This window comes from Cyprinodon tularosa, unplaced genomic scaffold (assembly GCF_016077235.1).
Source record: "Cyprinodon tularosa strain WSP-4 unplaced genomic scaffold, ASM1607723v1 ctg241, whole genome shotgun sequence".
In the NCBI taxonomy this organism is placed as follows: Eukaryota; Metazoa; Chordata; class Actinopteri; order Cyprinodontiformes; family Cyprinodontidae; genus Cyprinodon; species Cyprinodon tularosa.
In genome coordinates, this window is record NW_024038899.1 from 769013 (window position 1) to 894760 (window position 125748).

General features: G+C 38.7%; 1 protein-coding gene across 1 annotated transcript; it reads left to right on the forward strand.

Annotated features, from left to right (window-relative positions):
- Positions 1–3913: 3913 nt before the first annotated feature.
- LOC119785160 (voltage-dependent P/Q-type calcium channel subunit alpha-1A-like) lies at positions 3914–115470 on the forward strand. The gene is made up of 7 exons (XM_038287605.1): positions 3914–4749; positions 9305–9410; positions 15760–15899; positions 114361–114452; positions 114535–114684; positions 114967–115154; positions 115438–115470. Exons 1-7 carry the CDS (start codon positions 4466–4468, stop codon positions 115468–115470), a joined length of 993 nt encoding a protein of 330 aa, XP_038143533.1. The 5' UTR covers positions 3914–4465.
- Positions 115471–125748: the final 10278 nt, after the last annotated feature.

Genomic DNA, 125748 nt, shown 5'->3' on the forward strand with positions numbered 1-125748 from the left:
AAGGCCAAGGTCTGCTCAGAACTAGATGTAAGACGCTGAAGCAGCTAGCGGACTCTGCTGATCAACTCCTCTCCAGATCCTACAGTGACCCTCTCAAAGTTTCCTACAAGAACCCTCAAGGTACAATCAGTAACAATCAAGAAAGCAAGCTCCAGAGTGCTACGCTAACTGAACTGTCTCTCACGCAGACTCCGGTGAACCAGTCTCCAGGCCAGAACCAGTCAATCAGTGTGCTTGTGACAAAATAAACTTGTTGAACTTTTATTCCTGTGTCCGTCTAGTGGTTTTTCTGCATATTTGGGTCACCCTTAGTGTACCCATCATGACAATCTCTTTCAACAAAAACATAAATTAAATTGCCTAAATTAAGTAAGATCATCATCAACAAGTAGTTCAACTATCCATTCAATAGAAAAAAATATACCACATTAAAGTTTGTCAAAAGAATAAATAAACTGTGTTTGTTTTATTAATTCTTGTTAAAGGCAAATAGTCTCTGTCAGAATTAAAGTGTTTCATGTATGTTAATCATCAGAAAGGGCTGCTAGAGGAAAAATGAGAGAAAAGCCTATTTTGAAATATTTCCTTTTCAAAAAATACAGAAAAGGATTTAGACCATGATGGAAAGAATAATTCTTAGTTATGACTTTTTTCCACAGACTTTTTAGATGTAATATTGGAAAGTGGTGTTAATTTGCACAACTATCCAACACCTTAAACTAGCATGCAGCTAGGAAATACCACCAATTTGATATGAAAGTTGTAAAATCACAATTGTTTATTTTGATTTGAAGTGAATTTTTATTTTCCACTGTTGCAGTGAATTTTGCTTTGGGAAAAACAAAACTAGAATATTGAGGGGAAAAAAAGAACACAAACAGGTTTTGCAAATTGAAATGGAAAAAAAAAAAATGCAATCCAGCAATGAAACTTGAATACAATTCTTAATTAAGAATCGTGAGCTGTAAAATACAATTAGAAAAGAATGCCATTTCCAAAACTCAGTCTGAAAAAGAAAACTGTAAGAAAATACATTTAAAAAGTTAAATATGAAAAGAATTTAGATAACAGAAAAGTTACTGTGGATACCTTTTTAAAAGAAGTTTTCCCACTGTTTTATATCTGGACTTCTTTCTTTTGTTATTTCCATTTACAAAACGTATTATTTACTTGCAACAAAAAATTCAACAAAATTCACTTCACAAAATGTTATCAAATTACTTCAAATTCTGAGATAAAAGTCTGACTTAAAAGAAAAAGATTATTAAGAATATTTTCTATTTTTCCACTGTCGCTGTTCTTTGTGTCCATAAAACCACTCTTAAATGTTTCATTTCATCCACCAGCGGTCCGCTCAGCCACCTTTGGCTCCTGGAGGATGCTGACACTGGGAGCAGACTATGTGGACACCTGGGTTCAGTCACCTGACAGGAGGCGGGAGACTTTAAAGCGAGCTGAAGAGGACCAGACCCCCGCTGAGAAGATGGAGGCTTATACAGAGGAGCCCGCTGAGCCGTCATGGAGAACCATCCATGAAGAAATCAGCCAAGGAGATGACACAGTTTTAACCTTAGATGGAGTAAGCAGAGCGGCAACAAGAGATGGTGTTCACAGGGCTTTGTGGAGGCACGACACGCTGAACCACTCCCCGCTGACCCAAAGGTGTGAATAACATTTAAAGAACATTTAGAGGCAGAAAAGAAAGGATTTACAGAACCAGTACCAGATGTAAGCTTCTGATTGCAGCATAGTGAGCAAACCCCCAGATGTCAGCCTAATCCAGGGGTGTCCATTCAGTCCTGCAGAGCTACTATCATGCAACTTTTAGATGCATCCCTGCTCCAGCACAGCTGAAACAAAGAGATGGAATCCCTTATTGGCATGCAGTCATTGAGCTCTGCAGAGAACTGAGAACGACTTTTTTATTTGATTCGGGTGATGGAGAAGGGATGCATCTAAAAGATGCAGGAAATAAGATCAAGAGAACTAGACCTGTTCTAGACCTTATTGGGTGGTGTTCTGCATGGCTACACTACCTCATTAGAAATATAAATTGCTAAAGAGGACTGCTAATGAATCAGTAATCTGATTCAGGTGTTCAGGTTATGAACCAGGGATGCATGCAGAGGATCATGGCCTCCAATTGGTCACCATTGTTCTGATTCGGAGTAGGCCGCCTATAAAAAGGTTACATTAAAAATGATTAAAATTATACATAATGGGAGGTGAAAGTTTACAGCTGATGATGTAGAGGTCTTAAATCATGTATTAAATATGATTCTCTTAGGGTTACAGAGTAGCTTGACAAGCAAAAATAGCAGAACATGGGAAGAACTTTGGAATATAATAAGCAATGAGGAAACTGCTGGAAGACATGAACACAAAATGAAACCTACCTAAAACCTACAGATCAATATAAGCATGGTGGTAGTGTAGTAATGATATGGGGTTGTTCAGCAACAACATACCTTTGGGAGGGAGCTGGGGATTGGGGGTAGTTTCATTGTCTCAGTAAAAGGTCCAGACGAGGTTTTCTATCCATTCCACGCCAAACAACTGCTGCAACCAAGTCCATCACAATTAAAGCTGCAAGCTCCTATTCCTTCACCTTTTATGTGAACAGTAAGAGCTGAAATTGAATACCTTAAATTGTAGCTTCTGTTCTTAGCTACTATCCCTTTACCTTTTGTGGGGTCAACAGTAAAAAAACTATCCCACAACGGAAAAGCTCACGAATGATGCCAGTCAAATTGGGACTACAGCCTTCCTGAAAAGTTGCATAAATCATTGAATGGCTGAGGATCGTTTTAAAACCCAAAACATATGAAGGTGTGTACATTAGCAAAGAAAATCTTTTTGGAAAACTCTGTAGAAAAATCTAAAATCAAAACCAAAAAAACTCAGACTCAAACTCATGTATCGAACAGATAATTAATAATATATTCATCTTAATTTTCTGTCCTTTTTTTTTAGACTTAGACACATTTTCTTGTCATTTTTTATACACAGAGTATATATATATTTAAAAAATCATTTAGAACAGCTTTGCAGACAGTAAATTAACATTTCCACTTCACAAAGTGCGGCAGTGATCAGTTGTAAACAGTGTGGGAGAAAAACAAAAACAAACATGGTTTATAAAGTCATTGAGATAGGAGTTCATAGCATTAATATATATGATGCAAATATTAAGTATTTTTTCAACAGTTCAGCAGTCTGATGGCAGTGGGGAAGAAACTGTTGCAGAATCTGCTGAACCTGAATCAAATGCTGAAGCCTCCTCTGAGGGCAGCAGGGAGAACAGTCCATGGTCGGGGTGTGAGGGGTCATAGTAGTATCACGCAAAGGATTGTGGGAAACCTTATACAGTTTCTCCTCAGCGCCAGTGAGGAACATGAGCCCCCTATTTTGAAATTCCTGATTTATTTTCCTACCTCCTTCTTTTTGACAGCACTGATCATGACATTCATCTCTGGCCAAAGAGTCTCTATTAGTTTGATGTATTTTGATGAAGCCATCATGCTGCAAGCAAGGAGGTGGAGGAATTATAATAAGGGAAAGATGTTGCATTGTCCCAGTTAAAGTCCAAGCATCAAAGGAATTGAAATATTGATATAAAGAGCTGTGCAGATATGATGATACATAGATTGTATCAGAAAACTCAGCAAAATCACCAGCTGGATTCCATAGTTTCTAATTAAAGGTTTTCAGTTTTGAAGCTTTTCTTTTAAAATGATTGCCAGAGGTGATCATAGCCATATTTCTTCTGCTCATTACGCTGGTAGGAACAGGAACAAAGGCTGATGTTTGAACCCGCGGGGTTTCTCCAAACTTCATTAGGCTTCTCCGGCTCTAATGAGCAGCGTCTGTGCGCTGCGCTCCCGTCAGCGATAGGCTCGCCCTGGTCACATGCGCGCGTCCTTACGCACCTCAGAGGAGTCGCTTTTCATCCAGCGAGCGATCAAACAGGAACCACAGGGCCTCGGCTCCTTTGGGGATTTTTTGTTTGTTGTTTCTGATTTTTTTTTGTGGCCGTTCCAGGCTTGGAGGGAAGAAGGAGGAACTGGGATTTTGTTTCCTTTTTGTTTTGGATTTTTGCTTCCCTCTTTGAGCTGAAGGGGAGGGTTTCAACTGGTGTTTAGACACGATGCTGTCAGGATTTGGAGCTGAGGGTTGGGTTTTCTCCACTTAAAGATCTCTCCTTATCTGGATGTAACAGCCTCAGTGAAAGTTTATTTTTGTGTAGGTTCCTTTGAGGATGAATAAATGGAAAGGATCAGGGTGAGGTGGTTAACAGTGAGGCCACCCGTGTTTTCTTTTCCATCCTCCAAACGCTGTCCTCTCTCCAATCTAAAACGCCAGGCAGTGGTTTTGGATGAAGCGTGCTTGAGGTGATGCGTCTCCCTTTCACTGCAACTGACACCTGCTTGGATTTCCCCTCTTGTCGGATCTGTACGTTTCCAGAATGGCTCGCTTCGCTGACGATCTACCCAGCCGCTATGGAGGGAGCACGGTCGGCGGAGGGAGAGGCGGACCGGGCGCCGGGAGAGGGGGCGCCCGGGGCGGCGGCGCAGGCGGCGGCGGTGCCCAGAGGATGTACAAGCAGTCGATGGCTCAGAGAGCCCGAACCATGGCTATTTACAACCCGAACCCCGTCAAGCAGAACTGCTTCACTGTCAACCGATCCCTGTTCATCTTCCGAGAAGACAACCTCATCAGGAAGTATGCAAAGCGAATAACAGAGTGGCCATATCCTTCCTGAGCAGGTTGACAGTCACTGCGAAGCATTCACAGATTTCCTATTTAGACGCTTATTTATAGTTGGAGTTTGAACGATCACTTCCTTCTCCTCAGCCTCTGTTTTATATTCATTCCCTCTGGCTGCACCTGTCGCTCCTTATCTCTGTTTGAGCTGACACAACAGTGTTTTGCTGAGCAGGTGAAAAGACCTCTTTATGTGTCCCTCTTTGGTTGATAAGTTCCCTTTGTCAGAATGTCACCTGCCAGGCTTCCCCGGCAGTTTTAGCTCACAATAATTTGATGATTCGACTGATTACGCGGCTTCTCGTTGGCAGGCAGGAGTAAAAGTCGGAGAGACAGCCTTTATCTGATCTCTCTTCATTCGTTTCTCCTCCAGGTATGTAGAAACGATGAAAGGAAAGCGCAAAATACATGTCAGTGACTTCAGCACCGCCCTAACCGAGTTGGCGTCCCTGTCCATGGTGCTGAACACGCCCACGCTGATGTTTATCCCTGTAAAAGATGTCCACAGAAAGCAGAACCTCCCCATGCTACACATTAGCTTCTGAAACTAAGGAGGAGGAGAATATTGCAGGGAACTATCATTACACAGGGTTAAAAAGAGAAAAACACCCGAACGGTTATTTTTAACAGCACTATTCTCAATAAAAAAAGTTGCTTTTAAGGAAATGAATCAAAAAAGTGAACACAGTTCAGTGTATCGACTGACTACACCCAAGCGTTGCAGATCATTTTGATGATTTATAAAACCCATAATTGACTTTTTAAGTAACTAATTATATGGGTTTATTTTAGTGATTTCTAGTAAAAACATGCTGTAACCATTTTTATCGCTTACATGGGGGCAAGCTAACCAGAAAGTAATCCAAAATACAGGCAAGGCAAGGATAGACAAAGTAAATTTATTTATCACAAATCAGTACAAAGACAATTGAAAGCATTTTATGTGAATTAAAGCAGGGGTCTTCAACGTTTTCCAGGCCAAGGACCCCCAAAATGATGGTGAGATGGAGCGGGGACCCCCTAATTATACATATTGTTTGAAACTGTGTTATATCAAACTGGTCCTATAGTTACTCTATTACAGATGGAGTAATGTAACAAAAGTAATTTCGCCCTGGGATTATTAAAGTTTTTCTGATTCTGATTCCTGGTTGATGGGATAGGTGTTGTGAATGAAACGGTGCCTAGATTGAAAGAGCTCCTGTGTGTCGCTGAATGTGTGCATTGATGTCTGAAAGACATCTTCTGCCTCCATTTATATGTTTACTACAGTCTGTTGAATTTGTGTTAATGTGTATTTAAAGACATTTCAATTAGTGGAATATAAAAAAAAAAGTCTAATCAACCAAAACTTTTGCGACCCCAATTTAGTACCTCCGTGGACCCCCTAGGGGTCGTGGACCCCCTGTTGAAGACCTCCGAATTAAAGCATTAAAAAATAAGGAAAATAGAAGCAGCATAAAAGCAAGTAAAGATAAAAACACGAGTCAATGACACCCTTCTCACATAAGGTATTTAGATAAAGTATCACTTGCGTACTTAAGTGGTTGTAGGTGCCATTTTCAAGCATGGGAACATTTAGTGGAAGGAAAAACTAACTATGGAAAATGAGGCAGGCAGTTAATTTTTAACAGTTATTTTTTATGAGGGTGGGGGGGGTTGGTTGGGGGTTGTACAGAGTTGCTGAGTTTATTTTCCATCAGGGATCGTTCCTGGCCATAAGAAAGTCGGCTTTCTTTCACCAAAAAACATCTCCAGGATTAAAGGACTAATGTCTCAGCAGGACTGCGAAAATTAATTAATTAGTTAATCTTTAGTAGAATAAATTACTGAAGTTGTTTCTTCATAGGTCTGCCTAAAAAGTCGATCAAACAGCTGCAGCTGATGCCGAATGCTGCCGTCTGCATCCTCACTAAAATTAAGAAAGTAGAGAACATCAGTCAAAAGTCATTCTTCTGGCTTTTTGTTAGGCTTCTGTTAGTCTATGAATCACTGAATGGCGTTGCTCCACAACACAGTAGCTTCAGACTCGCTGTCATCGATCAACCACATAGAACTGTCAGGTCTACTTAATATAAACTGCTCTGCAGAACCAGAACCAGAAACAAACATGAAGAAGCAGCTTAACTTTCTTATGCTCCACTAATCTGAAATAAATGCCCAGAAAATTGCAAAAGCACTGAAACCCTCAGTTGCTTTAAATCTAGAATAAAAATGTATTTATATTTAGAGTGGCCTTTAACTGTTCTATCTTAACATTAATAGTTAAGTTTCCAGTTCAACTCGTCTTTTCCTACTTTATTAATAATTTCATCTTTTTAATCTAAACCTTTTATTTTAATTATTAATTTTATCTTCTTTAATCATGTTACCTTTATGCCAAAGCAATATAATTTTCTTTTTTTACCCTGATGTCCAGCACTTTGAATTATCTTGCCTCAGAAATATGTCGTATAACCAACCTTATATTTCCTTACTGACAAAATATAGTAGCATTTATTTTATTGAAACTCCAAGAGGGATTATAGAAATATAACAGGTCTCTGATATAGGAGGGAATTTGACCGTACAGAGCTCTGTATGTCAGTACCAAGATTTTACTATTTATACAGAACAGAACTGGGAGCCAATGAAGGGCTTTTAGAATGGGAGTAATATGAGCTAGTTCAGGTAAATTGTAGGACGCTGTTAGATTAAACTGAGCTCCTTAAACAACTCAGCAGTACCGCAGGCTGATGGCTTCCATACCATCCTGCACTGATGGTGACAGAGGAACCCTAACCAAGACAAAAAAATAGATTGAACAGAAAGTACTACTTTTGCTACAAATACATTTTAGTGTTAACAAAATATACAAACAAATGAAACTGGTTTCCTAGTAGATCCTAATTAAAATTTTATCTAAAATAACCAACCCCCCTGACTTTTTTACACTGTGCCTCAGCCATCCTGCAGAATTGGTAAGTCTAGTTTACGTTTAAAATGCTCAAAGAAAGTTGGATTTTCATGACTAAATGGATCATTTTCATGTTATTTTAGGGAATAACAGTTTAGGTCTTAAAGTTTATGGGAGTATTATTATATTAAACATAAAAAGTTTAGATGAAAAATGATTAAATCACAAACTTCGGCATTTGAATCTGAAAACCAATTTGTTTTAAATTAGAAATATGCAGATGTTTTGGATTAAGACTTTTTTCTCAAATCATCCCAGAAGGCATAAAAAAGGAGAGTTTCAGTTACATTTAACTCTACCCCAAATCTTATTTGCCATAACTTCTTCATTAAACATGGCAGACAGATTCAGAACATGCTGATCTCACCATTACAAAATTGTTTCTGGTACAGCATGTAGATTTTAGTGAATGCATCGTCATAGAAACCACTGATTAAGTATTTAATTAGTCTTTGGGTCTTATATTTCTCTGCAGATTTTTTTTCTTGAATTAATCCATCATGACTGCCACTGCAGGAACTGTAGAGATCTGTGTCCTCAGTCCTTACATATAGGAAGGGCAAACCTGAAGAGCTGCTTTTATGTTGGATTAAAAAAATAAAGTTCAATGGTGCCTTTCAAATAAGTCTAAGTCTGACATAGTGGAGAGAAATACAGTAGTAGGTTATATAATAATAATAAGAACAAAGGGAATATATGATATATCTTTTTTTTTTTTTGAAAGGCCATGGTAGAGAATATTTTCTGGAAATTTGTACAATTAAATAATACAATACAGTTAATAACTTAATAATTAAACTGTGTATGTTAAAATACATTGGACAGTTTTTTTTTATGTCACTAAATCTAAAAATAAGCACTTATTATAAGATACAAATTACGCATTTAAATGAATTAGATCTGTTTTCTAAGAGCCCATTTTCTTATGGAAACAGATCATTTGCCTCGACTATAACTCAATTGTTTAAAGCCATGAGTAACTTTTCATAATTTTGTAAGAAAATTTCCTGCTAATTAAATCTGTTTTTACAGTGAAATGGCCAGGGCCGGGAAGTTGGAGATTTTGTAACAAACAAGAGCAGAGAGCAGCATCTGATCCGCTTTCATCACTATGAAAAACAACTATAATGAATCTATTGTTTGCGCTCAAATTATTGGTTTTCTGGGGGTTAACCCATTTAGTGTTAATAGGAAATGAAAAAAATAAATAAACAGAAAATGTCTCAAAATCAGTTCTTTGGAGTAAAAAAGACAACTCTTTGTTAAATTATTGGATTGGGTGTCTCTAATGGATAATAAAAATATGCTGATATCGGTACAAGGTGCTGACTAATTAATGAAAAACGCCAGTCAGTCAAAAAGAAACACCTTAAAGGATCAGAATCATGAAATAGCTTCACCTATATATTTAATAGAAAAACAAAACTGTCTTAATGATTTATGGTTGGTGTTATGTTTTTCTTTCCATAGGGACTGTGTTTGTAATGTTTTGTTTCCATAACTGTCTTGTTTATTGTTTTTAACCTCACAAATGAAGCAGATTTGTGTTTTAAAAATGTTCTGAATGATCCTTAACCTTCACACTCCATTTGAGTACATGATCCTGGCAACTATTATCGCCAACTGTATCGTGTTGGCATTGGAGCAACATCTACCTGCAAGTGACAAGACGCCGATGTCGGAACGCCTGGTGAGTGAATGGGGTTTAAACCCAACTCTTTTTTTTTTTTTCTATTATTTGGCGTTTTTATTCGATCTCATCAGAAAAGCTTGATGATGCATCTAAAATGATTACACACTGGTTCCAAACAGGGTACAGAGGTGGACTTTTATGTTTTAATAAAAGTGGTCTCTAAGCTCCCTTAAAAAACCACAAAGGCTCCGTAAATGCAACCTGCAGGCTACAAATGACATCATGATCTAATATGTACAACAGCAGCCTGTAGGCCTGTAACCTGTAAGTTTAGGGTATATTTTAAAAGATGTTGGTTTAAGGATAGTGTCCGTTTGAGTTAAAATATGGGAAATAAAGTCTAGGTGTATAATAAAAAGCTGCATCTTAAAGGTAAGCTTTGAAAACTCACTGTCTGTGACAGTATTCTGTGTTTTCTATGAATGTAATCCATGCATTTATTTAAAGGTAGCTTTTCTGAAAATTCTCTGTAAGAAATCTTCATGTATTTTAAAAATTGCCTGTAAGTTCCAGAAATTAATCAGCAGTTTATTTAGTAGTAAGTTGTTGGAGACGATCTGGAAATTAACCTGTCAGTTACATGGAACTCACATGTTGGTTTTCTGATAATAACCTTGCAGTTCATGGTTGGTTCTAGATGTGAATTTGTACGTTTCCGCTGAGGCAGCTGGTCATTTCCAAAAAGTAGCCTTAAACTTCTGTGGGGCCTTCTGAAATGAGAAGACAACACAAAGCAACAGGGGAATCATACAGATACAAATGTTTTAACAGAATACACATATTATTTGTTTTTATCTTTTGACCCTCTCTTCCTGTTTCTTTCCCACATCTGCCTTTTACCTTTTTTCTTCTTTTCTTCCTCTCTATGTCCTTTTTTTTTAAATTAGGTTCATACTTTCTCCTGCTTTGTCTTTTTTCTTTTTCTCTTCTTTTCTCTCTTATATTTGTTTGTTTTCATATATTTGCTGCCTGCTTCCTGGATCCTTTCTGCACATGTGCAGTAAAATGGACTGCTCCAATATACAGGAGACTGCGGGTTGGGGGTCATGAAATACGCATATTACAACATGCATTTTCATGGTAATGTAGTGAAAGGGTTTTAGTCTAAAACGTCATCAATATGAGCTAATAAGTAATCACTGTATAATCTACATGTGTATGAGTTTCAAGGGGCCTTTAGAAGCTTGGGGCCACCTAGATTTGCCTGAAGATAACTCCACCCCTTTATGTTAGCTTCAGAGCAGATCATTAAAAAAGGCAGTCTTTTATGTTTTAGGGGAGGGACCTAATTGTTCTGTGAAATAATCTTAGAGATTAGTAGAGCATTCAAAACGTATCCTTTTGTGTTTTGGATATTGACCCAAAGGTTTTATGTTTCTCCCCCTTTGGACTTCTTTTTGATTTTCTTTTTGAGTTTCCTGTTATTTATGTCAATCTGTTTTTTTTGGTACGGTAATTGGTTCTTTTCCATTTTGTGTTATATTTAAGCTGGGTTGTATTTCTTGAGTTACTCTCTGTTGCCCCCTTGTGACTGTTTCCTTTCCCCTTGGCTCCCTTCTAGTTACTTCTATCCACACCTGCTCCATATCACCTCATTTGCACATTCTTTGTTCTGTCCCCCATATATACACCACCTCTCCAGTTCAACTTTACTGGTTTATTGCTGTTACTTGTTGTCCCCTGACATCTCCTGGTTTTTGGTTTCCTGTATTTTTGTTTTTAGATGTTGTTTCTGTTGCCTTTTTAATTTAATCAAACCTGGAAGGAACTCACCTCTGCCTCCCTCAACTCTGCCAACCTTCACCCCCACATTGACAAAAGGTTCTGTGAAGCAGTTTGTTAGTTTAACATAAAGTCCTTACACTTATTCGTCTGTAATAGTAAACTGATTTTAAGGTAGGTTATATGGAAGATAAACTGTAAGTAGGATAAAGGTTCTGAGTGACTCCCCCTCCATACAAAATGGATATGCTGCTCTGGCAGGCTGTTTACACCTACAGGTTTTTTCTTTTTCTTACATTTCTGTGGTGCACTCAAGTTTGATGACAGAAACAAATTTTTTTTACCCAGCTTGATTTATTTCGCTTCATCCTGTTTCACTTTTCAGATCCCCCTTTGGTAGTTTTAAGCCCCTGCTTTCGCTTTTCTTGCCTCTCTTTACATCATCTTAAGAAAATGTAAACGTAGCTGGCAAAACAAAAAAAATCTGTTTTGTCTATCCGACTTCATGGTTCAGCACTTTGCACCCTCTCGTCGTTGAAGATTGTTGCAGCTTCAGGAGGTTTGCGACACTTCATGACTTCACACTGTGCAAAAAAAGAGCAACAGTCATAAAAACAAACAAAACTGTTTTGATTTATCCTGATGGCTTGAAGGGGATTATTGCTACAAAAGGTGGTATTCAGCAAATGGAAAAAGTGATTAGTGAGTTTCCACAAAGAAGAAAAACAAGTGTCCTCTCTTTGCCTCCTCCACCTCGAGGATGTAACACGACAAGATGGCTTTTAATTAGAGCTAGGGATCAGCTATTATACGCTGAAGCTCCGTCAACAGACCAGGAGGCGTGCTGTGAGTGGAGGTGGTGAGTGAAGCTGCTTGCTAAGTGTGCTTCTGGTCTATAGTGCCTTGGTCCTTGGAGATTTCCTCAGCTGTTCACAGAATCTCCGTCTATTCATTTATATTTGCTAGATGATTTCCCAACTAGTGAGGCTTCTATTTATGTAGCTTCTCAGCTCTTTTGAGATAAGACCTTTATTTTCGTCATTAAAAATAATCAAGTTTAATGTTTAAGGTTGCATCATTCATCTGTCATTCTTAGAAGCTAAAATTGGAATATTTGTAGCATTTGCAGTATGCCCTATGACTGGATTAATTGATTTATAGTTAACTGAAATGGACTGGTTAGTCCAGCAGCAGATCTGTCTGTCTTGCACTTTTGAAAACCAGGTTGAGGATGAACACTCAGCTCATTTTTGGGGAGAGGAAATCGCAAGATGTTTCCAGGCCATAAAAACATGTAAATCCTCCCCAGAAAGTTCTGGACCTCTCATCGTGGGAACTAACACACTTAGCTGATGAACTTGGCTGACTCCCTTCAGCAGTTCTACTCCCACCTCAAACTATTGGTTATGGTTAGCCAAGCTACCTTATGAAGGAAGCTTAACTCAGCTGTTGTATTCATAATCTTATTCTTTTAGTTTTATTTTCTTGACCATGGTTAACGGTCTGATTGTAAATCAGCTGATACATTCAGACCTTTCTGTTGGCTCAGCTCTTTCTGGAGGACTGGCCCAGACATCTGGATCAGATGACAACTCAGGGTTCTCCACTATTTAAACGGGGCAAATCAATTTACAGAAAAGGTTCATAGTTCCTTCAGATTTGGAGTTTGACTTTGCCCCAAATAAAGGAGTTCAGGTGTCTTGTTTTAATGTTCTCAGCTAGAGGTGGGATAAAGCATGTGTTGGCCGGTTGGATCTGTACCATATCTGTAGAAGAAATGGCAGTAAGCCAGGTAGTTTTGTTAATGGATCTTGTTTCAAGTCTAAAACTAAGAATTTTAATTAAGGTTGATGACTGAAATAACATGATCAGTCTTTTTCTGTAGGATGGCTGCATACAGCCCTGAGGAGCTCTGTCATCTGGGGGAAACTGACAGTAGAACTGCTGATACTCTGAAATGAAACAGTTTATCTAAGGTAGTTTGTGGATCCTATCAAGATGGCAACTAGGTGCTTCCATTGAGAGGTTTTTGTGGCACGTCCCACCGCCATGACCCTGAAGTCAACGAATGCTGGTTCGGAGGCGACAAAAAACAGGCTGGAGGAGGATATTAGAGAGAGGGAGGTTATCTGTTTTTCTTCTGGTTGGCTAAAAAAACAATAGATGGATGCATGGATGAATTAATGGATGAATAAAGGAATGGATGGATAAACAGAAAAATGGAGGGATGCATGGATAAACAGATGCATGGATAAATGGATCGATGGATGAATACACAGATGGATGGATAAATGGATGGATGGATGGGTGGGTAGGTTATAATTTGTATGTATCCATGGATAAACAGATGGATAATTGGATGGGTGGATGGATGGTTAAAGGAACATTGCCTTGAATTTACAGTAAAGTGAAACATCTGCATCATTTGGAAAAAGAAAATGGTTAAAATGAGGATAAACCTTTCATTAGAAGTTTGCCTAAGAGGAACCTAACTGGTTGACGTCATCAAGGATTTGATCAAAATTAAAACCTAAACAGAAAACTGCAACCAGTGCTTCTGAAATGTTGTTGAATGCTGCTTGTTTCCAGCCTGGGCTATGAAAAGGTCACATTTCTTGTTGCATTCAGCTTGTCATGCTGCTGTTTTGTGCTTATCTATGTTGTTGGATGGATGTAATAGGGGTTGGGGGGGTTGACTGTCAGGTTGTAGTATGCTGGGAGCAACAGCGGGGGAGGGAGGTTACGGTCAGCAGGAGATTTGCTCTGCTCTAGGCTCTTGGAAATATTAATGGAGGCAAAGTGTCACAGTGATGCAGCTTTTTTACCAGCAGCGAGGCTCAGAGGGAGTTTGGCAGCACAGTGGGAATGATCAGGGAGCTGTGACACTATCAGGAAACACAGGAGTGATCAAATAAATCATCCTCCATCAAAAAAAATCCATGTGTGAGGATAAAGTATCTCCTCATAAACAGGTGGTTTGCTGCTTTTTAGATTCAACTGTGCCTTTTTCGTTTACAGATTCTTTTCTTCCCTATTTATTTTCTCCCATTGTCTGAACCTGAAAGTTTTTAAGTTCAATAAACAAAAAGCCCAAAAAGATCCTTGTTACATGAGGAAAAGATGATTGGGCTGAACCCAGTGGCCTGACCTGTTTGCCTTCAAAGTCTTTTGTTTTGCCTCGGTTAATGTGCCCTTTTCCATTGCCTCAGCAGAGGTTGCCCTTTATCTATCCCGGTTGTTTGCAAATGCAGTTTTTCCTGCTTTCAGCTGAAGTTAGATAGTTGATGGCACTGACTTGTGCTGATTCTGTGCTACATTGGACCATTGTTTGTTTTTACTGTTTTCACTTTATTTAAGCTCCTGCATTACAACCCAAAGAGAGGAGCTACATACAGTGACTCATCAAAGTGTAAACACCCCTTAAGATATCTTAGTTTGTTAGATTACACCCTCAAAATATTATTTTATTAGAATTTAATGTGATAGACCAACACTAAATGAAACATAACTAGAAAATAAAGGAACATTTTTATGTCTGTTAACATCAGTTTTTAGGTATTTTTACAGATCAACTGAATTTAGATCTGGACTTTGACTAGGCCATTATATCACATGAATATGTTTTTTTCTTTTATCCAGCGGTCTGTGATTCTTAAAATCCAAATACATTTCCAGAGTAGATTTTTGAGGAAAAAAATGGTTTATGTATTGATGATATCTACATAAGTCTTTATTTTTCCGCATCCATGCAAAACACCATCTTCTTAAATCCTAAAGACTGGTTTCAGGTATATATGAGCTTAATTCATGTTTCCAGAAACTGCTACAGGGGGCTGATACAAAAAAGCCCCATATACCATAGCATGATGATGCCACCGCCATGTTTTAAAGTGCTTGATTTTTATGGCGTCTGCTCTGGAATGGTCCAATAATTTATTCCATCTCCCCTACATGACCTTTGTCAAAAACTAAAACAAAATACATCAGTTCTGAGCATGTAGTCCTGTTGTTCCTGAGGCGTTAGTCTTTGTAGTTCAGCTAAACTATCATGTCTTGGTAGATTTGAAGTCAGGTAAGCAACTGCAATCTTTCAATACCTGCCTGAGCTCTTTTCCATTATTGAATAATAATTTGGAGATTGCTTTCATTACGTCACTCTGGTTTAAATCTTTCCAGATCCTCCTTCCTGATTTCTCTTATGTGCTCATCCCTTTTTGTTTCACATTTGTGGCGTAAGAACAGCTGGATTTATACTAAGGTTTAACTGAAAACATCCACTAGGGGATTTCTAAAAGAAGTTTATCTAGGTGCATCTGAGTAAAAAGGGAGCTTAATTTTAACGTATGCTGCACTTTCAGATTTTTATGTGTAAACCATACTTCCTTTTACCCCAATCATCACTATTATGCACTACTTAATGTTGTTCTTTTCCATAAAACTATGAAATGACTGATTTTTGTGGTTTTTAAGGTGACAAAACATGAAAACTATTAAGGGTGTGAATACTTTGTCGAACAGCTGTATATTTCTCTTCCTCTGCCTCACTATCTGCCTCCCTTCATGCTTCCTTGAGCTCTTACCTCTCAGAAAAACAGCCAATCTCCTCCTCTCCGTCTTTCTTTAGGACGACACAGAGCCCTACTTTATTGGAATATTCTGTTTCGAGGCCGCCATTAAGATCATCGCCCTGGGCTTCGCGTTTCACAAAGGCTCCTACCTCCGCAACGGCTGGAATGTAATGGACTTCGTGGTCGTACTCACAGGGTGAGTCCCCCCTCCCTCTTCCCGATGGATGTCGTAATTGAAAGAGTGTTTTTTTTTTTTTTTTCTCCCTCTCTGGTTTCAAGCCTTGGTGCCTTTACAGCTGCTGTTTTCAAGCGTGAATGTGGCTGATTACATCACTATTATAATGATGGGGGAAAAAAGTGCACTATTCTTTTTATTTTTTATGTCATTGTTAAATATATCAGCATATCAATTTTCTTATACGATATTATCTATTTAGAGCAAAAGGAAGCTCCAAACCAGCAAGTCTATTAAAAACTAAACCTACTAATAGATTGTTCCAGGAAATATGGTTCTCTCTGCTTAGCAGGAATGTTTTTATTCAGCCTGTTTATTTCATACCACAGCATCTCAATGAGACTTAATGTAAGACTTTGACTAGGCCACCCCAAAATCTTCATTATTTAACTGTTTCCCCTTTTCTTGTATTGATGTTATTAATTATTTTAGATTTATTTTATAAGTAACTTTGATCAGAGCAGAAGTATTTTAAGTTTAACGTTTTGCATATAAAGCAGATCTACACTCACTTTTATTGAAAATTCAAAATGACCTTGTTACATTATGATAGTAGATTGTAATTTCTGCCTCTGTATGGACATACTTTTATACCAGAAACTGACTCTTCCAGAAAAAAGAAAAAAATTTGGCAATCACCTGCAAAACAAAATATCTTTATTGTTGCTTTTAGTAGCAGGGATAACTCACCACTTCCACATCAAAAATATTATTATTTTTTTTAAGCTTTTAGAAGCTGACTTGTTTGCTGCAGATCAACGTCCCGCTGCAGCATCCAGTTTGAGTGTAAGGTCATAAAATAAGGTCTGCATCAGGATTTCCCGATAGAAAACAGAATTTATGGATTTATCCGTTATCACAAGTTGTCCAGCTCCTAAAGCAGAAAAGTAACCGACCATCATACTACCAACAGTGTTTGACTGTGGGGATGATGTCTCTGATTCTTTCAGTTTTTATACAGCATTGAAAAGGCAAACTAGCTTCCAAAAATCCCCTTTTTATCTTGTCAGTCAAAAAGATGTTTATGGGAAATGTGAGACCTTTATGTTTCTTTTGGTCAGCAGTGGTTATGATCTCCCATGGAGGCCATCTTCCCCTTTTTTTGTATAGATTGTATCTTATATGTTCTTAAATCTTAAAATAGGAGGATGAAGTTTAGTACTTATATGTTCTATATCCTGCCTCCTTAAAGGGGAACAACAGGTTTTTAACATTGGGCCCTTGATTTTACGTCATCACATCATGTCCTACTCACCCAGCGGAGCGTTTATGATGTCATCCACGTGCACCGGCTACCATTCATTCATCCTGTCCGCTGAACTGCTGCTAGTTTTCCTCACATGCCTGGAAGATGTCTAGTGCTGCTACCACAGATGATCTCGCTCTCGAAATGGAATTGAATGATTCAGATTAGCTCGCCGAATGAATATAAGGGGTAGAGCGTAGCCGGCTGTGGCCCGGGCTGCCTGTCACAGCTCCAGTCCGGTGCGCGAATGACGTCATACACACTCCGCTTTGTTTAAAAAAAATATAAATATAAAAAATATAACCGCGGATGTCACGAGGACAGTGATTCACCTACATGTTATGAATGCTGGCGTACCATAAATGATCAATTATGAACAGTTTAGTTTGTGCCTTCAACTTTTTGCACAAAGGAAGACGTTACTTGGATATAACCCAACGGAATATCTTCAGAACGGCTCCAAATGACGCAAAACTCATATGGGCGAGTAGAACATGATGTAATAACGTAAAATCAAGGACCCAATGTAAAAAAAATGGCGTTCCCCTTTAAGCCTTCAAATTTTATCAATAGGTACATATTAGATGTAATAAAACCTCATGAAATATAGGGTGATTGATTTGTTGAATGAATGTTTTATTCTAATCCCAGATAAAAGAAAGCCCATGTCTGGTTCCCGCCCATTTCATGATGTCACTATAAAAATTCAATTCTGAAGGTTGATCAACGTCAGAGACCTCCCACCACTGAGAGACCACAAAATTGATTTTCACAACTTAGACGTTGACTTAACCAACAAAAAATCAGCAGGGTCAGAATAATGAAAATCAACAGCCAGTAAAGCTCCGGTGACATTTTTAATTATGATTCGTTACTTTAAACAGAATTTAACACTGATATAAAATTAGGTGTTTATGCATCAATGTTACATTTTGAATAAAAAAATAGAAAATTTTCTATTTTAAAATCTAAAGTGTTTTTTTAAGTAGAGAACATGAATCGTTCAGTTTGGTATATAGACAATTTCCTGATTCACATATTTTATAAAACACCTGAACTGACTGTTAATTTTTTTTCTTTCTTTTTTATGGTTTAATGTTCGCAGTGGTCTTTAGACTGCCCTGCAAGGCTTTAAACCTGGGATTAAATGGAGACAAAGTCATTCTCAAGCACATATCAAGGTGCTCATTCGTGAGCCTGGATCCATATTTATTTTTGATTCTGTTCATGGCGGAGAATCCTGCTTTACAGCAGCAGGTTGAGCCAAACATACTTAAAATGTGCAGGGTCATCTTTGAGCACGCCATTTCACTTTTCTTTCAGCAGTCCAGTTTCTCTGCTCTCTTTTTCTCATCATCTTCCTCTTTCTCATAGTGTGGCTTGCCACAGGTTTGCCTGCTGTGTCTAAAAGTAGCAGCAGCAGCAACCCAGACTGACAGCAGCTTATTGGCTAATTTGGATCAAGTGCAGCCTGGTCCCAGACGCTCCGAATGGCTTTACCATATTAACAGGATTAGCAGCACAAGTGAAGTTAGACCCTGTCGTTGGATAACATGCAGTAATTTCTAAATGTTTTCAATCAGGTTAGGTCCAGGTTAGGTTAGCCAGCAGGAGGGTCCGGACCTGGACTGCAGTCCGCTAATCCGTGACCTCTGGCTAAAAAGAAAAATTGCTGCCCTGTGCAGATAAGCTGCGCCTCACATCATCACTCCTTGTTTGCAGAAAAATTTCATCTGTAATCAGTGCAGGCGTAGCGTTGTTAAGGAAGCTGCTTCCTGGAAGCAGCTCTCTGATGTACAAATCGTCGTGGTTTCCATGTGTCAGGGAGGAGCTGCTGCTCAGACAGCAGAACTCATGTGGATTACTCAGAGATGCATGAATCTTGCAAAACACCACTATGAACATGATTTGGATGAAGGACTAGCATTGTAACAGTTAAAAGCTCAAATAAATATATTTTGAATTATAAAGGCCCTTTTAAGATATGTCTGCCTACTTCAAGTTGTGAGACAGGTTCTAAAATAATGATTTGGTTCTGCAGTTTTGGTGGAATCAGGTCTGAGTGTGGCTGCTGAAGCTAAACTGAAACAATGTGATGCATTGATTTATGAGTCACTCACGCAAAAGCCTGGTTAAAAAGCTGCTTCATTTATTTACACAGATTTTATTTTCCTTTAATATTAGTTTGATCGGAAACATTTAATTCTGACAAATATAAACAGATAATATCGGTAAAGGAGCTAATACTTTTTCACAGCCCTGTGTTTAAAGGTACAGTAAAAAGAACAAATCAAAACTCTATGCTAAAATGATGATAAATCAATGAGCAACTTTAATGTGTGTATTTTAGCTTTGAAGCTTATCCTTACGTTACCCAACAGTAATAAAACTGCTCCCTCCTGTGTCTTTGTTCCAGAAATGACTCTTCTAGATTGGCTTTTTGTGCTTCAGATGTGCTTTTCATGTCTGCTCGGCGGCTTGGTTTTGTGTAGCCTTTCAGTGTGGATTTGGCATCTTAGGCTCCTCCGGTTTCCTCCACTCTCCCAGAAAGATGGATGTTAGCTTTACTGGCTGCTCTTAATTGCCCTCTGGTGTGAGTGTAGATGGTCTTTTTGCATTACGCCGTCATCGATCGGGGAGCTGTCCCTCTCTCTCTCTGCTGTTGGTTGCTGAGATGAGCAACATCTGAGTATTTATTTGTTAGGACTATACAGTAACTATATATCTGCTGGAGAAATGTCCACAGATGGGTAGTAGAAACCATTGATCAAATGGACCTCTGAGTCCTGTAACAGATGCTTTTATAGCTAAAAGTTGTGTTTTCTTTCCTCGTTGAGTAGCTTTTAGTGGCTGCCTGGGGTGGGAGTTGTTATACTCTGGGGATTGGAGGGGGGCTGCGTGTTATCCGTAATGGTCCGCATCTCTCAATATCAGACTGGAGTCAAGGGGAATCAGCAGCAGAGCAGCAATCACAGTGAATACAGTAAATCTGGGTTTTCTCAGATGTTTAAGCAGAAAATAACTGAACCTTTCTTCTTTTTCCACCCCTTCGTCTAAGAGGCTTTTCCAACAATGTCTGTACATCTTTAGCATTCTGATACGACGTAGTCCCTTCTGCAAGAAACTGAACTAAGAAAACCATTTTGTGTTATGAAATTATACAGTTTATATTAGGGATGCACGATATTGGGATTTTGGCCGATATCCGATATGCTAGACAAAAATAAGTAGTCATTGAAAATAGCAGTTTTGTTATCCATTTCTGACACTTTGAAAAATAATATACTCAAATATATTTTCATATGCTGATATCAAATTGATTTTTAAAAACGTGGTATCGATCTATTTTACTTTCAAAATCTCGTGAAATTTCATCGTTCTGTTACAAACTCTCGTGATATTTTGCAAATTCTTGTTAGATTTTGTTAGTAAAACAGATTGATACCGCGTCAATATATCAACATATAAAAATATGGCAACATTTCGTGAATTTTCGGGGGATTTCGTAGCATAACGATGACATATAGCAATATTTCATTAGTAAAAGAGATTGATATGGTGTTTTTAAATGGCAATATATCAGAATATGAAGATATTGGGATATTTTAATTGAACAATATTTTTTCCCTCGTCTTTAGAAGTTTTTGATTCTGTAAAAAATAAGTTTTTTTTTTTTTTTTAGACTTTAGAAACTCAGAAGCTGATCAAGTATCGGGTTAAATATCGGTGGGGTGGCCGATGTCCGATATTCAGTTTTAAGGCCGATACAGGCCGATACCGATAGAGGGCCGATTATATCGTGCATCCCTAGTTTATATTATATCTGCTAGATTAAAAGAGAGTAAGACAATTTTTTGAATCAAAAAACTAAGATTTTTACAACAATGTGGACGACTGAATCTAAATGTTTACACAGCTATCCTGAGGAGGCCTCAGTGGTTTGTCAGAGAACATTTGGGAACAAACATCATCCGGAAAACCAATGAGTACGGTAGGCAGTTTGGAGAGAAAGTTCTGGAGAAATTTAAAAAAGGACTAGGTTTAAAGACACAAACTGACAGGCCTGGATGTCACTATGGAGGAGTGACACAGAGTGATGCTCAGGTGTGACAACTGAAAACTCACGTACTTTACAAATTTGGCCCAAGTGGAAAATGGTGGAAAAAGGTAATTTTTTTTTTAGAAAAATACATACATTTTGGCAGTTTGGCACAATGCATGCTGCGGACAGAGCAGCAACCATGTGGAAGAAGATGCTCTGGGCTAAAGAGAGTGTTAATAAACTATTTAGACTTTATGCACAATGGTGTGGAGGAGAACACTGAACATCGACCCTCATCTCTTCCCCACGGTGAGACATGGCGGGAGTAGTATCATGCTGTGGGATTCGTCTTCTCAGCAGTGATGGGGAAGCTGGTGACCAGCTTAACTGTACCTGCAAGAAAACCTTTTAGAAAATATGAAACGAAAAGGTTTAATTAATTCATTTGGCAGCGTCTGTAGACAAAACTTTCTATTTGTGCTTTTTTCTTTAAGCAATCTAAAAAAACTTAATCCCAGGGAGAAGAAATGCATTTTAGCAGATTTATCCAGCGTCTTATATCAGTGTATAGCTGCAGGGTAGATAAACATAAATACCAAATACAAATATATGCGGTGTATTAAAATGGTTATTTCCTTTTTGAGTTGCATGACTATAACCATGTAGTTCTTTAGGCATATTTCCCCCCTTTTTTTATTCAGGAAATGTTTTTTTTTCTTCTTTTTTTTTGAATCTGAAGTAATCGCATTTAACATTCCTGTGCAATAACCGTGCAGCGGGAGAAATCAGGTTGGATATAAGTCAGCATTTTTATGTGTCAGGCTGCTGAAGAGCCGCAGGGCTTACCGTTTTAGCTTGTTTTACTGGCTTATGCAAGGACTGGATTTGAAATGGGAGGAGCAAAAAGAAGCAGTCCAAAGAAAGACCTTTAGAAAAGACAATCTATGAAGTTTACAAGAAAGTCTGACCCTCTAGATGGAAGATTTAAAGTAATTTACCTGAACTTTAAGATTTTTCACAGAGCTGAAGATTATTTACCACAAATTTTTTTCGTTTTCGGTTTGATATGTTTTCTTGCCTTCTTTATATCTGTCATAAACTAAAACTGGAAAAGCATCTCCTCAGCTCTGACCACCCGTCGCTGACACAGCTGGGGACAAATTAACCATTATTCTGTGCATGTGAGTGTATCTCCCTCTGGTTTCCAGGCAACCAGAGCAGATAATGCGCCTTGATGTAAAACGGGTTTCTGTCTCTGTGTTTGCAAATACGTTTGACACACCATTTACTTTTTTTTTTCACCCTCACTCGGTCTTGTGGAGTCAAGGTGTCTCCTCTGAGCCGGCAGGGATCTGAAACTCCTGAGATCACCTCAGGATATAGTTTGAATCTCAAAAGGATAGAAGTAATGGAGGAAAGGTGGTTCTGATAACAGGTGTCTGTGGATGGACTTTAGGGGATTCAACTGAATTTCTCTGCTTGCAGCTCCTGTGTCACATTTGAATGTTTTCTATCCTTAAACTTTACTGCATTTTAATGTGAGTTTGTGATTTTCCAACACAAAGTTATACATAATTGAGGAATGGATGGAAAATAAACATTTGGAAAGTGTGGTGTAGATTTCTATGCAACTCCCTGAAAGGAATATGGAGTGAATGTCATGTTCGGATTAATGCGTCTAACCCACATGCAGAACACTCGGAGGCAGAAGAAAAGTTCAAAGATTTATTTACAATAAATGTACAAAGTTTGATCAGATCCAGGAGGGGACTTGACTGGTCACGAGTGGGTTCACTGCTGAGGAGGACAGAGAGATTAGTGGAGGTCCAGGTGTTTTGCAGGTTGAGAGTGTTCAGGTCAGTACCTGTTCAGGAGTGAAGCAGAGCTGCAGAGGGGGGGAACCTTGAGGGTCCAGAGGTTGTCGGCAGGCTGAGGGCAGAGGCGGAGGCAGAGCTTACAGAGTGCAGGCTGATCACAGATTGAGTTTCCTTCCAGTAATCTTTTGAGAGCGGGCAGGCAGATACTTGACAGAGAGAGCTCTCCAGAGTTCAGCTGAGAACGAGCAGACAGATCACCGGCAGAGAAACTCTCCACAATTTCAGGTATTCAGGCAGGATCAACCTGGGAAACAGAGAGGAGAAAACGAGATCAGGTTTGGTTCACAAAAGTCAGAGATCACAGACAGGCAGGTTGGCTCAGGCTTGCTAACCATTACTGGCAAACACTCTGGCACTGGAGTGAAGCCCTCCGCCTCCTTAAAGCTACAGTGTGTAATAATTACAGGGATATACAGTCAGAAATGTAATATATTATACATAACTATGTTATTTATCATCATCTACGAGCTCAGCCTCTTAACCTTAATATTTGCGTTAGAATTCGTTATTTATAATTACATAGGAGCTGGTCTCGCAGACATGGAGGCAGACATCTTTGCGCTACGGCAGCGCAGAGCCAACAAACTAGCGATTGCAAGATCGCCAAAACGTCACAACGATGTAGAAAAAATAACGGGTATATTTATTATCTTAAGTCTACATGAAATCTATACCCTACACAGACTAATGAAATACTATCTGTAAAATTATCTATGTAAACAAACCTCATCACTTGAGAAGGTAGGTGATGAGGACGTTGTGGAAGACATTTTGTCCCGTAACGCTCGCCGTACTGTTGGGGGGGAGAAGCGGTGGGGGGGAGATGTTCATGTTGCTGCAGTCTGCAGTCTGACCGCTAGATGTCGCTAAAAGTTACACACTGTAGCTTTAAGTACAGATCTCCTGATGAGCAGATGGGAGACAGGTGGTGTGGTCGGCTCAGGCTCCAGGAGATCTCGTACGCCCTCTGGTGGAGAAAGTGGACAAACCTCCAGATCCCAACAGTGAACTTTACTGCTTATGACATGAAAAAAAAATGCAATCCAGAAGTCAAACTTTGAAAAACATCCTAATAATAAGTAAGGTTCAAAAGATGGATTCCAAGTCACTGGGATGAACCCATAATGTGATCATTCCTCCAAACAACCTTGGAACACTATTTTTCCAGGCACTTAAACAGTAAATGCACAGTTGGAGATTATGAACTGACTGAGGTCAGTGAGCAGATTTAACTTGGTTTTATGGTGGTTACAGCTGAGGCTGGAAGACTAACTACAATGAATGAAGCTCTAACAGAAAGCACTGAATGGATCAAAAACTTTAGAATAAACTAGGAAACACAAAAGGATAAACTAATAGGGGAAATAAATAATGCGCAGATGGAAAAAACATTAAAAAGAAAAGACAAAGAAACATAAGAAGCAGTAAGGAAATTATTAAGATATGCACAAAAAACTAGCCTAACGAGGTGAGTGAGTACCCAAAAATTACACTGAAGTAAGAGTAGCAAAGCTTTAAAGCATCATTCCAAAGAATGACTCAAGTTAAATTATCCAAAAAGTATTTATTAAAACGGGGAGATATTAACTGATCTACTTACTACTCATTAAAACATCGAATTTATTTTTTTCCATTAATCTTTTTGCTGTTGTGAACACCAGAATCCCCCTATTGTGGAACAATAAAGGGATTTTCTATTCTATTTGATTCGATTCTATTCTAAAATAAAAAAAAAATCTTGTAAGTAACACAACATGTGAAGTTATTTGTACATTTTATTTTCAGACTGAAGTTAAAAATAATTAAGTTAAGTAACATACAGTAACTACAGAAAGAATTTGAGGTGGAAGAAACCTTTCAGGGCATATTTATGTTATGTGTTTAGGTTGGAAAGGGTTAAATCCCTTCCAGTAACAAGTCATAGTTACTGTTGAAAACAGCAGGATCAACAGAGAAAATAAAATAAAAATAGTCTCACTTTAACAAATCTCTGCCTTTCTGAAATATTTTTATTTCAAACATGAATGAAGTTTGTTATGATGGATCATGTAGCTAGACACTTTATTTAATTTAGAGTAATTATCATGTTTTTACTCAAGTAAAAACAGGATAAACGGGGGAGTGCTGGCCTAGTGGTTAGGGCATAGGACTTTGAATCCTGAGGTTGTGAGTTTGAAACCCACTTCCACAGACTGCCGCTCTGGCTCTCTGAGCAAAAGACCCTTAACACTGATTGACACAATGTTAGCCCGCCTCTCCTCCAAGGGAATGAGTTAAATGGAGAGGTAAATGTCTCTGATGTGAGATCAGTAAAGTTCCATTATTATAATTGTTAAGTTGAGGTAAAAAGTTTATTGCAGTAAAATTACATTATTTCTGAACAAATCCTCAATTCAAAGTAACTGAGTAAATGCAATTATTTAACACAGAGTTTAGCTTTTTATGCAACTGGTTACAGCAGTTTTTTTTTAGTTTTTTTTATCATCTTTAAAATAATCAGAGGGGGAGAAATCCAAAGAAAGTGGATCCTTATAATGGATGTTATCAAAAATTGCATTAATTGTGTAAAACAGATGCTTAATTCATCTCATTTAGGATAAGGTATGAGATTATGTAGCTTTGGCTCTGCTACAGTAGAATAGAAAGAATTTTTTTTGACTATTTCTAATCTTATAAAATGGACATTAATAAGGTTTCTTACAGTGTTCCAGTTTAGTTTGAAATCTGTTTACTCTCCAGCAGCTGTGTTGTTGTTGTTTTTTTCTTTTTTCAGTGCAGCATCCTTAGGCTAATTATGTTGATACAGCCATCAGGTCCTAATGAAAGGGTCTAAATGATAGTGTAGCTGGAGGCAGTGGCAGACCTTTAATCTGCCCTGATCAGGCATTAGGAGCCCCTAATAAGAGAATAAATCTGCCTGTGTGGCCTCAGGCGAAATCGATAGAGCAGCTACCTCAGAAACATTAGACTGTGATGAGGACCTGATCGCACATAATACGAGGGGTACCAATCAACCGGCTTCTTTCCTAATGTCGTTTTAGGAGTGAAAATCATCTGGATTTGGTTTGGAGAAAAAATAGAAAAACACCTGAATGTAGCCTGAGGATTCCAGGAATTAAATGATAAAATTCTTTGCAAAAAGTTGCAGAGGAAATCCCGAGGAGCATTTATCAATTAGGAGCAGAAATAGGAAGGTTTCTGACATTTTGAAGTAAAGGCTTTTAAAAAAAAGCCAAGTATGACTTATGATTCTCCGTCTGAGATTGTGGAGGGCGCTCAGAGCTACAGGCTGCAGCAGAGTGGATTTTTTGTTTTTTATCTCCATGATTATTGATGATAACCTTCCTTCCTGAGTCCCTGAAGGCTTGACTGGTTTCATTTTTGAGTAACTTTGGCTGAGAAAAGATGGAATATTTTAAGGGTTGCTTTTAAGTATCTCAGAAATTATTTAAATAACATAGAACAGACTGGGCAGTTCACATATCTGACCAATTCAATTCAATTCAATTCAATTCAATTCAGTTTATTTATATAGCGCCAAATTCACAACACATGTCATCTCAAGGCACTTTACAGTTCAACCAGATCATACAGTCAAATTGATACAAAGTTTTCTATCTAAGGAAAACCAGTTGATTGCATTGACTCATTGACTCAAATACAATCCCCCACACTAAGCATGCTTGTAGCGACAGTGGAGAGGAAAAACTCCCTTTTAACAGGAAGAAACCTCCAGCAGAACCAGGCTCAGTGTGAGCGGCCATCTGCCGAGGCCGACTGGGGTTCAAGGAGACAGAAGCAGAGATACAAAAAGCAGCTGTAAAAGGCGGCCCCGTCCAGGAAACACACAGCCAGGCAGACGAGCTCCAAGGCAGCTCCCATGCCAGAGGACGAAGAGAGCACATCCACTCAGTCACGGTCAGAGAAACAGGACCACACTGGAAAACAGGCAGATCTCCAACATCTATAAACAAGGGTGTTGATAGAAGCAGCACAGCTGATGTTTCTTTCCAGGATGACGTCACAGCCAAACAGGAACAGACGAGGCAAAGCTACTCTGAGGAAAAGCAGAGAGAGCAGAAGGTTAGAGATTGAACTAACAGATTCTGCAGAATAGGAGAACAGAGAGAGAATGAAGCAGAATGATGAAATGGGGGTCCCTATGTCCTCCAAAAGTCTAAGCCTATAGCAGCATAACTATAGAGATAGCTCAGGATAACCTGAGCCACCCTAACTATAAGCTTTATCAAAAAGGAAAGTTTTAAGCCTAGCCTTAAAAGTAGACAGGGTGTCTGCCTCACGGACTAAAACTGGTAGTTGGTTCCACAGGAGAGGAGCCTGATAACTAAAAGATCTGCCTCCCATTCTACTTTTAGAAATTCTAGGAACCACTAGTAAACCTGCAGATTGAGAGCGAAGTGCTCTGTTAGGAACATAAGGAACAATCAGATCTCTGATATAAGATGGAGCTTGGCCATTTAAGGCTTTATATGTGAGAAGGAGGATTTTAAATTCTATTCTTGATTTAACAGGAAGCCAATGAAGAGAAGCCAGGATAGGCGAGATATGATCTCTCTTTTTCATTTTCATTAGAACTCTGGCTGCAGCATTTTGGATCAGCTGAAGGCTTTTAACTACAGTTTGTGGACTTCCTGATAGTAAAGAATTACAATAGTCCAGCCTTGAAGTAACAAATGCATGGACTAGTTTCTCAGCATCACCCCTGGACAGGATATTTCTAATTTTTGCAATGTTCCTCAGATGAAAGAAGGAAATTCTAGAAACCTCTTTGATGTGGGATTTAAATGACAGGTCCTGATCAAAAATAACACCAAGATTTTTTACTTTATTATCTGAAATCAGTTTAATCCCATCCAAATGAAGTGACTGGCTAATCAGTTTCTTTTTCAGAGACTCTGGTCCAAAGACTATAACTTCTGTTTTGTCTGCATTCAGGAGCAGAAAGTTAAGAGTCATCCAGGTTTTTATGTCTTCAAGACATGCCTGTAATCTATGTAATGGGTTAGCTTCATCTGGATTTATAGACAGATATAGCTGGGTATCATCAGCGTAACAGTGGAAATTAATCCCATGCTGTCTAATAATTCTACCAATTGGGAGCATGTATAAAGTAAAGAGAATTGGTCCTAGCACTGATCCCTGTGGTACTCCACAGGTAACCTTTGAGCGTGTTGAAGATCTATCATTAACATGAACAAACTGAATTCGATCAGATAGATAAGATTTAAACCAGTCTAGTGCTGTTCCTTTAATTCCAACAAAATATTCAAGTCTTTCTAAAAGAATATTATGGTCAACTGTATCAAATGCAGCACTAAGATCCAACAGGACGAGCACAGATACAAGTCCATTATCTGAGGCCATGAGAATATCATTAGTGACTTTCACCAGAGCTGTTTCAGTGCTATGATGAGCTCTAAAGCCAGACTGAAACTCTTCAAAAAGTTCATTATGGTGGAAGTGATCGCAAACTTGTTTGGCAACTACTTTCTCAAGAAATTTGGATAAGAAAGGAAGATTGGATATAGGTCTATAATTGACCAAGTCATCTGGGTCAAGAGACGGTTTCTTAAGCAGAGGTTTAATTACAGCAACCTTAAAAGCTTTAGGTACATATCCCTGTAACAGAGATAGATTAATCACATCTAAAATGGAGGAGGAGATCAAAGGGAATACCTCCTTAAATAACCTGGTTGGAACTGGATCTAACATACAAGTTGAAGGCTTAGATGAAGACAATAATTTTGCTAATTCAGAGAGTTCAACTGGATCAAAGCAGTCTAAACCCGGTTCAGATTCCATGACTACCTGAGGTACAATCGCGGATAGAGGAGTGCTTATGATCTTATTTTTAATAAGATCAATCTTATTTATAAAGAATCCCATAAAATCATTGCTGCTAAGAGCAGGTGGAATGGACGGTTCAACAGAGCTATGGCTCTGGGTGAGTTTGGCAACTGTATTAAAAAGAAATCTAGGATTATTCTTATTCTCCTCTATTAATGAGGAGAAGTATGCTGCTCTTGCTTTACAAAGAGTCCTCTTATACAGCAGTAAACCATTTTTCCAGACTAGGAAGGACTCTCGCAGGCCTGTGGAGCGATATTTTCTCTCCAGTTTCCTAGCATTTTGCTTCAAAGTACGCAGCTCTGCATTAAACCAAGGAGCAAGCTTTCTATTTTTAACGGTTTTCATTTTCAAAGGAGCTGCGTTGTCTAAGGCAATACGCAGAGAACTAGCAACCCCATCAACAAAATCATCAACCTGTGAAGGGGAATAAGCTAAGTTTTTGCACTCTGCAGCACTGCTCAGTGACACAGAGGAGAGAGAAAGTGAAGCAGATTCTTTAAAATTTATAACTGCACTATCTGATAAAGATCTACTAAAATTGAACCTTCTTTTGGGGGAGGAGAACTCTGTTAAAGTAATCCTGAAGGTTATTGGAAAGTGGTCAGAGAGGACAGGGTTGTGAGGAAATACTGTTATTTCTTCACATTCTATGCCGTATGTCAGCACAAGATCCAAAGTATGAAGATGAGAATGCGTGGGACTATTCACATTTTGAACAAAGCCAATAGTGTCTAAGATAGCATTAAAGGCTGCTCTTAAGCTATCGCCTTCAATGTCAGCATGGATGTTAAAATCTCCCACTATGATGACCCTGTCAGTATTTAATACCAAATCAGAAAGGAACTCTGAAAACTCATCTAAAAATTCAGAGTAAGGACCTGGTGGACGATACAAAGTTACAAAAAGAAGTGGTTTTCTTGCCTTGAAATTTGGATCAGGGAAATTAAGGGTTAAATGTTCAAAAGAGTTGTAGATATTAATTGTTTTGGGAGTAATCAGTAAGTCAGACTGGAAGATTGTTGCTACTCCTCCTCCTCGCCCAGAACTTCTGGGGATGTGAAAATTTAAATAGCTTGAAGGAGTTGCCTCATTTATGCTCACATAATCCTCTTGCTGCAGCCAGGTTTCTGTAAGGCAAAACAAGTCAATGTGATTATCACAAATCAAGTCATTAACTAGTAGACTTTTAGAGGAAAGCGATCTTATGTTAAACAGACCGCATTTAATTGTTTTAACTTTTTCCCCAATTGGAGTTATTTTGATTTTAATTAGATTGTCATGATTTACTCCTTTGGGAATCTTTGCTAATTTATTAGATTTTGGTCGTGGGCAAGACACTGTCTGGATGGAGTAAAGAGTGGGTAACAGTAGAGAAGCTGCAGAGATGTGTGTTAAACTACAACTCTGCTTCCTGGTCTGCACCCTGGGTGGTCAGGGTTTTGGAGGACTAATAAATGTGGCCAGATTCCTAGAAAGAAGAGCTGCACCATCCAAAGTGGGATGGATGCCGTCTCTCCGAATCAGACCAGGCTTTCCCCAAAAGGATTGCCAATTATTAATGTAGCCCACGTTGCTTTCAGGACACCACCTAGACAACCAGCGGTTGAATGACGACATGCGGCTAAACATGTCATCACTGGTCAGATCAGGGAGGGGACCAGAGAAAATTACGGAGTCCGACATTTTTTTGGCAAACTTACACACCGAAGCAACACTAATTTTAGTGACCTCCGATCGGCGTAACCGGGTGTCATTACCACCAGCGTGAATAACAATCTTACTGTATTTAACCTTATCCTTAGCCAGTAGTTTCAGATAGGATTTGATGTCGCCCGTTCTGGCCCCCGGCAAACATTTGACTATGGTCCCTGGTGTCTCTAATGCCACGTTTCTGACTATGGAGCTGCCAATCACCAGAGTGGGCTTCTCAGTGGGTGTGTCACTGAGTGGGGAAAACCGGTTAGAAACGTGAACGGGTTGGTTCAGCTGCACACTCAGTTAATCCAAACAGGAGATAACTTTGTATTATTATTATTTATAATGACAACCTAGGATTAATATCCCTCTGGGCTCTTTTAGTCCCTTGGACACAAAGATGGAGTTTTTGAAGATTGAAATGTAAATCTTATCAAAAGCACTTTTTCAAAAAGCTCATAATCAAACCCAGAAAATTATTAACATTTTTTACCCCTTAAATGCAGGTTAGACGGAGCAAAAGTTCATTTTTTCCTTAAAAAAACAAAACAGAAGACTTTTTAACAAAAAAAATGGTCCAAAGCCAAAGTCCAAATGGAAGAGATGATCTGGAAAGGAGTTGAAATTTGATGTTCCATCCAAGAGACACAGTCATTCCAAACAAAAGTAAAAAAAAACAACCACTGGACTTTGTTTCCTAAGTTTAAAGATGTCTGCTTCCCTTCCAGGAATCTTTCTCAATTTAAAATGTCTGGATTAATGTTGAGTTTCCAGCTTTACAGAGTAGCCCAACAAAGCCTTGTTATGGCTTAGAAAACATGCAAATTGGACTGAAAACAGGTCCGCCCGTTAGTAATGGGGAGTTGTTGAATCGTTGTTGGCCTACAAATGAACCCGAAACTGGCCCATGCCTCTGTAATGGGGAGTTGTTAGGGTCTTTGTTGGCCTGGCTTAACAGACTACATGTTTTGTTCCCTGCATGGTAAAGAGGATTGAGATGATAGCAGGAAGGAATCAACTCTAACGCTGTGTTAAAGGTTTTCGAGAGATGAAACCAGAGTCCACCCCTTTTGTTTAAGGTTGGTTTTTGACATTCAAAAAAGGTTGGTCTCTTTTAACATAAATGGCTTCCTTCACACCCCTTTCAAACCACCTGTCTCCTTTGTCCAAAATATGAATGTTTTGGTCCTCAAAGGTGGACAGCAGAGTCTTGTCCAGAGGAGGACGCTCTTCTGTGTTGAGCCATGCGTCTGTGGAGAGGTTGTTTGGTTTCTCCCTTATAAACATCAGAGCATTCCTCAGTCCATCCTCTCTAAGGTTGTTTTTTCTCTGTAAACGTAAATGGCTTCCTTCATTGAGAGAGAAAAATCTTGTTTTTGAACTTTTTATGGAATTACTATGACCTGGATGACTGAGAATGTTCACCTGCAATCTGACAAAGTATTTTAGAAAAGAAAAAGCAAACAATGTTTGAATATTTCACTGTCTACATCAGCGGTCACCAACCTTTTTACAGTTGACGGCTAATTCAGGGGTACTGAGTCACAGGAAGGGCTACTAATACTGACCTATGAATTGCAAGGGTCAACGTTCACCTAAACTTCAAACATTATAAACATATCTTTATCGTTTCTTTAAATGTAGACATTTTCATTTTGAAATCTCTATAAATGCTTAAATGCCATATATGATTAAATGATGAAACGTTCTATAACTGATTAAAAAAGAAGAGCAACAGAATACAGTGAAATTTCAAACGTAGCTCACTGTTGAGTCGTTCTATTTTCAGAAGACTCTAAGGGCACCCTTTGTGGTCCTTGAGGGCCCCTTGGTGCCTGCGGGCACCATGTTGGTGACCCCTGGTCTACATAATAAGGAATAATTTTTTTTAAATCCAAGCATTAAGCGATATCCCTGTGTTTTTAATAAACTGGAGCCTTAATAAACCAGGCCTATTTATAGCCCAGTTTGCCAGCTTTTTACGGGTCCTCATAGTTTTCCCTGCATTCTTTGTTCTTTACCTATAACCAGTCACCTCCTGGCCTTCGATAACAATTTATTCCTGCTTGGCTAAACGGCATAAAAAACACCACAAGTCCAGCTCCAACAGGAGAGCCACAATCCGCCTTTCATTTCCTGAAAACAAAGGCAGGCTGGCTGTTATTTATTTATCTGTAGGTTTGATTTGTGAGCCTGGGCCATAAGTGGTCCGGCTGAGAGTAGGTGCTTGTGGCAACTTCAAAGTTGTGATGTCCTTTCATGTGTCTCTCAGGCGACGGGTTAACACAATGGGAGGCTTCAAAGTGCCGTTGCAGAGACTACAGAGAGGGGGGTCATTCTAGCTTATGCTTTGCAAAATAAGATGTTTTTTTCCCCTACCTTTGAACATTTGCCAGAATGCTGCACTGTGGAGAGGTTTGTCTGATTTAGTTTATGTGTTTCTGATTGGCTGTATGCTTCTGTTGTTCTTCACCTGAAAGGTGAGGTCATACTCGGGGTTAAACGCTGTTTTTTTCACATCTGACTTCACTGTTGACTTCATCTCATCAAAGCCGAATATTTTTCTTTCATCACATGACTTTATGCAAGTTTTTAGCTTAAGTTATGATGGAAAACCTGCTTTGTCTACCCTCATCGTACAAGTTTATCATATTGAGATCGGAAGCTGTGCACGACGTTGGTGGTTCTGCTTTGATGCGGATGGAGACGAGCCGAGTCTCTGACAAAGTTCAGGGTCTTTTTCCTCATCAAGTACACAGGGGTTGGGTACATTCCATACTTCTAAACTCTTATGGTCCATTTTAGTAGCTGTATTGCCACAGACCAGAACATGAAATACTCATTTAAACTATTTGGTGTCATCACTGCAATATTTAACATTAACAGAGATTAAGGTCTGGAATATATGAAGCTTGTTTATAGCAAAACTATATTTAAATTTTACTTCTTAAGTAAAATTTTTTGAAGTAGTTAATCTTTATTGAAAAGCTACTGTAAGCTCTATTTGTGTGCACGGAGAGTCTTCTGCTGCTGCCATCACTTACCTTTCTTTTTAGCGACACTACTACAGGGAATGTAACTCCGACTCGCTGTAGTGCATTATATTCAAGGGGTTTGTTACCATGTTGGTGTTCTGGTGACCTTTAGCTCAAAAAAGCTACAAATAAAATGCATAAAGGGGCTATGACATCACAAAGCTTCCTATAGTGCCAAATTAGGTCTAACTCATGTTTGATGCAAGGTTTTTATTTCAAAGGTTGAAAGATGCCTTTAGTAAACCTCAAAGCATCCCAGTGGTTTAGTCATTCCAGGGAGCAGAGGTGGGTAGTAAATAGTTACATTTACTTTTTTTTTACATTTACTTGAGTAACTTTAAAAAAAAAATCTTTTAGAAATTTCACTGCTACTCTATTTTAAACACTATGAATTACTTTATAAAAAAAGAACAGAAAGGAAAACAATCACATCTTAACCTAAACAGCAGCAGTTTTGTACAACACCTTTATTGTTTTAATTGTACATTTATTTGCTGGAACATCATGGAGGTTATGGTTATATTCAGTACAATCTATATACTGTCATTGGAGGTGGTTCAACATTCTGTCATTCATTCTTTATATACAGTTAAACTGTATTTAGTTTATATGGCACCAATTCAAAACACATACAGCGATTGATTCAAAGTTTTTTATCTAAGGAAAACCAGTTGATTGCCTTTACATTCCTCACACCAAGCATGCATGTAGCGACAGTGGAGAGGAACAACTCCCTTTTAACAGGAAGAAACCTCCAGCAGAATTAGGCTCAGTATAAGCGGCCATCTTGCAAGGCTGAGTGGGGTTCAAGGAGACAGAAGCAGAGATACAGAAAGAAGCAGAAACACAAAAGGCTTCTGTCAACCAGCTCCACAGGCAGCAATATCCAGGCAACACACAGCCAGGCAGACGAGCTCCTTGTAGAGTTCATACTTGGTTTCACATGTTAAAAAAGTGGATTTTGAAAATATTTTATTCTGCCGGATCTCTTTTCTTAAATACTTAAAAAAAACTTATTTATTTCTTTCCGTTAGTCTTTAAAATGAAAGAAATTTGCACATAACTTAATATCATGGTCTGTTTAATTTACGTAATTTTAAAGAGAAATAGATTTAATTCCAGCCTTTTTACCAAGTAGTTTTCTACTCCTTCTTGAATTTATTTGATGGAAACTTTTTTACTTTTACTCAAGTAGAATTTTTTAGGAGTAGTGCTACTTTCAGCATTTTCTTTGTACTCCACCTCTGAAAAGGGAGGAAAACGTTTCTTGTGTCCAACCGTAGTACCTAGATTTTTTGGCCTTGATTGCTCGGGGTGTAAATCACACACACAGGTTAAAATATATTCATTAAAGGATTTGTAGGTATTCTTTCTTTTTTACTTTGTGCATTTTATCAGCCTAACAACCTCATGTTGCCACTGCTGCAGTGTTGGTTGGTTTTGAAAGCTTCATCATGATTAATTTAAACATTCTTCCTGTCACAATGAGATTCTGGCTCTGTAAGAATGAGGGCTGGGCCATCTTACCAAAGAATTAGACCTTGATATACTAGATATTTAAAAAAATCTCGATATGCAGTAGATCTTGCATAAAAGTTAGATTCCATATCCCTGTATTAATGCTCAGCGAAGATTTCATGACTCACTCCATGCTCCTTCTTCACAAACAGTAGGATGGAATCCAACCAGAAAGTCGTCTACCCACGTAACAAAACGGAAGAAAACCTGCAAAATGAAGCTGATGCTGCAGTTTAGTTTATTTTACTCAGCCTGGCAGACGTATAAAAATAACAAAACAAACCCCCACCAATGTTCTGGGAAAAATACCAATCTTTTTCACCAATATGGCCACGCAGGATTTTACCGCTGCCAAGTGACCAGATAACAAAATGGTCAACTTACAGTCATTCTAGGGCACTCAGCTCCATTTAGCTAAGTGTTTATATTAGGCTGTGTGTCGCTTAGAGAAAATCCCCCAGGAGTTTCAACCTGTGCATTGGAAAAATCTTTGCAGTGTTATGTTGTAAAAATCCTTCCCTCCTGAGAAAAGAGCAGCTTAGATCATCATGAATGTATGTAAACTTCTAAGAACAGCTGCAGTCAGGGACCTGGCACTCGTGGGCTTGTGTTTGCTCGTGCGTCCGTACAGGCTGTGCTCCTCAGTGCCTTCCAGCCAGTTAGTGATCTCTCCTCAGTGATGGCTCCAGTGAACACTGTGTGCTCTCAGAGGCCGGCCGCTTGCAGCTGATGCCACGTTTCAGTAGCCTGATACCAGCTCCTCTCTATCGGTGCCACACAGGCCTGCATGGCGGCAGCTGGGAAGACCAGTCAGCTTCCACCTTTTTTCTTTCAAGCCAGAGCTGTAAGGAATACCAAGAGAAGCACGGACATAACTGAATATCAGAATGACGTATAGTATTAAATGTTAGGAAATAAAGACAGTTACTAATGTTAAATGTTAGAGGAAGCTTTTCTTAGTTTTGATTTCTGTCTCCGTCTCTTAAATTGGCCAATCCACGACGACTTTACAAATTTCTCGGCTTGTATCCCACGCTGGTTCCATACGAAGGCTTTCTGATCAAACAATGGCAGCTTGTTGGGTTCCTACTAGGGATGCACGATATAATCGGCCCCCTATTGGTATCGGCCTTAAAACTGAATATCGGTCATCGGCCACCCCACTGATATTTAACCCAAAATTTGATCAGATTCTGAGTTTCTAAAGTCTAAAAAAAAAAAAAAAAAAAAAAAAAAAACTACTACTACTTCTTCTTCTTCCTCAAAAACTTCTCTTTTAACCGACTTAAAAACTTCTAAAGACAAGGGAAAAATATTGATACATTAAAATATCCCAATATCTTCATATGCTGATATATTGCCATTTAAAAACACCATATCAATCTCTTTTACTAATAAAATATTGCTATATGTCATCGTTATGCTACGAAATCCCCCAAAAATTCACGAAATTTTGCCATATTTTTATATGTTGATATATTGACGCGGTATCGATCTATTTTACTAACAAAATCTCACAAGAATTTGCAAAATATCACGAGAGTTTGTAACAGAACGATGAAATTTCACGAGATTTTGAAAGTAAAATAGATCGATACCGCGTTTTTAAAAATCAATTTGATATCAGCATATGAAAATATATTTGAGTATATTATTTTTCAAAGTGTCAGAAATGGAAAACAAAACTGCTATTTTCAATGACTACTTGTTTTTGTCGGCATATCGGATATCGGCCAAAATCCCAATATCGTGCATCCCTAGTTCCTACATTTGATTTCTGTGTTATGCATGTTTTTTGTTCCATTTATTAGTAACCTGTTGTTTTGTGTATTTAACTAACAAGATCATGTGACAAGCGGAATGATATTGCACATGCATCCAAAGCATAAGCAAACATTTGATCAATGTAGCAAATCCCAGCAGAGGAGTTAAAAGGGGAAAATTCCAAGATCAAGGGAGAAGAAGGGAAAAAAATTTGATGGGCAGAGGGCTGGGCGACATGTAGCGCTTAAAATACAAGATGAGCGTTTGGGTTCACTGAAGCAGGAGCTAAAGCTGCTGAGATAATGTATGCTTGAGTAAGTATGGCGTTCAGTAAGGTTTATTCCAGCTGATTGTACAAAAAATAATGCAACTGTTTTTGAGGCTATTATTTTCTGTGTACCCAGGGCAAAAACTAAAAGTAAAGACTATCAGCTGGAACTCCTGCCACATGTAGTTTCTGGTATAAGTATACTAAATGATTAGATAGTCACGGCCAAAAGAAAACCAAATAAACAAAAAACTAAAATATAAAAAAAAAATGTTTGTTCAAAGAAATGACAGATTGTATCCTGGCCAATTTGCTTTTTTTATTTTAATTTTTTTGCTCTCAGCTGTACGGAGCCCCTCTGATGACATGGTAAAAAAAAAAGTTTAATTGTGGCCACCAAGTAGTATTGCTTGCGCACGAAGTAGTATTTCGTGGCCACGCAATAAGTATAACGTGCGCACGAAATACTACTTCGTGGCCATGCAATAAGTTTAAAGGTACACTATGCAACCGGTGTTGATTTTCCAGCGAGGCTCCCCCCAGAGGGCGAAAGTAAAAGTGCACTGTCGTAAATATGCACAGCTGTTCTCCTGGTTTCTCCGTCAAGCCAGGCGCAGTTGTTTTGAGCTTAGCAGACAGGCGAACACAACGAATGACTAATGCTGCGTTCACACCGCAGCTGGCGCGACAGAAGCAGCGAGTTTACATGCAAAGTCAATGGTTGACGCGCGTCAAGGCGCAGCAAAAGGTCCCGCGGCGCGTTTTGAGCAGCAGGCGCAGCGCGTCTCAGCAGCTGAAGCAGCGCGTCGGGCGCGTTTAAGCATCTGACGCAGGGAGAGACACAGCGCTGATGATCACTCCTCTTAAACAGTTTATTGACGCCTAAATTAACTTAAAATGCAGAAATCTGCCGGCAGAATATGCAGTTTGGATTATTTAGATGAAAAACACCTACCAGCTGCCGCGGTGAACCGCTAGGAGGCGACCCGGCCAGAGGCTGCTGATGAAGGGATCCGACAGAAAAAATATTGAAGGCAGGATAATAATCTGAATGAACTGACGGCACTGATTACGTTTTCAGGTGTATTTTCTCACTTAAACACATATTAAAACTACTTTATTCCCACTGATCACAGCAAATATAGCTGCAAGGCAGAGAAAGGATAGTGAAGCTCCGCCCAACGCGCGTCAGACACACTTTTGCACCACGCAGCCAGAGCAGCAAAGCTGCTTCAGCCGCGCGTCAGAACTAACTGGTACAAGCAGCAAAAATGAAGCAGCAGACGCGATTTTGCTGCTTCCGATGTGAACGTAGCATAACTGCACAAAGATCGCCACTGTGCTAGCAACGAGAATGCTTTTAACTGGGGGGTGTAGCAGTTCTCGCCGTAAAGCAAGACTGACTCTCGCGAGACTTCTGAGCCTGTGGGTGCGGGTCGGTGCTCCTGCAATTGCAAGTGCGGTATTTCCCCCACAGACCACCAGGGCGGCCGAGAATACCTTTGTTCAACCTGAAATGAATCATTTAATCATCCAAAACGTTATGGAACACATTAATTAACTGAAAAATGTTGCATAGTGTGCCTTTAACGTGCGCATGAAATACTATTTCATGGCCACGCAATAAGTTTAAGGTGCGCACGAAATACTATTTCGTAGCCACGCAATAAGTTTAACGTGCGCACGAAATACTTATTAGTAATATTAATATCTTTCCTGGACAACTGGGTAAGCAAATCGAGCGCGCCTTCTCTAAGGTCTAAGGCGCGCTCGATTTGCTTACCCAGTCGGTCTCCGCCAGTCACGTGACATTTGTTGCTAAGACGCCATTTTAGGTGGAAAAGGCATAGTGTAAACAACCGCAGCATAGCTAAACGAAGGACTAAAGGCCCGTTTACATAGCAGCCTGTCCAAGATAAGTCATTACAGTTAACATAAGCCTGAAAACAGGGGCGGATTTATTGATATTATTAATAAGTATTTCGTGCGCACGTTATACTTATTGCGTGGCCGTGAAATACTACTTCGTGCGCACGCAATACTACTTCGTGGCCACAATTAAACTTTTTTTTTTGACCATGTCATCAGAGGGGCTCCGTACAGCTGTACACATTGTCTCAGAAATTGTCACTTTTTTCTTTTTGTAAATCGTCTTCCCCTTTGAGTTTCAACTGACTTCCTGTTTCAGGTCGCAATCAGTCCACATGCAATAAATCACCTCTGACAGCAATAAAGTTTGCATAAATAGTAAACATACAATGACCCAAATAGTAAGTTGCAGCTTTTTTCCCCCAACAGTTCTGCTTAAATTGCACCGATAAGGGTTTTCCTCAGCAAATAGAGGACAGGAAACAAAAGTATTTTAGACGAGCAGACTGGGTTAATGCAGTTCAATTAGGGCGCAATCAGTTCCAGTCATGGCCAATAAAAATATTATGTTTGTTGGAGGATTTGGTCATTTATCTGATGTTCAAAGGAGCGAAAGATGAACCACTACCCCATCCTCTCTGCCAGTTGAAGTGTCCTCATGCAACACTTGGGCTTGGATTGCTCTACAGTAGAACATGGGGGACAAATGGCAGGGGTCAAGAATTTGGCTGAGCAGTAAATGCTACTTAACATTACTGAGTAAAATAATCAGGTAATTGGCACGAGTCTGGGGAAGTAGACTGCATTCTGAGGAGGTGATTCAACCATTTGATTCAGGTGTGGAAGCAGAGATACCTCTAAAAGGTGCAGGACACCAGACCTTGAGGATATTCATGTTTTTGATTGGCCAAGTCAAAGCCAAGATCTAAACTAAAGACGGTTACAGAACACTTATAAACAAATCCTCAAAAATACTTTACATTTAATTTAATTAAGCTCATTCTGCAAAGATAGATGGCTGGATATTTGATTTAATTTGATTCAAATCTAAAGAACTTTAGAGAAATTTTATGATTGAGCTTATAAACATTGCAACGATCAAGATATGATGAAAAATTCTTCAAAAGAAATTAATGTCATGGATGGCATGAAAAGGCTTCTAAAATGTTGGAAACAACCATCTGTGCTGTGCACGCCCTCTCTGGAGTGTGACAGAATATTAGGTAAAAGAAGAAATGCTATATGGAATATAAAAGCTGCAGAATTTATTGTCTGTGCAGAAATAAAGCCTGCAGAAATATGTGCATCAAGCATGATTGAGCCTTAAAACTCTTTTGCAAAGTGCTGATAACATGTAAATCAAGTCAAATGTTTCTTTTTTTATTCATCAGAAAATTACGATTCATAATCGTCCCTATTCTTTATCTTTATACATACAATATTTATACTTTTAATGTGACAAAATGTGGAGAAGGGATGCACTGTCGCTCATGATGCTCTGTGCGCCAACCATTAACTTTTAAGTAAACCAAAGGATTTTTGGGTCAAACCAGAGGCTGTCTGTCTGACAGATGAAACTAGGAACAAACCAGGTCATTGACTGAACAATGCAACATCAATAATATTACAGCTGAGTGAGTTAAACTGGAAAAGAAATTATCAAAGTCCGGATATGGTCTTTACAATCTGGTTCATAAGAAACCAAAGTCATTTGAGTTTCTATTGAAGCATCACTGTAACAGTTTAATTTGTTAATCTTCAGGGGCGATCAGCACTTAACTGTAATTTTGCAGTGATTCAGAAAGATGTTTGCTTCTTTTCAAGTGATGGCTCTCTTTGTTGTTGTGGATGTAACTCTTTAATATTCACGAGGGACTAATGTTTGAAGAGAAAGGCTTCACTTCATTACCATTCCTAATAACAAAGACTCAGAAAGCCAAAGGTGACTCAGAGTTGGTGTGAAACGGTCCAGCTAGAATTTTGCTGACTAAAGAGGCTTTTAGATTCAGTCCAACTATCGTGATGTCTTGTAATGGGCAAATACTCCACATAAGGGAGTCGTGAGACAAATGCATGGATTCTGATAAAGATACTTCTGAAAGACAAATCCTGACCAAAATATGCTTGACTGAAAGAACGGCCATCATTCAGAACAAAACACATTAATCACAGATTTTCTCTAAAGAACTAATGCCCACAGCTCGAGGGGAAACACACGCATCCATGCATGTGTCGACACACGAAGAGCTTGCATAAATAAGCTGGAGTAGCTGCTCCTGTTGCTCTGTTTCCTCACACACAGACACATGCACGCTCGCAGCTTTGTGTCTCCGCTGGCTGCGCCTTCACGTGTGCAGCGAAGCGTGGCTGAAAGTGATGCTTGTGATTTCCTGCAGGCTGAGGAAGACCACAGCTGATGTGGCAGACTGGCAGGTTTCCCCTCTTCACGCATGACTCAGCCCAGAGATAATTACCAACAATGTGCTGTTGTCTGGCAGACATCGCCGTTAGCACAGGTTCCTCAGATACGTTTGGCAAAGAGACAAAAGGCTTTTTCTGATGAGAATTCTTGTACATTGTGGGGATTCATTAAGTGCTGATGTATTGGCCTCTTTCGATTTCAGACTCTCTGAGGTCGATGCTAGGAAAGATCCAAAGCAAATCAAGCTATAAAAGTTATCTCTCTAAGTGCTTTTTCATCTGAGCTCCTCTTTCAGCTCAGGTTGGGCAAGATTCGGCTATTATTACTGCCATCAGATGACATATTGCTATAATCTTGCAGCAATATTAAAAGTCTCAAACTCTTGTCCCCTTGACATTTGCTTTTATATTATTTTTGCATAACTTTTGCTTTCTTGATGCAAACTGCATAAAATGGCTTCATCTTACGTATCTTGGGGGGTCTTTAATATTCTCTTAAACTCAAGAGAGAAATATTTTCCCCTTTGGCTTGAATTATCATCTGTCTGTATGATTAAAAAAAAGCTTTTTTGTACTCTAGTTTTAGCTCCAAATTGTCCACATCTCATTTTCTCCCTCCGTGCTTCTGCAGGTCCAGCTACACTACAAAGTGTTCCCTGCTTGGTGTCATTTCAGCTTTAATGGTAGAATTGGTAGAATTCGCTCCCTGCTTTTTTCTTTCTCCTCGCCTCCTAAAAGATCCAGAAAGAGGACAATTTTTAACCTCCTCTCCTTTTCTAAAAACACATCTCCTAATGGACTTGGTTGTTACACACAGAGGGAGGCAGATGCATACAGAAATAGTTGTTTCATGCCTGAGTTTGACTGCGTCTGTATTCTCAAACTCCCAGTCATCTTCAGCAGAGAGCTGCTCACATTGAGCCCGGTTCTGCTGGAGCTTTCCTCTTGTTAAAGGAGTTTTTCCCCTCTGCTGTCTTTTTATGCATGCTTGGTATGAGGGATTGCTGCAGATTCAACGACATCATATAAATGAATGTCTACTGTCGCTGCGTTCTCATCCAGGAGAACCAAATTCTTCAATGTGAAGGACTCTGATCTGCTGGGATTCCTTAGAAACATGTTTAACCAATCTGTCTGGATGTTTGATTCAATTGAATGTAAAGTACTGTTACATGCTTGTCAGGAGGTCAAGCGGTCTTAGAGGGGGGACCCAAACCTGTTGAAAAAAAATATATAAAAGCTGACACTTCAGCTGTTATAATATACATCAACCCAACCAAACCAACAAAAACAGGACGATGGCAGACATTAGTGATGTTATGAGTTGAGTTGAAGGTGTCGTTTCCCCGAAGGGTGTGTCGAGGGGTGATTCATTTAGGGGAGGGGCCAAAATTGATGACGTCCGCAGCCTCGCTACCGTGATACCAAGTGACCACTTTGGAAAGTGGTTCAGACCGTGCGAGAAATTCGACAGCCATCTAAACAGCCTCAATACTCAGTCAAGATTTGGGAGTTTGTAGGAGAGTTTCTGTCAGTTGGATAGAGTTTGGATATATTCTAAGAATAGATTGGTTGGAAAAACAACCAATCTAGTTGGTTAAAACTATTTTTAATTTTAAACAATGTAATGATCAAAATCTGAGTGAACCACTGGTAACAGTTGCAACATTAGTGTTAAGTAGTATTGCTCTCTGATGACCGGTTACCATTGGTAGTGAAATCGGCTGTAAGACATTGAATTTCACTCCTGAGGTTGATGGTTCAAGACCCACCTTAGACCTTTTAAAGTTGTGATAATACTTAACAAGTATTTTGGTTTATGTGACTAATTTCTGTTGGCTTGCCCTAGTACAAATATAGATTGGTTCGTTCAGCCAAAAACCTTGTAAAAAACTTTTATGTTTGAATAAAAATGACTTACCTTTCATTTTGCTCAACATTGCCCAACTTGCAAAAACACATTCCCTCTTTGCTTGAGCTTATTTCACTATAATGGCAGAAAATTGGGGTACTTTAAATGTTTGGTCTCTTCTAAGACATTTTACACACACAAAAGAAAAACTTACAAAAGATTTTATATTATACACCAATCATTAAAAATTTCAAAGGAACTTAAAAAGGGAGAAAAAAAAGAAAAGAAAAATGATTGCAAAAAATCTTTACTAACAATATTTATTAAAAATATTACTAACTGTAGTTCTGCGCTCCATCAGTAAGTGTTGAAATGTTCACATGAAGCTTCATGAACTGCGGGGATCGTTGAAGTAATCAAGTAATTCATCTCACCATCACTAGCAGACATGCTTCTTAAATAGAGGTGGAAGAAACCATTATAAAAGGATACACAGCTGCAAAATAATGATAAGAAAGAATATTTATTATTATAATATTTATTATATATATTGATATAACAGAAATATTTTAATTCAATCCAAACAAATACTAAAAACTGAACATAGAAAACACCATACATGACACCCAATCCCCGTTCAAATCAAAGGTGAGTTTTTAAAATTAACTTTCATATTTTACCTCTTGAATTTATCATTTTCCCTTTTAGGAAGAGTTTGGCACCTGATCAAATTTTGTAAAATTAAATCAATTTACCCCTTTTAGGAAAAAGAAACAACAATATGACACCAACCAAAAAGCCACACACCAAACAAACCTGATGCATTCAAAACAATCAAAATAATCTAAACTGCAAAACCAGGTGCTGTGTTTAACTGTTATCTTTAAATAACAAATATACAGGTAACATTTTTACCTGTATATTTGTGCCTTTAGATGACATCTTGAAAGTTGGAGCCATGTAAACAGAGGTGAGTAGAGTGCCCAGAGATTTTAATCAGGTAAGAGTAGCACTACTAAAGACTTTTTTACTTAATTAAAAGTAGTAAGTGTTTCTAAGTAAGGAGCTTCTTCTCTGAGCACCTAGAGAAAGAGCAAAGCAGCAATTCTGGCCTTTAGTTAAAAGTAACAAGAAAAAGTCATTGTTAAACTAAAGCTAATAAACCTTTGTGGTCCAGCCACCATGGGAAGGAATGAGCTTTCTTTCTGAAAACAAAACTAAACTTTGTCTACATGCAACATCTGCAAAGGGGGAAAAAAAAAAAAAAAACATGAACACACCATCTTTATCAAAATACATGGTAGTGGCAGAATCATGCTGTGGCGATGTAACTTCACATTATCTAATACTACTGTATTGTGTCATAGTATAAAATGTGTAATAAATGTAGTAAAACAACCGCGTTTTTTGTTAATTCCTTCAAGATGTTATACATCCATGGACAAATTTCTTAATGAATTCTGCCGCAGTTTGTAATACTATTATTACATTTTGTGTGGGATTTAAGAAGGGCATTGTTGCTTTTCCTAAATAAAATTAGTGGTTTTAGAAACCATACTTTAAAAAAAATCCTGTATCTTTTCATACTTAAACTCGTTGTCCAAGTTGCGGGAACATAAAGGCTTCACTCTCCATGGTGCTGAAAATCTTTAGTTTGTGCTACAGGAGAAAATATCCTTCATGGAGAAGGAGTTTCTAACACGACACATGATGCAGGCGAATATATATGTCTAGGGTATTTACTTTATGCTTTTCAGTTTGTGTTAAAATGTTATATCATCATGTATGCTTTTGTTAAACATTCTGTTTTTTTTTGTTTTTTTGTTTTGTTTTCAATAGCAGCTAGTCCCACTATAACAAAAAAACGACGTGCCTTCGTAGGAAATGAAGCTAAATCAGCAACTAAATCACCGTTTGGCAGGTATTAAACAGAATTGCAAAGATTCAAATATTAAGTGTGCCAAACATGACATTTATTGGCCCACATTCATATTGATTGGAATGTACATTAAAAAAATATGCACAATTGCTTATTAAATATTGCATCACATTATCATTTTAAAAAAAAAAGAGGAACAGATGCATTTTGTATTAACCACTGCAAAATGTAAGACTTATCATATAATGCTGCAGAAATTATTACAATTACATGTTAATAAATTTTGAGGTCATGTTTTTTTTTTTTTTCATCTTAAAAACCAAATATGGCAATATTACAGAATTCAAAAAAAATTCTGAATGCAATAAAGGACTAACCTGACAACAGCCAGATGCATGTCTCGCTCTGTTGTCAGGTTAATAAAGGACAGCCATGGAAGAAAACTGTTGGAAAATGCAGAAGGCTTAATAATAAGGTTTATTATTAGTTTTATTAGCAAATTACAGCTATAGCTTCAGATTAATGGTTAAGATCAGTAAGATTAAAAAAACAAATGCTTTGGGCAACTTTTTTTAATTTTTATTATTGTCACTTTTGTGTTACACTTCACAAATTCACAGAATGTTTTGTTTGTCCGTCACTAAAATCCCAAATAACATATAAAGCTTTGTGGTGGTTATGACATGGTAAGAAGCCAAGTAGGTATAAAAACATCTACATGAACCTGTAAGTGGGTAAATGCCTGAGAATTAAAACAGCGATTTGCATTATTGTCACTTTTAAGACATTTTGGAAAATATCACTTTAATAATAATAATAATAATAATAATAATACATTTTATGTAAAAAGGTGCCTTTCTGGAAACTCAAGGTCACCGTACAAAAGCATAAAAACAGTGTCAGAAAAAATAAAAATAAAAACATTTAAAAAATACAGAGGCTGTGACAGCTCTTTGTTTATAAGAGAAGTGGGATCTCCTGGCAGTGGATCCTCAGAGAAAAAACAACAACATCCCGCTGAAATCTGGATGATTTCCATTTACACCCCAGTATTGAGTCAGCGACCCAAAGAGCTCACCTGCTTCTTCTCTCTTGACATTTTAATTTCAGTACAAAAACATCACAGCTCTCTTATTTTGGGAATAATTCCTCTCAGAAATATCTCAGGTGGTTAAAACCTGGGCAGGAAACATAACCCCATCAAAGGTAAAAGAAGTTATTATTTAACATTTATTTTGGTCTATTTAAAGACCTTCTGTGTCCGGATGATGTTTTCATGATCCTCAAAGGATTCTGTTCTGTATTTTTGTTAGCAATTATGGCTCGACAGCATTTTTCTCAGTATATATGGATTAGTTTTTAGGAAAAATAACAAGAAAAGTTTTTTTTTTTTAACCTTATTCATCAGAAAGGGTCCCGTTACCCTGAATATCTTTAAACAAACACTTACCCTGAGGTTATAAACCACTATAGCCAAGCTTCTCCCATGACCTGTTTTTTTTTAAGTTCAATAAACTACTGAACCATATGAATCCAGCAGCAGTACATGGAGTTGTTGCAAAAATTCACTTCAAGGAAAGGAAAGGTTAGAGAGAGGCTTTGGTGCTTCAAGCTCTAAAAATCTGCATGCTCCACCTCCAAAAGAAGAAACTGCTCAAATGTCAGCAGGCATGACCCTCCTGACATCATCCAAGTTACTAACATTTTATTTTTAGTTCTGCTGGAAAGCAACTGCAAGCTCAGCAATTTCAAGCAGGTAAAAACAACAAAAAAACAAAGATGTTTTCATTCAAAGCTCCTTGGCAGAACATGAATCAGTCTTCAAGCATCTGTGAGTAAACTCTTGATTGGCTGTCTGAGATATGGGTCATGATCAAAAGAAGGTCCTGAACACAGAGGAGCTTGTATTCAAAGAGCTTCCCCTGTAGGCTAACAGAGCTCAAGGAATTTAGTCAGAGGAAGAAGCTCCAACATTCATGGGGACTTTAGAATAGAGCGACTTTTCCACATCAAGAGGAAATAGCAGAAGTGGACTAGGTTGTCCAGTGAGATCCAGTATCCAGTGATATGGGAGCAGAGCCAAATGCAGATTCAGGTCTCTGACTTAGACTTAGATTTAAGCAACTTTTATTGTCATATTGTATACACATAGGGCCGGATTTATCAAGATCCAATTTTGCGTGCAGTAATTTGCGCTCGCAAACTGGAATTTTGCGCGAGGGGCTGAACCATGGTTTGCGGGTGATTTAACAAGAGTGATTGCGTAACTGGTGGCAGGTGCAAAACTGTTGGAGCCGCCCTATTTAAATGATGGTTTTGCGCGTTTTGTGGTTTGTGGCAAAGTAGTTTGTAGTTTGTACAAACTAGTGCATTAAGAAATTTAAATCTTACAGTGACCCCCCCCCCAAAAAAAAATATATATAATATATATACATACATATATATATATATATACACACATATATATACACACACACATATATATATATACATATATATATATATATATATATATATATATATATATATACAGTATATATATTGTATTGGCCTGTAGAAAAATGCACATACCAAATGGCTCACAAGAAGTGACTGTGGATGAGATGACTGCGCGTACGCATCCCCGCAGCATTGGCATGTTGCTCCACAGGCGCAGGGGGGAGGTCGGGGTTTCTTGGTAGAGCGTCAGGGCGACATGGCATTTAGAACGTCGGAAAGCACTTCTGAAAAACGAGATTGGGAGATCCCAGCTCTCGCTGGAACCGTACGCTGGAATGACCCAGATGCAAAAAAGTGCAATGTTGCAAGGAGTTTTGTGATACACTATATTGCCAAAAGTATTTGCTCACCTGCCTTGACTCACATATGAGCTTAAGTGACATCCCGTTCCTAATCCATAGGGTTCAATATGACGTCGGTCCACCCTTTGCAGCTAGAACAGCTTCAACTCTTCTGGGAAGGCTGTCCACAAGGTTTAGGAGTGTGTTTATGGGAATTTTTGACCATTCTTCCAGAAGCGCATTTGTGAGGTCGCACACTGATGTTGGACGAGAAGGCCTGGCTCTCAGTCTCCGCTCTAATTCATCCCAAAGGTGTTCTATCGGGTTGAGGTCAGGACTCTGTGCAGGCCAGTCAAGTTCATCCACACCAGACTCTGTCATCCATGTCTTTATGGACCTTGCTTTGTGCACTGGTGCACAGTCATGTTGGAAGAGGAAGGGGCCAGCTCCAAACTGTTCCCACAAAGTTGGGAGCATGGAATTGTCCAAAATGTCTTGGTATGCTGAAGCATTCAGAGTTCCTTTCACTGGAACTAAGGGGCCAAGCCCAGCTCCTGAAAAACAACCCCACACCATAATCCCCCCTCCACCAAACTTTACACTTGGCACAATGCAGTCAGACAAGTACCGTTCTCCTGGCAACCGCCAAACCCAGACCCGTCCATCAGATTGCCAGATGGAGAAGCGCGATTCGTCACTCCAGAGAACGCGTCTCCACTGCTCTAGAGTCCAGTGGCGGCGTGCTTTACACCACCGCATCCGACGCTTTGCATTGCACTTGGTGATGTATGGCTTGGATGCAGCTGCTCGCCCATGGAAACCCATTCCATGAAGCTCTCTGCACACTGTTCTTGAGCTACATGAAGTTTGGAGGTCTGTAGTGATTGACTCTGCAGAAAGTTGGCGACCTCTTCGCACTATGCGCGTCAGCATCCGCTGACCCCGCTCCGTCAGTTTACGTGGCCTACCACTTCGTGGCTGAGTTGCTGTCGTTCCCAAACACTTCCATTTTCTTATAATACAGCTGACAGTTGACTGTGGAATATTTAGGAGCGAGGAAATTTCACGACTGGATTTGTTGCACAGGTGGCATCCTATCACAGTTCCACGCTGGAATTCACTGAGCTCCTGAGAGCGACCCATTCTTTCACAAATGTTTGTAAAAACAGTCTGCATGCCTAGGTGCTTGAATTTATACACCTGTGGCCATGGAAGTGATTGGAACACCTGATTCCAATAATTTGGATGGGTGAGCAAATACTTTTGGCAATATAGTGTATCTAGTATTGCGTGGGTCCTCCTTGTGGCTGGCTCCAAATCCATTCAGAGTTCCCCCAACAGCTCCAAAATGGCAATGCTGGATAAACGATATGTTTTGATGATCGTTTCCTCGTTCATTGCAAAAATATTCACACGGAGTGAAAAAATGCGTTCTCTGCGTCTCCTTGCTTCATTTCGATGTCTCCTTCACACAATAACTGCTGCCATGTGTGCGCAATTACGCATACAGACCATTTGCACCTTCTTTTGAAACATGTTAAATATAGAGTCAGATACCGTTAGCAAAATTGCTTTCAGGTTTGATAAATCACTTTGCGAGTGTTAAGTTAATATATTTACATGTTCTCCTCCCACAAGACGCACTTTTGCGTGTAAACGCCCCATATTGCATATTCATTGCAGAAAAAGTACTAAATGGATAAGAGGCGCTATTTAGCACGTTTTAAAGACCAAATCCTTTTAGCACGCTGTTGATAGATCAGTTTGTACATTTTTTAGCGTGCACAGTGAAATAGCTCACGTTTTTATACACGCAAACCTTTGATAGATCCGGCCCAGAGTGTATACAAAACAAAATTTCCTTTCTTTCTTTTTTTGTACAAATACCAATACTAATCGGGGGCAGCACCGAGAACAGAAGGTGATATCTGACATTCCAGTGAAAAGGTATGCCAGAAAGGAAGAATATTGTGCAGGTTGAGTCCAGATCTGCACAGGTTTAACAAAGTCTGCGTGCTCGTACTCATCCTCATCATCAACAAAACAGCCAACAGTGGGCTTTAGAACTAGACCATGGTAACGAGGTCTTCGGTTCCATTTATTAAAGATTGTACACGATCTATACTAAAAGTTTAGGCTCCATCTCATATTCGGCCCTCTACACGTCCATGTTCAATCATACATTGAAAGCACTACATACTCTAAATGTCATTGTATATATATATATGAGCTAGTTGATCTGTTATTTCATGGCTACTAATGGTAACAACAGCGGAGAGAGCAAAAATATAGGAAATATCTTCTGTGTAACTGAGTCAGAAATAGATGTGTTGGTGAGTGAGGTGGAGAGTCAATATAATTCACCAGAGGGATGAAAAGTGGTCCCTATGTCCTCCAGCAGCTTAAGCCAATTGGGATCATTGGGAGAGTCAGATAAATATGTTTGGTAGCAACAATGCTGGTGTGACAGATACAAGTATTTTGAATAGAAACCAAATCTGATGGATGGACTGATCAGAATTACAAGGATATCCAAGGTGGGAGACAGAATTACACTTTGTTTAGCTTTATGGATAAATTCACCTAATTACTTTGGTGTTTAAATGTATTTATTAAACAGGTCCGCATACTTAGGATGACATTGCTCTATGGTTAATGTTTTATTAAAGGTGATGTTGAACATCTGAGGGGTGTTAATCTGTTTTTAATTCTCCGTCTCACTCTGTGTCCCAATTTTCCCCTTTCATCCAAAATGTGCATTTGGATCAGAGGTACAGTAATGTTAGGGATCACAGGTCTCCATGGCAGGTTTGTTTTTGAGAGATTACAACCTTTGTAGGGCTCATTTTGTGCGTACATAACCTTAATGATTCCGACCCCAGGTCTACTGAATCTTATAAATTTTGGTCTGGTGGATGTGTGCTTCACTTACATGGAGAACATGTGGCTACATGATGAACTCTGAGAGGAAAATAAGTTGGCAGACAAGTGCTATGCTTCGGGGTGAAGCTAAAGAGCTTGAGATGTGGTTTAAAGAGCACAGCATTGAGTCTGGGTTGTTAACCTGATCTCCACATTTCCTGGATCCTAATCCAGTGCTGGACCAAAATTTGTCCACCTCCAAACATTACAGGAAGTAATTATCTGTTCCCACCATGGTGCCAGTAACCAAATAACCAAGCCTCAATGGGTCAAGGCTGTAATGTTAGTTTGGTGGTCAATATGTCATCTGTTAAGTGTGAGTTTCAACCAATCAGACGATGGCTTCTGATTTGTGTTCACTGAGCAGCAGACAGATGAGTCTGTCACCGGCTTCAAGCCAAGGTAAAAAGATGCTTACCTCAGTTGAAGTGAAATCAGAAAACTGACATTTGGAAGGAATGCAGATGAAAAAGTGAGTGTGATATTAATGCATGTATTTAAATGCTGGTTAAAGATGGAAAACCTAAATGTAACAATAAACATGTATGGTTTAAAAAGTCCTCGAAGGATTTTTGGTATAAAATGTTTTTGATGAATAAAACTGCAGGTTCTTGTGACAAAGCCTATTGTGAGGGAAAAAAAATTGTTATTAATATTTTTCAGTTTTGTATTATTTGAATTAGTAGTGTAGATTATATATATTTACTGGGAGGGTATGTAAAACTTTTAAGCACAGCTATACGTGATTAAAACATCCAGGGAAACCTAGACATCAATTTATATCTAAGGGATCCTAATGCGTTCCAAATCCTGACAGGATAGTTTTTCCCTCCATCAAGTTCTGGATCTTTTGGGAGTGAATTTTGTTCCATTATAGTTGCAAGTAAATGAAATACAACATTAATGCAAGCTAAAAAAAAAAAAAAAATGAAACCCAGAAATGAAACTTAAAAAAACATTCTAATCAAGACATTTTTGAGAGTAATTTTGTTTTCTCACATTTTATTTTCTCAAAATTTTGTTTGAATTTATTTTTCATTTTTTTATGTATTTCTTTTTCAAAGTCCTTTTTTTTTTTTGATAGTTTTCTCAAAGATTTTCTTTTTAAACTGTGTTTTAACCCTTTGAAGCCCGATCCAAGAATAAAACAAAACAGAAAATTACTTTTTTTTGGTTTGAAGTCCTTTTTTGGCCTTTTAACAAAATATGTAAAAAGAAAAAAACAGAACTAAATTTTTGATATTAATAATTTATTACTATGCAATAAGTCAAGATTATTTTTTGTGTAGTCTTCTGCCCTCTGTTATCAGGTATATCTGATTGTGTACAATAGGATTTTGAGCAAAGCTTTTACCATTAAATTAAGCAAAAGGTGTCAGACGCAAAACATTTCAGAAACTGTATGTATCAAATACGATACATTTGGCATTACAGGGTTAAAGGTCATATACTCTCCACCTATTGGGATGGGTTTTCCCTTGGAATGAGGGTTAAAGATGCATTTCTATTGGTCTGCATGAAAACCTGGAAAAAGTTCAGAAAAGCAAAACAGGAAGAGAACTTGGCACATCGTTAGTATTTGGAGCTTTTTACTCAGAATTCAAGATCTATTGTTATACAATCTACAATAACAATCTAGGAGTAAAGGAGTAAATTGAAAAGAGCTTCAAATGATATGTGATTTTTTATTTTATTTTTATGAAAGGTGTTATCTGCTATAACTACATTTCCTCAAAATAAAATGACTCTTGGCTCAGAGTAAACTATTTATGGTTTCTTATGGCTAAAGGCCCGCTGTGAGCGCAGTGCCTGCCCCTTCCTCTCATGCTAAGGCACCTCTAGGCACGTGGCCACCATTTTTTAGGTCTAATTGGTGTACTTCTCAGAACACAATCTGACCTATTCTGTATTAAAGGACAGAAAGCCTTCTTTTTCTCAACACTGAGCTGAAGAGACTGGTTTAAAACCGACAAAAACAGTTGTCTAGAAGACTAGACTTATTAGGAAGCTTGCTTCTCAGTAGTGTTACATTTAGAGTCCCTTTTTGGCAAATTTTCATTAAGCTCTGTGGCAAAAAAACAACAACTCCAACTTAGACCAGATAAACACAAAACTGTCCTTCCAAAGGATGTAAATGTTGTTGTTTCTGTTTGTTACAGATATCAATGCTGGTTAAAAAGTCAGAGCCTTTTCCGTGGAAGACAAAGCAGCACACTCCGCTCGCAGCTGACCACACCTCATACAGCTTTTGATCAATATCTTTCCCTGCTGCCTCTCATTTCCCCTCTCTTCCCACCGTTGCTTCTTCCTGTTTCTGTAAGAATGAGCTGGAGATATTTAGCACTAACATGTGCAATTGTGAGCCTTTTAGTGACCACAGTGACAGATTTACTGCTGTGTTTGTACCACTTTGAAGAGGTTCATAATAGAGGCTTGTAAGGGAAGAAATGCATTCATGAAGGAGATTTCACACATCAGATAGACAGTCTATTAGTGGCTGAATCAAAAATAGCGACTAATGATCCAGAGATGGATGCAATGGTATCAAAATGTAGATTTTTAATTTTGCGCAATGTTATCAAAATATCAGTGCCAAAGAGGATGCCTTGCAGTTAGCTGCAAAAACCCAGACAAATTTACAGATACATGTAAGCTGCCAGTAATTTGCTTCACAGCTTTATCCATCTCTCCATCCATCATCTCTACACCCTTAATCATTACATGGGTTTTAAAGGGACCATTAGTGGTCAGTATGGAAGGACAGATGAACCTAGTCTTTCTTACTATTAGACATTGGTACTGTCTCTCCTGAAGAGTAAAGAAACTACTTAAAAAGAACAAGGATGGCAACACATATAGGCTAAAGTAGAAACGCATATTGTCCCAGTCTAAAGAGAAACAGAGTAACTGACATTTATTGGCTGGAGAAGGTTAGAAAGCCATTACTAAGGCGCTGGGCCTCCAGAGAACCACTGTAAGAGCTATTATCCACAAATGGAAAAAACAACCCCCCCACCCCCGACTAGGAGTCAATCTCTGTTGTTTGCATGTTCTCCCTGTGTATGTGATGTGATGGTCGGCGTTAGGTACTCCAGCTTTCTCTTGCTGTATAAAAATCATTGATTGATATATTGACTGATGTTTCTAAAGTGGCCTTAGTTAGGTGTGTGTGTACGAATGGTTGTCATGTGTGTCTATAGACATCTTTCCATCAACCTTTTTTTCCTGCATATTTTGACGTATTGCTTCGGATCAGCCTGGGGATTTGGAATCAGGTTATTAAATTACACAGAAAAGTTTTTACGCTCACCTGTGGTTGTGGATTTTTCCCCCCCCCAAAAAAACAAAAATGTAAATGTGCTCAAGAGGAGATGGAAACACATGTTTTGTGTAAGTTCTTGAATATTTACCCCAAATGACTGATCAGTTGTTTCCCTGCTGCTGACATCCTGAATAAAACTTCTCTCTGGACATCAAGGGCAAGAACGAATACTAGCTGATAGGGGTGTAAATCACACCCAACATCAGAATTCGATTCAGTATTGATTTCCTGACCCAACGATTCGATTATTTTCTATACTGAAGAATTCACCACTACGGAAGAGCATTAGGGCCAGTGGAAAAAAAAAGCAAAAAACTTAACTGATTTGTAAATTTTATTTCAGTTTAGTATGGGAAAAAAGTCAGAATTCTGACTTTAATCTCAGAATTCTGACTTTTTTATTGTCAGAATTCTGTCAGAATTCTGAGATTAAAGTCAAAATTCAAAATTCCCCATGTTAAACTGAAATAAAATGTAAAAATCAGTTAACTTTTTTTTTCCAGTGGCCCTAATCCTCTTCCGTACACCGCGGTTCGAGTCGATTCATTGTTTTTTTTGTTTTTGACGTTTGAAAAAGGAGGCAGGCAGTCAAGGCAGCAGACTAAAGAGTTAGCCTCGCTGCCTGCAGTTAGCCAAGCCTTGTAGCTAAACCAGGTCCTGGAAATATATTTAATTCATCCTAAAATATGCCATCTAAACTTATGATTCACACAAGTTGCAAGATTATATTACCAATTTTTCGGTGGTTTATTTGTAATAGCCCGTCTTTAGGAAGAACCTACATTCCTCACTGCTAGGGTTTTACTGGTTTTCTGCGCAAAAAAATTAAACCAAATGTTACGTGCCAGACAGACACCATAGTGGTTAGAACATTCAAGCTTCTTTTTTTTTTTCAATTTATGTTTAATGAAATAGGATGTGTTAAAATGAGGAAGTTATGTCCCCTAAAAAAGGCCGTTGCGCCTCGGGGCTTCCTCACGGTTCTTTTCCTGGGAGCAAGGTACTTACTACTCTTAACTCAAACTGGGTAAAACCATATAAAAAGGACTAAAAAAACAGGAGTAAAAAAGTAACAGAGGTTATTCCAAATCAGGTCGTTACAGGACAGAGAAAATGCTTGGAGCTTGCATAGCTGTGGGCTCAAAAATCACGTCCGCGAGTGTCCGGCAAAGATTGAGCCCCGAACAAGGTCATCTTCTCCTTCTTATAGCTCATGAGTCTATGTGTTGCATCAGTTGGATGCTTACAGTAGTTGTGCGTATCAGAAACTGACACGCCATCCATGCCCAAGGATTACAGATAGCTCTCCTCTATCAGTCCGGCTCCAAGATGTTCCCATATCCTGTGTATTTTTAAAGACATGAAGGCTGTCCTGATTATATGACCTCCGTACACACAGTGACATCCACAATGTGAAGGAAGGCCATCTACTCTCTCTAATCCGGCTAGCAAAGTAACAATGCACATGATGTATAAAACATAAACCTAACAGATGATATGAATTAAAATTATGTTTGCATCATGGTATGTATGAATGGATTCCAAAAAAGAAGTGAAAAAAACCCCACTGGACTTATTTCCAAATTTGAAGACGTTGAAGGAGAAGAAGACTGGGGAGTGCTGGCCTAGTGGGTTAAAGCAATGCATTTGTGCTCTGAGAAGGTTGCAAGTACCCGGTTCGATCCCCACAGCCTTTACTCTGGGTCTCTGAGAAAGACCCTTAATCCTACACTGCTCCCGCGGCGCTGCACAATGGCAGCCCACTGCTCCCCAAGGGGATGGATTAAATGCTGAAATGTATTTCTCCACTGTGAGATCAATAAAGTTCAATTATTATTATTCAATTCCCATCCAGGAAGCTTTTTTCAATTCAGAATGTCTTTACAGAGGCATAGGCCAGTATCAGGTTTTACAGGCCAACAACAACCTCAATGACTCTCCATTACTAAGGGGTGGACCCGTTCTTTTGGTTCAATTTGCATGTTTTATAAGGCATAATAAGGGTTTTGTTTGGTTTACTCTTTATACCTCAACACTACTCCAGATATTTTGAATTGAGAGAGCTTCCTGATGGGAAGCAAAAAGTATTTAAACATGGAAAAAAAAAAGTGGTGTGTTTTATTTTTACTTTTTTGGAATGACTATGACCTGGATGACTAAGAACCTTCCCCAGCATATGAATTAATACTAAGAAAATGAGTTTTTTCACGCTGTAACATTCATGCTACCATAAAGATGACAGCTTTGTACAAAGGTGTTTTCCAGGCGAGCTATATAATTCATAAAATGCAATACCTTAAGCTTTGTTTGCAGGATTGATTTGCAATTAATGCCCATTTTATGTGAACAGTATTCGAATATAAGAATTAATCTGTCATTTTTGAAAAATCTGTACTTAGAATCTGTCATCCAAGTAATAGCTTATGAATAAAATACAAGCAAGCAGCAGCCATGGTGCAATCAATACTGAGACAGTCCTTTCATATGTTTGCTGTAATTCGTTGTCCATGTGCCCTTGCAGAAATGCTTCTGCTGAGGATCTTATTGGCTCAACTTGATTACATTGGCTGATATAAATCACAGTGCATGTTGTCAGAATGGCTCCTATGGGGAATCAGAGCTTATTGTCATCCCCCCATTGAAGTTATTGTCTTCCAGCTAACAACAAGGCTAAAATATTTTACAATACATTTTTGACTATAGTGGATTTGTATTAGTCGGTGTCTCTTTCCTTATCTACTTTTCCCTTTAGAACTTATACATCAGTTTTAAATATAAACAGCGATACATAATGATTCTATTCATGTTAATATGCAGGTAAAATGGAATAAACAGCAGGAAATCATTGAATTTCTCAATTAAAATGGTTGAAAGTATATTGAATTTTCAGTTTAATGAAGTGCTGTTTGAATGTTGCAGTAATTAAATACATTTTTTATTCCATACTTTAATTTCCAAAGCTCAAAAATGCTACATATCCTAAGAAACTGCAACAGATTTTTTGTTATTTTTAACTAATTAGCCCTCTGATAGTTATTTTATTGTCATTTCTTTAAGTCTATTAAATCTTTGATTTTTAAATCTAGAATAAAGCCAATGTTTGCATCTGCTTTACAATATACTATTGCTTTGTTTTGGCAAGGTATATATGTTCAGTCACCAGTATAAAAGGCCAATAAGTTTAAAAAATACAGTTGCTGAATAGCGCTATGCTAATTATTTAGTTGTAGATTTAAACACCATAGTTTTTACAGGTAAAATTTCTATAAAATTGATCATATTTATAGGATGACTTTACATATTTATATCAAAGTACTGATTTATTTTTAGCTGTTGTTAGGTTGGTTATAAGAATGATGGTTCCTGTCGGAGTTTTTACCTGTTAGCATGTATAGTAAATTTGAACTTTTTTTTTCTTTTTGTTAAAATAATTGCAAAAAGGTACACTTTGTTTTTTTTAAAGTTATCATTCCTAATCCTTTCATTAAGAGTGTGTAGTGTCAGTTTATGGCTACTAAAAGTTGTCTACCAAGTATTTATCCAGAGGTGGAAAAAGTACTTAAATATCATACTCAAGTAAAAGTATCAATACTTGGATGAAATATTACTCAAGTACAAGTAAAATTACCCATCAGAAAAATTACTCAAGTAAAAGTAATAAGTAGCTAATTTAAAATGTATTTTAAGTAAAAGTTACTTAATTACATTTAAAAAAAACTGTTGAACGTGGCAGGGGATCTCTCCCATGTAGTGAAAATAGGACAAGGAGTCATAAATCCAAAACTATTTAGTTTTTAATTAAAGAAAAATCTTTTTTTGAAGTACCAATGCACTAAATACTTACCAAAACATGCTTCCGCAGATTAGATGTGGAGTTATTGAATGCTGTCAGTTCAGTCACTTTTGGCAAACACATCTGGCATTGCATGATGATACTGTTGGCCCTCTTAAATTTAAATGAAAAGCAGTCTTTCAAATGTGGCCAAGGATTTTCGTCGTTTTGGGCAGCAGAATTCAAATGTTTCAGCTAGCATTCCTAGTGAAATGTTCTCTGAACCTTTGTCGCTCTCCCGATCCACCTCCATCTCGTTCCAAATCTCCTACAGAAAGACTTGGCGCCTGGTAGCCTAGATCTACATGCTGATCACGTCACTCAATGTAGTGCTTCCGGGCCTGATTTTTTGTCTTCTTTTCAGTTTTCCAAAGTTTTTTTTAACTCAGTAACGGATGGGATTTGTAATGTAATGAAATACAATACTTCACTCAAAACGTAATCAAGTAAAATTTAAATTACCGATTTTAAAAACTACTTGAAAAATACAAAAAAACCTACTCAATACAGTAACTTGAGTAAATGTATTTCGTTACTTTCCATCTCTGTATTTATCTTTTTATTTTTGTAATGTTTTCCAGCTTAAATGCATCTCAGTCTTCAAATATCTTTCCTATGTTTCTTTTTTTCTGTTTAGAAGTTGTCCTCAGTGTTTATTGACTTTATTTTACAATTGTGTGCTTTCTGCAAAGGTCACCCTTGGGTGCATTTTACATTTCAATTTTAGCATTACCTTGGGTGTCTCAGAGTCCCTAAGGTGCATTTTGTTACCTGTTTTTCCTATAATTGAGGAAGACAGTGATGTTTTATGTTAGTTTTTTTAATTAAAAGCAGCATTTTCGCAAAAATTCTTGTAAAACTACATATAAAATCGAAAACATTTGAGATTTTCAAGCTGATGTTGTTTAGGAGTATGTGTCTGTCTTTTCCTTCAGCAGAGTTTCACTCCTCCGTCATTAGTGAGAACCAGCTGTCCTCATGAAGCACAGCAGAATAGAATAGAATAGAATAGAATAGAATAGAAAACCCCTTTCTTGTCCCACAACGGGGAAATTGTGGCACTCTCTAATTTTATGGACTTCATATATAATTCCATATCAAATTTTTTGGCAGAATCTATTAATTTTTATGATCATATTTTTAGACAAAGATTGCCTGAATGTCAGCAGAGCCTGAGAGCATCGTTCAGATTTAATATCATCATTATTAGACGTCTCCATTGGGGCAAAGGGCTGAATTAACAAAACAAACAGAGAGATTGGATTCAGACCCCCTCCCCCTTCATTTTCCTCCTTCACTCTCTAATTTCCCTCTAAGTCCAACTTGTACTCCCCGCTGCCGCTCTATGTCTTCCATTGGCCCATTTGAGCCATTGTCTTGCTGTCCTCCTGTTTCCATGGTGACGGAGTGCGATGTGTCGCCAGCAAGTCTTTCGCCTCTCCGGCCCTCCCTTGCACCGGTGACTCTAAAGTGTGTCCACATTTCCTAAATTAACCTAATATTCATTTGGCTCATGTGCTCCTGGACCAACGTTAATTAGTTCTGTAATTGCATTTTTTTTTTTAAACAAGCAACCAAGGCAATTTGAAATGCTTAAAACTGTTGTAATAAAGTAAAAATTGTTAAATGTTCTTGTTTTTTTTAGACAAAGCACATTTTAATTGCATGCTGTTTCTCTCCTGTGCTTCACTCTGTCTGCTGTATAAAACACCTTTAGGATTTGTGTGAAGTTCTCACTTAGGGATTAACATTTTCCCCTCACATCCTCACCAATGCTCAGGCTTATTTGCAGCTAATTGCCTCTTACCTTCTGCTCTGCCCTGTTCTAAGTACAGTGACATTTCTTAAACACACAGCGTGGGTTTACATGCCTTTAACGCCCTAGCATTCTGGAGGTCAATTAATACATTTTGAAGTTCAAACTTCTTTTACATTTCTCACTAAAACTCGTACAAAAGACAAGATAATAAATAAAGAAAAACGCTTTTACCCTGATTCTGACAAATAGTGCAATTTTTTTAAACTTTAATTCACGGTTTAGCAAATTATAGGCATATGCATAGAAAATAGCTTTAATGGTGCAAAACTATATTTAAGAGTTTAACTGGAATTACTCTGTTGATGTATTTAGCAGACTGATTCCTAAAAGATGAGAATGAAGATAAGGAATATGATCATTATTGTCTTCCTCTGTGGAGAAGTATTAATCCCTACTTATACTAATAGTACTAATATGCCTACAGATCAGTAAACTCTTTCTGAAAATACTATAGCTACAACAAGTTTACTTATCTTAAAGTACTTGAAAGGGAGATGATTAGTTTGAAGAAAAGAATTTTCAGCATGTCCAACAATATCCAAAATAACCCAATATAGGGCATTGGAGAATTATGCTGCCACCAGTGCAGAGCTTGGTATCACTGGCAGACATTTGGACAGTTTGAACAGTTAAACATTTTTTTCTCTGCTGAATCTTCTTTTTCACAGATTTGTAAAAACAACAACATATATTTGACATAAATATTGGATGAAACATGTTAGCCGCACATGTATTTAGCTATATAGAAGTTCAGAACAGAGAATGGTTACATATGTGACTTTGAACATCGTATGGTTGGTGGTGCCACACCGGCTAATGAAAGAATACACTTGAATTTTTTTCTTCAAAGCTATCAGTTGGGTTTAGATAACAGTGAACAGAAAAAGAAAAGAAATATGTAGTGAACAGCAGTTCACACATGTCTCGTCAATGTCAGCGGACTATAGTGCCCCTAACCTTGAAGCAGATGAGCCACAACAGGTGCCACAACTGTCGCTAACAGCAGACCCTGAGGTTATAACTCATGCAGCCTGATTAAAAGTGGAGAGTGAAGGATAATGGAAATGTGTGCCATTGAGCCTCTATTTCAGCTAAAAATATTCAGAGGGTGGAGGGTTGTATTAATTGAGTCCATTCCTTTATGACTACAGTGTACCCATCTTTTGATGGCTACTTTCAGAAGGAGAATCACCATACCCCAAATATACTTGAGGAAATCAACCCAAATCTTTTGCAGGATATAGCAAACGTAGATGAAAGTTTTAAAACCTTGGTTGGATCTTGAAGAGGAATTTTGGATTCCATAAAGCTATTATTGCATCTTTTTGAAATATGTTAGAATTGTAACATAGAATGTCAAAATAATAAATTAAGATATAGCAAAGGTCAATTTGGCGTCCCAGAAATATTTTAGGGTTTTTGGAAAAATAACTTACATGTTGCATGATAGCTTTTTGCTCTTATGACTCTAAATGGTTTACAATTTCAGTGAGAACGTGTTCTTAATATCAGGCAGGGAAATAGAGGATGAGAAAGAAGAAAATAATGATTCTTTATTAGTATGGATTTTTTCGCAAGTTGGAATCATAAAAAACGAGTGACTTGATTGTAAAAAAGGAATCTGCTAAACTTGATATACACTATATTGCCAAAAGTATTTGCTCACCCATCCAAATTATTGGAATCAGGTGTTCCAATCACTTCCATGGCCACAGGTGTATAAATTCAAGCACCTAGGCATGCAGACTGTTTTTACAAACATTTGTGAAAGAATGGGTCGCTCTCAGGAGCTCAGTGAATTCCAGCGTGGAACTGTGATAGGATGCCACCTGTGCAACAAATCCAGTCGTGAAATTTCCTCGCTCCTAAATATTCCACAGTCAACTGTCAGCTGTATTATAAGAAAATGGAAGTGTTTGGGAACGACAGCAACTCAGCCACGAAGTGGTAGGCCACGTAAACTGACGGAGCGGGGTCAGCGGATGCTGACGCGCATAGTGCGAAGAGGTCGCCAACTTTCTGCAGAGTCAATCACTACAGACCTCCAAACTTCATGTGGCCTTCAGATTAGCTCAAGAACAGTGCGCAGAGAGCTTCATGGAATGGGTTTCCATGGTCGAGCAGCTGCATCCAAGCCATACATCACCAAGTGCAATGCAAAGCGTCGGATGCGGTGGTGTAAAGCACGCCGCCACTGGACTCTAGAGCAGTGGAGACGCGTTCTCTGGAGTGACGAATCGCGCTTCTCCATCTGGCAATCTGATGGACGGGTCTGGGTTTGGCGGTTGCCAGGAGAACGGTACTTGTCTGACTGCATTGTGCCAAGTGTAAAGTTTGGTGGAGGGGGGATTATGGTGTGAGGTTGTTTTTCAGGAGCTGGGCTTGGCCCCTTAGTTCCAGTGAAAGGAACTCTGAATGCTTCAGCATACCAAGACATTTTGGACAATTCCATGCTCCCAACTTTGTGGGAACAGTTTGGAGCTGGCCCCTTCCTCTTCCAACATGACTGTGCACCAGTGCACAAAGCAAGGTCCATAAAGACATGGATGACAGAGTCTGGTGTGGATGAACTTGACTGGCCTGCACAGAGTCCTGACCTCAACCCGATAGAACACCTTTGGGATGAATTAGAGCGGAGACTGAGAGCCAGGCCTTCTCGTCCAACATCAGTGTGCGACCTCACAAATGCGCTTCTGGAAGAATGGTCAAAAATTCCCATAAACACACTCCTAAACCTTGTGGACAGCCTTCCCAGAAGAGTTGAAGCTGTTCTAGCTGCAAAGGGTGGACCGACGTCATATTGAACCCTATGGATTAGGAACGGGATGTCACTTAAGCTCATATGTGAGTCAAGGCAGGTGAGCAAATACTTTTGGCAATATAGTGTATTATCTACAGTAAGAGAACTTTTAACTGTTTTTTAAATGACTGAAAATACAAAATCCATGTCAGAAATCATAAAATCTGTATGGATGGCACATTTTTCACTCATGAAAACTAAAAAAGTTATTTTAATTCAGCTCCTTTTTTGGATAATTTTACTTTCTCATCCAGTGCAGATAATACTGTGCCATTTCTCCACTCTTTCTTTCTTTTTTTTTTTTTGATGATTTTGCTGCAGAACTCAGCCCACTGGATTTACTGTTTGCATTTTATTTAACTTGTCTCCCTTTACCCTGAGTCCAATTTGATATTTTGCACGAATTGCAAAGTCTATCCCTTGTCTCCAGGCCCAAAAGGAAGCAGCAACCTAATTTTCTGTGTCTATTTCTTTTTATTTTCTTCCCCACGCCTAATGAAGCTGTGTGGCACCTCACGTTGAAGCAGTTGTGATTTTAGCTGGAGGAATGAGCCAAACTCACACCTGCGCTCTCTTGAAGGGAGGAAGCTGTGAAATGACTCTGGAGCACGTTATGCTGTCACGGGTTCAGCTGGTTCTGAGCCACAGGCGGCTGTGAGTGACCGTGATTGGCACCAGAACATACAAACATGTTCATATAACACAAGCAGACAGACACAAGTGTATAGAAACTCTGATAGATTAAACTGCTCCAGTGAAGTGTGCTTTGTAAAGGTTTTATTATGTTTGTCACAATAAAACCCAAAACTGCACTGATTTTATTTGATAAATTAGTAAAAAAGTATATCATAAAAAGGATAAATGGTTTTAAATGATATTTTCTTGGAAGGAATAAATCTGGCTGAATATAAAAGGAGCAACTAGCATAATATGCGCTAGTCAGATGAGACCGAAGTTGTACTTTTTATGTCTACATTAAAAATGCTACCTCTAACTCAGGGCAAGACAGGGCAAGTTTATACATACAGTACATTACTGTGGCAAGACAATTCAAAGTGCTGTACATCAGAAAAAGAAAAAAGTGCATTGCAGAGATTATAGAGCCTGCACAAAATGAAGATAAAAGTGATTCATTAAAATAAGAGAGTTATATAGATAGAAAAGGTAAAAGGATTTAGGAAAAAAGATAAAATGATTTAAGAAAAAAACGGAATGAATGTTGGAAAGGACACTTAACTATTAATGTTTGGGTAGTTCAGTCAAAGGCTGCTCTAAACTAGTATAACTTTAATTACTATTTGAAATCAAATGAGGGTTTCAGCCCTTTTACAATTTTTGGGACTTTATTCCAGATTTCATTTCAGAAAACACAATTTCTGCGGGGTGAAATGATGGTAGCAGCATCATGCTGTGGAGATCCTGATGAGTTTAGACACAGACTTAAACATACGGCACTTGTGGTGGCTAAAATAACTTGCTAATTAATTAAAAAAATTATTATAAAGGAGCAATAAGCAACAATTCACTATGTAGATATTAAAGAGCTAAGAAAATAGTGATGTGAAGAACTAAAGGTATCTTTTTAGATACCTTTGTACTAACCATCTCTATGAGTTGTTTTATAAGCACAGCTGCCTGCACGTGCATGCACGTCCGTGTGAGTAGCTGCCACTCGAGGCTTAGTCCCTCCCTTCCCAGAGACAGCAACGTAACATAACAGCAAAACAAGCGTTAACAGTAGATCAACATGCTGGCCTGAAGGCGAATATTTGCCCAAAATAAAGTTTTTTGCAGACAGCATGAAGTTATTATGGTAAAATGGTAAATGGAATGTACTTATATAGCGCCTTTATTCAAGTCAGGAAACTTAACCAAAGCGCTTTACACCACATTCATTCACCCATTCACTCACACATTGATGGTGGCAAGCTACATTGTAGCCACAGCTGCCCTGGGGCTCACTGACAGAAGCAGGGCTGCCGTACACTGGCGCCACCGGGCCCTCTGACCACCATCAGTAGACAATGCAGCTAAAGTGTCTTGCCCAAGGACACAACGACACTGAAAGTCGGAGTTGGGGCTTGAACCGTCAACCCTCCGATTACAGGGCAAACTCCTACATCCAACGCCACTGTCGCCCACATTATTATTAGTCACTTACTTCTTCTCCATAAATTTTCCTCCAAAAGTTGATGTATTTATCCTTTGCTAATATGTGCATACAAGGTAAAAGGTGAGAGGTGGTTGGGGGTCCAAGACAGGGTTTCAGCTAGGCTGGAGGTAAGCCGTCTCTTGTCACCCATCTTTTTTTGGTTTACACACTCTGCCTTTAATAAAACAGAAACAATTAAAGGGAATGTTGCATTTACACCTATTGGGATAAAATGATTGTTTTTGATTTAAACTTTTTCCATAGAAGACATGAGGACCCATTTTTTGACATTAGCTTCAGGTGCTTTAAGGTGTGGACGACCTGATATGATTGCCGAAATCGTTCAATAGATCAGAATTTTTCAGTTATGGTCCCTTTAGATGTGTCTCTGGTTCCACACTGGGATTAAATGGCTAATAATCCTCCTCAGCATTCGGTCAAGTTCTCCAGTCCTGCTAGATCCTTGATAGGATTGAGATATAGGGATTTTTTTAGGCAAGGCCACCAACATAAACATCTGCTCCTCAGTTTCCATCCTTGCTTTTTGGCAGGATGGATTATCCTGTTAAATGAGACCATGGTGAATAATTTGCAGTTTTGCAAACTTTGATTTTGCATATTTAGTCATTTTATCAAATTCAACTTGTCCAAATTCCCTCTTTCCCAACAAATTGACTTTAAGGCCAAACTATTAATTTATTGCTTCAAATATCCCATCCAGTCATTATTAGAAGATAGCCAGCATACCATCTTCATAACCGTATGCCTTACTGGTGAATGTATTGTATTGATACCAAAGTCCTGTTAGTTGGTCTGTTAGAGAAGAGGATTTAGAAAATAACTCAGCTGTATCATTTGCTTGTTTGCTCTGCAGCACAAATAGCTGCATCAGGGAGTTAGAGAAGCAGCAGTTACATTCACAACTGAAACACTAATAAAAATTTACGTGCTCATTCGTTAACCGTTTCTTGATTTTTATCCAACTGAGAACATTAGGCTGATAATTACTGCAGTGAGTGCACTCAGTACTGCTTTAGAGCTGAAGTTTCTCAGGATTTTGTTTTAATATATGAGGGTATTAACCATCCTAGTAAGTTTCTTCACTGTTAGCATTGTCACCTGTAAATTAGGATCTTTAAACATTTTCTGTAAATTAACTAAAAAAAGATGGATTTCTTTAACATACCGAGCTGAAACTGTGTCCAGCTCTATGTATATATATATATATATATCTATATATATATAGATATATATATATATATATATATATTTACCACTCAATCATCAGATTAAAATGAATAAAAGTAAGGAAACACTTGCTTTAGAAATGTTTTGTGGCCATCATGGGTCACATGGAATGGCACAATTTGGCACATTTGGAGAGGTTTGGAGACACTGGTGACACCAAAAGTTTAAAGCCCCTCAGCTCCAGAACTGTTATACCTAGAGGTCTGAAATAGCAGTAGTGGTTTACATGATGTAGAGCAAATGTAATACAATGAGAAATGCCTATAATTTATTATTGCTGTTCAAAAAAGACCTATTATTTTTGAGAAGAAAAAAAAATTGAGTCATGTCTGAACTGATGCAGTTTAGGCTGAGTTTTAGTCACCCTATTTTCCTTTATATTTTCAAATACTTCCCTTTCAAATGATGTATTTTACACGTAATTTGGGCTTTCAGTTCCTCAGTTATTTGCTTTTCCATTTGGGTATACAAATTGGCGAGGATTACTTAAATTAGGTGGGTTTTAAGAAGCTAAAGATAGAAGTAGAGTTGGTGTTTAATGAAGCACCTTTATTAGTTCTGATCCTTCGGTGTTTGAGTTTTGGTTTATTTGGTCACTCCTGTTTACTCTTTTTAATTCAGCTTGAAGCTCCCATTGTTTGTGATCCTAGCTTAGGAAAGTTCCTTTCAGTTAGATTTTTGCAGCCTATATGAGAACTATTGGGTTTCCAGCAAAATGGTCTTTGCTACTAACTGAAAAATGCTGTAAATGTCCAATGAATTACCTGAAATACCTAAATGTCCAATGTAATGTAGACCCTGTAGGGTCTGTAAAAAGGGACAAAGGTGTCCACATGGACTACACTGGAAAAATGATCTAGAAATAAGTAATAATGTCTTAGATTAAGTGTATTTACCCTTAATTTGAGTAGGTAAATCAGATAGTTTGCCAATGGAATCAGCATTTTTACTCTTAAAATAAGATAATTAGATAATATGCGATTGAAATAAGACAATGCAATCGTGTTTTCTTATTTTAAGTGTCTCTTTTACCTCTTCAATCCAAGGACAAATGCACTTATTTTAAGAAAAAATGACTTGTCTAGATTTAGATTTTTTTTCCAGTGTAGGGAATAAAGAATGGACCGCCAGTTTTTCATGGCTCATAACTTGTCATTGAGGTTATGAAAGTTAATAAAAATAAATAAAACAATTGTGTGACACAATTTGACCTTGCATTTTATTCTAGTTGCATTGGTATTAGATTATTCCGTAAACACTGGCAGCTCCCTTCTTTCATCCTTCAGAGACTATGTAACTCTGCTCACAGAGTAAAAGTGCAGCAACTCTGCATTAACAGCTCCGCTTGTTCATGGCTTCCCGCTTCTCTTCAGCTCCAGTTAACCAACATAATAGAACAACACAGAAAGCTGTGAGATTATAAGGGATAAAAGAGATGGGGTGAGGTCCCCAACACGTTTTTTTTTGTGCATGTGTGGTTAATGTTTCTGTTTGCGTGTCATGCCTTATGTGGATCTTCCCTCCTGTTGTTTACGACACAAAGCCCTCACAGACCTCTGCAGATGAATGATGTATCTTTCACAGTGCTACTGCTGATGTGTAAATAATGTAAGGATATTGAATATAGCCATGGCAAGAGAGTAGCCAGTTTATATTGAACATGTTAGAACCTAACTGTGATCACTTTGCTTTTTTGTCGGCTTTCATTAATACGTGTGAGGTGAGTGAAACTCTGGCAACTCTAAGAACATCCATGATCCTTTTATCCTGTATTTTTTTTTTAATCCAGCTTTCTTTTCAAAATTATGGTCATCATTAAATCAGTTGCTTCAATTAAAGGGAAGGTTGTTTCTAAGAAAAAAAGTCACAGTGGAAAAAAGCTTCAGTAGTCCAAAAAAATATGATTTGTTGAAAAGATGCAGGTGGCAAAAGTCTGGACTCAAGCTTCAGTATAACTTCTAGAAACAGATATTCTACAAATATAACCTACAGCCGAAAAATGCACAAGATTTTTTCTTTTCTAAGGTCATTAGAAAAAACAATAAAAAGCCCAGTACCATGGCTGTCAATTTTTTTTATTTCACCAAATAAACTACAAAAACTTAGAAAAAAAAGCTCTTCCTCCTGCTGTCAAGGTTTTACATAAAGCCTTCTTTAAGAAACGTCTGCGTGTCATTACGTCTGATTTCATTTAAATAATAAACACCCCCTCGGTTTTCCTCTAGGCTCTAAAAACACCAATCATCAAACCATTGTTCACTTCAACAGCTAAACATCTTCCTAATAATGATCAGCCTATTGATGTCTTCAGTAAAGAGATTGCGTTCACACCGAATGTGAATTTCGAAGCTGGAATGAAGGAAATCTTATGTTATATTTCTGTAGAAGCTGGATCTGGAGAGAAGTGAAGCAGGTTGATGCTGACCGTGGCAAATTTAGAGAGGTGAGAGGCACGATTTTGGTGAAGTTGGTTAGTGACTTTCCTGGGAATTAAGAGAAGCAATATTCACAGAATTGAAAAATCTAAACTTTCGTTTACATTTCCCCCCGAAATTCAGTCAGGCGCTAGATGTGCCTGTGAGCTACAGTGAAGGAGCACAGCTGAGGTGAGCTATATTTAAAGTTCAAAATGGAGAAAATAATGTTGAGAAAGGGTGCAGTGGGAATGCTCTTAAAGCTACAGTGTGTAATTTTCAGCGACATCTAGCGGTCAGACTGCAGACCGCAGCAACATGAACATCTCCCCCCCACCGCTTCTCCCCCCCAACAGTACGGCGAGCGTTACGGGACAAAATTTCTTCCACGACGTCCACATCACCTACCTTCTCAAGTGATGAGGTTTGTTTACATAGATAATTTTACAGATAGTATTTCATTAGTCTGAGTAGGGTATAGATTTCATGTAGACTTAAGATAATAAATATACCCGTTATTTTTTCTACATCGTTGTGACGTTTTGGTGAGCTGCTTTGCATGGTGATATAAACAGACGAAGTAATTGTAGTCATTAGTTTAACAGCGAGATTGCGTTCGCTGGAAGAATATATATTCCCCGTTTACAGAGTCTAAGTCATTTTGGTGGCACGGGGGTTACAACGCGAGGAAGAGGGAGAGGACGAGGGCGAAGGCAGGGAGGCAGTGCAGCTAGGGCCAGGCGAGAGAGGGGAGCCAGCGGGGTGAGAGCAGAGGAGGAAAGGCTTGAAGATCTCCAAAGGAGCTGGAGAGAAGTAACCGAGGTATATATCCAGAAAATCATTTTACAGAAAATTACTGAATCATTACCTATGAAACGTCAGGGACGTTGCTGAATAAGTATACTGGAGAGGAACAGCATCATCACGCCGCAGCATGTTATTGTTTTAGACAGGTCTGAGCATCCTGTACTCCAAAAACTGCAGTGATATTAGACAATTGTGTGTGTAGGATTAATTACCTGTCCAAGAGAAAACTGGCAACTTGAGCGTCACTTTGAAAACCTTTTTCCTCCATCAGTGACTTCCATCGTGTAAATGCCGTGCCAATGTTGATCCGTGTTTTTTGCCGTTTCTTGTCACGCTTGCGTTTATTCTCGTCGTGTTTCCGCTTCTTAGATGACGGGGGTTCGGTGTCCGCCGCTTTTCGTTGTGATACAGAGTAGGCATGATCCTCCATTCGTCTGATGTTTGGCCACACAGTGCCAAACAGTTTGCAAAGTCACTCACGCCTGCCGCCTTGTTCACCTTTCTTGTTACTGAGGCGCAGTATACCTGCTTCTTCTTCTTCTTCTTCTTTGGTTTCAGGCAGACTAAACGCTTCTCAGGCATAATACTGCCATCTACTGTTCAGTACCGTCTCAGTTCATCTCTCTCAACTTGCCGTAGTTATTTTTGAGCGTCATGGGAGATCTCGCAATCGCTAGTTTGTTGCCTCTGCGCTTGCCGTAGCGCAAAGATGTCAGCCTCCATGGCTGCGAGACCCGCTCCTATGTAATTATAAATAACGAATTCTAAGGCAACGCAAATATTATGGTTAAAAGGCTGAGCTCATAGGTGATGATAAATAACATAGTTATGTATAATATATTAAATTTCTGACTTTATATCCCTGTAATTATTACACACTGTAGCTTTAAGAGTATTTTATTTTATTTTTTTAACTTTAGCCATAGGAAGACTGTTTCATCATCCTACCTCCAGCGCAGATGGGTGCCTTATCTCCTCAGCTCCAGGCAAGCTTTTGCCTCCCTGGCTGGCTTCTCCAATGTAACACTGTCCTACTGCCGGGCAGCCATTATATCTATCCTGCCTTCAGTGTTCTGTCTTCCTGGTGGATTTATCCAATCTGCAACTGTGCTCCTCTGTTCCTCTGTAGTTAGCTTCTACAGCTATCCCAAGCCAGCTGTAGCATCTGTCAGGTGGCACTGTTTTCCTAGCGGGCTTCTCCACTCTGCCTTCTATCCCCGCTGTAGTACGCTGATTCCCCATTGCTCTGTTGTCCGGGTGATTCGTCCCCCAATGTAGGACAGAAGGGCCTGGAACTGGGTAACGGATAGGGGGAAGTAATGCTGAAAACTACCGTCATCCAGACCTAGCCTCTGGCAGAGGTGGTGGGACTCCTCAGATTCCTTCTCTGGGAATCTGGTCAACCTTGGAGCGCTGACAGCTTTGTTCGGCTTTCTAAAGTAAAAAACATACCAGTCAGTTTGTAAATCCATGTCCGCCATGATGATGTGAAACCAACAAGCAGCAGACTCCGTCGGATCGGAGCCTTTTGCCTTCTGAGTGAATTCGCCTGCCATGTGAAATGCTTTTAGGTGAGTTTTAAGGCAAAGAAAAAGCCTATGAGACAGGCAAAAATGTTGCATGTTCAGTGTAAACGCTTCATCTAGAGCAGTGTTTTTCAATCCTGGTCCTCAAGACACCCTGTTCTGCATGTTTTGGATGCTTCTGAGGTTCAGCAAACCTGATTCAGATTATTGCAGTTCAGCAAAGCCTGATAATCTGCTATCAACTGATAACAGGTGTGTGAAAGCTGGGAAACATCTAAAACATGGAGGGCAGGGTACCTTGAGGACCAGAATTGAAAAACACTGGTCTAGAGCACCTGGAAAACTGGGTTGTCCTTTCTGGTCCAACACTGGACTTGTTTAAGTCCTGCTTAAAGGACAGCAATTCTTTTGTGTCAGTCTTTTTATGCTTTACATCATAGACCAGAAAAATCACATGTGGGGCTTCCTATCTTAAGGTCCATCTTAAGGCCCCTCCTATGCAGTTTCTACCTAATTCAGATCTTAATACACAACTAATTAAGTTACAATAACAATGCAGATAACACACAGCTGTACATCCAGTGGATTGTTTTTTGGAACGACTATGACCTGGATGACTGAGAATCTTCACCAGCTCAAAGGGTAGGTTTAAAATGCAAATAAAACCTCAAAAACCTTTGAATGGCACGTTAGCAAAACTCAAGACAATGATTTCCATTTTTCAACTCAGGTATTTGCAGTTATGTTTCTGTAAGCTGATTGAAAATGATAGTTATTTAGTTCAAAATGCATGACTTAAACTGAAGTCTCAGCAGCCTGGATGATGTTTAGTTCTGCTACAGGAATTCTAATGATTTTTTTGTTATGTTTATGGGGGATGAATAAGAAAATCTAAGCATTGTTATGGTGAAAGTCCCTCTGGGATGTTTATTAAGATAACAATGATGAGACAGGAGCAAAGACTGTAACATAGAGCATCAGTATCAGAGTATAAGCATCAAATACAGACATGCTATACCCAGGGACAGGAGAACTGCAAAAATACTTCCAAGAAATGACTTCTATTTATTCATATCTTGCAGCAGCAAGAATCATCACTGGTGGTTTTCCTTCCCAGTAGCAAAGCAGAGAAACATTTCCCACACTGAGCCCATGAGCATAAAATAAAAACATAAAATAGAAGAAGTCTGCAGATCCAGTCCTTGAGTGCCACTGTCCTGTTCCATTTGGACACATTCTTGCGTCTAAAGGTCGAACAACCTTCTTGGCATTTCAGCAAGTTTTGCAAAGACCTCATAATTTTCCATTCAGTAGATTCAGATGTGTTGGAGCAAGGATGCTTTCAAAAGTTGTGAAAAAGTCGGTTTAAAACATTAATAAGACTTTAGCAAACCTTTCCATTACAGTACATACGCTCCTTTATGGAGCCTCTGAGTAGCCATATTAAATGTAATTAGATATCTTTTTGTTACCTTTTAGACAAATGTAACATTTTGATAGTAGATTTTGCTGCGCTGCTGACTGTCAAAAAGACGAGCTGTATTTCTTCCTGAAAAATAGTCCAGAGTGACCAGAGTTCCTGGGTGACAGTCCTCATTATGCAACAGTCACTCCACTGATTTATCTCCTCGCTGTTAATGAAGCTGAAGCCTGATTGCTGTGTAGCTAATAGCTCTATGTAATAGCCTTGAATAGACGAGCTGATTTATGAGAACGGAACAGGTCACACAGGGCTTTTATTTGATTAGCTGTTTTATTCATTATTTTACTGTGTTTAGATAGACCAGCCTGGGTTATTTATCTCATCAAAACTTTTCCATGTTTTGTTTCATGAAAAACCACAAATATTTATGTGTTGAGAAGTATTTTAAGTGATGGATCATCATAAGACAGACCATAAATCTAAACAGGAAGAAAAAGTATGATTAAAAAAAAGCTAACCACCTTAAGAAATCCTCTAATTTGTAAACAGTCCACCTGTATGTCATGAATCCATTTATATGTCAATTTTATTTTATAAAAAAAAATATATAATTTAGTTATTAAAATTGTTATTTTAAATATTTTTGTCAATATAATGGGGCATTTAAATGTTTAATTGTCCACTATATAATTTGATGTTTCAGGTAAATACATGTTACATTAATATATTTTATTGTACATTTTTGTCTTTATTTTTGGCCATTAATCAAAGGCCACATTACAATAATTGTGAAAACCTTTTTGTAAGCCCCCAATTAGAACCTCATTAACCACCATGGGGTCCTGACCCCTACTTTGAGAACCCCTGTGTTAGAGTAATGAACATCATGAAGATTGAGGAACTTAGAAAACTGGTCAGGAAGGAAGTTATGGAGGAGATTAATGCAGGTTTAGGTCTGATAATATTCAACAAATAAACCACCTTTTTATATTTAAAACCCCCTTTTCCACCTCAATAATTGAAAAAAAAATTATATAAGCACAACAACACATATAAATCGGTTTTATTCCAACTATTTAGTTGATTTAACCATCAGATTGGTTAAAAGATATAATGTTTTAGCTTTGTTTTAGAAACCCCTGATAATTTATACAATTTGATAAACTACTTCTATATAACTGTGGAAAGGGCACCTTAATATTGCCTGTAAACAGAAGATAAATACTATTTTCTAATACTGACAACTTTTTGGCTAAATTCACACAGCAGCCTGAAGTGACCCAAATAAGTCTGAACAGTCTGAACAACACAGATCCGATCTTTTCAAATGTGACCCAGGCCACTAGGCTATGTGGTCATGAATCTAATACACATCTGATCTCTTCAAATAGGACCTGTGTCTGAACAGCCAAGTTGGATCCATCTGACCTGAAGGTCAGTAATACTCGACAAAAGTCACTATTCTGTGTCTTGCAATACAAAAGCGGCAAGAAGAACAATGACCATTGCAGGCGATGATGCGCAGAGCAGTCTCTATTTTCAGCCACACCAGCACTACCATCCACGTTTACTTCCGTAAACACAGAGTTGTGTTGTGACATCATTACATCCTCTACTGCGCATGCGGGACACTAGAATTCATATGAATGCATTTCACATAGGAGATGACATTCAAAGTGGCATATATTTGGAAATGTGCATAAAAAACAATCGGATTTTACAAAAATATCATGTAAATGTGAATGTAGCCTTTGATGCACCCCATTTTTAACACACCTAAATCCAATGAGTGGCTCGTTACCATGCCTCTGCTGAGCTAAATGACGGGACTGAGCCTTTAGATTCAGGTGTGTAAGTAAAGTGCTGCTTTAAAAAGTTCCAGGATGGTATAACTCTTGAGGAATGGAATTGAGCACCCCTGGTTGAGTACAATTAAAACATTTAGGTCACTGAGGCTACAGTTTCTCATTGAGCCAGTCACTTACAAATATTCCATACACCAGAGATGGGAAGTAACGAAGTACAAATACTTTGTTACTGTACTCAAGTAGATTTTTCTGATATTTTTACTTTACTTTACTACTTATTTTTATGGTAACTTTTTACTTCTACTCCTTACATTTTTACACAAATATCTGTACTTTCTACTCCTTACATTTAAAAAAATTGGCTTGTTACTTTAGTTTTGAATCATTTCAATGGAGTTACCGTTATTATTTTTCACGTCATCAATACCAAATTCAATCTAATTGGATGGGAATCTACGCTGCATTTGACGCACCACTACAAGATGAATCGACAGATTCGGCGGTATTCATTCGCGGCAAATCATTGCAGCTTGGTGGCGGTGGCGTTAGCATAGTAGCATGGACGACGAGATGATTGAAAATGAACACAACGGAGATCTAGTCCTATTGGCAGACATCCATTTAAAATTTAGGCAACAGCATGAAAAAAGTGGTTTCTACTTTTACTTTTATAGTTTAAGTAAATTTACAAGCCTGTACTTTGTTACTTTTACTTGAGTAAAGAAGTTTAATCAGTACTTCCACAAGTATCTGTACTTTTACTCAAGTACGGAAAGTGAGTACTTTTGCCATCTCTGCCATACACCTGGCTTCTTCTTCCTCACTTCCAGCACTGTTTGGATCCATAGCACTTATTATTGGGACAGCGGGCGCACTTCCTACATAGCTTAGATGCCGATACTAATTTGACTTATTCGGTAAGTATTTCTCGCTTAAAATAGGCGTACACTGTACGATTTTCGGGGGGATTTTCTAGTCGTGCGACAATTTTCGAGCAAACGTTTGATTTGCTCCCGACCTTCATGGGCAAATCGCTTAGGGCGCATGCACAAACAAGGAGTTTTCTTCCTCTCAGATGTTAACACAGCAGCATGGCGGGGATGCAATGAGTGAAATGCTCAGCCATGTCTTTGCCCAAATACATCATAGCCTTTTCTTTTTAGGGCTTTCAGTACAAAATTGCACAAATTGCCAAGGCAGCGCGTTTCACTCTAGTGAGCTTCATATTCCTCTTCTACTCGTTTGGCTTCCAGATAGACGAGTCAGAGCAGCTCCATCTTACTGTGGAGCTGAGTCTGACGTGGTTTTTAGTCGCACAGTGTGAGCAGGTAGATCGCATGAGAGCGTCGGGCCAAACACAAATCGTGAGCTATGAGCAGTAGCTGCGTGCAACGACTGAAAAAAATCGCACTGTGTATGCCTTGCTTTATATATCCCCAGTGGACCAACACCAGTGATGCCACTCATGCATCAGGTTTATTGGTGTACTAGACACAGCAAGAACTAGGGTTCCTGCTTGGGAACCTGGCCCTCATTTAAATAATTACCAGACCTTTGTTCATCATCTTAAAGAGGGTGGACAGACTGTAGACCAACCAAGACATGGATGTCTTGGTAGGTCTTGCTGGGCAAGGAGAACATTAACCAAAGAAGCAGCTGGGAAGCCCTTGGTATCCAGGGAGAAGCTCCAGAAATCAATTTCTCACATTTGAAAATATAACCCATGGGATACCTAAGGCTAGGTAGGATACCGCGAACCCGTTCTTCCAACTAGGTAAAAACAAGGCGGCGTAGGAAGGCCGCCTCTTCCAATCCAAACAGGCTATGACGTAATCGGCAAATGAATCTGGCCTTTGGAGGACACAGCAGCTGAAGTCAATCACAGCCTTGATCTGTGGCAGGACCTAGAAAAGTTTTTCAAAGCTGCTCTTAGTCCAGATTAATTAAAATAGTATAAAGATAAATAGCTTTTTTTCTCTTTCCCATACATGCTCTTAGAATTGCCCGACATGTAAAATTAGCTTTCATTTATTTACCCCAGTTGCCTCTGTAGACTCCATTAGTCAATTCATGAGTTATTCAGGTCAAATCCTCTGGGTGTGCGTGTGGGTGTGGTGTGCTGCACGCTCTTGGTCACTTTCTTTGTTCACTCTGTTGCAGCGAGGGAATAGGGATTGAATTTTTGGATGGTTCATCATAGAAGAGCCACAAGTGGACCGCAAACCCCATCACAGACTCCACATAGGAGTAAGAAAATGAAACTTCATTCTAGTTTGGTGAAAAGTTGGAATAAGACAAGAGACAGCACTGGAGCAGCTTTTACGAAGAATGGAGCTCAGATCTGCCCTGGGAATGACTGTCGTTTGGCTAAAAAAATGAGATGCTCTGTTCAAAATAACATTAATATTCATAACTTATCTTACCTCAGATGACATTAGGCCTCTAAACAAAAGACCTATGTAGTCCCAGCAATAGACTTTTCCTCATCTACAATACATGTGCACTGTATAGGTCTCTTTTCAGTTTGTCCCCAGAGGGGGCAAACCTCTTCAAATACTCTGGAACTTGCGCTACATTACTTTAAGCTTGAGCTGCAAAAAGGATTGGGCAAACATTTTTGGGCATGCAATATTTTAGAAAAATTTATAAAACATAAACAAAACAAAGAATATGTCTCTTTCTATTTTATGATTATGAATCACCCGCTGTTGGTTAATCACACAAAACCCCAGAGAAATGCATTAAAGTCGGTGATTGTGACATGACAATGGACAAGTTGGAGAGTGTGATAAACCTTTAAGGCGCTGTGCATCCGGATACTATTAAGAGCTGCAAACTACAAAAGGACTGTAAAGCTGCATGTCTGCCAAAAATCCTTTTCTTTCTTCCCCAGCCTGGCAGAAGACGGAGAAAAATAATTATCTCCAAGCATCCAGATGTGCTCATTAATGAGTGATGTGCAGTAGACACAGTACAGAGACCCAGCCCCTCAGGAAGCAAATAATTCACTTATTTTAAAATCTAAATATTGTCTCATAAGAAATGTCAAATCCATGCCTTTAAAACTGCACATACTACAAAACATACCAAGTGACTGCTGTCCAACGGCGACACCTCATGCTTACCATTCCTGATGTGAAATGATTTCTGCACTGGATATGCAAGAAAACAAACAAGTGTGCATTTGGAATATGTTTTGTTTTTCCCCCTCTGGCTGAAGATAATAGATGTTTGTGTGCAAACACAATGACGGCTGTAAGACATGAAATGTCAGAGCATGTAAACAGATTAGAGATAGGTAGAGGAGAAATGGGTTGGTTTAAGGTGGCCCCTGCGTGGTTAGTGCATTCCCTGCACCTAAAAAAGCCTGGCTATGTTCTCAGCATAATAATGTAAACACAAATAGATTTAACTCAGTAGTTCAAAGCCGTGGGGCCCAAGAGCTGAATTTAGATTTTCTAAACTAGAACCTTTTTACATAAAATAAGTTTTAAATTTTGTTGTAAATATTTTCTTCTGCAATGTTCACCTATATAAATATTTATGTACTTTTTGTATCACAAATGTCACAAAAAGTAAATAGATATTTATATAGGTGAATATTGCAGAAGTAAATATTTACAACATTTAAAACTTATTTTATGTAAAAATTTTCCTCAATTTACATTTAATCATGACATAATTTCTGAATGTATTATTTTAAAACCAGCTCACTGAAAGCATGTATATATATATATATATTATATTATATATATATATATGTATATATATGTATATATGTGTATATGTATATATATGTATATATATATATGTGTATATATATGTATATATCTATCTATATAGATATATATATATGTATGTATATATATATGTGTATATATGTATATATATATGTATGTATATATGTGTATATATGTATGTATATATATATATATATATATATATATGTGTGTGTATATATGTATATATATATGTGTATATATGTATGTATATATATATATGTATATATGTATGTATATATATATATATATGTGTATATATGCATGTATATATATATATATATATATATACATACACATATATATATATATATATATATATATATATATATATATGTGTGTGTGTATATATATGTGTGTGTGTATATATATGTGTGTGTGTATATATATATATATATATGTATGTATGTATATATATATATGTATATATGTATGTATATATATATATATATATGTATATATATATGTATATATATATATATATATGTATGTATGTATGTATATATATGTATGTATGTATATATATATATGTATGTATATATATATATATATATATATATGTATATATATATATATATGTATATATATATATGTATGTATGTATGTATGTATGTATGTATTTATGTGTATAGACAATAGCATCTAAATCTTAAATAATCTTTTTTCCAAATAAACTGCTAAATTGGATCTTAAATGAGCATAGCCACATTACATGAATATCAAAGAAAAAGGACCAACAAAGATTTGACCATGAATAACAGAAATTAAGATTAAATACACCTACACCTGTCCTCCTCCCTGACTTTATCAGCTTAAATAAACAGCCTTAATGTCTGTTGATCACCTTTTCATTCAGTTCACAAGTTTGGAGGCAGGGAAACACCCACAACATATAGGACAGAGAGCCCTGAGGATGAGGGTTAAGACCTGGATTAGATCAAGTAATCTTCACTTTATAGAGACAATTCAGCTAGATTGGTTAAAACTTTCTATGAAAGAAAGCAAATTGATTTAATTCATTCATTGACTTGCAGGACACGCTCCTCCTGGATGAGCTTGTGGGGACAACATCCGCTTGCATGTTGTCATTGACTCTTTAGCAATATTCAGCAATCATGCAGGCATCAACAGTAGAGAAGAAAAACTCCCTTTTAACAGGACGAGACCTCCAGCAGAACTGGGCTCAGTGTGTGCAACCATCTGCAGAGGTCAACTTGGGGTTCAAGGAGACAGGAGCAGACATACAAGGAAAGGCAGAGCCAGGCAGACACGCTCCAAGCCAATTCCCTTGTCAGAGGATGGAAGAGAGCACATACAGTTACTCACAGTAAAAGAAACAGTTAAAAACATGTCAAGCTCCAACATCTATAAACGAAGGTGTTGATGGCAGCAGCTCAGCTGATATTTCTCTCCGGGATGGAGTCACAGCCAAACAGGAACAGACCAGATGAAGCCATAATGATGAGAAAAAGCAGAGAGAGCATACAGTTAGAGGTTGAATTGACACATATAATGCAGAATGGTTGAGGTAGAATGAAGGAAAGTGGTCCCATTGTCCTCCAGCAGTCTAAGCTTATAGAAGCATAATTATAGAGGATAACCTAACCATTTTGGATGAGGTATGAGAAAGGTAAAGCCAAGGAGAAACGTCTGTCTGGATGCTGGGTCAGGCTGTTCACTCTACCTCTTCCTAGTTTTTAACTCACCTAGAGGCTAAGAAAATATCCCTCTGTTTTTAACCATAAGCTTTATTAAAAATTAAAGTTTTCCTTAAAAGCAGACAGCGTGTCTGCCCCACGGACTAAAACTGGTAGTTGGTTCCACATGAGAGGAGCCTGATAACTAAAAGATCTGCCTCACATTTCACTTTTACAAATGATTGGAACCACTAGTTAACCTGCAGATTGAAAGCGAAGTGCTCTGTTAGATCTCTGGCATAAGACGAGTGAGAAGGAGCATTTTAAATTCTAAAAAAGTTAAATAACGTGAGTCTTACCTGCCAAATTTTTTTTGATGTTATTAAATAGAAAGCATTTTTTTTAGATTGCAAGTATCTGATAAAATCAGCCGCTGTGAACAGTGTGGGAAATCCCTGACAGCCTGGCCGGCTTTAGAGAGCTTTCGGTAGGGACTCCCAGAACTGCTGCCGTCTGGTATGCAAGAATAGAACATTTTCAAAGGATCATAATCGGGATGATCTGACTGATGATTATGCTGGTGTTTTGAGTTGGATTTTCTTGCTTAAAAACATGTTAAAATGCTTTTTCCCCCATTTATTTGCATTAAAGAAAAAAAAAAAGTATAAATAATGTCACTTTCTCGATTGTAAGGAAAAGCTCAGCTCAAGGTTTCTTGGCGCTCAGAATTTCGAGTGTCCAAAGAGCCTGAGTTCAAGAAGAAGAGATGTCCATACAGACGCCTTTGTGACACTCAAAAGGCATTTGGTGTAAACTCACTATAAGAGTGTAGGTACACAATTATAACTGATCAGATTGGACTGGATATTTTATGATGTAGTTTTGCACAGACATAATTATATTTGTCCATAAATTCAAATTCAGTTAAAGAACTAATTATTTTAGTAGCTTAAAATCTATAAATAAAGATGATTTAATACTTATTATCTTTATTTGTTAATGTATTCTTTTTTTAAATAATGGTCTTTTCTTTCAGATTCATTGAAATGGATCCGGATCTCACATTTTAAACAGCATTTATTAGGAAAGATTGGATAGATTGGAATTAAAATTAGTGTCTTTTTATTTATTTACATGATAAAGTCTCTAAATCTTTCTCAAATGTGGCGTTTATTTTTTGCATTGTGGCCCTCTCGTCTCTCCACACTTAAAGATGATATGACAGAAAAAAAAGATTCAGAAACAGGCCTCCTCACACCAATCTTTATCTGCTTACAAACTGGATTTGTCAGTGGGGGTAAATTGATTAGCACTAATTAGGCTTCCTGTCAGGCTGGTAAACCCTGGACAGCTGCAGCTTGGCTGATTTCATTTGGTTTCTCAGTTGTTTTTGTTTCTTTTTTCAGTTGGATCTCTGTGAGACCACACCCATGAAATGGCTGGTTACCAGGAAACATTAGTTTCTCAGTGCCTTTGTTGACAGTGTGCACACAGCTTATCAGCAATTAAAACCTCTCAGTTGTTCTTGTTCAAACTAAAAGTCTACTACGACCTGTCCGTGAACATAAGGTAGTTGAAGAAACAGGTGTTGATATGGCCAGATATGTACATTTTATTAAATATGAACTTACATTTAGCCTCTACTGCTTTGAGATGAGCAGTCCTGCTTAAACTTTCTATAGTTCTAGTAATACCTATTCTTGATTGTACAGTAAAACAATGATTTATCCAACAGTGAAATGGTTAATCTTTTTAAAGTTAAGAAGCCTGATTTCTGAAGATCTCAAAGCGTGACAAGACTAAAAATCCAAAACTGAAAATGCTTGAGCGACTGAAAAAAAACAACAAACTGCAATAGAATTATTGTGTTTTCTCTATTCAACACAGGCTCATCTCTACTCTTTTTGCTAAAGTATTCATATCAATAATCTTGTTTCATACTTTAACCATAAACGTTGTATTTTATTGTATTTTTACCAAGACAAAGTAGGACAAAATGCAGAGGAAATAATACATGGCTCAGCGATGCGTCTTAAGAATTTGGAACATTTTATTTTACATTTCTTCTTCTTTACCATACCTGTCTCCTGTGCTCTATGTTGTCGTTTATTTAGTTTTTCCAAGGAACATTTACTTCTTTTCCCCTCACCTACCACCTATGTTTGCAATATTATCTTTCTAACACAAGACTTAGACTTAGTCAGTACTTTATTGATCCCTTGGGAAGACTCCCTCCGGAAATTAAGGTTACCAGCAGCCAGAGCAAAAAAGTATTAAGTTAAATTAAGTTAAAATTAAGCAACAAAAAAGTATTAAGTTAAATTAAATTAAAATTAAGCAAAATACAAATACAAATAAATATGGAGTTCACATTTAACAAGGGCAGCACCTTGCAACAGCTGCAACATCAGGTACCTTTCCCACCAAAAATGTTTTTATTTTGAAGTCTCTTGAATTGGGTGTTCTGAAACAAGCGTCATTGTTTTCCGTACAACCTAATTCTGATTGTAATGCCTTTGCCATTTGCTGGCAGTAATCAGAAAGCCTTTTTAAGCAATCAGTCTGTGTATTGGCACTGCAATTCGTAAAGACTTACGGTAATACATGACTAGTGCCCTTTAAGTGAGTATAAAAAAAAATCTTGTTAATAGTCGAGTACTGAATAACTGATTATTGCATCTGATTGTAATACTGAAAGGAGATTTAATCCGATGGAGTAAAACATTTAGGCATGTGCAAATTTAGGGATTAAAAGACAGAAATTGATAAATAAAATAAATGACATGATTACAACATGACAAACTGCGGAAAGAAATGATTTACCAGGCCAGATTTTATTAATATAAACCCAATAAAAGCTATACTAACAGATGTTAGGTTATATATATACTCTTGTTAGCTTAGAGGGACAATTTCTGACCTCTAAATTACACAGAAAGTTCAGCAGATAGAAAATAACCTTCAACAACGAAGCGTGTGTAAAAAATTACAAGTCCAGCCTAAACATAGACTTTGCATGCATGCATTACTTATAGTGAGAGTATCGCTCTATCACCTGTATTGGAGGGTCTACTAATGCTAACCACATCAAACATTTAAGTGACCCGGCTACCTCCTCCGCACTGTTTCTGAGTCCCTTTTCTTCCTTAATTTAGCATGGATGCTAAAAAGCAGGTTCCCCTTCATTGTGCTTCTGTTTTAATTTGTTCTACCTTAATTCTTCTAAATGTAACAGAAGAATCCATGTCTCAGTGCTGCCAACAACTGATCTCTATCTCATGTGACTTCAACCTACTATTCCAGTTGGTGTGAAATCATTTTGTGCCGATGTTGGTGTTAGGTTTCTGTTATGATTTTCTTTTTGGTGTTCCTGTCTTCCAGGTTTTCCATTTGTTGTCCTCTGCTGCCTTCTTGTGTCCTCTTTCCTCTAGCTCTGTTTTCTGCTCTGTCCTCACCTGTTTTCAACCCTCTCGTTAGCCCTTTCTTTGTCTCTGTCCCCTTTAAAAGCCCTCCCTCTTCAGTTCCTGTTTGCTGGATCCTCGTCTAACGTCTGTCTGCGTACCTCGTCTCTCCCTGGCTCCTAGAGTTTTGGTTTTCCCCTGATGTCTCCCTGGTTCTGGTTCGTCTGTTATTTCTGTTGGATTTTTGATTCCTGCCTCAGTTCCTGTAAACCTCATTAAACCCACGTAAATTCACCTCTGCCTACTTGCCTCTGCATTTGGGTCCTCAATCCAACACCAAATCCTGACAGTTGGCATATTTATTTACTTTGCACCCGTCAAGATTTATGAAACCGTTATTTACAGAGTATTTTTGGGTCAAATTAATACTTTATTCTGCACAACTTTAGACATTCTGTGGATAGATCATTTAAGAATTAACCTGTAAGGCTGTCAGAAAAATTTACTCAAGTAAGGGAAGAGACACTCAAAATAAGTTGCAGTTATTTTTTTAAGTTACTCAAATAAATGTAAATAGTGTCTCCTAGCCTCTGTGTACCACTTTGTATTTATTTATTATGCTGAATTGTAAGCAAACAGGTTTATTGTGATGTAAAATATGTGAAGAGGTTTAAGATGTAGGAACACTTTTGCTAGGTGCTTAATAAAGTAATTCATACCTAACTTTGACTGGAATTTTATTTAGCAAACATATCACCTCTTAGCATGTTTCAGATATCAATTCATGTATTTTTGTCGGTTATTAAAAAAGGCATTTGTTTTTTGCTGACAGTTAAAACGTTTTTCCGTTGATTTAAATAAGAATCAGAAAAACCAACAGCCAAGCTTTTGATCATGAGGTTTTAAATCTGTTTTATGTTTTCATCTTTATTACCAGTCATTGAAAACCCCTTGTTCAGTTCAGCATAATACACTTTTATTTTGTTATCAATATATAAAACTCACTTCCTGGATGGTGGTCCTCAATCAGCCCCATCCCTCTCTGTCACGTAGAAAGTTTGCAGAAGCAAAATGTTTAATTTTGAATAAGCATTTGGTTATGTCTCAGCAGATTTAAGTTCCCAGCTGCAGAGTGTTTCCTAAATCATGTATCTCATCTTTTATGGTTTGCTTTTGTCTTGCTCAGCTTAAAGAGGAATACACATTTATCTCAGACAGGTTTGTTTAGCTTAACTTAAAGGTACACTATGCAACCGGTGTTGATTGTCCAGCGAGGCTCCCCCCAGAGGGCGAAAGTAAAAGTGCACTGTCGTAAATATGCACAGCTGTTCTCCTGGTTTCTCCGTCAAGCCAGGCGCGGTTGTTTTGAGCTTAGCAGACAGGCGAACGCAACGAATGACTAATGCTGCGTTCACACCGCAGCTGGCGCGACAGAAGCAGCGAGTTTACATGCAACGTAACGTCAAGGCGCAGCAAAAGGTCCCGCGGCGCGTTTTGAGCAGCAGGCGCAGCACGTCTGAGCAGCTGAAGCAGGGCATCGGGCGCGTTTAAGCATCTGACGCAGGGAGAGAGACACAGCGCTGATGATCACTCCTCTTAAACAGTTTATTGACGCCTAAATTAACTTAAAATGCAGAAATCTGCCGGTAGAATATGTTGGCTTTTATTATCCTGCTGCCTGCAGTTTGGATTATTTAGATGAAAAACACCTACCAGCTGCCGTGGTGAACCGCGAGGAGGCGACCAGGCCAGAGGCTGCTGATGAAGGGATTCCTTCTGTCGGCGCACCGCTGGTATGTGGGGGTCTGAGCGGCTCCGACAGAAAAAATATTGAAGGCAGGATAATAATCTGAATGAACTGACGGCACTGATTACGTTTTCAGGTGTATTTTCTCACTTAAACACATATTAAAACTACTTTATTCCCACTGATCACAGCAAATATAGCTGCAAGGCAGAGAAAGGATAGTGAAGCTCTGCCCAACGCGCGTCAGACACACTTTTGCACCGCGCAGCCAGAGCAGCAAAGCTGCTTCAGCCGCGCGTCAGAACTAACTGGTACAAGCAGCAAAAATGAAGCAGCAGACGCGATTTTGCTGCGTCCGATGTGAACGTAGCATAACTGCACAAAGATCGCCACTGTGCTAGCAACGAGAATGCTTTTAACTGGGGGGTGTAGCAGTTCTCGCCGTAAAGCAAGACTGACTCTCACGAGACTTCTGAGCCTGTGGGTGCGGGTCGGTGCTCCTGCAATTGCAAGTGCAGTATTTCCCCCACAGACCACCAGGGCGGCCGAGAATACCTTTGTTCAACCTGAAATGACTCATTTAATCATCCAAAACGTTATGGAACACATTAATTAACTGAAAAATGTTGCATAGTGTGCCTTTAAAGAGAGAAACTGTTGTGATGCAGTCTAGATTTTTACATGTTTCCTTTACTTTCCATCCATCCATCCATCCATCCATCCATCCATCCATCCATCCATCCATCCATCCATCCTTCCATCCATCCATCCATCCATCCATCCATCCATCCATCCATCCATCCATCCATCCATCCATCCATCCATCCATCCATCCATCCATCCATCCATCCATCCATCCATCTTCTGTCACGCTTATCCCAAGAGGGGTCACGAGGGATAAGCGACAAACAACCATTCACACACACACTGACACCTAAGGAGAATTTAGAGAAGCCAATTAACCTAACAGTCATGTTTTTGGACTGTGGGAGGAAGCCGGTAACCTGACACCGCCAGATGGATTTGCTCCGCATATCCATCTGGAAACCTTCCATAGAAGTAATTTTGGGAAGGGGCGAAAATACTGGTTAGCTGATTGGCCTATGTTGGTGATAGACGGGCCAAATAAACCAATCAGATCAACGAAGCATATGACGTACTAACAGAGCGACGACGAAGAGGAGCCAATTGATAGATAAAACTCTTGCTGAAACCAGTCGGGAAAAGAGCAAAAACATCTTTTCCTCTGAGAAAAGCCTCCAGAGCAGTGTTTTGCTCTTATTTCAGTGAAGAAATACTCTGTAATTCCGATAAAACTTGCTCGATAGCCACGCTAACGCTAGTTTCATCGGCTGAAGCCGCCATGTTCTTTAGACTGAACTTTCGCGCTTCTCGTTGCGTCACACCTCAACCCGCCTCAAAGCCAATGCTGATTGGATGTTCGTTTGGTGAACGGCTCCAAATTTTCTTCAACGGAGAAAGCTCGCGAGATCAGGATTCTTCTCACGAGGCTAGGAAGCCGGAGCACCTGGAGAGAACCACATATGCACAGGGAGAACATGCAAACTCCATGCAGAAAGACCCCGGGCTGGGAATTACCTTCTAATCAGCTTGTATTTATTATGTTTTATATTTCTCTTAATCCATTTAAACCTTTCAGAATCCTAAATAGTGAAGTTCTTTCTGCTCTTATATGTTCCCATTAATACCTAAAACACGTTTGTCTTGAAAGTTATGCCCCTCTTTTCTCCCCCAATTGTTTTCAAAACTGTAAAACCTTTTTGTCAGATTTATCATTCTTTATGAGAAAACCCTCTCATGAAGAAACATTCTCTGTTGGACTTGGCTCAGAACTTTAGAGAGGTCAGTCTAGCAGCAGAACAATCTTTTTCTTCAGCTATAACTTTTGGGTTTCTACTGGATGTGTCCATTGTCTTCATCAGCAAAGCATGGACATCTGAGGAGGAGGAGCAAGTTTCTCAGGAGAACAGGTTAATCTAACGTCTGTTGAGCATGTCTGCCTGAACGCTTCAATCTCAAAAGTGGACGCATGCTTTGCCAAGGGCAATGATAGAACCCCATGCCGTCACAAAGCCTTGCTTTGGGATTTGATACTGACAGCGCTCAGGGTGTTCCTTGTTTTTATTTGTCCAGACAGAGACAAAAAGCCTCACTTCCAGTATTTGACATAAGTCCTAAATCCTTAAAGGCCATAATATGTAGACATTGAGCTGCCTTTATCTGCAGATACAGCTGCATATATTTTAGTGTGTATCTTTGATCCAAGAGTATGAGTTGGCTTTTTTTTCTCAGCCTTCTTTAATGCAAAAGTTCCTCTAAAATTACTAATGAAAAAACATTTGCCCCTAATTTGATTACATAATAAGATGATTTGCCAATAGAATTTGTATTTTTACCCTTAGACAAGATGATTACATATTATGCACTTCAAATAAGATAGCAGTTTTTACTTGAATGCAAAATTGTCCTATTAACCTCCCAAAATCAAGGGAAAATACATTTATTTTATGAAAAATTGTCTTGCTAAGATTGAAATTTTTGCATTGTTTGTAATTTCGCTCCAGCTTGATTCGACGGAGAATGTATGAGAACAGCACTTTACAAGTGTCACCACAGATTTTGACTGGGACATTCTAACACATGAACGTAATTGGCTCAAAATTAATTAGCCTATCGCTTTAACCCCATATTCCTAGTTACTTTCCATGGATGGTAAAGCTCTAACCCAGACTACAGACCTGCGTAGACAAAAAAGGTTTTATTCCAGTGATGTGTATCGAGCTCCATCCATATTTTTGTGAGCCTCTGCTGCCTTGAAACTAAGTCAGGCTAGATAAACATTATATAACCATGTAAAAGGTACAATCATAACTCTTGCAATATCGAAATATCTTAGCCAGCAATTTCTGAAATACAAATAGCCCTTTGTGGTATGAATACTGCAGACACTAATGTTGGGAAGGCAGTATAAAGACAATATATTCTGCAGGTTTAATAACAATCATATGCTGTGGAAAGGCTCAGATGGTATACTTGTGCAATAAACTATAATTTTCAGAAGCTTAATCTAAACCTGATGCCACCACTGCTTAAAAAACCATTAGTGAAATAATTTACTATGCAATAGTTTACTGCATTAGCAATTTAAAGCAATTACCACTGCCATTTGTCATTTAATACATTTGCACACAGCTGTTCTGTCAAAAACATGATCACGGTTTAATTCCCACTCTGTCTACTACAGTCATGCTTTATTTCTGACTAATTATTGCTCAACCTGCCGAATGCCTAATGAACAAAGCATCCTTAATGTATGATTTATCTTCAACGTAAGGATGATTTTGTCCTGAGTCCTACAAACTGCTGTTTTAGATGTAAAAAATAATAAAACCCTAAGATTCTTTGTTTGACAGACTGTGACAGTGATCCCAATGTGGTAGCTGAACTGAAAGGTACACTATGCAACCGGTGTTGATTTCCCAGCGAGGCTCCCCCCAGAGGGCCAAAGTAAAAGTGCACTGTCGTAAATATGCTCAGCTGTTCTCCTGGTTTCTACGTCAAGCCAGGCGCGGTTGTTTTGAGCTTAGCAGACAGGCGAACGCAGCTGGCGCGACAGAAGCAGCGAGTTTACATGCAAAGTCAATGGTTGACGCGCGTCAAGGCGCAGCAAAAGGTCCTGCGGCGCGTTTTGAGCAGCAGGCGCAGCGCGTCTGAGCAGCTGAAGGTATGGCAAGCGCGTCGGGCGCGTTTAACCATCTGACGCGTGTGACGCGCCGCAAACGCGCTGCTGCTCGAGATGGAAAAATTTTATTTTTGCTGCTCGACGCGCCGCGTCAACCAATCAGAGAAGCTGATCTGGGAGCTGGCAGAGAGAGAGACACAGCGCTGATGATCAGAGCGCTATTATCAATCCTCTTAAACAGTTTATTGACGCCTAAATTAACTTAAAATGCAGAAATCTGCCGGCAGAATATGTTCGCTTTTATTATCCTGCTGCCTGCAGTTTGGATTATTTAGATGAAAAACACCTACCAGCTGCCGCCGTGAACCGCGAGGAGGCGACCCAGCCAGAGGCTGCTGATGAAGGGATTCCAACTGTCGGCGCACCGCTGGTATGTGGGGGTCTGAGCGGCTCTGACAGAAAAAATATTGGAAGGCAGGATTGTAATCTGGAGGAACTGACTGCACTGATTACGTTTTCAGGTGTATTTTCTCACTTAAAAACATATTAAAACTACTTTATTCCCACTGATCACAGCAAATATAGCTGCAAGGCAGAGAAAGGATAGTGAAGCTCCGCCCAACGCGCATCAGACACACTTTTGCACCGCGCAGCCAGAGCAGCAAAGCTGCTTCAGCCGCGCGTCAGAACTAACTGGCACAAGCAGTAAAAATGAAGCAGCAGACGCCATTTTGCTGCGTCCAGTGTGAAAGCAGCGCTGCACAAAGATCGCCACTGTGCTAGCAACTAGCATGCTTTTAACTGGGGGGTGTAGCAGTTCTCGCCGTAAAGCAAGACCGACTCTCGTGAGACTTTTGAGCCTGTGGGTGCGGGTCGGTGCTCCTGCAATTGCAAGTGCGGTATTTCCCCCACAGACCACCAGGGCGGCCGAGAATACCTTTGTTCAACCTGAAATGACTCATTTAATCATCCAAAACGTTATGGAACACATTAATTAACTGAAAAATGTTGCATAGTGTGCCTTTAAGGTTTTCCCTCCAAAAAAGAGACATGTCTCTCTACTGATGGTGTTTCTATAAAGGACAGCCTGGATGTTTGCATACTGGAAGATCGAGGGTTTTTAATCCAAATTCTTAAAAAAAAAAAAAATAGAAATAACTGTTTCATGGCTCACACCCCAGAGGTGTTTAAAGGAGGGATTTCTGTTAACATCAGCTAGTTGCATTTGATCATAGAAGTGTTTTTTGTGAGTGATAGTATGCAGGGACTGATAATGAGTTAATTAGTGATCAAAATCATTTTAAAACAGCCTCAATAATTATGGGTTTGAGCAGGAAAATTAACTAAAGAAATAAATTATGCTCAAAAAAGCTGGTCAAAACAATCCGCATTTTAGCTGTTTCATTCTTTACTTTATGCACTATGTAATATTGAGGTACAATAGAAAACAAACATAAAACTAAAAATAAATTTAATTAGTTACAAATCCAAAACCATAAAACTGTTCCACCTGACCGGGATCATCTTTCTGTGACAGATCTGGAACAAACAAATGATATACGGGTGTAAACACATTTTATTCTCTCATCAAACTTGTTATAAACCTTTTACATCATTTCACTTTTTAAAACTAGTGACAGAAACAAGTAATTTTGATCTATTTTCTTAGATATTTTCTGGTTGTCCATGTGCTAATGAGTTGATTGTGCGGATCGCCATATCGTTACAGATCAGGTAGTGACAAACATAGCAGGTTAGAATAATCTAAGCTAGAACAAGACGTTTCCATTTGGGATGTAACGATATCAAAATCTCACGGTACGATATTTATTGCGATGTTGTGGAAAAGCTCACGGTACTGTTAAATAGCTCACAATAGTGTTTGTGATGATAATAGCAAAAAAATACAGACATTTTTTCTGCTTTTGCCAGTCAAAATGGCAATTTATTGTTGCATTTATGGATCCTTACAACAAAAAATGCTGATCACAAAGTGCTTTTAAAGTGCAAGTTGTAGTCAGGAACATTAATATTCTGTTGATTCTTCTGTGCAATGTTCAAGTTAAGAAGCAACCAGAACAATTGTAAACAATTGGGAATTCCCTTTTAGTGCAAATAAATATCAAGTTAAGTCAGGTTTAAATGTGCAAGGCAAGTAAAAGCAGCCTTTTAAAACTGGTATTTAGGATGATAACTTAAACTTAAATAAAATAGTCAGTCAAAAAGCCTTAAATAAAAAAACACTGACCTATCGCAGTTTACTGTGGCAGTGCTTGCATATAGTTCATTGTCTGTCCACCACCTTCTCTCCTTTTGCGTTTTTTGACACGGCGAAACCAAAATGTTTCCAGACATCTGACTTAAAAGCTGCAGGGGCGGGCACAATCTCAACTTCGGGGTTGTTGTTTTCATCCTTACAACTATCGCTGTCGGACATGCTAGCTTGCATTGAGCTTGTGTAGACAACGTGCAATCCGCGTGCAATCCTTTTGGCTTAAGAATGGTTGGTATGACGACGCAGCGTAAAGGATCATGGTCTATGTAGTTAACAATGATTTGTTCCACGGGACTGTGTTTAATCCTCTTGCTTTTTGACGGACACTTGCCCTTTTATTATTGTATCTAGGGCTGCAACAACGAATCGATAAAATCGATAAAAATCGACTTTTAAAAGCGTTGGCCACGAATTTTATCATCGATTAGTTGTGTCGCGCGATTATTGGGTCATCCGCCGCGCCGTCATCACTGCCTCTTGACTGAAAGAGGAAGAAAAAAAAATATGGCAGAGCGAGTCAGCGCCACAGGTGCAGTGTTGCCAACTCAGCGACTTTTCAGACCCCTCCAGCGACTATTTTTCAAAAAAGCGACTAGCGACAAATCTGCCGACTTTTTTCGGTTTCACTGGCGGCTTTTGGAGACTCTTACGTGAAAGCATGTATCGTTCCTACTCTGCCGTGGGGCGCCTCCCCCCGCTCCCGCAGGAGTCCCTCTTAGCGCTGCAGTCAGAGCCTCAGCGTCCAGACTGCAAATGAAGCGCGCATGCACTGGGATTGACGCCGCAAATTGATCACAATAATTAAAATAGCCTGCGCTTTGTAAAGCGAAAAAAGTGTTAACATGCAACTTTTTTCAAAAGAAATTAACATCGCACGGAACCACCATGTTTGTTTGGTTTTAAAGTGGGGAAACGTAACGTTAGTTTCTCAGGTAGCTCATCTGATGCTTTCCTTACCGTGTTAGTAGGTTACAGACAGGGATAAGGTTGGCTACTTATTTTACTTTTAATTTCATTTGAACTAGCTTAAGCAGCGTTTACATTTACTTTATAAATAAATTAACTTGCAAATTATGAGGGCAAGGCTTTTAAAGTTTAAATCTTCTGGCGAAGATAAAGTAAAGAAGATCCTGCAATTTATGGAAGTAAAGCAGAATAAAATCCAGCAAGATCAGTAATATGTCAATTAATTATATGCCACATTCCCATGTAAATATCTGTCTTTGGAGGATGTGTTTTTTAGCACCCCTAGTTCTCTCATTTTTATTCCAAATACAATTTATAATTTGAATCACAGGGCTATTTTTATCTCTATGGTTCAGTATTTTCTCAAGTAGCAACTTTAACTGCTATACTTTCCTGTCTTAAAAGGCAGAACTCTTCTAGTCTAAAAAAACTCATTTGTTGAAATAGGGGGGCCTATTGTTTGAACCCTTAGGGGCTTTTAAAAACAAAAATGTCTTTTTTTGCGCTTTATGAAACAAAGTAGCCTATATTTTGTGGATGTACAGCTACATTTCTCATGTAAGTTTGCGTAGTTTTAACACAAACATTTATTTTTCATATTGCACCAGGACAGTTAATGAGCAACCTGTACTTGTGTGCTTGTTTGTTCTGTCTAAAATGTTTATTTTGGAATAAAGAGGTTAATATAAAAAATATTTTTTGTCCGATTCATCAATTAATCGAAAAAATAATCGTCCGATTCTTCGATTTCTAAAATAATTGTTAGTTGCAGCCCTAATTGTATCCCAACCACGGCGATATCGAGACACGTTTACCATCGCTATAGTGCGATAATGTCAATATCGTTACATCCCTAGTTTCCATAAAAGCAAAGTTAGCGCAAGACATCTACTGTTAGGATAATTATCCGAGCCTATCTTTGACACTACCCAACCTAAGTTAGCTCAAAATATTAGCAAAAATTAAGTTACCTTAGGGTGACCAGATTTAGGTTTCTGAAAAGGAGGACTCTCCCAGGCCCGGTAAGGCAGGCGGGGGGAAGCACGGGGCTGCCGGTTGTCACTGGGTTGGGTTCGATTGCACTGTCCCCCGCTGGCTCCCTGCCCCCGTCCGCTGGGGTTGCCGGACCAGCCCCAGTGCCGACGGCTCAGTTCGAATCCCCGGTGTGTTCCGACTACTTGCTGCACTGTAGTCGACCAAAATCCCAGACGATTTTGAAATTCCCCCTTACATCTTTTTAGGTATGAAAAGTAGGACATGTCCGGGAGATAAGGGACGTCTGGTCACCCTAAGTTACCTCAGTTACAAAATCTAGTTAGCTTGAGTAACATTAACTCAAATTAAACCATGCAAGACATTGTCTCTTGGTCTGTACACAAAGTTTCCAGTGGTTGCACCAGAAATTAATCAAATTAACAAAATTTCAGCTGAGTTTTTATATTCTATTTTATATATGGTTTATTGTTGCACATTTAATCACAAGCTCAACCTCAGTCACCCTGTTTTTAATACCGGAAACTCTATGACAATGTTTACATAAAGCACGTTACATTCAGTTTCCGATAGGCCTCCCCCTGGAAGTTATAAACAAATCGTGTCTGTTTTTGCAGGCAATATCTTTACTGTCTGGCTTATATTAATCTTTCTTTATTAATGTTGTTTTCTGGTCCTTCTGTCTTCTGTTCCCCTCTTGCTCTCATTAGATGTAGGTCTCTTGGTAAGTTCTCTGGACTTGCAAAACACAATAAAGATGTAGCTGTGATTTTGTTAGACATACTGTATTTATACATGGAATACACCACAGACAGACTGAAAATCATGTTATTAAAGGGACTTTCAGTTCACCAGTCCCTCCAGGAAAAATCCCACAGATGTACTTCAAGTGAAGATCTGTACTTTGTCTGTCAGCTCATGGGTTTAGAGCATGCCATCATCTCATGCTATTTTGCTGTCCAAAAAGCTCATGGATAACCTAAACATGCATCTTGACATGTTTTCAAGATGCATGTTTTAGGCCAAAATTTATACATTTATGTGTTACTCAAAAGCTTGTTCATACCTGCCTTACATAAATACAGTATGGTAGACTTCATGCAATACTTTGTGCGATAACAAAATACTTAAAATCATGATTTTAGTATCCTTTTAAAAAGCTGCAAAAATCTAAATCCTTCCTTGAGAACGATTTATCTTCTGCTGCCACTGAAAGTGGATAGGCTTGCTTATCACACTGTTTTGCTCCAAGCTGCTGTTATAGAAACACCTGCATCATAAAAAAAATGTTATAATAATAATTATGATTATACCAGTATTGTGGATGCTAATCTGTTTTAATGAGGACCTAGACAGTCTCTTATTAAACTCTCTGTAGGCGCTGCTGTTTAATGACTCAAACTTGGCCTTTGCCAAGATACGTGCAATCAAACTTATATGATCAATTCCAACACCTTCATATTTACCTTCATATTCAATATTTTGATCAGAATATTGGAGCACTGACACATTTTTAAATTTCAACTTAGAAAATGAAAGCTTTGGTATTTCTGGCTTTTTAGAACAGGTGCTTATCAATTTTTAATGTATCATATTGCTGCCAGTGTGTTTGTTTTCTTTTCATTTGGGTCTGTTTGGAGGGTGTTGCATATTAAATCATTCCAAGTATTAGATCTGGGTTTTAAAGGTTCTCATTTGGGCAGGCCTCTGAAAAAGAGATTAATTATGAATTTATTTTGACTGTGAGATGGAGCAGAAGGAAAATTCTATAAATATATATATATATATATATATATATATATATATATATATATATATATATATATATATATATATATATATATATATATATATATATATATATATATGTATTTTATTTTTTTTTTGGCTTTAGACTAAAAAAAACCCACTAATTTTTAACCCTAGTTTCAGAAAACAAAAAAGAAATGTTTAAATAAAAGCTGATCTCCTCAAAAACTTGACCTCACCATGCTACAATTAATTGTCAAATAAGTTTTTATTGGATTCAAATATGTTTCGTGTTTGTTACTCCTCTATAATCAAGGCTCAACGTCGTTTTTTTGGTTTTAACAGCCATTTATTGTGGACACGTCTTATAAAGCCCCAAAAAATGCCGTCAGAACTAAGAAGGGAAACAGAACCCAAATTAGCTCAAAACAAATATAAACCTTTACACAAATAAATATAAGTAAAACAAAGTCATACCACATTGGCCACATAAACTCCAGAGGAATAAAGATAACTTATACAGCTTTTCTTAGAAAACCAGTCTTAAAGCTTTCTGGTGAAACTTCTTGAAAAAAAAACAGGTGCAAAAAAAAAGAATTGTTTCAATCAATCTTCCCATGGGCAACAACGTGAAATGCGGAACAAAAACATAGGTTCCTCCTTACATCTTAATGAGCTTTTTAACCAATGTACATAAACATACATTTACTGAAAGTTATTTATTTATTTATGATTGAACTTTTAATTTCAATACTATTATGCATTAACTCTCGTTTTTAAAGCTACAGTGTGTAACTTTTAGCGACATCTAGCGGTCAGACTGCAGACTGCAGCAACATGAACATCTCCCCCCCACCGCTTCTCCCCCCCAACAGTACGGCGAGCGTTACGGGACAAAATGTCTTCCACGACGTCCGCATCACCTACCTTCTCAAGTGATGAGGTTTGTTTACATAGATAATTTTACAGATAGTATTTCATTAGTCTGTGTAGGGTATAGCTTTCATGTAGACCTAAACAACTTGCCGTAGTTATTTTCGAGCGTAATGGGCGATGTCGCAATCGCTAGTTTGTTGGCTCTGCGCTGCCGTAGCGCATAGATGTCTGCCTCCATGGCTGCGAGACCCGCTCCTATGTAATTATAAATAACGAATTCTAAGGCAACGCAAATATTAAGGTTAAGAGGCTGAGCTCGTAGATGATGATAAATAACATAGTTATGTATAATATATTACATTTCTGCCTGTATATCCCTGTAATTATTACACACTGTAGCTTTAATTAAGTATTAGAATATTTAAATGAGTTGACTCTGATGGCAGCTACAGTGTTAATAACTGGATGTTTTCAGTGCTGTGGTGTAGCTTACGTCCAGAGGGCGTCGCTGTTCCTTCCTAACTGGAGCAGATCTATGACAGCTGTAAAATAAATTATCATATTAGAGGAATGCCAGAGTAGAAACATGAAACAATCCAAATGAAGTCCAGAGAGGGATTGTTTAACAATGTTTCATGGTGACAAGGATGCAGAATGCATTTTATTTGGTTTTGTGTTAAGAATGCCATGGCCATCTTCATACATGCCCCTGTTGAAAAGGAGATGCAGTAAACTGAGATACACAAGCCCCACCTCACTCCCTGAGGTCAATGGAAGCATGTCTGGTTAATGGGAAATGTTTGAATGGAGGTGCCAGTATCTGAAATGTATGGAAAATTAGGTTGCAGTTGGGTTATTGGAGACCCCACAGCTGGCAGACATCATCCCATATGTCAGGGCCTTACTGTCGTGCAGTATTGCGACAAACTGCCTGCAGTCTCATCCCACCCACTCCATCACAGAGGAGACCATGGCTAGGGACCCCCCTAAGATCCCTGGTGATGCGAGAGAGGAGTCCAGACAGAGCAGCCCTCCCTCATGCTGGACCAAAGGATGACTACATGTCATTTCATTTTCTTTTTTCTTTTAAATATGTAAAAAAAAAAAAAGTAGATTTGCAAGAGATGATATATGTAAATGGTTTTGAAAATATAAAATCTGTAAAAATAGAAAAAAGAAATGATGGAACAAAATGCCCTCCATAATGTATTGGAAAAAATACAGAATTTTAAACTTGTGCGATGCATTGTTAAATTTCCATATAAATGTCATAAATATAAAAAAATGTTAGTAAAACAGTTAACCCTAAATTAAACACTTGCATATATTCTGTTTCTTTTAGCATCGACTTGATTTTCAGTAATTAGGAAAATTGTACAAACAAGCGTGCATGGATTCTCAGGCTTGCTTGCAGTGTTACTTTGAAGCGGCAGCATCCATGTTTGATGGCTAGTGGCTCTGGCAGCCACGTTGAGCTTGTGAGTACCCCCTTTTGTCTACATGTGCATTGTTGGAAATGCTCGCTCTTCTGACTGTCAGGGCTGTCCATTCAAATCGTATGACATCATTGCGAAATGCAACACCACAATTTGCAGGCCCTCACACACACCCTCATGCAAACACAATTTAATTTTATTAACAAACTCAACATGACACGTTTTAGGATCCGTGATCTGGCTGCTCATCTCCTTTAAAATTAGATTGCTGGGAATTTTACATAAGAAGGAAAAGCAACAAAAGTCTGCATCTGATAATACAGGTAATTCTATAACCCATGCAGGAGCTTCACATCCATAAAATCATACAGTTTGAGAAAAAAAATACCCAGCACTGTTAGTAGAAATTGTTTAGAGGCCTATTCCTCTACTCTTGCGTTCGAGTTCTCCCAGCTAGATTTGTGTACCTTCTTATTGAGGGAGGAGCCCTAGAATGAGGTTACAGTTTTGCTGAGAGCCTCTTAGCACCATTTGGCCATCTGATTATCACAAAGCTGTTGACAGAGAAATGCTGGAGGAGGAAATGGCTTCCCTGCTGAGGAAGAGAGCAATAATGGCAATACTCTTTTTAGAGACTTTTCAGATATTTTTGAATATTTGTAATTCTTTTCATAGTCTTAACCCTCTCCAAAAAGCTGATTTTGATGTTATGACTTTTTCTTTTTTTTGGACAGGTGATTGAGAAACAAATCTATACTTTTTTGTTATTTTATAAATATGCATTCTATTATAAAATTTTACAGGCAATAGATTGTAGCTTTAGCAGTTGTGGCAAGAAAAACCTGACAAATTCCTGCATTCGTTATTTGCTCGATTTATTTGGTCAGGATGTGAGACCCAGAGACAGACGGTGAGGCAGACAGACAGTCTGAGAGCAGCTGGTAATGATCACACAGACAAGGGGCAGTTATTCAGTCAAGTTGTCAGCACCATGTTCCCGTCTCTGTCCTCAGAGATCATCCGTCTCATCTTACAGAGATGTGTGAAAAACTCAATCAAAGCCCCCGGCCCCCAGCTGGACCAGGTCACGGTAATTAAACTACCGCACTCAGCCTCACAAGACGGCTGCCTTTCTTTGAGTTGCTTCCTTTTTCTAACCAATGTTGGACTTTTGTTTTCGTTTGTATTAATTTGTATCGTTTTAATGAAGTTTGTACCTTTGCTTTAGATACTGTAGGTATGAGTTACATATTGAGTTCATCTGTAGTTGGTCCTACTGGCTGTGGACTCATAGTCAGTATTTGGGTTGGTCTAAACCTGTTAGCCCAGCATCTTTTCGTCTCATATACCCCTTTGTCACTGGCCGAAAACCACATTTGAACCCGGGATCAACAGGCAGTGGGAACTGCTCCCTGATTGATCTACCCATGTCAAACAACTTGTCAAGCGACCCACATTAAAATCTCTTCTGATCGGCATACTGTGGAAACACGAGAGCCTGGTTGACCTGCTTAATTACATTATACCATAAAAATAAAAAAAATATCCACTGGACTTGGTTTCCAAGATTTGAATCTGTTTCGCCATCTCTCCAGGAAGCTTTCTCAATTCAAGTGTCTGGATCCGCAGTGAGTTTGAGTCTTTATATAGACAAAGCCTTGTATCGCTTGAAAACATGCAAATGGTAACCGATGACTGGGTCGTTTGGTTCCATCGTTAGCCTGTAATATCTGACACCTGTCTATGATTCTGAGAGTCGGTTGTTAAAGGGGGGGGATTGCCGTTAAGGGGGGGATTGTCTCCTGTAATACCTGAAACCTGTCTATGATTGTTAAGAGTCGGTCGTTAAGGAGGTATTGTTCACCGGCTGGAGCGGGTAGGTCCTTCGTTCCTCCGTGATGGGATGGGGGATGTGGTGATATCTGGAAGGGTGTTCCCTGTCTATGATTGAATTGTAAGTTTTTGGAAGCTGGAATCTGAGTCCACCACCTCTGTTTAAAGTTGGTTTTTCTCTCTTAACATAGATGGCTTCCTTCACGCCCCTCTCAAACCACCTATTTTCTTTATCCAGAATGTGAACATTCTGGTCCTCAAAAGAATGTCCTTTGTCCACAAGGTGTAGGTGTACTGCGGAGTCTTGTCCAGAGGAGGCCGCTCTTCTGTGTTGGGCCATGCGTCTGTGGAGAGGTTGTTTGGTTTCTCCAATATAAAGATCAGAGCATTCCTCGCTGCTCTGAACAGCATTAGCTTCCTGGAGAGGTGGCGAAACGTCTTCAAATCTTGGAAACCAAGTCCAGTGGATATTTTTTGAATTTTTATGGAATGACTATGACCTGGATGACTGAGAATCTTCATCAGCATAATTACATTATACCATTGAGCATAAAGTACATACCTCAACACACCGCTCCAACCATGTATGATCTAACAAGCCGAAACAATTCTGTTTATTTTCGATAAACATGGCGCAGCTTCGGTGGGAGGGATTTGGATAGATGATACAGCGAAACAATAAAGCACTCTTACTGCATCCTAGCTTCCTTACATGTTGATTTCCATTGTTTATATTCCTGATTTCTGTTGCACTGGTGACATCATCATCGCTAACCCAGCGTGATTGTGTCACCAGACACAGAGTGGTGCAGGGACAGAGGCTACGCAGCTGTCAGTGAGGGGTTAGACGAGGCTTATTTTGCCAGTAGGGAGAGAGAGCCAAATGCTGATTATTATATTGAAAAACCTGCGTTAACCCGCTATTTTTAGTGGGAAAGCGGCTATACTGGAGGTACCATGTTGTATTCAAAGACCGTTTTATGTGGAGTCTTAGTTATTTTCTGTTAGTATGTAAAAGTTTACTTTTCTGACAGAAAATCAGTCAGAGCTAATGTTTGAGAAGAAGCTGTAATGACTAGTTCAACTCTGGGTTACATTAGAAGATATATTTAGGTCTTTTAGGGTACCCTCACAATGGTTGATATTAAAAACCATAAAAAACCCATAAAAAGGTAAAATATGGACCTTTATTACCAACATTGTATAAAACATTAAGAGTTCATGGGGGCTTAAAGCAGACAAGTCAATATCAACGGTCATTGGTTTGGATTGTGGAAGAGTCCATCCCATATAGAGTTATGTTCATCAGCTGTGCTTGGTTATCTAAAAAATGCTCACATGTTCATTATATGCCTATATCAATCAGCTTGAGAGATTGGGGGGGTGCGCTGTTTCTTGTAAACTTGAGTTTTTGCAGTAGGTTGATGATGGGCAGTGGTGAAGAATTATTTCCTTCACACTGATTGAGGCATTGTAAATTTACTACAACTGTGGTACATGTCAATGGGTTGTAAAGTTTGTGGAAAGAATGGCAGAGTCTTGATTCAGAAGACGAAAAAATTATTAGTGAGGGAACCGTTACTTCTGGGCTTATAGGTTTACAAAATAACCCACATCTTTGAGTTCTATCTGCCAGGGCTGTTGGAAGTAATTTAAAACAGGGGGTGCTTTGATTTTTTTTATTTTCTTTTTTTGGACCAAAGACCTATAATGAGTCTCTTCCACATAATGCAGCCACTGTCATCTAGCAAATCAAGCCAGTGCCACAGAACGTGAGAACGTTTCATTACCACAACACTGTGCAGGAAATTTGAAACTGGATGTTGGCTGGAAGGGCTTGTCTAATCCAATCACACTAGGTTGGGTTTGCTGGTGCTGGGGCTGGGCCTGCTATTGCAACTGCCATCAGAGGCAGACGCACAGTCTCATCTCTCCGGCTGCTCTCTGTTATTGCGGTACTAGTGTTCTTCTTCACTGGTGGTGGTTTTCCTAAAAATTCCCAAAAGCGTTTCTGTTGCATATTTCCTCCTTGTTTCTGTCTTTAGACTATCTAAATTCACTAGTCTGCTGCCATGAGGGATACCTCTTTACTCTGCGACCACTAACTTTCTGTCCATGAATGCTGTCCACAGGCCATTGTCCTTAGTACAATGGAAGTTTTTCAACTGGCGCTACAGTTCTGGATGCCTCCACATGTGTTCACAGGTAGGGTGGAAGGGGGAGCCGGCAGTTCTGTGCCCTTCAGCCATAACATCCAGGGGAGGATTGATAATGGAAGAGGCCAAATCCAAAATAACACTTTTTGTTTCGAGAGCAATTTTCTGTCAACCTTCGAGTCTTTTCTTGCTCGCTCCACATGGCAAATCCTATATTCCGAATTTCCCGCTTTGAAGCGAGCAGGCACATCAAAGATATTATCCCATCTCACCTTTAAATTCAACCACCGCAGCCAGCCTGCGTCTCGCTGAATCCAGCATATGGCTCAGCTCATTCCTAGTCGTTCACAGCCTTTGTGCCCAGATTACTGCCGTAATTGTAGATACATCGGGTATCCTCCAAATCCAAAAAGGAGAAATCTGAGTATCATAAATCCGAAAAACCATGCATCTTTGACATCCTCCACTGACAACATTGTAAAACACATCATTCTCGAAGCATTTCAGGAGTCCATAGTGCACCCCCCACAAAGTATGTCTCCAATGTCTCAACATTTGCAAGAATCAACCCCTATTCTAATATCTAGTGTAGAAACTCAGTGCCCCTCTGATTTTTTAACTTTTTTATTGCTTTACTTTTCTCCTTTTTATTGACACCAACCAACATTTTGGAGATGTTCTCAGCCAGTTTTCTAGCTATGATGAAATGGCCTGTGTTGTCAAACCTCCTCAGATTAGAGCAGGGAATATTAGCCCGACGGGACCCGAGAGGTCCTGCCGGGTTCGGGCGGGTTCGGGCTGTACTTTTTATTATTTCATTCGGGCCGGGCCGGGCTCGGGCTTTAAACCGTTATATGCGCGGCAAATAAATGATCATGTGATAACGTTCGATCTATACGCGATGAATGCAAAATGGATGTTACAGAAGTGAAACGGAGATTAGCCCTTGGCGAATTCGTGTTGGTCGTGTTGGTTCGTGTAGCATAGGCTTACAGGAGATTAATCAAGCGTAAGATTTTTATTTGCCTCGCGTGGGTCATGTTAAGATAAAATACCGCTGTTTTTTTGTTGATGCTTGTTATTTTTTCTTTTAACTTCCTTGGTCAGAGAATATATTTAAGCCTAGAATTAAGTTCTTGTTCAGACATCTAGGCTAACTATTCTGAATAAAAATAGTAAAATATACAGCAAAAATGATTCATTCTTGACTGATTGTGATATGCGCACAATTGAAAAATGTCGGGCTGCAAACAGGTCGGGCTCTACGAAGCTGTCAATCATAACGGGCCGGGCCGGGCACGGGCCTGGTTCTTTCGGACTCGGGTAGGTTTCGGGCTGACTTTCAAGGCCCGTTTCATGCTCTACCTCAGATCGCTTTTCATTTCTGCTTCTAACATATTGACACTGAGGACTAAATATTAAGATGCTCCCTAATTCCACCATCCAACAGATGCTGTGGTAAAGCTGCCAATGGTCATAATGTTCCCGTCTGGTCTGGGGATGAGTCGGACTCCTGAAGGAAAATCTGGCGACTGCTGCTTTAAATAGAAGTGCCTCTCCTTGTTGATCGTTTGCCTCTGCAACTGAACCTTAGATAGGCAGTTTAAAACAGATGTATGTTCTGTAGTTATGTGATTTACTGCATAACTCATAAACATATACTGTATATAGTTATAGATAATAGTGTGAAGGACTACATTAAGTATAATGTCCGGTCATATAACCAAAATCATTGATATGTGTTGAAAAAAGCATTTGTTTAGTTATGATTCATCCTCCATTATCATCATTGCATTGTATGTTGCTCCCTGCGAGCAGAGCGCCTAATTCACTTCCGTAAAGCAAGTCTACTTACCACAGATGATCATCAGATGCAGTTATTTTTAAATATTCATTTGTGTGTTTGCATGTAGGAAAGAAAAGTAAAAATAAGAGTAAAATGAACGTGGATTGGCTCTACAAATTTTAATAGGCAACAGGATGAGTCACTCTTACCTCTGTGTCTGTGGCTACCACTGTTATTAAGCATCAGAGGAGATCTATTTATGTCTCACTGATAAAAGCTGAACAACAGCATCTGGATTTATGTTTGATGACCTGTGCAGGACATATCTGCGTCTACAGATTCAAATGGTTGAAGTAATTAGACTTCTGTCCAAGTTTTGATTAACACCAGTCTTTTACAGTCACAATATAGTAAACACAGATACAGCAGATCTAATCTGTCACCTTTAGAGCCTGTTTTTGCCAATTGTTTTTAAACTGATAGCTCTTTTAGATATAGTCACATGAACTTCTCAACCCATATAGAAAGTCCCTCTATGACTATAAAGTTTATTGCTAAATAAAAATATTTCCAGATATGACAAAGGATCTCATATGAGAATGATCCTGTTATGCTCTTAATTAGGGGTGTAAATCACATCCATTATGGCGATTCGATTCAGTATCGATTTCCTGACCCCAACGATTCGATTATTTTCGATACTCAAGAATACACCACGATTCGATTTTTTTTATTATTATAATTTTTTTTTTTACACCTTACAGGCTAAACAAAGTTTCAAGTTTGAAATAAATCAATGAAAGCTGTAATATCGTTATGCGTTTTTTTTTAAAGAAACAACAGCAAATAACAGAAGTAGAAAAGTTGTATAAAAAAATTCTGCAGAAAATCAGTGCAATGAGTGCCATGAAATACCTCGGCTCCAGACGTCCCGCCCCCTTGAGAGACGCTCCGCTGCACCTCTCCCAAATTGTAGATGACCGCAAACAGTGCCGCAGACAGGAGGCCGGCTTGTTTTGTTTGACCGAAATTGCGGAAAACAACTCGTGTAGTTTGAGCCGCTAGAAGTGCCAGGTGCACGAGAACGCTGAGACCCTTTTTCCACCTGGATCTCCGCTCTTTTTGGCCCTCATGTCTCTCTGTCGTCGGACTAAACTCGCCCCGACTTCCTCGCCGCCTCTGCCGTATCTAGACCCACAGCGTGTAGCACATTCTACGCTTCAATACTGAGCATAATGTAAAAATGTCTGTGTCAAGCTCACTGCAACACACTGCTGTAAGAGTATAACAAGGAAGCAGGTTGGAGGGCAAAATAGGTTTAGCGCCACCACAGCACGGGAGGGAGAATTACGCCCAGGAGGAAATGGATAAAAATAGACCGGAGGAAAAAAAAAACATGAATCGATTCTCTTGCGGACGTGTCGATGCATCGGATCGTCGGGTGTTGGATCGATGCATCGATGCAAAACGATTATTATTTACACCCCTACTCTTAATTTAGCGTCACTAATGAAACTTTTTACTTTTACTTTAGAATGATTGCACTTCTACTTAGAAAAGTTTCTCTAGTTATGATGTGACTACAGTTTTAGTTCCCTGCCTTCATCTGAAGAATGGATTGAGGAATGCAAAAAAAGGAAGCAGTTTTTGTTTTTGAGTAGATCAGTCTTCTGAGGACTCCTACCTCAAAGCTTCCAGCTGCTAGCATAGCTGACATATGAAAATAGAAAATAGAACCGAATTTACAGAAATCCTTAGCCTGCAAACAGAAACCTAATAACCTTTCTCAATTTGGTTGGAATAAATCCAAACTGAACTAGAACCAGGAACCCTCTAGGCTCTGGAAGGCCTTTATTCAGAATTATATCTGTTGTTTGATGTGCTTCCTTTGGGCATAAACAGATGGACCGTAGTAGCTTTCTTCTCTTGTTCCCCTTCGGTGCTGCTGGTGTAACAATCTGATTGAGAAAATTTGTTTCGGGTGCCTTTGAATCTTCTAAAATACAGGATTAATGTAATGGAGATCAAATGTTGGCCATTGAAACAATTCTCTTTATACTTTTGAGAGAAAAAAAAGTTTAACAAAATGTTTTATCTTTTATAAAGTTAGAAAATCTTTACATAATTCTTTTGCAATAAATTTAGATTATTGCATAACAATTCAGGGGAGGTGGCCAATATGTTATCTACTTAAATAACTTTCAGAAAGCCTTACTGTTCTGTGGTTCTGTAAACATAGCCTTGTGAGACCATCCTGATCTCGCGAGCTTTCAAGGTTTCACTCGCAGATCAGTCTGGAGACTCTCCGTTAAAGAAAATTTGGAGCCGTTCACCAAACAAACGTCCAATCAGCATTGGCTTTGAGGCGGGTTGAGGTGTGACGCAACGAGAAGCGCGACAGTTCAGTCTAAAGAACATGGCGGCTTCAGCCGATGAAACTAGCGTTAGCGTGGCTATCGAGCAAGTTTTATCGGAATTACAGAGTATTTCTTCACTGAAAGAAGAGCAAAACACTGCTCTGGAGGCTTTTCTCAGAGGAAAAGATGTTTTCGTTCTTCTCCCGACTGGTTTCGGCAAGAGTTTGATCTATCAATTGGCTCCTCTTCGTCGTTGCTCTGTTACGTCATATGCTTCGTTGATCTGATTGGTTTATTTGGCCCATCTATCACCAACATAGGCCAATCAGCTAACCAGTATTTTTCGCCCCTTCCAAAAATGACTTCAACGGAAGGTTTCCAGATGGATATGCAGAGCAAATCCATCTGGCGGAGTCAGGTTACTGTGAACCCCCAACTTGCAGTGTTTTAGGGCAACAAATTAAACTATGTAACAAGCTCAAATCATAGTCAAAGTGAATTTATCCCATATATGTGCAGTTAACTCTTGATACACACACACATGGAAAAAAATTCTCTACTTCTATTCAAAATATTTATTAACAAAAATAATTCAAGTCCTGGTCAAACATATTTCAGTTAAAAACCCCTGACCAAATGATTGAAGCTTGATTACCACTACTATGTACACAACGAAAAATAAATGCAAATGGTTAAAAACCCTGCGATGGACTGGCGACCTGTCCAGGGTGTACCCCGCCTCTCGCCCATTGACAGCTGGAGACACCAGCACCAGCACTGGCACCAGCACCCCTCGCGACCCCAATTGGGACAAGCGTGTGAGATAATGGATGGATGGATGGTTAAAAACCATGACCACTAAATTGATGCAGTTATACTTTGATTTTAACTTTGAGAACCAAAGTTTATTTATTGCATTTATTTGCAATGTGTTAGCCATTCCCAGTACAAATCAGAGAAGTTGAATAAAAAAATTTTTTTGGTAATATTTTTATATTTTATTAACAGATTAGCCTTAATCATAAATCAATAACCTTTAGAAAATGGGATTTCTCTGTGAGTCTTCCTGAGATTACAGTGAAGGTAAGGATCACATATCTTCTTTAGCTAGGTGGTCCCAAACATCCTTTCATGGGTACCATGCAGCTACCATTAGCTTCTTTTTTATCTTGCTTTACACAACAGTAGACATAAAATAATGATAAGTAGTCATTGAAAAACCTTGCCAGACTTGTATTATCCATTGATCTCTGTTTTAGCACATGGTGTGTTGCTGCATGGGTCCATGTTTGGATGGCCTAGCCAGAAGGCATTTGTCATTTTATGGATCCAAGGATTCTGAATAACATAATGTAGATTTCATATTTAGGAAAAAAATCCCTTTTCTCCCCTATAGAAGTAAAGGCAAATTAATGTTGAGTTTTTTTCCCTAGTTGTTTTGTTTTTGTTTATTCAAGTAACAATAGAATAGCCTGTAATTTAATTATATTACAATTAATTCTTCATTATAGTCATTACTAGCCCTGTCATGTTCCCTTGTAATCCTTAATAGTCTTTGCTTGACGATAAATAAGTTTTTTAATTAGATGGATTTATTCAAAGGTAAAGTGATTGGGACTGATTTATTCCATGCCTCCATACAGCTGATGTATCAGCTGCTACATCATCAGGTTATGTTTTGTTTTTTTGGACTCCCACCTACACCAAGCTTATATAGAATCAGGTGTTTTTTTTTTGTTTTTTTGTTTTTTACAAACCTAGAGTAATCTGTCTCTGTATGATCCTTTGACAACTAATAACATCACCTTCCATATTTCCTGTGCCAGTCTCTGTCTCTGACATTGACGTGCTATGGACACGATAAAAGGAAATTAAAGTCATGACTTCTTCTCCAGCCCATGCTTGCATTGTGTGTAAATCACCTTTTCATGGACAAATATGACCAAAACAGACCATACAAACACACACATACCATTTATATCTATCTTTATTTTGCATTGCAATGATTTTTCTATTAATATTAAGGGATAAATAAAAGTTTATGACTAACCCTAAAGTAAACTCAATTCACACACAATCCTAGATATTATCCGTAACCCTAAAACATTACATTTTCTTATGGGACCCATGAGAAGCAGTGGGCTCCCACAACAAAATGTATTTTGGAAAAAGATGGACCTTACTCTGTAACAAAGCTAGAGCACACTGACACGTGAGGCCCATGAGGCTGGTTAGCAACTTGCTAACTCAAACCAGCTTGAACTGATCATAAATTTGTTAACGCACACATATTAAGGGGCGGGTTCAAGATATCAGACTAATCAGAATCATGAGCTAAGAAGGTTGAGTGCCATATTTCTCCTATTACAAACAAAAACACAGAAATACAAAGTGGACAAAAAAAAAAGTAAATGAAAGGTTGACAAATGTGGTGGAATAGAAAAGACACCAAAGGGTGGGGCAAAAGATTGGTGACTATATAAATGCATTAAAAATCAGCATCATTTAACACAGCCATGCATCCCAGTCGCTGTACTGCTTATTGATCGCGTGTCATCCCTCTGATATAACACCCCGCAAGTAAATAGGACTTGGGAGCAGATTGGATTAGATACAAAAACATAATTTCTACTGGTTAGTTGGTGTTTTTAAATTTACTGATGTTAATATTTAATGATGTTATATTCTGATCTTCAGCTACCACAGTATACTTGTCAGATTAAATAATACTACTTATACTTCAGCGATAGTGTCAAGGTGTTACTTTATTGTATCTCTTATACTATATCTGTTGGTTGCGCTGTTCTTCTTCCATCTCTTTGCAGGTGATGAAGCAGGCTGAATATGTTTTATTGTTATCTCCCTTTTATCTCCTCTTTCTTTCATCTTTTCTCCTTTCTTTCTGTTTCTCCTTTACTGTTCTACTTGCATTGCAGTGTCCATATAATCGGTAATACTCCCTGCATGAATTATAATAAAGCTATTTATATGCATAAATCAAGCCGAACACTATGGCGATAGCCGTACTGCTCCACTTGTGAAAGTAAAATCTGTTGGGCTCTCTTTTTGGCATCAAGACAATTGTTCTTATTGCCACATTGCCAGACAGGACACTTTAAAAAAAAAAAAGAAAAAAGAAATTATGTTTGTGCTACACTAAAGCTGGGAGTTGATGTCACAATTGCATCATATTAATAAAAGAAGTGGTTTATCTCTCTAAGTGAAATCGTACAGATTTTTTAGCTGCGTATGAAACTAATTGTTTTTTTACATGCATGTTTACCATCACTCTCTACTACGGTGGCCATGAAATGCAAACCACATCAATAACCATTTATAACTGCAAATAAATAAAAAAAATCACAGCAACATAATGTCAATCAAGAAACTGACATTATTTTGAAATTTTTTTTTTTTACAAACGCAACATATTCAGATACACAATGAAATTAAGCTGAAACAATTATAGATTGTATTTGTTTCAAGGTAATGCCATTTGTATTTGTTATGTATTTGTTGTATTTGCTATGGCATAAAACACTTCTTTATATGGTGTATAGGCAAGTGGCCTGGGCAGATAATGAATTCATTTATTAACTCAGGGCACTGGATGCTGATGTTCCACAGACTGTATTTTTCCCAAGCCGGTCTGCATTCCCGTTGGTTTACAAGAAGCTACTGGTTGTGTAATTTTACATGAACCTACATACAGTACAGTCAGTACTACAGTGAGGGCTGCACTCCTGCCGACTGCAAAACAAACACTCTGTTCCAGGATCTGGCATGTATGCCAGTCTGCAGTGTTGTAGTACTCGAGCTTGGTCTTGGTCTCGAGACCATTTTTTGATTTTTTGATTTTTTGAAGCTGACTTCCGTCAGCTTCGCAGCTCCACTGGTGCCGCGGTCCTCTCAAGTTCGTCACATTTTCTTTTAAATTACACATTAAATCTGTGAATGGGCCATATGGTGATGCTTAAAAGTATAAGGTTCTCGCCTCAAATGATCTTAAAACGTACTTTTATTGAACAACAGCAACAGAAAAGAGAACATTTAACTTAGTACTCTAAGCTCTGTGAGTTAAGAAGATGGACAGCCAAGCCAACCAATGAGCAGAAGTTGACTCTCTAGGACACACCCCCTCCTCATTTGCATAATGAGATAGAAATGCTTAGAGAAATGTAAAAAGGGCATAGAGAAATGTAAAAAGGGCAGAGAGAAATGTAAAAAGGGCAGAGAGAAATGTAAAAAGGGCATAGAGAAATATAAAAAGGGCAGAGAGAAATGTAAAAAGGGCAGAGAGAAATGTAAAAAGGGCAGAGAGAAATGTAAAAAGGGCAGAGAGAAATGTAAAAAGGGCAGAGAGAAATAAACAGTGGCGAAGAAATAACTAAGGTAAAAAAATACAAAGGAAGAATAAAACAGACAAAAATATAATAACATGCACATAAATAAATACTTAAAAATATAAGTAATTAAAAAATAAAGTTGAAGATTATAAAGGACAGAATAATAAATAAGGTAAATATTACAAAGGCAAATAAATAAAGAAGCTAATTAAGAGTTATATACATTTATGTCTCACTTTTTTGTTGGCAATTAATTGTATGCTTATACATTTATTGAGCATTTATTTATTTCTGTATTTATTTTTAAATATGGCAGAGTTGGTCCTTCATACACGCGGCCTGCAGCACTTCGATTGAAAGTCACAAGTGGTTGTCTGAGAACGGGATAAGATGTCGGCCAAATCATTGGTTATAAAATTCGGCTATTTAAATCACAAAGAATATATTTGTAAAGCAACATTGAGGAAAAAAGCATACAGAATTTCAAAGCATGGAATTCTGTGATTACTACACAGAATTACTGAATAAAGATGTTTATGTTTATTCCAGTTCTGTGTGTTAAATATCTAGATGTTTTAATGTGAATGTGGGTCTTTTAGATCAATTTTAGTGATTTTGATCATGTTTCACATTTTATTGTCACATACTGGCGCTGGTCTTGGTCTTGACTCGGTCTCGACTTCCCTTGGTCTTGGTCTTGACTCGGTCTCGACTTCCCTTGGTCTTGGTCTTGACTCGGTCTCGACTTCCCTTGGTCTTGGTCTTGACTTGGTCTCGACTTCCCTTGGTCTTGGTCTTGACTCGGTCTCGACTTCCCTTGGTCTTGACTTGGTCTCGGACCCTAAAAGTCTTGGTCTTGTCTCGGTCTTAATACACTCTGGTCTTGGTCTTGGTCTCGGGTTAGGTGGTCTTCACCACAACACTGCCAGTCTGGTCCATGAATATCTGTATCAATCCTGAAAAGTAGTCTGCCCCGGAGCAGGTTTGCCGTTTAGAGTAGGTTACCATGGTGACTAACCTTGCTGAGGTTAAATCTGGCTTTGTGGTACCAGAAAGTCCAGGTTAAACAGGAACTTGGCTGGCTAACCCAGTAATCCTGCTTCATGCTGCTGCTGATGATGATGATACTTTTTTTAAATTTCAGACAGACAAACCAGACCAACAAAATGTAATAACAAAAAATACTTTCATTTTTCTAAATGTTAATACAATACCTTACTATCAAATTTACATACTCAAATACAAATTAATGCACAACTTATTCAGTGACTGTGAGTCTGTAAAGGAGTATGATGAGGTTTAACTTTTATAAAAATTCCCTTTTTCCATTCCTTAATTCATACCATAAATAGTCATCTTGTTACCAGTATCCTTTCCAAAAAGAGGCAAAAAACAAAATAATAATAACTATATTGTTATTTCCTATACCAGATTAAAATAATACATACACCAATATATAAATACATACACATCTAACTGCATATATACATAAATAATATATACCTATTTACACACCTGCATATATTTACACATACATAGACAAACCTGCACCCAATTTTCCAAGTCATCCCTAGTGCTGTAATTCCCTGCTGAATTCATCATCCCAGTCCATCCTTATACTGTTCAATAATAACCATTTTAAGTCTTTTTTTTTAAATGGTAAAGGCATATAAAATAAAAAAGGACAGACCGTACAGTTAGGGGGAAAACAAATACTTTAGAGATGTCAAAAAGAGCATACTTGGATTTGAAGAAACATAAACTTACTGGGATGAAAAATTCCCATGTATATTTGTGCCTTAAAAACAACAGATTATTTACAAGTTATTGTGTGGCGAAGTTGCAACATATCTGGAAAGGTTGAACAATTGTTTGATCTCACCATCTTGGAAACCAGAGTTGATTCAGAATGGCTCCAGAAAAGATGCCTAATCTGTTTTAAACTGAAAATCTAGTAATTTAGGGCTCCCCATATTTAGGTGAAAACAAAGCTATGTTAAATTAGCACAGACGGATTCCCTGCTCCAGGTAGTAATAGTCATAATCACCAACCAGAAGCAGATATGTATTGGCCTCGTGTATTTCAGAGACACTCTAAAACTTTCATCATTAATTTATTAGGATCTAGATGAATGTTTGTTAATGTCTAAGTCAGGGTGAACCGTAATGATCCTCTGCAGATTAAAGAAAATTCACAAAAATACCAAACTTCTGCCTTGGTCTTAGATTTTAAAGCATGTGCGGTTGTACATTTTAGACAAATAGTTCAAATAAATAAATAAAATTTCCAAAATGCTGTGATATTCTTAGTCAGAATGAGTTCATATAAGCCTCACACCAACATTTAATGTTTTAGTTGGTTTTCATTGTTTAAAGAACTCTCTGTGATGTTGGTGCATTAAAAAAGTGCTTTATAAATAAAAAGGAGTTAAGCTAACGGCGGAATATCTCACATGAAATAATGCAAAAATCAATTTGTGCTTGTAGCGTGGAAAGTGTGCAGGAATGCTTCCCTGTTTGATTCCACATCACATTATTATAATTCTTCGTCTGCATCCACTTACCCTCTGTCTCCTTAAATCAACTTCTATTTTCATCTTCCTCCTCCTCTCCATCTTGCTCTCTCCCTAAGTCTCTAGCCTGAAGGACTGTGTTTTTGTGTGTGTGTGTGTCTCTCTCAGTGAAGCACTTAAGTCTCCCCCTGTGTGTAGAGGCTGTAATGAGGGCTGCCAGCTGTGCCACAGAAGCAACACACACAGAGTGTACATCTCTAATCTTAGATCGAGGCAGCAATGGACAGCACATGACATAATAGGCTACCTTTAAGTTTGATTTTTTTTCTGCTGAATGATAAAAATGAAATGGTTCGGCATGCAGGTGACTCAGTGGTTAGGTCACACGACCCATCTAAGGAGGCCTTAGTCCTCGACGCGGGCGACACGGGTTTGAATCTGACCTTTGGTCCTTTGCCGCATGTCTCTTCCCCTGTCTCATACCCTAGGGCCGTGAAAAACTCAAAAAACAACAAAAAGGTTTATTTGATTTGCAATTTTTTGTAAAATGAGCAGAGGTTTAAATGTTACAAAGACAAAGGAAGAGACAAAGTACAACTCAGTATGTGTAACAAGATATGGTCAGTTTTCATCATCAGCTGGATTTTTGGAGTTGGCTGTAATGTTTGGACATGTTGGTTCAATCCGAATACCCCAAATTGTAGCTAATTGTAGCTCTCCTGTTGCTAGCTCCTATCCCTTCACCTTTAGTGGGTCAACATTAAGAACATTATCCAAGGTAGGAAAGGAGCTCAAGACTGCTATGGTGAATCCGAACACCTTTGAGCTTTATGGACGCCATTACATGGCACGCACATGATACTGGTCAAATTGGGATTATAACCTTCTGGAAATTAAATACAAAAACTAAAAAAATACACAAAGGAAGCAGCTGAAGCTCTCCTTCATATAAACAAAGACATGTAAAGGTAATGACAGTACACTGTGTCACACCCAGTTTCACTTCACACAATAATGTAGTTTTGTTCAACTCAGTGAAGTGGGGTGTGTCTATATGGTGTGTCACCCAAGGCATTGTGGGAATCGCTAAAACTCCTAGCGGCGGCCATGCAGAGTGCCTTTGGCGCTAAAAAACACTATTCATATAGCACTTAGAATGGCGACAGCGGACACACTTTCCTCCTGGCATCCCTAGCGATTTGAGGAATTCTGATCAAGCTGTTGATTTCAGTGGATTGAAGGTCTTATGAATGGAGGGAATAATGGATGGATGGATGGACGGATGGGTTGAAGGGCTTTTGGAATATATCAATTAAGAACTGCTTGAAGGTCTTATGGAGGAAGCTATTGTGTTTCAGAGGTCCTGCTTTCATCACTCACAACTGGCCCCAAGAGAAGCACAAACGATGGTATAGACATTATTATCATAGAGAAAGTAGTTTGGAAAGTGTTGACTAGAGTAAAACATTGGTGGTGTCGCTTGGGTGGAGTGCAAAAATAATTAGTCCTCAATGCAGTTGTCCTGACCCATAATGTAACCTTAACCCTAACCCACTTCAAACAGACCAGAATTAGCCCCTTCTTAGTTCAGACATTTTATGCAGGTGTGAATAAAGACCAGAGAATTCTGATCTGGACCAAACAACTACTCCAAAATAAACTCCAGCATTAATACAAACCTGGCCTCAGTCTGGCCCAAATGCAGAAAGCATGCGCATCACCGGACTTAGGAAGCCCCCACAGTGGTAAACATCTTTTAATTTCTTTTTTCTTTTACAGCTTTTATTGTCATTACAGTGTCACAAGTAGATAGCAACGAAATTCACTCTCTGCATTTAGCCTGTCCCCTTGCGGAGCAGTGGGCTGCCATTGTGCGGCGCCTGGGGAGCAGTGTAGGGTTAAGGGTTTTTGCTCAGGGACCCTGAGCTGTGGGAGTTGGGCTTGAACTCAAGCGCAATGCCCCTACCACTAGGCTGCCACTCCCCAAATCATAGTTATGAAATAATTTGTGTTATTCTTACTGCATTCCTGACACAGTCACAAAATCAAAACTAAAAAGCCTTGAAATCTACATTAAACAATTTGCTCTTGACACTCTGGAGTAAAGCTAATTGCCATTTCCTTGGAGCACAAATATATTTAATTTATTATATATTTAATAAAATTAATTTTGGTCTTACACCTGCTTCCTTCACAGTAGTTAGTTATATGGGATTATTACGGAGCAATTTTAATGTAGAAAATGGTACAATTTAAAAATAATAAATAGACTAAACTTCCAAACCATGGTGGACCTATTCTTACACGGACGATGGGAATTAAAAACTATTAAAAAGATAAAACATCATGACTTTGATAATGTTCTGGTTCTGGGAAAAGGTAATATTGTACTAAGTTCACTAAGTGCTGCAATGATTTGTGTAACCTAATCTAAACAGTGTACAGTGTGTAACCTAATCTAAACAGAATAGTAACATTTCTGATTTAATGTGTTACATCATAATAAATGTCAAATAAACTTAACACTAGAAGGTGCTTGCCAACATTTCTTCAGTTCTTTTCTGTAGAGTTTTATTATTCAGGATGAGCATGAAGTGCTTGGTGTTGATTCTACATTTTTCCCAATCTGCTGCTGAATTACTTCTAGCAAACATCATATTTTTCTCTTCCTGTCTGCAGCATCCTGGCCACGGTGGGTTCAGACTTTGACCTGAGAACTCTGCGAGCCGTTAGAGTGCTGAGGCCCCTAAAACTGGTGTCAGGGATTCCTAGTAAGTCCACCTGAATACTGAAATCAAATGAATGGCACAGATCATTTTCAAGCTCAAATCTAATTGTCTCTGTCTCCCACAGGTCTCCAAGTTGTCCTGAAATCCATAATGAAAGCCATGGTGCCGCTGCTTCAGATCGGCTTGCTGCTCTTCTTCGCCATCGTCATGTTCGCCATTATCGGGGTGGAGTTCTACATGGGGAAGTTCCATCAGTCCTGTTTCAAGCCTGGCGGTGAGGGCATGAACTTTACTTGATGAACATTCACAGCTGATTTCCTTTACTCTTTTATGTCAAAGGCATGATTAGATTACAGATATTAATGCTTTTCTCACAGCAGTAGCAGCACATGTAAAACTTATCCATATTATGTAACATTACAACAAACTTTCATGTATTATTTTGGCTTGATAAAGTTTAATATAGCTTACAAAAGTGTGATTTATGTGTCACCAACATATTTCCTCCTTACAATCAGTGTCTTTCTGTGCCATTCTGTTTCTTTCTTTTGTTCAGCTGAAAGAGTGGTTGACTGGCCATGTGGTTCCGAGTTACCAGCCAGGACTTGCCCCAATGGCACTGTTTGCCAGGAATACTGGACCGGACCTAATTTTGGCATCACCAACTTTGACAACATCCTGTTTGCAGTGCTGACAGTGTTCCAGTGCATCACTATGGAAGGCTGGGTGGACATCCTCTACAGTGTAAGTCTATAAACAAACTATAATTGTACAGATTGTTAAAACGGAGGCAGATATTTGTGCACCGTCGCAGAAAAATACATCCAAAATTCTTCTCTCCAAAGCTCATAGTAAATGTGTTGAAACGTTTCCTGTTTTAAGTCAGCTACAACATAATTATTAAAATGTGAAAAAAATGCCAATATAGGCTATTAAAAAAAAAGTTTTTTTTTACTTCAAATTCAAACAACTTGGGGTGGTGTTTTGTGTTTCTTTGTGATGCTTTTTGTTGGGTGTTCTGTTGCAGGATTGGCTGGTGCACCACATAATAAAGTGTTAAATGAGGGAAGGACATAATTTGAGGGGATTAATGCAGAATTTCAAAAGAATTAGCTACACCATTAATTTGTCTTCCAAATGACAATGACCCAAATCTTACTGCCAAATTTGCAACACAGGTGATGTAGAAAAACAGTCAATGTTTTGGATTGACCTGGAGCAGAGCTGAAGATCTGTTTTAGAGCAAAATGGATTTCAAAATCTGACTGAGTTACACCAGTTCTGAGCTGGCAAGAATTCTTGCACTGCTTCCTAATAAGAAGTAAATGAAGGATTAGCTATGAATTATTTAAGAGCAAAAATACAAAATTATAAAATCATTCTGATGTTTGGCAGATAAAAGAAACTTGGTTTATCTAAAATGCTCTGCAATCTGAGAGCTTTATTCTTCTATAATATCAGACAGTTAAAAATAAGCTATGTTCTTATTCTGGTTTAATTGTAAGTGAAATCAGTAATAAATTACTACGGTTAAATCAACAAAATTTGTGAAAAACCAGGATAAGAGAGGCCTGCTTTCTAAGGTAGTTGTAATCTGTTCATTTACATCGTGAGAGCTGCAGTAAAGTCTGATGTATGCAGTCACAAAGTTGCCATAGCAACCGTTAGATGCCATCTACCTGCCAAGCAGTCATTTCGTAGTAGGCCATAAATTTATCTTAAGGTACTTTATGCACATTCAGCAGAGATTGCAAAAATCCTTAAAGGTGTTGCTGATTCAGTTTTCCTTTATTCTAAAGAAATGTCTTGATTTTTAAAGAGTTTATTGTGATAGAGTAAATGTGCTCTCCAGTTTTTAATGTTTTTTATTGGATTCTTCCATCATAGTACCTCATTTACCATTCCAGTGTCTATCTGACTGTACTGGCCATTACTCATAGCCATGCCGTGCCTTCCTTTCCCAACTCCTTTAACATTTTATTTAAGAACTCTCTTTTGAGTTGCATCAGTTCCTGCATTTATGCCTTTATAAACTCAATCAAGACAAGGGGCAGTTTCAAATGTCAGAGCGTGATATGAGGTGTATTCTTTTTCTGGTTTGAGTTTAGATAACTGGGTCACTGGGTTTCCCTGCTTACAGGTATGACTTTCCTCTTTAACTCTCTGTTTGCTTATCTAAACATTAGCTTCATAGTTTTTTTTTTCATGCCAGACAAAAAATATGATTGTGTCTGTTAAAAGAAAACTCTGTAACTCTAAAAAGACAAATAAATCCCCCCTGGAGGATGAGGGCTGCTAAGTCAAGCAGAATTAAAAACGGCAAAGTGTTTGGACCAAAGTCCCCCTCTGGCTCAGAATTTTATCTGTTTCATGATTTGTGCTGAATTTCTCAAGACATAATAACAAAGAATGCAGGCAAACTTTCATTTAAAGGACAAAAAATCTTTATAGGGATGAAAGTCGTGCTGGGCAGTACTCGAGTTGACCATCCCCCAAACTATCCCCTGTGACATTTTATTACTGAATGTGTAAAATGTCTACTATATATTAACAGTAATGGCAATAATATTGCCCTTTCAACATTCGGCTGGCTGTGGGCTTACGAGTAGCCTGAGCTTTATATATAGAATCAAATAAGTGGCCTACCATGGCTATGACTCCGCCAGATGGTTTTGCTCCGCATATCCATCTGGAAACCTTCCGTTGAAGTAATTTTAGGAAGGGACGAAAATACTGGTTAGCTGATTGGCCTATGTTGGTGATAGACGGGCCAAATAAACCAATCAGATCAACGAAGCATATGACGTACTAACAGAGCGACGACGAAAACACAACCACAAGCCAGGCACAAGCCAATTGATACATCAAACTCTTGCCGAAACCAGTCGGGAGAAGAGCAAAATCATCTTTTCCTCTGAGAAAAGCCTACAGAGCAGTGTTTTGCTCTTCTTTCAGTGAAGAAATACTCTGTAATTCCGATAAAACTTGCTCAATAGCCACGCTAACGCTAGTTTCATCGGCTGAAGCTGCCATGTTCTTTAGACTGAACGGTCGCGCTTCTCGTTGCGTAACACCTCAACCCGCCTCAAAGCCAACGCTGATTGGACGTTCGTTTGGTGAACGGCTCCAAATTCTCTTTAATGGAGTCTGCAGACTGATTTGCGAGTGAAACCTTGAAAGCTCGCAAGATCAGGATGGTCTAACGAGGTTAATAAAGCTGATCCCAATGGGAAATTTGTGCCTTAGTGCCTTAGTCAATGTCAATGACCGGCGTACCTGACATGTAACAACCACACCATGCATATTGCTTTAGGTTAAAATCTATATTAATTAGGCTATGTATGCTTCCAAAAAAAATTGTATAAGATTCCCTATCCCCCCTTTAAAAAAAAAAAAAACTAGACTACTGGTGCTAGGTATAATTAAATGTATGTAGATTTGTTTATTTTTATATTGTGTGAAATTATATCGTGCAACAGTGAGACAGGAATGCAGTGATATCTTTAGTTATACTGAAAGTAAAATCCTTTTGAGGTTTTTATTTAGTTGTTTGCAGGAGCAAAAGTTGATTACATAAAAAAAAGAAGAAAAAAAAAGAATTGCGAAGAATTGAAGGTATCTTTTTAGATGTAAGTTCATGCGTGTCACGTGGAAACTAACCGTTGGGGGTTAGTCTCTCCCAGCCCATAAAATGCCTCTGCCAGTGTAGCATAGCATAGGAGATGCTGACTTCAATTGCTTTTTTTTTTTTAGAGATCTATCCTACTGCCTTCATAGTGTAACTATGTTACACTGCATGAAAAGTGAGATTTTCGTCTCCGTAAACTCCCGCAGATCTGCCTGATTTTCGTCAGTTTCCGACAATTTGCAACCCGTGCTTGTCCGCGTTTGTCGTGCCACAAATTGTCGGAAACGTACCATGACGTATGTGGAGAGTGATTTGCTGTACTAATGGCCCTAATTAGCATATGAATACAGCAAACCCGCGCGGCTGGCCAGGTCTGGCTTGAATAACCTTCTCAGTATTGGCTGAAACCACTATTCTCAAACAAATGAAATCGCTCGTGATTGGCAGCAAAACCACACGTGGCCACGCCAGGCTTTAATTTTCTTACTGAGTATTGGACGGAACCACTTCTTTTTAAACAAGTAAAGTCGCTCGTGATTGGTTGGCATATATATATATTTACATATAAATTTACATATATATATTTATTCATATATATATATATATATATTTATTTATTCATTCATATATTTATTCATTCATATGGTGTGTATTTATGTTATCCTACACTACTACACAATTATTATGCTCCCATCAATGACATGAATGAATTTATACAGGAAATGAAGATTTGCCAGGAAGCTGTTTATGCAAAGAAAGAGCTTTATTAAAACACACACAACTATATACAACGCATGCGTTTCTAAAAATTAAAAGTCCGTGAACGGTCCGTTTGCTTCCTCGGGGTTGGAGGTAACTGGCAGCATTCCCTCCGAGGCAGGTCCGATGTGCAGACGCCTACTGTGCGTGGCCCTGTACTTCGGCATCGCTTCTAACCGGGACTGCAGCTTAACACAGAGTTCAGTGAGATCCGGCCTACGAAATGGCGGCGACCGTACAATCCATCCAGAGACACCGCCGAGGAAGGCGGACTTCCAGAGTTCCACTTCCTCATCTGCTAGCACACTCTGCCTCGCTTTCAGCAGTTGAAAAAAAAACAATGAATCAGCGCACTGCGTATGGACACAACACATCTATCAATGCACCTGAAAAATAGTCACCAAATAAAGTCTTACCCTCTTTCTTCTGGCCCGACTCCGAGCAGATAGCCTCCGCACGCAGCATGTTGGCTGGCTGCGTATATCTGAAGCTCCTGCGTACCGTCTGAAAATACGTCTTACAGGCAGCTGGAAAACAATTAAATGAGAGTGGTATAAATAAAAAATCAAACGCAAGTCACAGTAACAAGGAAGGAGAAAACATTAAAACAAGTCACTTACACACAATGTCGTCTTTATCAACATTGTGCAAATCTGGACTTGCCGAGATGGCTCAGAGCAAATAGGAGGTCTGTGAAAACAAAATGTACATCTATGATCGGTATCCATTTCCTTTTACCGCAGAATGAAAGCATATTCTTTAAATCTTACCCTTGCTCCGGTTCATAGCGCCTGCAATTAGTCTCCGAGTTGTTAAGACGGCGTACTGCTTCCTGTGAATCACAAAAAATACACTTTAATAAAGCTTGTTCTTGCAAGGCTACTATTAGCCGCTATTAGCCGTAGCTCAGGCTAGGCCGCTTTTAGCTTAGCAGGCAGTAATCAAACATATATTTACCGCTAGCATCTCTTCTTTGAGTTCGTCTTGTTTGATGCAGAGTCGCCATCGCGTCCAAGAGGAGTTTTACCCCGAAATCCCACATACTCCGCTCCAGACCGCCTGCACAAAGCAAAGCATACATCCTCCACTGTGGATCCAGCCCCGCCGCTCTGAGTTTCTTGGAGATCGTACAGAGCATGCGCGAGATGAACCAGGGTGTCCGCGGATCAATAAAAATAATTAAAAAATCATTCTTTTTTTTTTTTTTGTCAAGGCCTTAATTGGCACTAAAATTATTTAAATATGTTTATCGAAGTATTTATAATTCTTTCATAAAAAATGCTTATAAAAACAATTTCGTCAGATATATTATATCGCTCCAGGCGGAGAAAAAGCTAGAGGATATATATATACGTATATATGTGTGTGTATGTGTGTGTGTTTACATACATACAGGAGTCATGGAACTCTGCTTACAGCTCCTTCATATTTCATGTACACTAATAACTTGTGTACATGGTTCTTGTTGATGGCATTAAAATCATTTCAAATAGCATTAAAATAGCATTAAATTAGAGTCACTCATTCCTGTATGAACCCTGTGAGCGCTTAATTTAATATGACATATTAAAAAAATCCCACCATCATCCAGCATATGTTCAGTTTCTGCCCAAATATATATATATATTTTTGTAGATTTTTGTAACGGGGATAAGGATAATTCAAAACTGCTTCCAAACTCAGCATCTCTTTTCATTCCTGTAATAAGAAGTTTCTTTTGAATGGATTTGATTAAAGTTTAAGTACCTCGGTATAAAATAAATATTTTGATGGAGATGAGAAATCTGCTTCCTCGTTGGTGAATAACCAATAGTTTGGATCCAATCATTTAAATAAACGGTGTTAGTTTTTTTTTTTTTTTTTATATATATATATATATATAAGAATTGTGCTATAATTTCTAGTCACCGATCTGTTGCTGCTATATTTTAATTTGACGAACCGGAATTTGTCTATGTTCTTTTTCCTGTTTGGTGCGATTGCAATTGCGGATCTTGACCTGGCCGGACCTTATGACCACAGTGTACCAATCTTCTCATGGCTACTTCCAACAGGATAATGCGCCATGTTATAAAGTAAATCATCTCAGACTCATTTCTTGAAACTTTTCCACTTAAGTAATTGTGAATTGAGCATATTGACAGACAACATTTTATTTTTTATCTTAAATGCAATTTTTTTTTTTATAATTACTGCTCTAAATGTATTGCTCTGTCAGCTAAAGATCTGTTTTGGTCTCTATACTTTAATTAAATAAATCAATTCAAGCTAAAATGTAAGAGGCTATACTGAGCCTGATCTCTATGTATCAGAGATTTTCTTACCCAGAAAGATGTCACTTGGGGTAAACCCCCCCCCCTGCAACCCTGGTTTGCATTTGTATAGCTCAGTGGTTCTCAAACTTTTTTCAGTGATGTACCCCCTTAAAAATATATTTTTAGTCAAGTACCCCCTTACACAGGCAAAACATTTTTGGAAGAAAAAAGAGGTACAGTGCTGTAAAATCACTGTCTTATTTATTAAAGCCAAACAACTGATCCATACTCCAACCATTGCATGTAAAAAGAAAAAAGAAAAACAGAAGACGGTGACCACCAGGAAGGCATAAAACCAGTCAAAACTGAAATATGCTGCTAATGCTGCTAATTTATAATGGTCTCTGTAATGGTACAAAACTGAATATTTATATAAATAACTAAAATGTGTTCACAGAAATAAATCTATAACTTAATTATAAATAAATTATATTTTGTTTACAAAATAAATTAACTTAAATAAAGATTTGCTTACAAAAAAATAAAGGTTACATCTTTTAGGATAAAAAAAAAGAAGATTGCACTTTAATCACTTTGCATTGAACATTTGATTTGATTTGAACAGTATGTAACAGGCAGTGATTTATGAACAGGAAAAAAAAATTACTCAATATATTTTAATGAGAAATATGGGCTTGCACCTCACTGAGGATCTTTGTCATTCTTATTGGCAGGGAGGCAACTGCAGTGATCAAGCTCTTCTCCAGGCACAGTCTGTTTCTTTGCTTTGTTTTGATCAGCATCATTGCAGAGAAGGAGGCCTCACATAAATATGTGGATGCAAAGGGTAGCAGCTGCTCCAAAGCTTTCTGTCCCAGCTCAGGGTGCTCCTGCCTCACACACACCCAAAACTGTGTGAGCGTGGATGCACCAAACTTCATCTGCAGGCCACGGTCAGATGCTACTTCCATTTGTTTTTCCTGATGACTGACAGGAAGCTTGCTTCTGTTTGCTTCAGACAAGAGAAATGGATTTCTCACCCAATCCAGCTGTGCAGATTTCTCATCCATGTCAGCAAAGTAGGAGTGAAAACCACTGATCAAGTTAGCCAAATGTCCCACTATGACTAACTTCACCGGAGCTGTCGCCACATCCTCACTGCAGAGAAAAGCATCCAGCTGAGGAAAGCAGGTGAAATCCTCCTGATCACATGCCCTTTTCCACATCTCTGCTTTCTTCAGGAAACCACCCACCTTGTCATACAGGTTCAGGATGCTGGTGCCCTTGCCCTGCAAGGACATATTCAGTTCATTCAGTTTCCTGAATATATCTGCCAGATAGCAAAGCTTTGCAAGCCAGTCCGTGTTCTGAAACAAGGTGGCGTGGGGAGATCCGTGCTTTGTCAGGAAGGTGTGCACTTCAGCTCGCAACTCAAATAGCCTGTTCAGTACTTTTCCACGAGACAGCCAGCGCACTTCAGTATGCAGGAGCAGTTCAGTGTGTTCAGCTCCCGTATTTTCACAGAGGCTGCGGAACAAACGTTTGTTAATTGGCCTTGACTTGATGAAGTTTATAACTTTAATGCTGTCGTTCAAAACATCGTGAAACACAGGGCTCATTTTCTTGGACGCTAGCGCTTCCCTGTGTATCACACAGTGCGTCCACTTGATGAGGGGATTTTCTTTTTTAATCCGCGCTACGAGCCCTTTCGCGCTGCCCGTCATTGATGCAGCCGCATCTGTGCAGACGCTTCTGCAGGATTTCCAGCTGATAGCGTTTTCAGTGAAAAACATGTTAACGACATTAAAAATGTCCTCTCAGGTTGTTCGCCCCTCCATTTCTTTGCAGAATAGGATGTGTTCACAGATGTCGTCTGTGTCAATGTATCTTACAAATGCAACAAGTTGCGCATTTCCACTCACATCTGTGGATTCATCCATCTGCAGTGAAAATGAGTCGGCAAGTTTCTCCACAACTTGTTCGACAATGTCTGTGCCCATGTGATCTATTCTGCGGCAAACTGTGTCATTAGACAGAGGCACAGTTTTTAATGTATCCGCTGATTTTTTGTCCAGCATAGTTTCGGCCAATACAACAGCAGCGGGGAGCAGTAGGTCTTCCGCTATGGTGAACGGTTTTTTTGGCTTTAGCAACAAGCAAAGACACCGCGTAAGACGCCTCCAGGGCTTTGCCTGATGTAGTGGAGGCTTTTCGCATTGTGGCTTGGGATGACTTGAACTCAGAAAGTTTCCTCCTGAAGAACTCCGGTGGCTTACCAATGTGACATCCATGTTTTGTTGTGAGATGCCGCTGGAGGTGCGCTGGCTTCATGCTAGTGTTGGCTAATTTCTCCCCGCAAAAAAAACACAGTGCCTGGGGGGGTTCAGAGATCGTGGACGTAAATCCCATTAAAGCATACTTCTCCATGTACGTTCTGTACTTCGTTGGCTCTGGTTTTGCCTTCTTTTTAACTTCATCTGCACTTTCAGCAGCGTTGCTGCTACGCTTTAGCCACGTCTCCATAGTTAGAGCGTAACCATGTTAACGACAGGTCGTTGACAAGTGCGCTGGGTCCGTGGGTCAAACTAACTTGGTGGGGGGTCCGTTTTATTTTAAAGGATATTGAAACTAAATACTGAATATAAAATGCAGTGCATGAACACACATTTATATTCTATCGAACTTTTTACAGAATAATTTCTCCCAAGACTTATTATGAGGAGCCTACTGATTTTTAAAATATATTTTGAAAAGCTTCACGTACCCCCTGCAGTACCTCCATGTACCCCCAGGGGTACGCGTACCCCCATTTGAGAATCACTGGTATAGCTCACAGCATGTTCATTTACATGTTAAAGCCTCCCCTAGAATTCCATGGGGGGGAGGCATGGGGGGAACACTGCCTAAGAGAGTCCACGTCAATTTCTGACAATTTACGGGAGTTTTCGGCGAAGCCTGCAAATTGTCGTAAACTGCCGCTAACCTGAAGTTCCACGACAATCTACAGTGCCGCATATTGACGAAAATCCCACTTTTCATGCAGTGTTACTAAGTAACCAGTCAGCAAACACTATACTATTACTATAAAAACTAAAATGAATAATTACGCAGTTATTTAGAAACAGGAGAGGTAATTCTCTACAATGAATTTCTTGCTTGCTAATGTTATTATAAAATTACAAGTTACTTCTTCACTAGACATGATCTTTTTAATGGTAATGATGTTTTGCTGTGTATTTCTTCTTTTCAAATATGTGCATACAAGGCTGTGTGTGCGAAGGAATGGGGTGATGCATCAGGGCGGAGTTACAGTTACAGTGGAGATGGACAGAGGTGTGGCTTTTCACACATCTTGTTTTGGTCTTCACACAGAGCTTAAAAGCTCAGCCAGTGGTTAAATATCTCTTATTGTTCCTTAAAAAAAGCAGCACCAAGTAGTTTTTGAGTCACACTCCCACTACAGGACCTTTTCAAAAATAAAATTGGTGTAAACACTGAGCAATCAGTTCGCTGCTCGCCTGTCAAATACAACAATTTTTTTTGTTTCTAAAGAGGTCCGTATTGTTTAACTTTATTTATCTGTGAGTGTATGTCTGCGTCTCACGTAGACTATTTTATTTGCTCATCAGGCGAATCAGCTTCTCCCTGTTTTAAAGCTGCATGCCAAAAATCCATCGCTCCAAAGTTACAATACTAACATTAAAGGTATAGTGGAGGATGTTCTTTTTCTGGCTGGATCATCAAAATAAGTGGTCCTCCTAATTGTCAATCATTCTGGTGATATGTTTACGTAACGCCGTCCTACGTGCTTGTCCCCAATTTCACTTACCAGTGGTGAATCTTCTTTTGGAAAGCAAGCTTAGATGAGTGATGCAAACAGCATCTTTCAAACAGAGCGTGCACAAGGAGAAATGGGCTTGTTCATAATAAGAAGTGTTCCTTCTTGAGACTGGGTACAGGGTTGTGCATGTGCATATTTTTTAAGTCAAGAGGGCAGGTCTTTTCAAAAAGTTAGTGAAAATCCTCCTTTAACAGATTTTAGCAGCACTTGTATGTCCAATAATAGGTGTGCATCAGTTTGACATCCTTGTTTTGGTTTGAGGTCTTGTCATGAAGGGAATACCTTGCCCAAATGTACTCTTTTGCAAGTCCTGTTCCGATCAAATTCTAATGTTCTCTTACTTTCCTCTTCTGACAATTTTTTTTTAAATCCTCTTTTCTGGCTCTGCCATGTCATAAATCTCCAAAATAAAAATTGCATAATCCCCTGTGAGCAGTGCAGCACAAAGTGTGTTGCTACTGAAGCCAATCGCCTTTCGTCGGGCTGCTATACAGCTGTTCCTCTAACTGCAGGAACGACAGCAGAGCCATGAGACCAAAAGCTGCAGGTCTGTTTGTCTGACCAGTGTCGAAGGGGACAGACCATCAGTCATCTTATAAAGGCTTAGATTGCCATCACAGGGACTTAAAGGAGCATATGTTATGCTTCAAGTGTCTAAACTTTAACTAGACTGCAAAACTTGTAATGGGGTGTCCTAAGTTTTTTTATTTATTTATGGCCCATCCATCCATCCATCTTCCTCCACTTATCCGGGGTCGGGTCGCGGGGGCAGCAGCTTAAGAAGGGAGGCCCAGACTTCCTCTCCCCAGCCACTTCTTCCAGCTCTTCAGGAGGAACCCAAGGCCAAAAATTGAA

Excerpts from the sequence above, each read along its gene's own strand:
- LOC119785160 (XM_038287605.1), top strand. The coding sequence starts at position 4,466 with ATGGCTCGCTTCGCTGACGATCTACCCAGCCGCTATGGAGGGAGCACG. Across the intron at positions 9,411-15,759 it reads CGCCGATGTCGGAACGCCTG|GACGACACAGAGCCCTACTT; the intron begins GTGAGTGAATGG and ends GTCTTTCTTTAG. Across the intron at positions 115,155-115,437 it reads GGGTGGACATCCTCTACAGT|GATTGGCTGGTGCACCACAT; the intron begins GTAAGTCTATAA and ends GTTCTGTTGCAG.